This window comes from Gopherus flavomarginatus, chromosome 1, assembly GCF_025201925.1.
Source record: "Gopherus flavomarginatus isolate rGopFla2 chromosome 1, rGopFla2.mat.asm, whole genome shotgun sequence".
Lineage (NCBI taxonomy): Eukaryota > Metazoa > Chordata > Testudines > Testudinidae > Gopherus > Gopherus flavomarginatus.
Genome location: NC_066617.1, coordinates 245367656 through 245489314, shown reverse-complemented (window position 1 = coordinate 245489314; position 121659 = coordinate 245367656). Strand labels below are relative to the sequence as shown.

The following is a 121659-nucleotide window of genomic DNA, read 5'->3' as shown; positions in this document are numbered from 1 at the left end:
CTGCCCCTTACTTATGCAATATCTGCTTTAGTTGCTATTTTATCTGGACTTATTTGTACATTGCAAATCATGGATTTTATGCCATGTACAGATAGTTAATACTATTTTTCTGTTTTAGTTTTTGGATAAACTAGGTGCATTTTTATTGATCATGAAGGTGAGGCCCAATCATTGGCAAGAGCCAGGAATAAAGGAGGCAAGTGTTGCATAAACTTCATCATGTAGCATAAGCTTTATTGTGCAGCTCTGTCAGTATACCTCATTCTTTAGATGCACAACACACTTTTACTGCCAGTGGTGGGTTGTTAAGATGAACAAACATCCACGAGAGACGACTGACCTCAAATGTTATTTGACCCCAAATCATATTTGAATTCCAGAAATAAATGGCAAAGAAATTGCCTCTTTGTGAAACTTCACACTGATTTATGGGTAGTGTGTCAATGGAAACCCAAACATTGTTTAAAAACAACTGTCAGTCTGTCATGGCATTTTTTATCCATGTCCTCTCTGTTTATTGTTAGTATATAGCAGTGAGGTATTTTGTTGGTTTATAAAACCGTAAATAATTTTTTTCAGTGTGTCATTTGCATAAAATGTTGTATCACATGTATTTAGATGTTTTTCTGCACAGTATTGTTATCTTGGCTAGTAAACTTTTATTCACTTCTATGATACACACAGAGTTATTTGCCTTACAGTTCTCTCTAGTGTCGCTACATTTTCTGTTTCCTATTCATTCAGTCTTTTTTCCCTTTCCTTTTTTGTAAATATTACATTCTTCTAAGTTTAAATTTGAGATATAATTTCCTTGGCTTCCCTGTACTGGAATTCTGTGGTTAGCTCATAACAGGCCTACAACATATTGTGCCATCAGGTCTGATGCAGAAATCCCTATTGATGTTTACAGTCAGATGAGTTCTGTCAATAGCTCTGGCCCACACTGCAATATCAATTCTTAAGCAGGAAACATTTAACTTCACCCTTAACATCTTCTATAATATTTAAAACAAGTATTCAAAGATAGGTAGTAGTTCCTTATTTTGTTTGGAGATCTGTGTTGTAGAAAAGTTTGTTTTTTCTATTTCCTTGCTTAAAACTCCAAAGAAACATGCACTCATATAATTAACTAAATCCTTTGTACTAACCTTTTAGTAAGCAAAATGCTTAATGAACACAGCCACCTCTATTATTTATAAGATGCTTAAGCAACTGTGTGGTGGCCAGCAATCTCTCTTTTCCCTCTACAGTTTATAATTTCCAATCATGAAATAAAAGTGATCAGGACCAACAGTAATAAACAATATTTATTCTTAAACCTGTTACATAAAAACTAGTATACATGATTTAATAAACTTGGCAATTTGCTGAAATTGAATTTGGTTACCACACAGTGGTTCGCAAATCTACCAGGGCCAGAGTTTAGAGCAGTTGTTCTGTGCAGTTCCAATACACACTGACAAATGCTTCATAGTTTGAAATTAGTACTTTTCTTGGTGTGTGTTTGTTAATGGAAAGAGGCTGGAGGTCTGTAACATTTCCATGCAGAGGCATTTAGGAAACACTGACACCATTTCACACAGCTCCAGCTTCAGCTCAATGTCATGTGTCCAAAATACTCAAGACTGACACAATCTCTACTGCATATGAACACAGGGATTATTACCTTCATTTCAAATAGCCTTACTGCCAGCTGATTAGTTCTTTTTCCAAAGAGTATTGCACAGAATAAATAACTTGTTATTGTGGGAAAAGTTTTTTGCATTTGCCCAAGGCAGAATTACTTATGATCACCTTCACGTTGGCTGTGCCATTTTCAGGCATAACATCCACTTCCTGAACTGTTGCTTCTTTATACAGCCAACTGAAAAGAAAAACTCATCAGCATCTTACAGGCTTTCAATAATGCACAAAACAAGCCTTTATTTTACATCAAGTACATGACATTTATCTACATTTTAAATGTAAGTAAGTCCATACTTTGAAACAAATAAGCCTAACAAAGGAAAACATTCTTATTTTTGCTCCCAAAATAAGCTACGCCTGTTCTGAAAAGAGGTATAATACTTCACAAAATGTCTAAGATTTATGTTCTTTTATTGGATTCAACTGTGGCTCTAGCTCCAATAGGTTGTTTGTTTGGAAAAAAAATTGTATGCATATACATAGTAAATAAAACAATATAGAAGAATCACTTCTCATATGTCCTCCACAAAAGAACACTTTAAAAAGCAGAATTTAGACTTCTTTGGGAGGCGATATCATTTCATCTGAGTTTGGTCAGACAAAACTTCAAAAGTTGTCTCCCCATCCTTTTCACAGGTTGAAACCAAAATTTGTCAACTTCTCAGAAAATAGTTTCATATATGTATACATATACACACATCTGCCCTTCAAAAAGTCTGACTGTAGAAGTCACAATTATTTACCTTAGTTGAGGTCCAGCTAAGTTGACTTTAATTGTCAGAATCCTTTTCCCAGTTGTTTTCAAAACTATTCTCTCAATCTCTTCTTTCAATTCTTCTAATCCATATCCAAGAAGAGCAGAAACAGCTATAGCATTTGTTTCAGGGGACTGATACCTGGAAGACAACAATTGTCAGTTAGAGATGTGCTGGCAGAACAGATGACTTAAGTGCGATGCAGGAATTTAACAGCAGATGAGAGGCTGTACCTCTAAAAAGAGTAAAGCCTGGATGTGTTCCAAAAAGACTATTTAGCTGTATATTAGGTTCTGGTGTCTGACTACACAGACATCTTATCTGCAGATGATAATGAGCTCTGATCTTATTTTACTTCTAAAGACAAGGCTCTCCAGATTCTTATAGAAGGAAAGGACCGAGGAACCAGTATCCTAGTAGTGTATACAACAGGTGGCTGGAAGTTCCCTGCAGGTCTGGAAAACTAGATTCTTTGCAAGTATTTGTAAATGCTACAATGAAACTAGGAAACATGAGTTAAAGTGCAACAACAGTTTTAGAACTGTACTTTTCCTCTTACCGTTCTATCAAATCCACTTTGTTATGAACTTCTACAACTGAATCCAGTAAATGGCTTGGAAGATTAAGATTCTTCAGAACAGATAAAACACTTGCTTTCTGGAGGACAGTTTCTGGATGACTAATGTCCCTCACATGAACTATTAAATCCTAGCAAATATAAGTAAACAATATGATTACTGGTGATAATGGCTGTTTTAAAATAATATTTGGCATTTCTTTTTCATGAGACACATTTCTTTGTAGTGGAGAGTACACAGACAGGTTAACAAATTAAGCTGTATTTCTGGAACAGATTTCAAATCAAGACCAACGTGGAAGGCGAGATGTGTAGGTGGTCTGTAGCTTGGTTCATAAAGGGTTGCAACTGCCTCATATGGCCTCAAAACAAACCTTCCCAACCAAGTTAGTTATGATTTTCTTAGGTTTCAGTGAGAAATTGGCTCATCCTTCCAAGCCAAGGTTGAGCAAAGGCAGGAACTTCAGAAATACAGTGGAAAGAAAGATAATATCCCTGAAGAAATCCAACACCAGAAAACCCCAAACACTGCTTGTGTAATTTTGGGGATGTAAAGAAGGAACAACTCAGACCCCACTTCAAAAACCTTGTAACACAGGCCAGTGATTTTTATCCTAGCCACCAGAAACTGGGGTATTAGGTAACACATGCTTTTGTAATGCTATAAAACACTCTAGAACATTTATTCTTTCCCGTAGCCTTTAGTACACCTGTGTCAGTGATGGAGAGCATCTGGTATGCAATAAATCTTTTGGCACAAACTGTAAAAACAGTATTAGGCCTTGGTGCACCTATGATCAGAGATGTGGGCAAGAAGCATATTGCAAGTGACACACTACAGGCACCCAAAATATAGCAGCCTTTTATTTTTAGCACCTGACTTGAAATGGTTCAGCATCTCGGGGCCTACATATTATTGTAAAAATTTCTGAACACAGAGGTCCAAAAGTAACATTGTGCATAAACTGCAATAACTAGGCAGAAAAGGACAAATAAAGACAGTTGGAGTCTTAGCTTTCAAAATGTCATTGTGAGTTTTATACGTTAACTTGGTGTTTACATATCTGTGGGTATGTATATGAACTGTATGGCTCTCATGCCATTTGAAATTCACTTTAATAGCGAAGTCTTTAAAAGTATATTTAAATTAATTTCATGATTATTCACACCTACTGGGCTGTTATCTAACAGCACTGAAATAAATTTAATTTGAAAAAAATTTCTAAAAAAATTTCTCCCTACACTTTTATTTTAAAAAAGCTATTCTCAAAGATCTGTAAACCTCTATCTAGATTTTTATACAATTCTATTGGAACAGACAGAGATACTTTGTATACATTTTATTTCTGAAACCTTGTCACACTTAAAAATATACAAAACATAAAAGTGGAATACTGGCTTAGGACAAGATACTGTGCAATAGTATCCACCACCAACCAAATGTTGCAATAAAGCTAGTCAGATGTGCCACTATAAACAGCAAGCCAGTTAATTCCACCCCTCTGCAAAGGTGAAGACTGTCCCAAAGACAATAATCCAGACATTGATATGTTTTAGAATCAATTACTTACTGAGTAAGCAACATCTTCTAATGTGGCTGAAAAGGACTCAATGAGATCATGAGGCAATTCAGAGAGAAACCCTATAGTGTCAACATAAATAACTTCCAGGTGTGAGGGTAGATAGCCAGCATGAGCTGTAATATCAAGAGTGGCAAACAGTTGATCTTGAGGCTGCAATCCTTCATCTCCAGTCAATGCCTTAATCAAAGTGGTTTTCCCTAACAGAAAATAAAGCTGAATAAAACACAATTTAAACAGACTGCTTCAAGTAAAATTAACATACATGGCTCAATGGGATACAGGAACTTTTACTCCTAGATCACCAATGTAAATCCAGCGCATGTTGGTACTGACTGAAAATAAGTACTATCTGCTGGCTGTCTACAGAAAGTTATAAAGTTAGAATGGAGTCTTAACCTAATAATAGGAGATATACCAATCTCCTAGAGCTGGAAGGGACCTTGAAAAGTCATCAAGTCCAGCCCCCTGCCTTCACTAACAGGACCAATTTTTACCCCAGATCCCTAAGTGGCCCCCTCAAGGATTGAACTCACAACCCTAAGTTTAGCAGGCCAATGCTCAAACCACTGAACTATCCCTCCCCCATTTTGACCAGTGATAAGGATACATATTAAAAGGCATAATCTCCCTTTGTACAGTATACAGAATGCCTACTGACAATAATGGGAAATGAGCAATTATCCAGGGCAAAACATGGCTGTAGAACTGCAGCAGATCTCACTAACAAACAGCAAAATTCTCATTGACATGTATTCATTAGACAATCAGGAAACTAATTCAAATTTTGTAACATAAAGCCCATGCATGCTGAAATGGGATTTTAGCTAGTGCTTCTAATTAAATATTAGAAATGTAAGCTCTTCTGTGTTATAATTTCAGGAGATTTTTCTTACCACAATTAGTGTAGCCCATTACTGAGATAACTGGAAACTCACGCCTTTCACGCTGAGTTCTGAGTACAGACCTCTTTCTTCTCAGCTTTTCCAGGGCATTCCTAATTTTAAATTCTTTTTCTTTCAAGAGACGATACTGCATTTCCATGAAAGTCTCACCTAAAGAATATAAACTAGTAAGTGACTGCACAACCAATAAGAGAGATGGAAATCAAGCTGTGTTATGAAACTACTTAAAACTGTGATAGAGAACTGACAATATAAATTCAAAGCAGTCTTAAGAATACATGGATTCAACTGCTTAACTAAGACAGAACCAAGACAAAGATACAATTGACTTTTAAAGGTGTCATACCAGAGCAATCATATAGGCTGCTCATTGCCCTTTCTGGCAACTAACACATCTTTAGGCATTTTAAAAATACTAATAATGTGGTCTGTGTATATATATATGGTAATGTATGTCATCAGGATTGTCCACTAAGCCCACCGTATGGTCTCATATTCCTATATTATAGCTTCTCCCTATCTGAGCTCTGATTGGCTCAATTCTCAAATCATGAGTATTTATGACTCCACCCACCTGGGCAACTTACTCATGGAAAAATACAGCAATTTATGTATCCAAAATATTTAAGGTAGTTTTGTTTAATAAAAATACATTTTACAGGCTGTTTTATGTGTTTAATTAAATTCGCGTTACCAACTTAATGCAGCTTGACACAAGCCATGAGCAAACAGTTAAATTATCTAGTAAATAAGCAATATCTCATTTCACCATTCTCTAACATACTAAAAATATGCAATAAGAATCTGAAAATATTAAGCTATATAATTAATTAAATAAACTTATACAGTTATAGTCAGTGTACCTTACTAGGTAGCAAACAGATGTACCAAATCTAGTATAAAGGCTCTATTTAGTTGTAAATCAACATATTTTAATGGCTGTATCAGCTAATGAGAATGCACCTTTCTTTAGAAAACAACTGAAGAACAAATGGAAAAGCTGACCTAAATCAATAATTTAAATCAAGACTTTCTACTTGGTGATTTAAATAATTATTTTAATTTATTTAAATAGCCTTTTCTTAAATCAATTCACCCTGGTCACAGCTACCACGACTTCCAAAAAGCAATTAAACCTGATCAGATTATAGAGGATAATCCTACAGTTTACATAAATATTTACACTTTACCTGAACCCATGATGTATCTTGATCCACCTCTTTGCTGATCTAAGTGAGATATCTCATTTTTCAGATTTGTTCTGGCAATGGAAGAAGAGTGACATTTGTACCGAAGTAAATATAGTGACTTTAATTAAAGGATCTTAAAATTACTTCACAAACATGGCTAAGTAGTAATAACTTAATATTACAGCTGGGAAAACTGGGGACACAGAAGTTAAGTGACTAGCCCAAGGCAATATGATGGCCAAATTTCCTGGCTCCCCAACAGACAACACAGTTAGCAAATAACTACAGAAAAAATGACTGATCCAAAATTTCAGGGAGTCAATCATACTGTCAGATGCACATACATAATTCCCACTGACTTCAGTCAGGTATAGGAATGGTAATTATACAAAATAAACCATATACTTTATTAAACTTGCCAGTATTTGATGTGGGATACACACATAAATCAAGCAGACTCTAATCTGGTATTCTCAACTCCTCTGATGAGAGCTAAAATTCTAATCCTAAATACTATAAATTTGCCATATATTTTCTAAGAATAAAGTTGCTGCTGCTGTTCCTGGCAGGCTACCAGGATTGGGATGAACTAGAAATTCACACGAGAAATTTATTTGGTAAGGGATATCTCGTGAACAGTTTTTTTTTTCTGTGCTAGTCAATGGTGAAAAGCTTAAAGCAATGCTATATTCTAATCTGTTTTTGTCAGTTTGTCATAAAATGCTATAAAGCATATTATACAAAAAAGAACCATTGACTCCCCCCCCCTCAAGAATACTACTAACATTTTAGTGATTGTGAAGAAAATGCCTTTATATTATATCAAAATACTAACATCTGCTTTTGCACAATCAGAGGTACCTGAGAAGTGGGATTTCAGCCAATGCGATCTGAAGTTTTGCCTCCTTAGTCCGAGCATTGCAACGAAAAATATGAAGGACAACTGTGTATCTGTCAAAAACCGTCACTCCCCAAGCATCTTCCAGTTCTTTCTTTAAAAACATAAGATAAAATAACCTGAGAGTTTTTTAGGACAATGTAGGTAAGTCAATTTGCATGCAGCAGGGTGAAGAAATTAAACAGCAGAGCAGCAAGGTGAGTGAGGCATCTCTTTTATTGGACCAACTTCTGTTGGTGAGACAAGCTTGTGATCTTATATAGAGTTCCTTTTCTGCTGTAAGCTGGTCCTTCGGCCCTGATTCAGTAAGGTGCTTAAGTATGCGTAGTCCCACTGAAGTTCATTGGACTGCTCAAGTGCTTAAAATCACACACATTCTTAAATACCTTGTTGAATCATGGCCACTGTCATGTTAAATTATGTCCAAGATTTAAGTTTGGTAAAACAAGCTTTTACAAAACCTAATATGAATAGAAAGATTTCCACAAATGAGAGAAGGATGATAAACTGGTAAACTTTTGGGAAAAATGTGTCTTTTTTGTCAAAAAACATGGAACTGAAAATCTTTTCACAAACTCTATCCATAATCATCTAAACACTTTAAATAAAACCAACTTGTAAAGAATAATATTCTATTGCAGAGTTTGCAATCAAAACAGTGCAGGATGCTGCTTACGCATGAGAACTAGAAAGTGATACTATTTTCAGTGCTCTTCTAAAATTGCCTATCACTACAAGGTCTAAGGCACAAGTACCACATTTCTATTTCCTAAATGAAATGCAAAAAATAAAAGCACAGCGTAAATAGTGAAAAGCATATTCATTTTTAATTTTCTCCTGTTTTCATCATCTAAGGAATCATTAGTAATTAAGTTAAGGTTTTTAAAAATGTATAAATTGTTACTTTTTAAGTCTGTTTTAAAGGGACACTGGTAAGGGTAAAGAAAAGAAGTACATGAAAATTAAAATATATGGGTAGCTTGCATTTATAACTAATTTCATGTTAAATATTAATGCCTAGCATTTTAACATAGAGCACATTTCATCCCAAAATCCTGAAGTGCTTTACAAAGAAGGCTAATTTTCCCCCCATTTTACAGATGGAGATATTGAGGCACAAAAATTAAGTGACCTGTCCAAGATACCAATGGATCAATGGCAGAGCTGGGAGTAGAACCCAGATTAAAAGACTACCAGGATGTCGGTGAGCCAAATTCAGCCATGAAGTAAAAGGCATAATGACCAATAAAGTCAATGGAACTAGGTTTGCTTACAGCAGGCATAAATTTGGCCAAACTGCCTTCAAAAAATGTCATGTGCAGCTTTTGAGTCAAAAGTAGGTCTTTACTTTTCAGAGCATGAGTACATTCCAAATACAGTCTTTGGATGTAGAAGAGTAGTGGGCAACCTGTGGCCTGCACGTGGCCCATCAGTGTAATCCGCTGGTGGGCTGCCAGTTTGTTTACATTTGCAAGGCGGCCCGCAGCTCCCAGGGGCTGGATTATCCTGATGGGACTGCCCACCACTGATGTAGAACATAAAAAATACACTTAAATATTGTTTTTAAAATTACCTTTGTCAGTGGAGAGAGCCTTTCTATATTCAAGAAGACAGCCGTTATGTGCGGTAATCCTTTAATCTTTTCTAAATAAAGAGGATTGCATTGTGTAATTTTGTAATGGTTCATGCCAATGTAGAGCAAAAAGACTATTTTAATTGTATGTTAAAAAGTGAACGCAGTGTTCATGAAATAATAGACTAACAGCACACAAAACTACACTCTTTGTTCAAAGAACAGAAACAGCAGCACATGCTTTCACATTGTGCGACTCTGTGTTTCAAGTGTATTCTAAAAGGACTATCAAAAAGGATGAGAGGATAAAGTTCTGCTTCCAGGCCCATTCAGTCCATGGATTATGGCCTGGGTGAGATTGTCAACAAACATGCTAGAATGCTTATTGCTGTCACATGGAGACTAAGAAGAGTACTAGGGCCCAGATCCACAACAGGATTTAGGTATCTAAGTGTAAAATGTAGATGAAAATGAAATCCTCAAAATCACTGTTCAGCCGTCACCTTACCCTGTAGGGGCCCAAACTCCCTCACTGTACATTTTTTTTGTGAAAGTCCCTTATGCGCCCAAATTTCTGCCTCTAGGCATGCACATTGCTGCCTTAGGCAGTGCCTGGACACCTTTATCACACCTAAGCCCCAATGTACGCCTCCAACCAGGTGAAGATAGGTGTTCCCCCTCCTACTTTGTACATACAAAATGGCAGTGGGGGGGCAGCTCTCCCTAATTCTCTAGACAGTGGGCTAAAGGGTACTCACCCAGGATACGGGAGATCCTGGTTCAAGTCCTCCCTTTTCCTGAACAGATGTCTCCCACCTAACCACTGAACTATAGGATAGTCTGACATTGGTCTCTCTCAATCTCTCCTACTAAGGAAGTCAACTTTGTAGAACTACTTAAATATGCATTGGGCCAGAGAGCATGAGAATGACTCTATAGTCCAGTGGTTAGGGCATTCACCTGAAAGGTGTGAAACCCATATTTATATACATTGCTTAACTTCATCAGGTGGGGGTGGGAACTGAACTAGGGACTGCCACATCCCAAGTGAGTGCTCTACCCACTGGGCTAAAGGCTCTAAGGGAGAGCTACTTGCACCAGCAATTTTGTGTGGAGTTAGGCATGTACAGCCACCATTCTTGCAAGAAACAGCTTAGGTGACTGACTCCAAGAGAGGGTTCATGGCAGTGGATACCAAGCAGAAATCCGTCTCCATAGGTGCCAATTCATTGGCACGCCCATGGAAAAAATTAGCGGGTGCTTAGAACCCATCAACAGCCAATCTTCTTCCCTTCTCCCAGTGCAGGAGGCGGTGGGAGGGAGAGGGGAAGAAATGGGGGTGCAACCTTAGGGGAAGGGGCGGAGTGGGGGTAGAAAGAGGCAGGGCTTGGGGGAGGGGGTGAAGTGGGGGTGTGGCTCAGGGTGGGGGGTTGGAGGAAGAGATGTAGTGTGGGAAGGTCTGGGCAGAGGGGGGGAGTCAAGCACTCCCTGGGTAGAGAGGAAATTGGTGTTTGTGTGCGTCTCCCTCCAGCCTAGATTGAGGTGCCTAACTCCCTGAGAAGCAGGGCTCAGGACGCATTCCTCTTGTTGGCATCTGCTACTGGCTAGTTTGTGGATTCTGCTGAGTAGCTGGGCCCCTAAAAGTTAGGCATTCCAATGCCTATATCCCTTTGTGGATCTGGGCCTAAGAATATGAACTTCACATAGTTTATTGAACAATCATCAGGTTTTGATCACTATTGACCTGGGTCAAAGGCAACTGTCACCTTTACTTAAGTCAATCACTTTATTTTATGCATATCTTTACTTAATTTATTTAGAATCATACTATATATCACACATTTAGGGCTTGTCTTCACTGTACTGCTAGCTCAAGTTAAAATTTGAGTTTTGACCCATACCCAACTTCCATCCATACACACAAATCTTTAGTTCCACTAAGTGCTTTAGGCTTCAGCTAGCTGGACTGGCAGGGAGGTGGGTTGGAAACTGAGTGCTACTGATGTTCAAGCTAGTAGTGCTATGGGGATTCAACAGCTGCAGTTACAGCTCATCCAATCATTCTGTAGTGCAAATGATCACAGCATGATCGCTCTCACCTGAGCTAGACTAGGTCCAGAAGAATAACTTAAGTGTACTAACTCATGTTAACTGTTGCAGTGAAAACAAGCCCTTACAGCAAGTATTGGTTATTTCCATCTTTCATGTTTTTAATCAACATCTCCGAAGCCTGTTTGAAAACCTGTCAATGGAGTAGACAAAACCTTAGTTCTCTCCTGTCTGCAATAATCATTAATTAGCTTAAGAAGGGTAAAAATATTTCATTCAGTATGATATATTGAATTAAGAAATCTTTGGTTTTCTTCTTACCTGTCAGAATCTGAAAATTTCCTTTGCCAAAAATAAACTTCTTGTCAGGAGTCTTTGTAGACAGAATTATTTTATCTAAAACTGTCCAGTTATGAAGGGTGTTTATTAGAGCAACAGCTTCAGCAACCTGTAATTCAGCTTTAGTATTGGAAAAAGAAAAAAGGTTATAGTATACAGTCCTAACGCTGCACACAGATTTCCAACATTTGCAATAAGAACATAAACAGTGAGGCCTGGTCTACACTTAAAGTTTTGCCAGCATAACTCTGTTGGTTAGGAATGTGAAAAAATTATAGCCCTCACCAACATAGATAGGACAGCAAAAGCCCTAGATTAGACGTAGTTATACCAGCAAAAAAGTCCTTTTCATTTGAAGAACTGGTGTAAACTATATTGGCAAAAAATCTGCACAAATTAACAAGGAATTTACATAGTTACTTGCATCAACATTGTATTGCAGTCCTCAAAGGGTTACTATAATATTTTTTGTTTAACCCTAGTTACAGAAAGATGGTGGGAAAATTGTGACAGCAAAACAATGTTGTTAACTCCTTACTGCTTTGCAGAAATATTTAAAGAACTTCTAGAGTTGTTCACATTGTTCCTGACATCATCAGTGACGCTGGTTCATAGACAGAACAACAACAGGCAGCCATACTGACTCCTGTTTTACATAAATAGAAACATAAATAGATTTCAAACAGTTCACAACCATCCTCTTTGTCCTTCTGGCTAGACAGAAGGAAGAGAGTGCAAAATTTTCTTTTGTTTATAACATGAGATAATGATACAGAAATGGTTGAGAACCACTGTCCCAGTTTGTTTCACATGTATCTTAGTACATTTAGTAGTTTTGAAAACAGCACTTCCTAAAACAGTTTACAACACAGGTTGTGGCCAGCAAGACTGACAAACTAGAATTAAATTTAGATAAACTTCCTATGGGTGAGATAAATTAAAATTAGGCTGAAGAATAGTTTCCCAAAGAAAGTGGTGGAAATCCCATAATTTGTGCCTTAAAGTTATACTGGACAAAACAGTTTCCTCATCAAATTGGCTGCATTGGTTGAGTCACAAGTCTACTAAAATGGCATTGAAGGGATGATATCTGAAAATCACTAACAGCTGTTATGACCATATTAGCAACTGTCCCATTAATAAGACTGGTAAAAAAGAGGACAAGGAATCAAATGCAAATGTAAAATACCCTAAACTATATGATCTCTAGTGATTTCTGTTACAGATTTTTGCAGGACAGGAGCATTTGGAGTGGTGTCACCCAAGACAAAACTCCTTACTATCCCAGAGAGACTGACATGTCTATAATTAGCTGCAGTAGTGGAGAAATGAAACTAGAGACAACTCAGTATGCCTTATTAAGGCCCCAATCCTGGAAACACACATTTGCTTAACTTCAAGCACATTAGCGACCCCATGAGACTATTCATGTTGGGGCTTATCTTCAGTGCCTTGTTAGCTTGAGGTATAATTTGAGTGTTGCCCCTAACTTGACACCTGTGCACACACAAAAATCTGTAGCATGAGTTAAGTGGTGCTTTAGACTTGAACTAACTGGACTGCTGGAACATGTGTCTTGAAACTTGAGTGACACTGATGTTGAGCTAATAATGTAATGGAGACTCAGTTACTGTGTGGCTTGAGTGCTGTTTTGCAGCAGATAGCCTAGCATGAGTTGGAATGGTTATGCTGCAATCTCAGTCAACTTGAGTGCAGATAACTAGAGCTAACACTGAAGTGAAGATAAGCCCTGAATAAAGTTGATCATGTCCATAAGAGAGTTTGTAGAATCAAGACTGACGTTTGCAACAAATCACTGTTAATGTGGCATTAAGTATTTAAAAGGGGGAACCTATATTGATCTAGAACTGTTGGCCATTTTGACTTTGTATCTCGAGAATGTGAAAAAAACATACAGCAAACTTCTTAAAAAGATAAAATTGTTCTCTGGTGGTTTGCCAAACATTCCTGCTTGCCTCTCAAGTTAAAGTTTATATTTAGAATTATAGAATCATGGAAACGTAAGGCTAGAAGGGACCTTGAGAGCTCATCACGTCTAGCCCCTTACCTTGAGGCAAGCCTAAGTAAACCTAGATCATCTCTGACAAGTGTTTGTGCAACCTGTTCTTAAAAACCTCCAGTGATGGAGATTCCACAATCTCACTTGAAAGCCCGTGCCAGAGCCTAACTACCCTTATAGTTAGATTTCCCTAATATCTAACCTAAATCTCCCATGACTCAGATTAAGGCCATTACTTCTTGTCCTACCACCAGTAGAGATGGAGGACAATTGCTCATTTTTCTCTTTGTAAGAACACTTAACATACTTGAAGATTTATTTAATTCATAAAGATCCTGAAGAAGCTTCAAGAGTGAACTGAGCAACAACTGAGGGAACAGGAGGGGCACACAAGCATTTCTGATTACACAGAGGTTAAGTTATAAGTCTACTGTGCTACAATCTGACAAGCGTGAGAGTTTGAGTAGTTAGCTTGGGAGAGGTTCCCCCCTCCACTGCAAATAAAAAGGCGTGCTGGATTTCAAGATAGCTACCTCAGGGTAAAAGCCTCACCAAGACAAGGCACAGGCAGCTTTCACCTTGAGGAAACGACTCAAGGTAAATCCCAGGTGGGGGAGTGGGGGTCCCAGGTCAGCCAGCGGCGTCAAGGCAACACTACCTGTGCCTTCCCTGCACTAGGCTGTTATCCCAAAGAAGCAGCCAGCTCCCTGCACGGACCCTTGCGGCAGGAAAAGGACGAGCCAGAGGATTAGGGGCCCGAGGCTGGTGCCCCGATCACTGGGCACCGTGGGGGTGGGCGAGTCCCACGCGCCTCACCTGTGGTGAGTTGGGGCTTTTTCACCCCCCACTTGACGGCCGGGTGCACCACGAGCAGCCGCTGGGCCCCGGGAGGCGGCCCTAGGGCCAGCAGCTCCTCCAGGTCCTCCTCCTCCTCCTCGCTGTGCGCCGCCCCCCTCCCGCGCCCCACGCTCCGGGGCGGCTCCCCCCGGCCCGGCGGCCCCAGCGCGGCGCGGAGGCACCAGGAGCCCCCAGTGCTGAGGGGCCGGGGGAGCAGCGGGCAGAGCCTGCCGGCCGCTGCGGCGCAGAGGCCCCGGGCGCACAGAGCGGCGGCCCCTCGCAGCAGGAGCCCGGACCCCATCGTCCGCCCCGGTACCGCGAGAGGGGTGGCCCGGCTGGGGTCGGGGCAGAACCCGGCGCTCGGACGCCGTTAGGCCTGCGCGAGTGGTACGTGCTCGTGCTCGTGCTCGCGCCCGCCTCCCCCGTGGGTTCTACAGGAAACCGCCGCGGCCAGACACGTTCAGCTGCGCGCCCGTACCCCAAGCTCCGCCCCCTCCCGGCTTCCTTTGGGCGGGGTCCGTTTCCTGGGTGGGCGGGGTTTTGACTGCCGGGGATGGGCCCACGGGAAAAGGAACCTGTTAATTGTAGTGAGTGACGGCTCCGCTGCGTCACGTGATAGTCAGCCGCACTCCGGTAGGCCGATTTGGCGCACGCGCTCTTGGTACCAGTGGCTTGGGACCCCGTGAGTGGTCGATGCCGTCTTGAGGCCGGGGCGTGTGCGGCGCGGGATCGCGCAGCGTCTGGGGAGCGCGCAGGTGTCACGAGTTTGTGTCCTAGAGCGTCAGGGGTGAGTCTTGTCCTTAATGCTCCCCCCCCCCGGGAGGGGGAGCTGCTCCTACCTGCTGCCCATGCATGGCCTTGGCACCCCTGCGCTGTGCTGAGCGGCGTTTCTCTAGCATCCCACCCCCTGTGCTACTCTGTACTGCACCCCCGCTTGCACTGGATTTCCCCGCGCTGCATCCCCTTGTGTTACAGTATACTGCACCCCCTCTTGCATTACACCTGTGCTGCAGTGTACTGCACTGAGCCCCTTCTGCTGTGCAACCCTTTACCATATCCGTCTTGCATTGCAAACCAGCTGTGGTACAGTGTGCACCCTCTACACTGCAGACTACTACTGCACCCTGTCATGCATTTTGACCCCGGCTTTGCTATGCTACATTGCACCCTTTGTCACTTTACGGTCAGTTGTATCCTTTTATTTGTATTATATCATTGCAACCTCCAAATGACTAATTGGTCATGTTATCTGCAATGCCCAAAGATCGTGTCTCATTCAGTGGGGGGATACCTGCATATTTCCTGTGTTCTCTGTAATGGTGCAATGATAAATATGAACCCACAGTATGTCCTCTAGTTACCTTTTAAAATCCAACTTGCTCTGTAGGCCTGTTCATAGGTGCTGGTTGCTGCTATCTCCACTTTACCCTCACAATCCATTATTCTTTTATTTCCAAGTCACTACCCTTAAAATGGCTTGCTTTTTTGGCTTTCTTTCTTAACTTGGTTATAGAAGATTTGCCTTGCTAACCTCTATCCATTCTTTTTCTTGACAGATTTCTCTGACAAGAACCAAGGAAGTGGAGTTTAGTTTCTGCTGCTTTTATTTAGGGTTACCATAGTCCTGGTTTCCCCAGACAAAGCCTCTTTTTTGAGCCTGCTTTCCCTGACCCAGCGGAGTTTTCAAATAACAGCAAATGTCCTGGATTTTGCAGAGCAGAGAAGCTGCAGTTCAGAAAGAACCTCAATTGATCAGCTTCCCAGTTAGTCTATCCCCTGTATCCACTGCTGATTGGGCCATTCCCCTGCATCCGCAGCTGACTGGTCCTTTCCCCTGCAAGTCACAGCTGCTGAATCCTGCCCGCCCATGCCCCCTTGCCCTGCTCAGCCCTGGGGAAGGGATCCCATGGGGAGGTGCTGACTGACTGTCACTGTGTCCTGGGTTTGTGCCATCTGCCCTGCCACTGTGACAGGGAGTGACACTGCTTCCCCATCTCCTGTGAGTACCCCTGCTGCAGGTACTCCCCCTTCGGCTTCCCTTCCCTCTCATTGCCTCCACCTTCTGCAGTGTCTGCTTGTTGGGAACTTGAAATATGGTAACCCTACTCTTCTTCTCATTCCTGGTGAAGTTTCCTGAAAGTGATGTGGATCATGTTAACTTGCTTTTTACTCTGCTGAAATGATGTAACGGAAATGATAGCCAAGCCCAACACAGCCAGTAACCTCCCCAGCCAAAAGTAAGTCTGACAATGAGGAGTTTCTAAAATACATTGGTATTTTGGTGAATTGCCCTTGTCTAATGACTCCTGCAGTCACTGGGTGGATCCATGATGCATAGCTTTGGGGGATTCTCTCTACTGATTATATACTGTACTAACTCCTACTTTTGTTACCTCATTGATTACATCCTCCTTTCCTTGAAAGATTCAAAGTCTAGTTTGATCTGCCTAAGTTATTCCGTGACTTTTGGCCCTCACTGTTTTCAGGCTGAGTCTGCCTGCGCTGAAAATTTGCAGATTCTTGACCTAAATGATTTGTTTCCTTTATTGTTCCCTAATAAGCAGGCCAAGAAAGAATTTGAGAAGCAACTTGCTAAAGATGCACACACTTAATAGTAAGAGTTTTTTAAGTACACCAGAAGCAGGAAGCCTGTTAAACAGGCAGTGGGGCCACTATACGACTGAGATATTAAGGGAGTACTCAAAGAAGACAACGTCATTGCAGAGAAGCTAAATGAATTCTTTGCCACAGTGTTTGCTGCAAAAGAGGTGGGAGAAATACCCACATTAAAGCTATGCTTTTTGGGTGACAGATCTGAAGTAATGTCCCACACTGATGTGTCAGTAGAAGAGGTTTTAGAACAAATTGATAAATTAAACAGTAATAAATCACCAGGACCAAATGGTATTCACCAGAGAGTTCTGAAGGAACTCAAATATGAAATTGCAGAACTGTATTGTTACTAACTGTAATACGTAACCTATCGCTGAAATAAGCCTCTGTGGCAGATGACTGGAAGTTAACTGATGTAATGCTGATTTTTGAAAAGGGCTCCAGTGCAGTCCTGGCAATTACAGGCCTTTGGGTGTAATTTCAGCACCAGATTAAATAATTGGAAGGAACTATAGTAAAGAATAGAATTATCATAAACATAGATGAACACAATATGTTGGGGAGGAAGAATCAACATGGTTTTTGTAAAGGGAAGTCATGCATCACCAATCTATTAGAATTCTTTGAGGAGTTAAAAAAGATGGACATGGATAAAGGCTCTTTAGGAAGCTAAGTAGTCATGGGGTAACAGGAAAGGTCCTTGAATGGATCAGTAACTGATTAAAAGATAGGAAACAAAGGTTAGGAATAAATGGTTAATTTTCAGAATGGAGAAAGGGAAATAAGGATCTGCACTGGGACCTGTGCTGTTCAACATATTCTTTTTCCAGATCATTGATGGAATGAACAGTAAAATGGCAAAGTTTGTAGATAATACAAAATTATTCAAGATAGTTAAGTCTGAAGAGCTAGGCTAAGTCTACCCTACAAAATTAAGTCAACTTAAGTTATGTCAACAATCATGTACTCCTGTAATTAAACTACTTTTACACATCCACACAATGCTCCTTGTGGTGGTGGAGTGTGTCCACAGTTGGTGCTCTTGCATTAACAGAGACAGCAATGCACCATGGGTACCTATCCCATTGTACAACTCGCCACCATTTGCCCCTGGGTGCTCTAACACGGGATCACAGTGCCTTAAGGGGGCAGGCTCACTGTACCATGATGCAGTTTTCTCTGTCCCATCATTCTGTGGGCTTCTGACTATGCTTCAAGCCACTTTTCAACCACCCCTGTAAACTGCATGCCCACCATCTCTGTCTCAAAGCATGGATCCTACACTGCTCTGCAGTCTTGTGTTGTGTTCATAACACTTATCACAGCTGATCCTGCAGTATTTCATGAACTGTGAATCTGATAATGACACCGTGGTGTCTGCTCTGCTGCGTGCCATGGAAAGAAACCATCAAGATTTCTGTTGGCATTCATGGAGTAGCTGCACACGGACCATCAGTACTGGGCTTGGGAAACAAACACTGAGTGGTGGCATTGCATTGTGATGTAGGTATGGGATGACAAGCAGTGGCTGCAGAACTTTCAGATGCACAAAGCCACCTTCCTGGAACTGTGTGCGGAGCTCACCCCTGTCCTCTGGCACAGGGACACTAAAATGAGAGCTGCCCTCAGGGTGGAGAAGTGAGTGGTGATCGCTGTGTGGAAGCTGGCAACTCCAGACTGCTACTGATCAGTCACGAATCAATTTGGAGTTGGAAAGTCCACCGGGGGCGTTGCAGTCATGCAAGTGTGCAGGGTCATTAATTGTCTCCTGCTATGAAAGACTGTGATTCTGGGCAATGTGCAGGAAATAGTGGATGGCTTTGCATCAATGGGATTCTCTAACTGTGGTGGGGTGATAGATGACACACACATACCCATTTTGGCCCTAGACCACCTTGTGATGAAGTATATTAACCGAAAGTGTTACTTTCCTATGGTACTGCAAGTGTTGGTGGGTCACCTAGGTCATTTCACTGACATCAGTGCAGCGGATCAGGGAAGATGCATGGTGCACACATCTTCAGGAGTGCTGGCCTATGTAGAAAGCTGAAAGCAGGAACTTTCTTCCCAGACCAGAAGATTCCAACTGGGGATGTGGAAATGCCAGTTGTGATCCTGGGAGACCTAGCCAACCTCTTCTTTCCAATGGCTCATGAAGCCTTGATTGCAGCAAGGAGCGCTTCAACAACATGCTCAGCAGGTGCAGAATGGCTGTTGAATGTACCTTTGGCAGATTAAAGGGTCACTGGTGCTGCCTTTTTGGTAGCTTAGACCTCAGGAAAATACACATGGTCATAGCAGCCTCCTGTGCTCTGCATAACATTTGTGAAGCTAAGGGGGAAAAGTTTCCGCAGGGGTGGAACATTGAGGTAGATCAACTGGCAGCTGCTTTTGAGCAGCCAAATACCAGAGCTGTTAGAGGGATTCAGCCGGGGGAGAGAGGGAGGGCTATCTGAATCAGGGAGACTTTGCAGGAGCATTTTGAGAAGGGGCCCCAGTAATGTGTTTTTCTTTAATGCATTGAGCCAGGCATTGCTTGCTTTCACTGTAGTGTGAGCCTTTTAATGATTTCCGTGTGTGCATTAATTGTAGTCTGCTAATGCACCGATTGCCACTGTGTATGAATTTCAGCAGCAACCACCACGTGTTACAGGCAAATAAATATTCATTTTATTTTTATATGTACATTTTTATTTATCAGCTATACAAACATTTCTGTTTTCCACAAAGGACATGATACTGAAGAGCGCTTTTTGAAATGAAGCTCTCACAGCTGGGTGTAGGTCCAGCTGTCATTGTGAAACATGTTCCAAAGGGTGGAATGCATGGGGTACTGTGACAGCCAAGGAACATGCGAGGAATGTGTGTGTGGAGTTTGGGGAGGGAATGGAAGGAAGTTCTGTATAGGCTGCAGGGAGAGGTGAGCACATGTGTTCCGCCTGCAGTGTAATCAGGGACCTCAGCATGTCTGTTTGGTCCTCCGGCAGGTGTATCATCTGCTCCTGCCCGTTTCCTCTCCTGGCTATCCATTTTCAGTTTTTCAATCTCTCTCCATGCTCTCTGCTCACTATAAATAGCATCAGATGATTGCAACATCTCCCTGAATGTTTTTCTTACTCCTCCAGGTTTGTCTTATCAGAGAGAGCTACTCAGCCAGTGTGCAGGAGGAGATCCTCAAGGGAACATCTGCAAAAGCTAAAGAAACGATAGACAGAGGCACTGTTGTGAGTGCACTCATAGCCTTGATTCATACAAGTTAGATACACCACTTTCTTTCTTTCCCTTAGCAGGTACGCAGCACGGGAAGAGCCGTAATGATGAGTTTGGCCTGGGGTGGGGGGAAGGGGCAAGCTGGGAGAAAGGGTGAGGTTCACAAGGGTATCAATACAAACACTTAGGGCCACTGTTATGAATACTGGCACCATTTTATACAGTTGGGGTTGATAGCAGCTAACACCTCACTCTTGAGGGTAACCAGTGATGCAAGGATGCAGCTCCTGCATGCATGGAACTACATACTGGGTCTGTATGCTGCTTGCCTATGTGCTGCTTTGATGCCTGCACAGGTAATTGCTGATTGGTGCAGCAACTTTTCTACTGTGGGGGAAGAAACAAGGCTGCCCTCCCAAGGAACCTTCAGCAGAGGATTGCAAAGTACCTCCAGGAAAGTTGTATTGGTTATTTCTATCCCTCTTCTACCCTGGGGGAAAAAAGCAGAGGGCTACATCGTGTCTCCCTGTAGTACCAAAGCACAGTGGATACTTACCGGAGCTTCCCTTTTCTGTGTCATGAACACCACAGCTGGAGTGCTGAGACTGGCTAGACCCCTCCAAAGTTAAAAAAGAGGCCGTGGCTCCCCACGTCAATGGATGTCCCAGTTGCCTGTCCCATCTCCTCTTTCAACTCCACTTCATCATCCACCACTTCATCCTCGGGGTTCAACCTGCTGGCTGCTGTGTCCAGCCCCCTACATATACATGGGGCTCTTGGTGGTGAAGGTGGGGTCACCTCTGAGGATGGCATGCAGCTCCTTGTAAATAAATGGCATGTCTTTGGCAATACACTAGACTGACAGTTGGCCTCCTTTGCCTTCTGGTACGCCTGCCTCAGCTCCTTCATCTTAGCATGGCACTGCTGCATGTCCCTTTCATGCCCCTTGTCCTCCATGCCGTGAACAATCTGCCCATAGGTATTGAAGTTCCTATGGCTGGAGCAGAGCTGTGATTGCAAAGCTGCCTCTCCTCACAGACTCAGCAGATCCAATAACTCTGGTGTACTTCAGGCGGGAGAGTGTTTGCTGTGGAAAGCCGGCATGGTCAGCAGAAAAGATGCTATGTGAACTCTCTGTGCTGAACAAACAGAAAGAGGAATTAAATACAATACAAACAAAAGGAAATACTTTTTCACACAAAACACAGCTAACCTGTGGAATTCATTGCCATAGAATGTTAAGATGGCCAAAAATATAGCTGAGTTAAAAAAAGAACTTGATAAGTTCGTGGAGGATAGATCCATTAATGACTTCATGCTCAGGGTGGCCTAAATCTGACTGCCAAAAGCTGGGAGGGGAATGGGAGGCTTTTTCCAAAATTACCTTGTTCTAGATATTCAATCTGAAGCTCTGACTCTGGCCACTGTTGGAGACAGGATATTGGGATAGATGGACCACTGGTTTGACTCAGTATGGCAGTTCTTAGGTTGTTTCGTATTACAAGCAATACTATTGCTGTGTTAGAGAAAATGCAGATTAGATTTGTAACAATATTTACAACCATTACCAACCTTAGTCAAGGAATATATAGGGAATGGATACATGAAACAACAAGACTAAAACAGGCAAAATTGTTTAAAGTCAGAAGAAGAACTTTTGTGCAGTTCTTATGTGTTTTTTTGCATCTTCACTAAGCTGAACCTAAATTTTAATAAGTTACTTGCTAATCTCACCACCTCCAAAACAGGTCTTCTCCAGGGTGCTGTCATCTCATTTGGGTTCTACAGGAGCTTGGAGATGCACTACTTGTCTCTTCCTCTCCTTGATAAGAATTTGAGGTCTTGTTGCCTTCCAGTAAATTTCTGTCTGACGTAGAAACCTAGGTAGAAATGAATGATAGATATTGTGGGCACTTCAGGAGGTATGGCACATATTATACTTTCATAATATGTCATACCACAATCTGCCCACAGTTACACCTATGCAGCCTCATCGAAATCAATGGGGGTTGCACATGTGTATCTGAGAGGAGATAATCCATTTAGAAGTAACTAGCAAAAGACACAAAAACTAACAGCAAAATGTAACTATCTAATTGGGACCAGGACCAAATCAGAGAATCAAAAATTCAGATAATCAGGAGAATGGGCAAATAGCTTTCACGCCGTTATTTTAGGAGGCAGAGTTGTTTTTAAACCAGCTGATCCCTGCCAGAAAAAGCATTAATACATACCCCCCTTTTAATCTATTTTACAGAATATACAAACTTAGTTCTTACAAACAATGTTTTGTTAATTTATTAACAGGAAAACTGACATGAATTTTTAACAAGTTGTATTGATCATTTTTACACTCTTTAGTCATTAATCTTGAACATTATAGGGACCGTCTACAAAGTCTGTCTAATGTTACACCAGGTACCATTTCTGTTTTGCATGGTTACTTGTAACATTGCAAACAGTACAGTTTATAAAAAATGCAAAAATGATAATGACAAAGCATTAAAACATAGCTCCCTTCTTTATTTACTGCCTGCAGTTATTGCTAGTGAAGACTACCAGTTTTTAAAAATGCAGAAATGATAAACTCAAGCCTTAAAATATAGTCCCCTTCTTTACAGTGTTTTTTAGATGAGAGGTTCTCTTCATTGTGCAATCACAAAGTCGCATCATTAACCACAGTTCAGTGGGGTCGATACCGGGCTGTTGCCTCAAGTACGGAAGGAAGAGGTTTCCTGCTCTTGCAGCATTGCAGTGAGAAATTTTTTCTGTCAATTCTTCCTTGGCAGAATCTTCAGCTTCGTAATCTCTGTCTGCCTGTAGTGTACAGTCTGCATGATTTTGGCATCATCCAGTAACTGATAGTCAGGGTCATTAGCATCAATCCTTTTCAAGCCAATCTGTAACATCATCTTTGTCAACTTCTGTGCATCCAGGAAGTCTGTGGAGGAGGTCAGCAAATGCATTGGTCTCTTCTTCAGCTGCTAATGTTGCTGTTGCAGCTGCGAGTTCACTGTCCTAAGTGTTAGCAATAACTGCAGGCCACAGATTTTTCCACAATTTTTGTAAGCTTGACCCAGGGATGTCTTTCCAGGCTTCTGCAACCCTATATATAGCATTCTTGATACGGATTTTTTTTTCCAGTGCTGCAACATGTTGTCTTCATTCTCAGATGCTTCATCAGATATCAGTGGTCGATTAAGAAGATGCCATTTATAGTGCCATTTTAGACTCTCCAGCACTCCTTGGTCCATAGGCTGCACAAGAGATGTTACGTTTGGAAGGAGAAAAAAACAGAAGATTGGGTCATCTTGGGAGGTAAGCCCTCCGTTGTCAGGGTGAGCGGGTGTGTTGTCCAGCAGCAAGATAGCTTTTGGTGGGATGTTTTCTTCATTCAGATGAACCCATATGCTTGATACAAAAGTTTAAAAAAAATCACGAAACAACTGTCCATCCGTACTTTTCCCTGTGATTTGTAGATGACGGGCAAAGCATCCATTAGTGCATTTTTAAGTGTACATGGATTCTTCGCTTTACCAATGACAGTTAATGGGAGCATGTATGTGCCTCTGACATTAGCACAGGCCAGGATTGTTAAACGTTCTTTGCTTTGCTTGTAGCCAGGCACAGATCTTTACATTCTGGTATTAAGTGTTTTTGATGGCAATATCTTCCAGTACAAGCCTGTCTTATCACAATTATAAACTTGTTCCGGTGACAAGTTGTGCTTGGCTAAGATATCTTGCAGTTTTTTTTTTTGATAGTCAGAAATAACTCCCAAATTGGCAGACAGCTTTTCCCTGGTGACTGTTAGTTGCCGGGTGTTGTCATGCTTTTTAAACTGACTGAGCCATGCCTGACTAGCAGAGCAACCAGCATCTCCTCCTAAAGCTTGATTAAAGCTCTTAGCCTTCTCACATAGTAAAGGATCACTAATAGGAATGCCCTCCCCTCTCACCACTGATAAAGGGCTTTACCTAGATCAGCGTCCTTTGGTTGCTTCATAGTCTTCCAGGATGCAGAGTTCTTCATGCTGTATTTAAGAATTTGCTTGGCATTGTGTTTAATGGGAGAGATTTTCCAGGCCTTCTTGAAGGATAAAGAAAGGCAGGAAACAGATTAGAGGAGCTTGAAATAGGCTATCATCTTTCTGGAACTAACACCAATCCGTACCTAGTGTATGATGGTGAACACTTACTGTTTCTGTTTAAATGAGAGGGTGTTTTCCTACCTCATCCTGAGGTGTATTCTTTCTGACTTCTGCAATGGTCAGTTGGTACTCTCCTAATATGACTCATGTGTAAGACTCTCCTTGTGTGTTTTTTGGATGTGTTTTTAAAATGTATCATTTGTATAATGTGTTGAGATCTGTCAGGAGCCTATTGTACATACAAGATAATGGGTCCTTGCCCCAAATAATTTCTAATCTAAATAGAAACCCTACAGATAATGGAAAGGAGGATGGAAGGAAAAGTATGCAACATGTAATTTGTTCTTGTCAAATTATTTTTTAAAAAACAGAGCAATATGCTCAAAGATACGTTACTGACTCTTTCTAGGTTGGTGGGGTTATGTTACAGCATGGTGCTTTCTGTGGCATCACAGTGCAGTGGGAACAGAGGCAAACCAATATTTCAAGTGATCTAAAATGTTGGAGCTTCAGTATTTTTTGCATGGCTGCTCCTCATGGCCTAGTTAGTGGAAGGCCTATGGCACTTTTGTCAAGTAAATGCCATTGGCCAAATTCATCCCTTGTGTAACACTGTTGGATTCAGAGATGATTTTCCGATAAGAGCCTTATTTGTAGATCACCTTTCAGGCTTCCGTGAGAGGCCTGGGAAAGATCTGCATGATATAAAGTGTCAGAAGGCCTTTACGCAGCTTAAGGTAACACTCATGTCTGACCCTGTGCTAAGGGCCCCAGACTTTAACAAACTATTCCTAGTAACCACAGATGCATCTAAGCGTGGTGTAGGAGCAGTTTTAATGTAGGAGGGACCGGATCAAGAATTTCATCCTGTCGTGTTTCTCAGCAAAAAACTGTCTGAGAGGGAAAGCCACTGGTCAATCAGTGAAAAAGAATGCTACGCCATTGTGTATGCCTTGGAAAAGCTACGCCCATACGTTTGGGGATGGCGTTTCCAGCTACAAACCGACCATGCTGCGCTAAAGTGGCTTCATACTGCCAAGAAAAACAACAAAAAACTGCTTCAATGGAGTTTAGCTCTCCAAGATTTTGATTTTGAAATTCAACACATTTCAGGAGCTTCTAACGTAGTAGCTGATGCACTCTCCCGTGAAAGTTTCCCAGAATCAACTGGTTAAAAATTGTCCTTGAAATGTGGAAAATCTTGTAGTTTTACATAATTAGTAGTATATGTAAAGGTGCATGTGTTTTATTAATCTGTTTATTCTAAAGTTCTAGGAAGAAATCACCTCTAGTGTGGTTCCACACTGTCTGAGATTTGGGGGGCGTGTCATAAACAGATAGTTAAGGGTTAATGTCTCTTTTACCTGTAAAGGGTTAAGAAGCTCAGTAAACCTGGCTGACACCTGACCAGAGGATCAATAGGGGGACAAGATACTTTCAAATCTTGGTGGAGGGAAGTATTTGTTTGTGCTTTTTGTTTTGTTCGTTGTTCGCTCTTGGGACTAAGAGGGACCAGACGTACATCCAGGCTCTCCAAATCTTTCTGAATCAGTCTCTCATGTTTCAAACTTGTAAGTAATTAGCCAGGCAAGGCATGTTAGTCTTATTTTTGTTTCCTCAACTTGTAAACGTTTCTGTTTTGCTGGAAGGATTTTACCTCTGTTTGCTGTAACTTTGAACCTAAGGCTGGAGGGGGTCCCTCTGGTCTATAGGAATCTGATCACCCTGTAAAGCATTTTCCATCCTGATTTTACAGAGATAATTTTTACCTTTTCTTTCTTTAATTAAAAGCTTTCTTTTTAAGAACCTGATTGATTTTTCCTTGTTTTAAGATTCAAGGGGATTGGATCTGGACTCACCAGGGATTGGTGGGGGGGAAGGAGAGGGATGGTAAATTTCTCCTTGTTTTAAGATTCAAGGGGTTTGGATCTGTGTTCACCAGGGAATTGGTGAAGTCCCTCAAGGCAACCCAGGGAGGGGACGAAGTTTTGGGGGAACAAAGAGTGCCCCAGACACTAAAATTCTGGGTGGTGGCAGTATACCAAAGCTAAGCTAGTAATTAGGCTTAAAAGTGTCCATGCAGGTCTCCACATCTGTACCCTAGAGTTCAGAGTGGGGAAAGAAACCTTATCAAGCCTTATTTGTAGATCACCTTTCAGGCTTCTGTGAGGGGCCTGGGAAAGATCTGCATGATATAAAGTTCTAGTTGAACTGAATACTAAACAGTTCTTATAAGTAGTAATCTGCATGCTCAGACAAGACCTGGGTTGAGTTGTCCTACAATGAGATCTTTACTTTTCCCATAATTTAAGAACTGTATTACTTCAGGATTTGATTATGGCAGCTGTGAAATGTGCCTAGCATCTTTGTACCATAGAATGGTACAAATATATTGATGTACATTATATGGGAAGAATTGGGGGGCAAGAGTTCAAAATTGTAGTGAGCATTATGACAAGTATTTTAATTGTGACAGTAGGGTTGGGCAAGTAGTGAAGTGATTGGCTATGCCCTGTGGTAGTGTTCTAGTAAAACAGCACAAGTAAGAACGTGTTAGCCTAGCTATGTAATGTTACACCCAGCTTCAAAACCAAGGGAGAGAGAAATTAATTACGTAGAAGAACAAAACAAAGTACACTATCTTGAATCTTTTTAATTAGTTAGTGGGCTACAAAAGATTAATGTCTGGGAAGATCCGTCTGGGATCAGGAAAAGAGTATGTGCTGAAAAAACAAGCTAAATGTATATTTAGGTTTTTAACTTCTGCAGTTTTGAACTAGAATGGTTTAAACAGCATTTGACTGAGTCACTTACTGTCTGCAGCTCAGAAAATAATAAATCAAAGAGAAACATTTAATAATTCTTGCATGTAGCAGCCTGACCTAGCTATTACATTTAATCCATCTTTCTACAGTCAAATATCTTCTAAATTAGTAAAATTTACCTAAGATCTTACTCACCCTGGATTCCTGTTTTAGCACTCAATCCTTCAAACGCTTATGTACATTTTTAATTGTACTACACCTCTACCCCGATATAACGCTGTTCATGAGAGCCAAAAAATCTTACTGCGTTATAGGTGAAATTACGTTATATCTAACTTGCTTTGATCCATCGGAGTGCGCAGCCCCGCCCCCCTGGAGTGCTGTTTTACCGCGTTCTATCCAAATTTGTGTTATATTGGGTCGCATTATATCGAGGTTGAGGTATATGGTGAGACGTCACATAGAAACCAGTGTAGCTACACACTTAAGCCCATGCAAAAATGTTTGTAGGATTTGGGTGTTATGCAGAATGATACTTAAACTATATGGCAGCTATTGAGGTCCTAATTCTGCTGATACTGAGCAGCCCAGTAGGTCCAAAGAGGTAAATTTAAATGTTTCAACAAAACCTGCCATTTATTATCACCAATAAAATACAGTGGACCCTCAATTCTTCAGCTGCCTCTATGCAGTTACAGGGGTCTGCTCTGCAGACTGCAAAGTTAGTTGAAGGAGCAGGGAGCAAATTTGCACCATGTAGGGTTCTAAGGAAATTGATAAGTCAGTAAGCTTCAGTGTTGTATTTTATTTCACTTAATACAGGAGTAACTGGATGAAAGTCTGTGGCCCATGTTATACAAGAAGTTAAACTAGATGATTTAATGGTCCTGTCTGGCCTTAAAAATCCATTAATCTTTAAAATTTCAGATACTTTTGATGGGCCTCTTCTCACATATCACTGATAGTGACTGTGTCACTGATGTGATATTCTCCATGAATGTTGTTCCCCATTAAGTAGTCACTTTTCTTAGTTCGCCTTTTTGTTGTGTAGATAGTTGTGAAAAATAATTGGATTCCCTATTCTTTATGATTAAAAGTGAATATCAAATTAGGCATAATTATAGAATGAAAAGTGGTTACCATCCCTATTAACTTTTTTCCCATCTTTTCTTGTCTGCTGGTAGGCAATGAGTTCATTTAAGACAGCTTAGAAATGGCCTTTGCTAAAACATATTGTTCAGTGTGGAAAATGCTGAGAAAAGATGTCATTTCATAGCAGATTCATCAAATGGCTTCAAAATCCAATGTGAGGATTATGCAGAGGTAAAATAGGCCATGAGTATGCTTTATCTTCCTCCTAAATGTTGACCCCTTAATATTTAACTTCCTGAGCTCTGAAAGCCACTTGGCCTATTCTGGAGACATTGAAAATCTGTTATTTGGGTTGTCATGGTATAATTCCCCACTCTTAACCTTAGCGTCCAAAAGATGGGGTACCAGCATGAATTCCTCTAAGCTCAATTACCAGCTTAGTACTTGTAGCGCTGCCACCAACCAGGAATTCCAGTGCCTGGTACACTCTGGTCCCCCCCAGAACTTTGCCTGGGGACCCCCAAGACCCAGACCCTCTGGATCTTAACACAAGGAAAGTAAACCCTTTCCCTCACCATTGCCTCTCCCAGGCTTCCCCTCCCTGGGTTACCCTGGAAGATCACTGTGATTCAAACTCCTTGAATCTTAAAACAGAAAGGAAAATTCACCTTCCCCCCTCCTTCTCTCTCCCCCTCCCAGACTCTCCCTGAGAGAGAAAGTAATCCTAACACAGAGAAAATTAACCTTTCTCTCCCTCTTCCCTCCTTTCTCCCCATCAATTCCCTAGTGGATCCAGACCCAGTCCCCTGGAGTCTCACCAGAATAAAAAAACAATCAGGTTCTTAAACAAGAAAAGCTTTTAATTAAAGGAAGAAAAAATAGTAAACATTATCTTTGTAAATTTAAGATGGAATATGTTACAGGGTCTTTCAGCTATAGACACTGGGAATACCCTCCCAGCCTAAGTATACAAGTACCAAACTAAAATCCTTTCAGCAAAATACAAATTTGAACTCCTTCCAGCCAAATACACATTTGCAAATAAAGAAATCAAACATAAGCCTAACTCGCTTTATCTACCTAGTACTTACTATTCTGGACATATAAGAGACTGTATCAGAGAGATTGGAGAGAACCTGGTTGCACGTCTGGTCACTCTCAGAACCCAGAGAGAACAACAACCAAACACTAACAGCACACACAAAAACTTCCCTCCCTCAAGATTTGAAAGTATCCTGTCCCCTGATTGGTCCTCTGGTCAGGTGACAGCCAGGCTCACTGATCTTGTTAACCCTTTACAGGCAAAAGAAATATGAAGTACTTCTGTTCTATTAACTCTTACTTATCTGTTTATAACATGGGTGCAGATCAGTTTGTTCACAGGAGAAGTCCTATATACCCTTCAATATTTTCTGTTTATTGTGCTCCAGAGAAAATGCTATCCATGATGAGACTGTGCCTGAGTCCACTGTACAGAGTGGCAGCTGTCTGAGGAATGGCAACTTGCAAACCCCAGTGAGTTCATGCTTTCATTATACAAATTGGTAGCCTGTTACACTGAATAAGAGAAAAGTGGGTGGGATATTGCATGGCATTGACAATGGGGATAAAGAGCCTCTCACCTCTCGTTTCCTGGCTAGTTTGATCCAAAATTCTGTTGGCATCAGGAGTCACAATCAGGTCACTTTGGGATTAGGGTTGCCAACTGTGATTGGACATATTCCTGGAGGTTTCATCAGATGACATAATCTTTAATTAAAGATTAATTCCTGAAGAGTCCAGGACAATCCTGCAGGGTTGGCAACCCTCTTTGGGATGTAAGCTTCCTTAAATGCACAGTATGTGCAGCTGACATTAATGCCAATGCAGTGCTTATCCTGCAAGCAAATAGGTAAGTCTCCATGTTTGTTTACCAAACCCCCATTCAGAAATAACTATCATTGTTGCCCCAGGCCCTTTCAGAGGCAACCACTTGGCAACTGCTCACCAGTTACACTCTCCTACGTAAGGATGTTCTTGCAAAAGGAATCTTCACCTGGCATATCCTCTTCTTTATCCCATCCCCATACTGCCCTACTTGATAGTTCCTTGCCACTGGCATAGGTTGACCAGATGTCCCTATTTTATAGGGGCAGTCCTGATATTTGGGGCATTTTCTTCTGTAGGCGCATATTCTCCCCCCCCCTTTCCAATTTTCACACTTGCTGTCTGGTCACCCTACACTGGCAGTCAGACAACATTTACACATATCTTCTATGAAATCCTGGGAAAATGTTGTAATGGGAGTAACAGGCTCATATTGCTAGAGGACAGAACACTGTACGTCTAGGGAGCCTGCATTTGTGTGGATGGCCATTACTTGTCTTATGGTTACACATCTTCTCTTGAATGGTTTTAGAGAGGGAAAAGGAAGGTCCAAGAACAGTGTGCACGTGTACGAAGAAATTCTTCCAGGAGCAGGAGAAGGCCAAGCCAGTCGCAGAATGGAGAAGTGGTTGAAGCAGTTACATTGTTTGAAGTGGTCAGCATGGGCAAGAGGGCAATGCAGGTACTTTCAGTTCCTGGACTGAATTGACATTCTACCTGCTGGGAGGGGAAATGGACACACAATGATTTCTGTTAAATACATCTCAAGAACTTCTGGTTTAATTTTGAAATCTGTGTAGTCTTTGTTATCCAGTCAACTTGAAAAATGACACTTGTGTGAAATTTTTTTTAATTCCTAGACTTACAAGTAACACGGTTACTGTAATTGTGGAAGAAGTGAGTGAGAAAACTTGGGCAGGGATTTCCAAACAAAAGGTGCCTAAAGCCAGGCCCCAGAAGCAATATTTAAACACCTAAAAAGGCATCTGATTTTTCAAAACTTAGTGGTTCCCATTGGCTTCAGTGGAAGCTATAAGGAGCTCAGGGCTCTTGAAAACCAAGCTTCTTAAGTGCCTAAATGTGGCTGTAAGAGACTAACTTTAGGCATCCCTTTTAGAAAGTCCTGGCTACTATTTCCCCTGCCCTCCCAGTTTGACAATGTTTTGTAAGTAGTCAGTTTCCCTGTATAGTCAGTAAGTTTCTTCTGTGCTGAAGAAATCCTTATGAAATCAAAGAAGTGCTCCCCCCACACCCTTTTTATTTAATATATATTCTGGACTGTAGGCCCCAGTTTTTCAAGGGGCTTTGTGAAAGTGAATCTCTGTTCCCTTGAAGAGCCTCATTAACTTTAGTGGGCGACTTCAGGCATAGGGTCCACACAGGTTAATCATCTTGCAGAATCAGGGCTTTAGGGTCACCACTTTTTAAATTTACATTTAGAGCTGGGCAAATAAACTACATTCTGTTCACTGACCTTAGAAAAAAATTGAAAAAAAATTTGGTTTGGGTTTAACTAGATCTGAAAATTGTGAATTTTTTTTTGGCAAATCAAAAGACATGTTTGTAGCTTTTTCCTAGAGGTCTAGATTCCCAAAATGGGGTGAGAAGGTGGTGGTGCTACTTTCCTTGTAACTTTCAGCCCAGTGTTTGTCACTCACCTATGATGAAAGAGACCAGGGTTCAGGTTCCCCCCTGTCTGATTTGGAGAATGGATTTGAACCTAGATCTCCCACCTCTCAGGTCAGGGCCCTACCCACAGAGCTGTGTGGAAGGGGGTCTCAGTCTCTTCTGTTGAAGTTGTTTCACTGAATGCAGTCCCAGCAATAGGGTTTGGACTTGAGTCTTCCACATCCTAAGTGAGAGTCCTAACCACCAGGCTAAATCATCATTCTCACTCTCCCTAGCCCAGTGACTCTTCATTGTCATTCATACCAGTGGGAGTAATTTAACCACTGGAAGAATTTAGCAAGGGTGATGGTGGATTCTCCATCACTGGCAATTTTAAAATCAAGATTGGATTTATTTTAAGGTAAGCGCTAGTTCAAAAGGAATTATTTTGGGGAGGTTTTATGTCCTGTGTTACACAGGAGGTCAGACTAGATGGTCACAGTGGTCCCTTCTGGCCTTGGAATGAATGAAATTAAATGAAAGTAAAACTTTTTTTCCTCATCTCTTTCAGTTAAAGTCATCTTAGGTGCTGTCTGTAACAACAGCAGGTGGCAAACTTTAGATAGAAGTATTTTTTTTTTAAAGCTGATGGTTTTTCTTTAATACCAGTGTTTATAGTATACCCTGTCTCTAATGGCTGATACAGTATATGTAAACTTCTCAAATACGTTTTGGTAACGATTTTTGTATGATACGAATCTTGTAAAATATTTATGATATTGATTAGTGATGGTGCCCAACTGCCTTTTTTATTTTCTTTTGTTTATGAAACTCTAAGAAAGAATTTTGATATAAACATTGGGGTTTTTGTTGTTTTGAGAGCAGCTATTTTGTTTTGTTCTAGCATATCCTGAGTTTGTTCTAGCCTGATATATAGGGGAGTGTGCAGTTCTGGGAATACTGTTCTAACAGTTTACTTTGCTTCAGAAGGAGTTGCATGCACACATAATGTTGTGGCCATAACCAAATAGTGGACAACTTATTCTGGATATCTATTTTTTATAACTATTAGTGACAGAATAGTGTAAGACATACTATATTAAGAATTTCCCAGGCTGGAGCATATCACACCTTGTTTAGCCTTTGATAACTGTTTTTTTTTTCTTCTGTAATCTGTTTTAGTCTGTGGTGGATGACTGGGTTGAAGCTTATATCCAAGATCGAGATGTGGCACTTCTAGATCTGATCAACTTCTACATTCAGTGCTCAGGCTGTCAAGGTAATTCAGTATCATATAGGTTTCATGTTCCCCTGGTGTTATCTGGACCGGTGATCTGCTAGGTCACTCCAATCATTGACTCTGGGAGTCAGCCTTACGCTGCTCTGCTGTGAGACCCCCCTGTCATAAACAGATAGCTACGGGTTAATGTCTCTTTCACCTGTAAAGGGTTAACAAACAGTGACCTGCAACACCTGACCAGAGGACCAATCAGGAGACAATATACTTTCAAATCTCGGTGGAGGGAAGCCTTTGTTTGTGTTTTTTGGGTTTTGCTTTGTTCTCTCTGGGCTCTGAGAGTGACCACACGTACCTACAGGCTCTCTGATCTTCTATTCCAATTTTGTAAGTATAAAGGTAGAAAGGCAATATAGTCTTTTTATTTGTTTTCCTTTATGTGCAAATGTGTATTTGGCTGGAAGTATTTTAAATTGTATTTCTATTGGAGAAGGCTGTTTCTCCACTTTCTTAAGCCGACAGATCCTGTAACTTTTTACCATCTAAACTGCAGAAATAGACCTTTTACTTTTTTCTTTCTTTTTATTAAAAGTTTTGCTTTTAAGACCTGTCTGATTTTTTTCCCCTTGTTGAGGCTCAAGGGAATTGAGTCTGTACTTAACAGGGAAGGAGAAGGGAGGGGAAGGGTGGAATCCCTTTGTTTTAGATTCATGGAGCGTGAATCTATCTCTCTCTCCAGGAGACCTAATTTCTCTGTGTTGTGATTCAAGGGGTTTGAATCACAGTAATCTTCCAGGGTAACCCAGGGAGGGGAAGGCTGACAAAGGCAACGGTGAGGAAAGGGGTTTACTTTCCTTGTGTTAAGATCCTGGGTCTTGGGGGTCCCCAGGGAAGGTTTTGGGGGAACCAGAGTGTATCAGGCACTCGAATTCCTTATTGGTGGCAGCTTATCAGATCTAAGTAGGTAATTAAGCTTAGGGGAATTCATGCTAGTACCCATATTTTGGACACTAAGGTTCAGACTTGGGAAAGATACTATGACACCCCCCATTCCTGGGTTGTTCACGCACAGCCTCTGGCATGTAAGCTGCTTGGATTGTACAACCGAATGACACTAGCCAATATCTCTGGTCCCAGACACAACCCTAGGAACCTCCATCTTGCAGTGTCCAGTTATGCCTGCTGGATGGTGCAAGCTTATGAGTTTCCAATTTAACAAATAAATTGATATGCACCAGGCTTGTTATCTCCAGGGGAGTCTCTGACATGCCTCAAACCAAATGCACAGCTTCAGGTAGAATAAACAAACAAATGTATTAACTACAAAAGATAGATTTTAAGTAATTATAAGTCAAAGAACAAGAAGTCAGATTTGGTCAAATGAAATAAAAGCAAAGCGCATTATAAACTGATCTTAACACCTTCAGTGCCCTTACAAACTTAGATGCTTCTCACCACAGGCTGGCTGGTTGCCCTTCAGCCAGACTCTTCCCTTTGATCAGCGCTTCAGTCGTTTGGTGGTGGTGTCTATAGATGGAGGTGGAAGAGAGAGGAAGAGCATGGCAAACGTCTCTCCCTTTTATCATGTTCTTTCTTCCCTCTTGGCTTTGCTCCTGCCTTCAGGGTCAGGTGAGCATTACCTCATCGTAGTCCGACTGACCAAGGGAACGGGGGTGATGTGCCTGAGAGTTCAACAGATCCTTTTTTGCTACCTAGGCCAGTGTCCTTTGTTCCTTTGAGGCTGGTCTGGGTTTGTCCCATACTTGCCCAGATGAGGGTTGAACTGCCCCTTTGTTCCTAGAGAGTTTTGCCTGGGCTTGTTTTAAGCCATGAGGACACATTTTCAGCCTCATAACTATATACATGAAATTACAACCTGTAACATAACATTACTATAACAACAATGCTCAACGCATCATGAGCCTTCTGAAGACACCCAACATGACAAACTTAGCACTGGATACCACACAATCATATTATAAGGATGGACATGGGGGTGCATGGTGTTCCCCCGAGATACAGAGTGTCACAATAGGCATATGCTTTTGCTGGACAGTTTCCTCTGGACAGAAATTCCCTTTATAATAGATCACTTATACAGAAGCGGATTGTTTGTTTTAATGGGCTCTAGACATATCAAGATTAATGATGGCCAAATTCTTCAGCCTTTGGACACACAAGTCCCCTTAACTTTATTGAGCATTATATGCATATAATGGCTGCAGGTTCAACCTTATTGTGTAACAAGCACTCTAATACTCTGAAACATGTCCACACATCTTTACAGAATCACTGATTTTTGAGAAAAATATTTTTCATGACTATTTAAATTTTTTGTTGATTTCAGAATACTAGTTTGCACTCATCTAATATTTTCATCTGAGGCTCTGAAAGTACTTTACAAGTACTAGCAAATTGAGTCTCACATTTCAGTTGTTTGAGGAACAATATGTCTCTCTTTCTTCTGTCTAATTGCTAATTGATTATGAATCTAAGTAATAATTATTTCCAAAGCAGACATAGAGACACCAACTGCTATTAGAGACAACTCGGTAGCTAGGTGGAAGCTTTAGTCATAGATTGGAAGTGAAGAAGAATACAATATAGAATATAACTTCTGCCACTGAAATTTCTCCTTGAGCCAGGGACTAATACCCCTGCTCTTATGAAAAGTGACATGGGACCCATGATCATCAATGGATAAGAGTTTCACATTTCATCTGAAATCTAGCACCTTCTGCAGCACAGTTTCGCCTTATACCATATTGAGGTGTATCTTCAGCCATGATTCGGAGAGAATGGTGCCATCCATTGAAGCACCAACATTACTTTCTGCAGCACCCAGTTGTTCCTTAGTGATCTCCCTTTCAAGTACCGAACTGTGTGCACTATGCTTAGTTTCTGGTGCTACGGCTACAGAATAAATGGCAACTTAGTCTGTTTCCCATATCCTCTGGATACACAGGTTGGAATCTTGTAGACTTAATCTGCTTCAGTGAACAGAACAAAGTCTGTTCTGTTAAATGGCTTATTAAGCACCTCTGTCATAAAATCTTGCCAACACAGGAATTTAAGGTATGCAAGTGAGTGAACAAACAGAAATTGGTGTCAATTTGACACCAAACTGAACCTGCCCCTCTGGTGACGCTGAATGTTGGTGCACTGTTATCAGCTGCAAATAACCTATTTATTTGTCAACATGCACTAATGCAAAAACAAGTAGAACAGTTTGGGTTACTTTTTTTGGCACTTTTGGATTTAGGTCAAAGCCGCTACTATAGTACGGACTTTATTATTTTTGAAATTTTAATGTATGGTATGGCAAAATATTTCCATTTAATTACCAAATATTTCAATTTCATCAATCTAGGAATGGTGACAGCTGAGATGTTCCAAAGTTTGTGCAACAGTGATATCATGCAAAAAATGACGGAGACATTTGATGAGGTAATTGCAGCATGAAACGATGACTTCATATGGCTCATTTGAATAAGCAATAACTGTTAATATAAAAATTGGATAGTACTGTTCGTTGTCTAGTACCTCTCTCTTGCTCATTGAAGCCTACATTCCCTCTTTCTTCCCCTGTGGGAAAGGTTTTAAGCACATCTGGAATGAGAAGCAGTCGCTGAAACAGAGTATTCCTGTCTTCAGTGTTTTCATAATACTTCCCTGCGTCCTTGCCAAGTCTTGCATCTAGCTCTTTTTCAGTAAAAAAAATAAAATAAATTGTGGGCATAGCATAGTATTTTTCCTCTTTAGATGTTCTGCTAATGATAAATACAATCTGGCATATCTGTGGGTAACATGATGCTTTGGTACCTCGTTGATAGGTGCCTTTAAAAATACATAATGTGGATGAATGGGAAGCTGCTGTTGAAACTAGTTATCAGTTGGAACTTAAACTGTTTTCCCTTCCCATTTTGTTGATATCAATTTACATTGCTGTTCTTTTGATGTGAGAGCAATAATAATATGCATTAATGATGTCCGATCATGGTCCAGAGAGGATATTATATTCCCTGAAGTTTATTAGAAAAACTGTATCTTTAAAGTGCCAGCTTCACCCCTCACTCTTGCCTGGCTTATGAGGCCAACCTCCACTCTCTTTTGCCACTTATCTCACAGTCCTCGAGTGCCTTTTTCCATGCTTGCTCTCTGAATTAGTTTGCCACCCTCATTTTATTCGTATCCTTCCTTAAGCCCCAGCTCTGAGATACCAGTAAATTGAAAATTCTGACTTTATCCATCTTAGATTTGAGACCTTTTACTGTCCTGGAGTGAATACTGTGCTTTACTTTATAATAACCCTGATCTGGCAAACACCTAGGCCATGCCTACAAGAGGAACACTTTACCGGTACAGGAATACCAGTATTCTGTACTGTCAGAACACTCCTAGTTTTGTGCAGTTATACCAGCAAAGCTGCACTTTGCACTAATATAGTAATCCCCAACCCCCGTCAGGTGAAACATGCTATACTAGTAAAAGCACAGCTTTGCATTATAGCAACATCTATGACAGAACGACAAAGAGTACTGTGGCACCTTATAGACTAACAGACGTATTGGAGCATAAGCTTTCATAGGTGAATACCCACTTCGTCAGACGCATGGCAGAGGCTTCTGCTGGCACAGCTGTATTGGGGATCACACTTCTTCACACCCCGACTGACATAGCTATGCCATGTGAAGTCTTTAGTGTAATCATGGCATTACACATATGTTTATCTTTGCTACCTTGAGTAGTCCCATTGAAATGGAGAAAATATTTCAACGTGATAACACATCTGAGGACGAGGACAATGTTAAGCAATTTGTTAAATCACTGAAATGATGGGACTACTGATGGTAGTAAAGTTAAGCATGTGAGCAAGTGTTTGCAGGATTAGGGCAAAAAGGCTCACTTTCTCTTACCAGCAAAGTGCTCGGTGGCTGCCCAGCAACTTCAAAATACAATGTGATTGAAAACATTAAAACAAGTTTAAACCATTTCAGATCCACCACAGATGTGCTTTTCAGCGCAATTTGAAATGCACAATAGTCAATGAGGGTTTTGCCTTATCTAAAGGACATTGGAATCCAGAGTGTGGTGAATTTTCAAAATTTAATTTAGCTATATTTTTAAAGATGATAATCCCCAAAGAATGCCTAGATTCATGTGAAACTGGGATTGACTGATAAAGCTGTTAGGTTTTTGAAATATGGCTTGCCTTGACTTGAAAACATGAGCATATTTGCCTACCCTTGAATTGGGACATTTCCTGGGGGTCAGCTATTTCACAATAGCAAATAATTGAATGTTGCAGATTGATATATATTTAAATTTCTAAGGGAGAAGCAGATGCTGTCTCTCAGAATAAACAGTAAAGATTATAGCTTGCACACTTCAGTACATGATGTTTAAATGAAACTTGGCACTGACTACTTGTTATTACAAGAGTACCAGTTTTTAAATAAAAACTGCATTTGTCTTTTACTGAAGTACACATTGGTTTTAGATAAAAACAAGCCAGATGAAAGGGGATTAGATTGTGTGCATGTGTGTGAGATGTATACAGTCTCAAGTTTAAATATCTTAAAACATGATACACAATTGGTACTTTTATGTATGTAAAATCTTTCAGAATCACTTATTCAGTTTCATCAAAAGTTTTTATAATGTTGTCTCTTGCATTCTAGGAAACAGGATTGCAATACAAGAAATTTATGGCCTATCCCTGGATTCTGACTGTTACTTGGCCAGTGGACATGGTAAATAGCTGCATTTCTTGAATATCCTTGAAGTAAAGATTTCAAATGCTGCATATATGTGAAAATTGTACTTAATGGTGCAGTCCAATGGTACAGTGGTGAAAATCAAGTGCAGTGTTGTTGGCTGTGTGACTGCAGCATTGCTTTAAATAAATAAATGTTCTTGATGTGTGATGGACCCCATTCAGCAAGAACCTGAGCACACAATGGCTTTACAAGAGTTGAAATTGCTCAGTACCTTGCGGGATTGAGCCCTACGTGAGATACAGTAGGCATATGATGTTCAAACATCTGTTTGAATGGAATGTGTTGATCTAGAACAATATCAACTGTGCTTTCTTCCATCACCCCACTAGCCTACTTGGCTTTACTTATGTGTGTGTTCTTCCCATGCACACCTTTAAAAAATTCTTTTCTTTAGACAATATTTTGGAAGGGCCACTGTCAAGTGAAATTTGGCTCAAAGTTTAGGTTTCATTAAAATAATCTTTTACAAAATTGAGGACTAATAGAGATTTCTGCAACTTTAAAAAGAAAATTGCAGTAGGATGTATAAAAACAAAAACTATTTATCTTCAATGTTTGATATCAGAAATAGCTTGTGGCATTGTGCTATATATGTTGTTGTAATGTGCCCATCGCCATAGTGACGTGTACACAGATATTAGCAATTCCTTCCCAAAGGACCAGGCCCTCCATCATCTGTACCTCTTTCTTAGAATTGGTTTTCTTGTTATGTCTCCAGGAAAGATGATTGTTCAGCAAAGGCTTGCATGCACTGTATGCAGAAAGTCTAACATAGTATCCTAACCATGGCATGATTTGTGTTTCTCTGCTCTGCAATGGTAGAGTTCCATAATAGATTGCTATGCCCAAGAGTTTTACTCTCTATTAACCACAGTGTCCCTCTTGACTGCAACTATCTGCTGGATTGTGGGAAGAATCTGTGACAATCTGTACTCCACGTTCACCACTTTTATAGGGTTATGATATATTGTGTACAAAGTATGCCCTGTAAGGTATAATTTCAAAAATTTATAATCTGCTAAATATTACTATCCTATTGAAGTGTGTGTAAAATTATGAGATTTTGCTATATGATTGTTACTGAAATATGTTGTTTTTCTTGGTAATGCCCACAAACCATTTTCTCAGAGACAGATCCACTGGCATGCCAGCAAGCTGTTAAAAAGCTATGACCTACTTAACTGGCCATTCACCAGCTGGGGAGAAGGTATAAACAAGAAATTTACATTTCATCCCAGAGATGGTACAAATCTTATATACACAAGGGACTGTGTGTCTGCACTCTGGCTGGGGGAGAGGAGGTAAATCCTCAAAGAGAGGAGGCTATAAAAATAAGAGACCGTGACCCCCACATCACCTCTTCCCCTCCATCTCTACTGATGATAGCTAGATCACTTGAAAGACAAAAGAAGCATTATTGCGTTCTGGGGAATGTCACATTTCTAAGATGGTCAGGCTGCAGCCCATTGGTAGTGTTAAAGGTTAGCATCAGGACTTTCTAGAACATGAGTACCTCCGTGTGGCACTGATGAATATCTCACTTGAAGCCAAAGTGAAATTGACATTTCTTCACTGTTTCAGGTGGGAGAAATGTAGGTAGTAAACCAGCAGCACAAATGAAAAGTAAATGAAACATTCAGTTTTTATAATTATTTTTTTCCTCTAATAAAGGACAATGGAGACTATCCACTCATCAAACCGGGACCCTACTGGAAGAAGTTCAAGGCCAATTTCTGCGAGTTCACTGCGGTGCTAATCCAGCAGTGCCAGTACAGCATCCTCTATGATAGTTACTTGATGGACACTGTCATCTCACTGCTTACAGGGCTAGCAGACTCCAGGGTCAGAGCATTCAGGCACACCAGCACTTTAGCAGGTAAATCCAACTCAAGTTGCTGTCACAGTTTGCATCAGAGACTGTGGGTTTTGGTGACTCGTGTGTTTACAAAACGGATCAAACATTAAAAGGACTGTAAGCTTTCCAAGGCAGGAATTGTTTTCCTTTGTACATTAATAGTGCTTAGCACGTTCTGGATGCTACTGTAGTATTAATAATCTCCTTCATATATGTGTTGTTAGAGGGCTTTCCCTTCACCCTCTCCCTTGGTTCTTGTCACACAGACAGAAAGCAGAAGACAGTAAGTCTGAGGTGCAGGCAGTGCGATGTTTATTGGGGTTAGTTCCAAGCAAGCATATCCATAGCTCTACATGCTGGCAGAGTCTGTTTCCCAGAGTTCCATTCCCAGCTCTGACAGCGCAGAGCATTTACCTCATGTCCCCATTCCCAGCTCTGACACTGCAGATCCTTGCCTGTGTCTCATTCCCATTCCCACCTCCTCCTCCTCAGCAGGCCCAAATATACCTGCGGTGCACACCCACAGTCCACCCCTTACAATTTATGGTAATATGCCATTTTGGGGGGGTTGCGGGTCTGTGGTCTTCGACCCACCTCTTTTGTATCCCATGGGAGGGATGAGGAGTGAGATTGTGCTACGGTCAGGGACAGGCATTTCTTTTGTCTTTTGTGTTTTATACCTTTCCTCCCATCTCCCTTTGCCCATCCCAACTGGTTGTGTAACCTTGCCTTAAAATAGGAGTTTAAACAACCTTAAAGTGTGCTCTTGAGTAACACTTTAACTGCTCTTATCTGTTCCCATTGTACTAACAAATCCATCGGACTAAGTGAAAGCAACATACACAGTCTTTGTCTTTTGTTTACACATATTAGTATAAAATATAAAAATATTAAAGGTCAAACCCAAAATTCTATCCAAGTCTAACAAACAAGCCTATATACTAGCATGTGTGAATGTAATTTGGAAGCACTGGATGTGGTAGGTATCCTGTTGTTTTTAAGAAAAGCAGAGATATTTAAAATACATTCAAGAGTATCTTCGGCACCCCAAAATTCTTGCTTGAAGAGGAAGGTTGGAATGTAGATTATTGGTAAAGTAGATCAGTTACATTTTAATATTTAGCAAAATCTTTTGTAACAGCTGAGATAATTAATTTCAGAATTCTGCTGTGTACTGGAAGTTAAGCATAAGCAGTAGCTGCTTTTCACTGTTAGTTTTCTGTCACTAATTTTCATTCCACCCCCACTGAGTGATTATAATTAGTATAAAAGGGAGGATCTTAAAACTTATGAGGCCTGTCCTAAGAAACGTGTCATTCAAGAGGTTTTTTATGATACCCCTACTAAACCGAATACCTTTGTAGCTTGCTTACCTCGCACAGCGTGACAGTCTCTAAGTGAGTTTATACTTTTTAAAAAGCCAACAATTGGTCACAGCACAGCCCCTCTCCCCTTTTTTTGCCTTTGCCATCTCTGCACACTGACAAAATGGAAATCTAACTGTTGGTCTGAATCCACAAAAGTAGACACACTTTATACTGTTTCATAAAGACCATCAAACTCTGGCTCACATGTTCTTGAACTCTTGCACTGATTTCGCTATATTTCTTCACATCCGAGGAAGGCAATTATCCTATAGCTCTAGATTGTTGTCCAAAATTAAGGAGGAAATCTGCAACGTGCAACATCACCTGGACCAAAGAAGTGTATCACCTGGAGTAGAATAAAACACCTTCTGACAACCCTTTTGTTTCAAAACCAAGAAGTAAATTTAAATGAAATATTACCGCAACATCTGTCTTTTTGCTGCTCCTACCTTGGATTGTGATCTTACAACCTAAGCAGGGTTGGGGTTGACCAGTACACTTGTGTGTTTTAATATGTTGAATATACTTACTTGGTTTCTCTTCCTTTTCAGCAGTGAAGCTTCTGACAGCACTTGTAAGAGTAAATCTAAATCTTGATATTAGCAAGTGTAATGCTCAAAGGCTGTATCAAGTGGAGAAGAACAGGATTTCTGTCAAGAGGACCAATCAGAGACTGGATCAGTTAGAGAGAAAAAGGAAAGAGGTGGGTCAGGTTTGTTATTTGGGTTGGGTGAAGATGTAGTAATAGAGGTGGCTCTTTTCTGGCTGCTGACTTACACATGTTTTTCTGACACTTTTGAAATAGGGGGAGGTGGTATTTGCTAAGCATCAATGATAGATTGCAAAGCAGTTCTCACTTACACGTTCGGTGCTACACTGACAAGCACTCCAGACATGCCGCACACAACTGATCTGCGTATTACTACTTGCTGTAGCCATTATGCAGCTGTAGAGTGCGTAGTATTCTTTGAAGTCTCTGTTTTGATGATAGCCTCTCAAAATTGGGGATGTGGCTAGCTGGTGAATTGGCATCTCTCTTGTGTCCATCTGGTAATTTTTTCATGTCTTTTCATTCACATACATGCACACACAAAACTAGGCTCCCACAAACCATGAGCCAATTCTTTGGTCTTTGCTCAGATTGTACTCTGGAATTTGACCAAAGATACTGGAATTTGTTACCGTATGAACAAAGGATTCTTAAAATGCCATGTAACGGCAATTTAAACTATGGCTCATCTCTCCCCTGCTGCCCAGACTCCATTATTCCTTCCCTGTCATCCAGACAGCCTCGTACTGTCCATGCAGCATCCTGCACCATGGACAATTATCTTTTAGGTGCTGGCATAGTTTCTTGTTGCACAGATGTGAGAGAGTGTCCCTGCCCCACTGAGCTTGCAACCAAGTAACTCGGATGTAATCTTCGAACTCCCTCATCGGTACAATTGTTGTATTTGTAAGAAGAGGCAAATGGTGAAAGGTGGCTGAGTAGGACAAGAGAGACAGACCAGGGCAAGTGTTAGCTTCCTGATCCTGGTCTCTTGGGCAAATCAGAGGGAAGGAGGGTGGGGTGGGAAGTTACTTGTCACCTTCATGGTATCTTTATTAAACAGAAATGATAGATTATGACTAAATGATCTATTGTCTCTGAAGACCTCTACCATGTTTTCAGGGCTTGGTAAAGGTGCACACTGGACTACTTCATCCAGAGATATTCTGGGGGTTTCCCAGCTTCTGACTTTTCTTCTACCACATGTCCAAGTATATTTGTAGTGCAGCTTTGCCGTGGTTTGTCCCTCAGCGGGGCTTTGGGGTATCCCACCGCCTGACTCTAGCTCGCCATCTGTTGGCGCTGCGGTTGTAGAAAATAATTCACACTCGGTTAAGGGCTCAGGCCCTTGGAGCGGGGCTGAGTCGATAGTCAAATGGTGACCCAGGCCCTAGGATAGGGCGAGGCAGCCAGCAAACAGTCAGAGACTCAGGCCCTTAGGTGGGCTGAGTCAGCAGTTCAATAGCAGCCCAGGCCCTAAGTCAGGGCAGGGCAGCAACCAAACGGTCAAGGACTCAGGCCTTTAAGCAGGGACTGAGTCAATAGTTCTGTAGCAGCCCAGGCCCTAGGTCAGGTCAGGGCAGGGCAGCAAGCATACAGTCAGGGACTCAGGCCCTTAAGGGGCGGCTGAGTCAGTAGTTCAAAAGTGGCCCAGGCCCTAGGGCAGGGCAGGGCAGGGCAGCAATCAAACAGTCAGGGACTCAGGCCCTTAAGCAGGGGCTGAGTCAATAGTTCAATAGCAGGAGGTACTAGCCTCTCCAGGCCAGGGAGAAGCGGGAATCTGCCACCCAAGGAGTGGGTGGCAGGGGGGACGCAGGCCCTCCCACTCCACTGCATCCCAGCCCGGGGCCCTAGCAGCAGCAAAGGCTCGCTGCTGTCAGTGGGGATCCTGGCTGCAACACACTGACTTAGGTTCAGGCAGTGCTGCAGCCAGACTGGGGTCAGCTGCCGCCAGGCTATTTCCACACTCCCCTTCGTAGGGTACCTGGGTTGCGCTAGTGTCCTTGGCTGTCTCGAACACCATCGGTTCCTCTGGGTACATGGCAAAGGGCAAGCTCGGCTGTTCCTCAGGGTAGCTGGCACTGGGCAGGCTTGGCCAGTCCTCCTCGGGGTAGCTGGCATGGGGCAGGCTCGGCTGGCTGGGTGCGAGCTCAGGCCGGCCGTGGCCTGCTGCTGTCTCCCAAGAGGGAGCTCGGTCGCAGACATCTGGTCTCTCTGGCAGCTGGTTCTCTACTGAGCTCTGCAGGTCAGCTTTTATACTTCTGAGTCTGCGCCGTGACCTCTGAGGGGCGGGCGCAGGACTCAATGGCTCCGCCCACGTTGGTGTTAGGGGAGGTCCGTCCCTCAGCCGGGCTGTGGGGTATCCCACCGCCTTGCTACAATATTACAAAGACAACTTAGACCTACACATGCAAACCAGTTGTGTAATGGCATGTATTATTCTGTGTATTGCTAGAACCAGGTTCTTTTCCTCAGCCAATATATTACGCGTAATGTCTTAATACTTGGATTCATAGCTGAAATCCAATGACATTTCTTTTTGATGTAGCTGCGCCAAATCAAATCCCTAATGTAGACAGGCTCATTTTTTTTGTACTGATGAATTGTGCAAACATTAGGGGTTTGCACTCAGTGTAACAATGTGAATGTGGTTACCTTGGTATGAATTTCCTGTAATATAAAGGGAATTTGTCATATTCCGTACTTGGAACATTCAATTTTTTTGGTATTTTCAGTATGAACAGAAACCGCTGGAAATAGAGAATATGATGAATGCTATTTTCAAAGGGACATTCTTACAGAGATATCGGTAAGAATATTTATCATTGATTTGCATTTGAAATAGCACCCACAAACCTTAATCAAGACTGGGCTCCGGTGTGCTGCATATTGTACTAACACATAGGAGCCCACTATCCCTTCCCTGATGAGCTGACAATCTAACTTCGCTTGCTGAAAAAAAGAATAGAAAGGAATAAAAATAAGTCTGTACAGCGTACATGCGTCCCATAAGAAAATCCCATGCAAAGTGTCAGGTTAAAATCAAGATGATTATCCAAGGGTCAGTGAAATTTGTTCTGAAAAAGCACATAATACTGAATTATTTGAAAGAACCCACCTAGGCTTAGAAAATAACCCCTTCATTATGTACACTCATTCTCCACTGCTTTGTTTGCTTCTTCCTCCTGGCTACAGAGTAATAAGTTTGTGGTTGAAAGGCCTTCCAGACCCTCAAAGTAATTATAATATGGAACTTGTGTAGTTAACAAGATTTTTCAAACACTAACAAATTCTTTGTAGGGGATTTGAAAGTTAAAGACGTGTTTAAAAGTTACTGAATGGATACTTAAGATGCTACTCAGGATTGCATGTATATCTGCAACTCTTGATCTCCTGCTGGAAAAAGCAGATAATTAACCTGATATCGTTTGGGCATTTATAAATGTGTTTAACACAGTTTTGTAATTTTACAGTGATGTGATTCCTGAGATCAGAGCTATTTGCATTGAAGAAATTGGCAGCTGGATGAAAATGTACCCTGATGCATTCTTAAATGATAGTTACTTGAAATATATTGGATGGATGCTGTATGATAAGGTGAGGATTTTCTCCTCCTCCTCCCTTTATCTCCCATAGAATGAAAGTTACTTCAAGATTTTAAAAATTATTCTAAAAGTTAAAAAAATTTAGAGTTATATATTCTTAAATGAACAAAAAGTCTCCCCTCTTCCAATACTATGTTTTCTTTAAAACTCATCTAAGTAATAGAGAGCACTTACTTTTATGCATCCTACATACAAAGCTGTGTGGAAATGTGTGGCACAGATCCATGGTGTGTATATGTATAGCTTTGCTGGTTGTATATATATGTGACCTTGAGCAGTGTTTTACTTTATTGAGTAGATTGACTGTGAAACCTATCCTTGCTAAGTGGTGACATGGAATACATCCTCTATGAGTATGTACAATTTTAGAGGTAGGGTAAACTGTCTTAAGATTGACAATTATTACTTTGTTAAATTATATTATTTCATAGAGAGAGACAATAATACTCTTTATTTCTGAACTGGAAAACAAGTGGAGCTATAAGAACGTTTGGAGAATATTATTTAAAATCTCAACTATTTTGTTATAGTTCAGTTTCTTTTAATTACCTCTTATTCTTAAAATCTTCCAGATAATCTTTTCGTTCCCCCTCACCCTCAAGGCTTTTGTCCTCTTCTGTTTAGCAGTTTCCTGTTTTAGAGCAGAGATGAACGTAGTATGTCCAATTTTTTATAAAGTTAACCTGTAAACATATTTTTCTCAAATTTACCAGTGTGTGCTTAATAGCTGGCAGAGGCACTATTTGCTGTGAATGGTTTATTACTGGGAATGGTACTTTACTTTTGTAGGGCATCTTTTAAAATAAATGAAATGAGTTTATATAGCTGCTGTATAAATGCCAAGATGTCATAGTTCTTTGAATAGAATTTTAGTTAACTGCAAAGCCAGCAGAGGGCGCACAAATCACGTTGTTTGTGTTTCATGCTGTAACTGTACAAGCAGTGGTTAAACGTCTTTAAAAGGAAACTAACTTACCAATAACAACCTCCTCTCCCACAAAGACTTCTAGGGCGCATTTAAATTGCAGGATTCTTTTGGCAGCATGTAGTATACATACCCACGTAACCTCTGTCCCTTGGATATACACAGCAGAGTGAGTAAATGGTGAGACGTGGATTAAGTCAATAGAATAAAGACATGCCTGAAGGGTGTGGGTATGAAGCTGAGTACGTGCCCTATACATTCTCTACTGGCCCAAGCTCTGCCTTCCATTTATACTGCTTTTTTAGCAGAGTAGTGTCCTGCTGCTGCAGACTTTCTCCTCCTCAGCAAAAGACTCTGGGAGTGGGGAAAGGCTATGTCAGCTCCCTGCTGCTGAAGCCCTGCTCCACAGAGAGGCCGCAGGGCAATGGGGAAAAGGCTCAGCCTTTCCTCATTGTCTCCTCTTGCCAAAGCCTTACCTCACCGTAGTGAAAGTGTCTGGCAGCGGGGAGCAGCTGAAGCCTTTCCCTGCTGCCTCCCCTCTGATGGATCTGTTCTCTGACATGTGTAGCATAACACACTACGGTGTGGACACTTTCCACTGCGGCGTGTAGCTAGATGTGTGCTACAGGGGACTGAAGATGGTATGTAGTGTAGATGTAGCCATGGAGTCTAGAGAAGTTTCTTAGATCAGATCACAGCAACTTTTTAAGGTATGGCCAGTTAAGAGATCTTTCAAATTACAAACATAGAATTTCCATTTTTTCCTTAAAATTGCTGTCAGTGCAGTACAATATGAAAATTCTGGAAATTTGGTGTCTTTGGCTAGAGCATACAACCCATCTGCTGTCTTTTACCAGAGACTGGAAACAGCTGCTTTAAAAAAAAAGAAGAAAAAAAGAAAAAGAAAATTCTTCCTTGTTAACTGGAAGCAATCATGCAGCAAAAACTAAGTGAGATAAAATGAGAAGGCCTCTGGATTTCATCTCCATCCAGTTGACTATTTACAATACCAATATTGCATTGCGGTACTGGCTTTAAAAAACATACTGCAAGCTATTCCTTCCCATTTTTGTGGCGGAGCGTGTACCAAGATCAGTGTCATTTGAGAATATAGTTCCAGAGACATTTGCCAAATAATTTTAGGGCCCAAATTTGAGCAACCACAAAATTGTTTTAAACTACAGGAAAATGTAACCCAGATAACCTGTGGCATTCTAAATATAGACCAAACTCAGTCAGTCACTGGGTTAAAAAAATGGTTTAAACCCTCATCTGGTCTTCAAAGACTTGTTTGAATGTTATGACTTATTTTACTCTTCTGATGCCATTTTGACATAACATATATTTATAATGCAGGCTTCATGCTGGCATAGAAGATATTTCCCAGACTCAACTGCATGCTCCAAATCCATTTCTCTTAGTGGTACTGACTTCAAAATAAAAAAATGAAAAGTCTGTTTATGTCCCAATAAGAATTGTGAAAACAATATCCCGAAGGTGTAATTTTCTGCAGGAACAACTTCAGTAGTTAATTATTTCTAGAAGACAGGAATAAATGTTGCTTTTTAATACTAAATGCAAAATATAGTGCAAAAACTGGCAACAGCATTCAATAGCAATAACTATACAGTTAACCCCCTTCCTAAAGAACTATCAGCCCATTTCTCAAACTTGGGCACTTAATTGTGCATTTTGACACTCAGAGTGGCACTTTGATGCCTACAGTGGATGTTTGACTACCTACGTATTGATCTGAGCAATTAGATGTGGAAAAAAAGAAAGAGTGAGGGGAAAAAAATTCCTCTGGGTGATGGGAGGGATGGAGGCTGAAAAATAGAGATGAGCAGAGGTGGGGTAGGTGAACGGAGTAGAAAGTATGTCTGATTTTCTAAGGAAAATAAAAGGTGTACTACATACACACATGCTTGGGACATCCCCATGTGTCAGCCTCGCTTTTGAGTTGTGTAGGGAGTTGTGTGATGCTTTTATTTTTAGAATATAGCATTTTCATTAGAAAAAAAAATTACAAAAATCTAATCCCTCTTGGAACAAAATGTGTTCACATGACAGAAGAAAAGATTGAAGAGTAAAACCAATCTTATGAGCCTTGCAATACTAATTTGAGATCCTCTATTATAAGATGCAAGAAAAGTGCTAAATAGGTAGATCCCTCTGTACTGAGAAGGAAGCTGAAGCACAGAGATGAAATGATTCTCTTGCAGCTTTTCAAGGGAAATGTGGCAGAGATGGGAAAAGAGCCCAGGTCTCCTTCTGACATCAAGTCCTGGGAGCTAACCACAAGATCATCCTTCTCCTGTCTAATTTCAAATTAGTTTGAGAAGTTGTCTGTGACAGGACGTTTGTATGGTTTGACCATCCTTCTACGGAAACTGCCCTCAGATGTCATGACAGTTCACGTGTACATCCTGCAACAGTGTCTCTAAAATGTACCATCTTCTTGTTCAACATATATACTCCCTGCATGTATTCTGAGTCCTATTCTCTGACTTCTCTGAAAAAAAAAGTGTTCACTATGTTTTACTTTGGCAGTGCTGTGGGGAGAGTGAGCTGGGTTCTTTTCACAGATCAGCAGTATTTTAAACTACCAGAAGTTCCTGTTGCAGAATCAGAGAGACTAGAATGGTGATTCTGGTGAGGGAAAAGAAAAGAGGGCTTTATTTGTAGCAAAAAGCTGCTGAAGTCATTTGGGAAGAATTTTAAATAATGGCAAAAGCAGTGGGGGATGGGTAAACACTCACTCTGAGGAACAGGAAAATGGGGCAGGAGATGTGGCTTAAAACAAAGGAGAGAAATGTAAAGAAGACGATAAAAATAATGGTAGTGGAGGTAAATGGATTGTTCACTCTTAGTTCCTAGCTGTTGTTTCCTTAACACATAAAATACATATAGGGTTAAGACTGAGAGATTTGAGGTGGGAAGGGAGATTAGGAAAGGCAGGTGGTATGATTTTAGGAATTAACTTTTCCTATCTGCAGACCTATACTCAAATATTGCCTGACTGACATGTGTAAATGACAATGATTTTCCTCTGCTCCAGTTGATATCTGACAATTTGACATGACCAGCACTACTTAAATTTAGCACAGATGTAGTCTCTATTCAGGATTATGCCCCAGGAATGGAATAGTGTGGGGTGGCGCAAGCCAGTATTGAGGTCCAATGGTTTTTCTGAGTGTCTTTATAAGTTTGCACAGCTCTTGTCTGTGGTATGCCAGGTAGAAGTCAGCGGTAAGTAACAAGTTTGGGCTCTCATCCTGCAAGAAGCTTCAACAGGTGCAGCAGTCCATCTGTGGAAATAGGGCCTTAAATTGTACAGAGGTGAACAAAGTTCAAGAAATGTGCCTGATGAATGTGAAGGTACAGAAGGATAAATTAGACAACTTGAAAATCAGTGTCCGTATTCTTTGGTGATCTTTCATTTTATATTTCTAACTAAAGAGCACCTTACATAGACTCATTAGTCAACGCCTGCAGCCGCATGGCATAATTTGCGTTCCGTCTTAAACAGGAGAATGGGCAGTTTGCGGTAATGAATAGCCTCCTTGTAGGAGATCTGCACTGCTTGGGTTTCTTTTATTTTTCTGCCATGTTAGAGGGAGAATGGAAAAAAAAAAAAAAGCATGAAGGAGATGATAGTGGATACAAGGCTGTAATTTATTGCAGGGGCTCTGCAGACACCCTTTGCCACAAGAGTTCAGTAGAACTCAGTGAGTTCTGCTTTAGAGCCTCAGAATGACTCTCTTAATATTCTTAAAGGTTTTGACCTTTTAAAGTTGCAGCATTACACTTGAGACATTTCAAAGTCTAGGAAAAGGGCACTCTTCTTATAGAACCATTGTGAATAGTAGTATTGGCTTACAGAGAAACAAATGAGGTAAATCTTTATAAAACCCATAAATATTTTTGGTATAAACCAACTATATTTGTTAGCCAAACACAGAAGGGAGCCTGAAGGCTTGTTTACACTGGAAAATTATATCATGTTAGAACACATTTTAACCAACATGACCTCAGACGTGTTTCAGCACTCAGGGTAGGTAAGGACTATTGTGTTTACCAACATGTCAGCAGGTTGTGGGAATATACCCTAGGAGGGAATAGAGGGGATTCTAGGATTAGTCACAGCCAGTCAATGTGATGTGTTAAACAGGACAGCCCATGACTACTGTGAGTGTTCTTATCTGAAATAATTTCTCAGTGTAGACTTGGCATGAGGGAGTCTAGATGGTGTAACATAAAACCTTCACTGGGTGTCCCAACGTCAACCCAAACTCCCTCATACTGATTTAGACTTAGACTAGTTTAGTATTGTATAACATGCATACATTTTGTCTCTGAATTTGGCCCACTTAGTCTTGGGACTGTAAGAGACTGTAAGTTGGTTTAATTAATATCTGAGGAAAGTGTTGCAAGAAAAACAAATAGCAGAAGGATATAAGAAGGCCACCCCGAACTTTTACCTTCTGACACCCTGGGCATTGGAATTACATGATCGTGGACTCCTTGCACTCCCATTGGTAATTGGTTGTAAGTTCTGTGGGAGTTTAACATGAGCTTAGAGATCACCTCTCAGTTTGGCCCATTGTATGCTATTAGGCATATGTGACATAACTATAGATCTGTCTGGTAATGGAGATTGAGGCAGTTTTTGCTTTTTCCTTCATAGGCATTTATAGGGCTCCAATTACCATAGGATGACCACCAAATCATCAGTAAATAACATTAGTTCCAAAGATTTGTAACTTAGCAGATTCGTCTTTGTCTTATAGCAATCTGAAGTGCGGTTGAAGTGTCTTCTGGGACTGCAAGGAATTTATGACAGAAAAGAGCTGGTATCCAAAATGGATCTCTTTACTAGCAGATTCAAGGTAAATGGAAATACCATTTTATATTTTAAAAATCTGGTTTGGCTAGCCACACAGGGTCTGATATTTTGAGCAAAGTTGGCTCTCGGTCCCTTATATGGGCTAGGATTGTTGGGTGGGGGAGTTTGTGGGATGTTACTCTTCATTCATGAGAACATTCTGTTTTTGCTTTTGCCAACGAACAAAGCGGTGTTGGCAGGCTCTGCAGACAGCCATGTCCAGCCTCTTGGCCAGGATTTTTTTGGCAAGGAGTATTGGGCATCCCAAAGCCCCTTGTGTTCCTTTATCCCCCTCAAAACTGGGTTTGTATGTTAGATGTTGAATTGGGTGATTCTGCATAGACTGCTGTCAGAATGTACAGTATGACTCTGTGTTGATCCAGCATGACTCTGTGAACCTTGCAGAAAGATTTCCTATCCCCATTCTGAACAAGTCAAATGCTAGGCAGTAAATGGATAGCTTTTGAGCATCTGTTGGGTGAGCTGAGCAGAAGCTATGTACAGACTAGTTCAGGCAGTCAGCACTCTACTTTTTAATGTTACCTTTGGTTGTGATTTCATTAACTGTCACTAGCTAGCCAGGTTTGGGCCTTGTCAGTACTTGGATAATAAAACTCACGGTGCTGCAGGAAGTGGTATTATGACTCCATAAGTGGCACTCGTCCTTTGGAGGACTGAACCAATGCCCCAGTTAGTGCATACTCTTCTGCTGAGGCCTGTAGATACAGTCTTTTGGATGTCATGTAAAACCAAGGACTTGGCTTTTCATAGTAACTAAAAATCCCATGGCACTTTCTGAAAGAGGAGGCCCATAATTCTCATGTTTTAGCCAAGTTTCAATCTGAGTAAATAAATTCTGCTTATCTAAACTCAGCCCATATTTTAAACAGTTTTACAGCAGCCCTCTGTACTTCTGCCCTAATCTGTGTAGTATTGCTGTGCTTTGTTAAACAGCCACGTGATCCAAAATCTACTTACCTCTTTAGCAGGGTTATGGCTTCTAGAATATTTTCACATTTGAGTAGAGAAATTATTTATGTAGCATTGTAGCTTAGAATTTACCCTGATTTAGCAAATTGTTACTAATTGTTCTTTATTTACAAACAAGTGGCCAATCATTCTTAATTTGTGAGCTGCAGTCAGTTTCTTGTGGAGACATACCTGAATGTACACAAATTTTATATTAGTCAATTAACTCAAAGAAAAATGTAACACAAAGATGGAACAACTTGGTGGTAAGCAAATTCTTACATCTCGTCATTGCGATACAAAGAAGTCTCTTGTTACTAGTGGAGATGATCCAACTGTAGCAAAATAAATATTTGTCCAGAACAAAAAGTGTTACATCTTTTTATTGTTGTTTTACATCCATTAGGATCGAATTGTGTCCATGACTCTGGACAAGGACCATGAAGTAGCAGTTCAAGCCATGAAACTCTTGATGCTTATGTCACAGTAAATAATTTTTTTTAATGTTCTATATTGTTTTAATGGCAACGACACCCAGTTGTAACCAGTAGTAGAATCCTCTTATTACTGATGATGTGCTCAGAAACAATTGCCCGCTGCAGGACATGGGTTAAACAGGATAACTGCAAGCTAAAAGTCTATTGTGAAGTACATGTGAAGTGGTACATAAGAAGTATGGTTATCCCATTTTAACACATTCTGGAGAATCATGTTTATTTTATAAATGATATTTTTTTAAATGTGGAAATAGGGAGATTTCTTTGTCCCTTTTTGTTTTGCACTTTTTAAAAATTTGTATTAAGATTCTGCATCACATTGCAGATACTGGTCAGATTTTAAGATCCTGCAGGAGCCAAAGCCTTTGGTGATTCAAGATATAAGCTGACTCCTGCATGTGGCCAAGGGGAAATGGCTTCCATCCATTTACAACATTGCACAGTTGACCAGGTGCCTTGTGGGCTTTGCTTTTTCTCTGAAGCACAAGGTATTGGAGGAAGGATATAGAACTTGATGGATCAATAATCTGACCTGGATATGGTAAATCTTACTCTGATTGAACCAGCGACATGAAACCCTGAATGCTGAATGACAGACTGAATTTGTGACTTGCTGAGGTCAGTCTTCAGAATGAGCAGTGTGTGCCGAAGTTCCATAGGGGTTGTCTGCATTGGGAAACTTACTGAAATAGCAAGTGTAAATATGTCCTTATAAAACTGCTTTTCCTGTTTCTTCATGTCCGCTCCTCCATTTGTTGTGTTTCTGATCAGAGCAGTGTAAGCCTCGGCCTTCTGCCCAAGGGAGTGAATACCACTCTGGTAAAGGGACTGCGCTTTTTTTCCCTATAAAGTGATCAAGGCTCTTTTGTATCTATATTAATTTAAAGTCAAGAGGGATTTTATTTGTTCATACTTAAAACCACTTCGGTATAGGCACATTAGTCCAGTGATTAGGCAAATTTATATTACACCAGGCCCACTGTCAGTATTCCTTCCCCCCCGCTCCACTTGTCATTCGTGTGAAAGTAACTGTTGTTCCTGCCTATCTACAGACAGTGATACCTGCAAGTAGTTTTAGGGTATGTCTGCATTTGGAGCTATGGGTTTGATTCGCAGCTTGTGTAGACATACTCGCGCCAGCTCGGATCGAGCTAGTGTATTAAAAATAGTAGTGTGGCTGTGGTAGCGCAGGCAGTGGGGAGCAGGGGCATGGGCTAGCCACCCAAATACATACGCACGGGGTCCACGCTGGTTTGTACTTGGGGCAGCTAGCCTCTGCTGCCCCTTGTCACTGCCTGTGATTTCCTGGCTACACTATGTTTAGCATGCTAACTTGATGAGAGCTAGCATGAGTATGTCTGTGCGAGCTAGGAATCATACCCCTAGCTTCGAGGATAGACATACCCACAATTACATGAGGCCATAGAGGTGAAATCTGCACAACTTGGATAGTAACTGTTTAATTTCTGAACCTTTGTTTGCATTACAGTTCCAGAATATTCTTGAGCATTGAAGTGCTGCTTTATAATCACAGGAAGTGATTATTATCTCTCTTGACACTTCACCCACTTATGTGGCATTGCTTCAGGCAGACACCAGCATATATATGGGAACAGAATTGGGCCCATTGTATATGTTCATTGTTGATATAACTTGCTTTTTTACAGGCAGTATCATTGTTTAAATAACACTAATAGTAGGTAGGTTACCACTGCTAATATAAACACAACGACCACTTTGTATGACATTTGCTTCTCCATATTGCATAGATATTGCATTGTACTTTGTTATAGCAACTATGTGCATAACATGTCCCTGTGCTAGGAAGAGTAGCACACCATTGTTAAAATACAATGACTCTTTAAACCAGTTAAGGTTGTTCTTGTTCTGTATCTGAACCAACAAGTGCTATATTGGCACTGCAGCTGTTTAGCTTCTCTGGCTGTATTGTTGCATTCATGTTCTCACTGAACTCATGAATGCTAACTATAGTCAAAAAGTTTATTGATTGACTGTTTTTTTAGGAAAGCCTTGTCTGAACAAAGTTTAAAATTAGATTTCCAGCACTGCACAGTTCCTCCTAAGAAGTTTTCCAAACAACACTTGTCCATCATAAAACATATTTCCTCGTAAATAAAATCAGTGCATGTTTTTGTTGATTAAGCCATGGCAGAGGTCCAGCAACCGCATACTTGTTGTCTTTGTTTCTGCTCCATCTGTTGCAGAGCCAACAGCGCTCCTAATCACTCTGAGCCCCGCTGATTTGGTTTAATTATTGGGAAGATGAAGATGGGAGTTGGGGACTGAAATGAATTATCCACAAAGCCAAGCAAGAATCTTATCTATTTTGCTTATAAAATTAGCACTTGCCAGTCTATACATTTTGGGTGAAGAATTGCGCTAAACTCTCTCTGATAAGGTTGCTTTAAGAGCCTGTGTAAAGATGCCTTTCCAGGAGGGGAGCCATTTCAGAAATGATTACTGTCGCTCCAGGAGCAGAGAAGCACTCGGATGGATGGATGTCTGCACTGCAAGTGAAGGTGTGATTGTAGCAAAGGTTGGCATATCCATGCTAGCCTGGGTAACAGTAGCAGTGTAGATGTGGTGACATGGGCTCAGCAAGGGCTAACAACCTGAGCATATCCCTGCTGTGGACCCTGGGTACATACTTGGACACTAGCCTCTGCTGAAGCCCATGCCACCACATGTGCACTATTCTTGTTATCCATGCTAGCTAGATTTAAGATGGCACGGGTATGCCTAGTTATGCTACAGTCACACCTCCACTTGCAGTATAGACATAGACCTAGGGTGTTGTACCTAAGATAGCATGGGAAGCATATCTTGGCTCATAGACAGTATCTGGTCTTAAGCACTGCAGCTTAATACATGCAGAAACCCACTAGGTGGGGTTGGGAATTGTGAAATTCCTCAAAGCGTGTAATAACAAAAGAGCGACTGTAAAGATTAGATTTGTTCAACCGCTCTGCTTCGTCTACATGTTCAGTCATAGTTGCTTGCTTACTTGGCCAAAAAATCTTCACCTCCTTTGGTCAGGCAGTTCCAACTTTTCTGTGGGAGCAGGATTCTCCTCTAGTTTCTTCATCAGCAGATTTTTCAACTAATTTCTAACTGGATATACTTCTGGTAAGACCTAAAAGTCTTTTCAGATACTAGTTTGAGTTTTCAGTGCTGCCAGTAAACTGCTTCCTGCATAACCTTTAAACTACATAAATTTAGTATAGAATTACAGAGTAAGTTAACATCCATCCTCACAATGCCCTTTTTAGAGTATAACTTGAACTGGTCACACACTGGTCTATGAGATGAGGCTTTTTACTGCTTCTTTTCTCTACTCTTATGCAGAACCCTCAAGCTGTGCACATACCTGGCCTGTGTAAATGCATGTTCTTATTATCCTCCTCCCTATTCCTTCAGATGTAGATATCCATTTTTACATATAGTCTTAACTAAATGGTAAGCTCTCTGAGTGAGGGACTTCCTTTGCTGTTTGTACAGCACTTAGCTTGATTGGACCTCTAGGTGCTATAGTAACATAAATGGTGCTACAAAATGTCATGGAATTGCCAGCATTAATGAGGACAGAGCCATGATACCAAGCTCATTACATTAGAAATCAAAAGGAAATAAAATGTGAGGAAAAATGTGAGCCACAATGATTTGGTAGAAGGAAGAAGTGAGAAAACAGTAATTCTGAAAGAGATTTGGGAATCCTAGTGGATGACAAATGGAGATTTCAATGCAAGATGTCAGTAAAAAGGGTTGGGGCATTCTGTCAAGGTATAGTGACCAAAGTGCCCCCCCCGGGTTACTTCCTGCGGCCCTCCCTGCGCCCCCCACCACCGCAGCTCACCTCTGCTCAGGGCCAGCTCCCGGCTTTTTGCGCCCCAAGCAACAACAACAACAACAAAAAAAAGGCCGGAGTGCTACCCCTTGGAAAGTGCCGCCCCAAGCACATGCTTGGAGCTCTGATGCCTAGAGCTGGCCTTGCCTACGCTTGTGCTTTAAAAACATCCCTGTCCTTCCTGTTTCTCTGTTAGACTGTGAAATTGACTCTAACTGAAGCAGTGGAAGCCTCATTATTTAAGGCACTTCAAAATTAGAACTAGCAAAGCTCTAGTAAATATACCATAGCAAATAATGTCACCTTGGCTGGGAATTGAACTAGATAATTCAGTAGGGCTTTTCCATTTGTAACTCCTATGCTTGTCTCTGAAGAAGAAATTAAGATCTGATAGGTGAATGCATTATTTCTAACAAGAAGATCAGGTAAGCCACCTGGTTAGCAAACCTATGCATACCTATTAGATTATATCTGTTGTTTAAATACTATTGTGAAAAACATTTTCATGTGACTTAGAGGAGATGGGGAAGAGAGAGACATCTTGTATGCAAATATGGAAATTATCTGCTGTCCTCTCTTAGGGTACGTCTACACTACGGGATTATTCCGATTTTACATAAACCGGTTTTGTAAAACAGATTGTATAAAGTCGAGTGCACGCGGCCACACTAAGCACATTAATTTGGCGGTGTGCGTCCATGGTCCAAGGCTAGCGTCGATTTCCGGAGCGTTGCACTGTGGGTAGCTATTCTGTAGCTATCCCATAGTTCCCACAGTCTCCCCCGCCCCTTGGAATTCTGGATTGAGATCCCAGTGGCTGATGGGGCAAAAATAATTGTCGCGGGTAGTTCTGGGTAAATGTCATCATTCCTTCCTTCCTCCCAGAAAACAATGGCAGACAATCATTTTGCGCCCTTTTCCCCTGGATTGCCCTGGCAGATGCCATAGCACGGCAACCATGGAGCCCATTCAGCTTTTTTTTTTACTGTCACCGTATGTGTACTGGATGCCGCTAACAGAGGCGTTACTGCAGCGCTACATAGCAGCATTCGTTTGCTTTTGCATGATAGCAGAGACGGTTATCAGTCGTTCTGTACTGTCTGCTGCCAGTGTAATTGGGCAGTGAGATGATGGTTGTCTGTCCTCCTGTGCTGTCTGCTGCTACCCCTGGCTGAGATCGGCCGGGGGCGCAAAAACAAAACTGGGAATGACTCCCCGAGTCAATCCCTCCTTTATGGTTTCTAAAAATGGAGTCAGTCCTGCCTAGGATATGGGGCAAGTGTACTAGAGAACCAGTGTGTCAGAGAACCAGAGAGCACAGCTGCTCCATGTCAGATCCCGCAGAAATGATGAGCTACATGCCATTCACGGGGGTTGCCCCTGCAACAACCCCACCCGTTGCTTCCCTTCTCCCCCAACCTTCCTGGGCTACCGTGGCAATGTCCCCCCCATTTGTGTCATGACATTATAAAGAATGCAGGAATAAGAAACAGTGACTTGTTAGTGAGATAAAATGAGGGGGAGGCAGCCTCCCGGTGCTATGACAGTCCAGGCAGAACATTAAGCGGTGCGGGGGAGAGGAGCTCAGCATCCCACTGCTATGATAGTCCAGGCAGTACAGAATCTTTTCTTTACACAGGAAAGGGAAGGGGCTGATGGAGCTCAGCCCCTAGTTGCTATGATGAGGACGGTTACCAGTCATTCTGTACCATCTACTGGGAATGACCGGGAATCATTCCTATTTTTACCCAGGCGCCCCCGGCCAGCCTCACTTGAGGCCAGCCAGGAGCACTCACGGGCTGATGACAAGGATGGCTAGCAGTCCTACTGCACCATCTGCCACCAGGGAGGGGAGAGGTGTGGATACTGCTCTTCACTGCTGCAGCATCGCGTCTACCAGCAGCATTCAGTAGACATAGGGTGACATTAAAAGAAGTCAAGAAACAATTTCTTTCCCTTTTCTTTCATGTGGGGGGGGGGAGGGAGTAAATTGTCGAGCTATACCCTGAACCACGCCGGACAATGTGTTTGAACCTACAGGCATTGGGAGCTCAGCCAAGAATGTAAATATTTTTCGGAGACTGCTGTGGACTGTGGGATAGCTGGAGTCCTCAGTACCCCCTCCCTTCCTCCATGAGCGTCCATTTGATTTTTTGGCTTTCCGTTACGCTTGTCACGCAGCACTGTGTAGCCTAGAGATTTTTTTCAAACGTTTTGGCATTTCATCTTCTGTAACGGAGCTCTGATAGAACAGATTTGTCTCCCCATACAGCGATCAGATCCAGTATCTCCCGTACGGTCCATGCTGGAGCTTTTTTTGGATTTGGGACTGCATCGCCACCTGTGCTGATCAGAGCTCCACGCTGAGCAAACAGGAAATGAAATTCTAAAGTTCGCGGGGCTTTTCCTGTTTACCTGGCCAGTGCATCCGAGTTCGGATTGCTGTCCAGAGCAGTCACAATGGTGCACAGTGAGATACCGCCCGGAGGCCAGTACCGTCGATTTGCGTCCACACTAACACTAATCCGATATGGTAATACCGATTTTAGCGCTACTCCTCTCGTTGGGGAGGAGTACAGAAACTGGTTTAAAGAACCCTTTATATCGATATAAAGGCCTCGTAGTGTAAACGGGTACAGCGTTAAATCGGTTTAACGCTGCTAAAATTGGTTTAAACGCGTAGTGTAGACCAGACCTTAGTTAGTGTCCCTTAGACTCTTTCCTTTAGGGATATGTGAACCCAGAAGTTTACTTGATTTTCTTAAAATTGCTAAAATTAGATGTAGGGCTTGTGCGTGTCTGTAAAACTTTCTTTCTACGATAATAAGTTGGCCCAGTACATTCTGGATCCTTTCTAATGGATGATGTTTGAGGCTTACTGTTTGGGGGCAGATCCTGCACTAGTGAAAGGGAACAGAGGAGTAGCAGAGTACAATGCAAATTAATAGCTCCTCTATGATTCTTTTGGGACGACACCATTCAGAGGTGCCAACTTTTCCTTTTCCCTCTGGGGGTGCTCCACCCCACTCTGCCCTGAGGCTCTGCTCCCACTCTACCCCTTCCCCCAAGGTCCCGCCTTCTCTCTGTCTCTTCCTGGCTCTGCTCTGCCCACTTCTCCTGAGGTGATGCCCTTGTTCTGCCCCCTCCTCAAGGTCCCGCCGTTGCTCTGCCTCTTCCCGCCCCTACTCCGTCCTCTCCCCAATGCCCCTGACCACCACTCTCCGCCCTCTCCCAGGCACCTCCCTGAGCTGCCAAACAGCTGTTTGGCGCCGCTGCCGCCCCCGTCAGCTGTTTGATGGGTGCTGTGTCCCCCATCAGCTAATGAGTAGGGGTGGCGAACAGCTGTGGCTCATGGGTGCTGAGCACTCACTGTTTTTTGCCATGGGTGCTCCAGCCCCGGAACACCCACAGAGTCAGCACCCATAACATCATTAACGTAGAGATATGAGAATGCTTTGAGATTCCCTGAAGAAAGAATCAAGCCTGTCCAAAACAGTGTAAATGCCAAAGACCCCTCTCCTCCTTCATGATGGTGTTGGCATAAGCTAATCACTCCCTCTCTTATCCCTTATCTCATGCAGCCATCTTAGTGCCATCATGCACCTCTGCTAACCTCTGGCTTCAAAATGCCTGCCAGCCCTAGTCTCTTCCCTTTCTTGAGACCACTTAAAAAGTGAAAAGAGCTTGCTTTCCGCTCCAGTGTGTGCTCTGGAACCAAAACAAACCCATGCTTTTAGTGCTGAAGCCCTCGCCCTTTGGGACCTCTCTAATATTTGACGTCTTCCCTGTCCTGTCAGAACATAGATCTTGGGTGAAATCCTGGTCCCATTTGATGTCAATGGCAAAACTCCCACCGACTTCAGTGGGGCCAGGATTTCACCTCTTGTCTTGTGTATGCAGATGACACTTCACTGCCGTGGCTGTATTGGCACCATGAGGGGAAACATATCAGTTTAATTTAATCTGGGATCACAAACCCTTAAGTGCCTTAATCATGCTTATTGGATGGTGATGCTAAGGGGCAGCATTAAGGTTGTTCAGATACCTTAACTCTGCATTTTCGTTCTTGCTTGGATTTCTTAAGTGCGATATTTTCTCTGAATTTTCTTAGCATGTAATGTTTGGGTTTAGGATAATTACAACATGCTTGTAAAGTGGGTGTTTTTTGTTTTGTTTTTTGTTTTTTTACCCTGATGTTACTGATATTTTAATTCTGCTTAGATGTAGTGTTTTTTAAAATCTTGGAATATAAGTAAATTGCACAGAAATGAAATGGTGTAGGCAGCCCCTGTTCAATCTCCTGTCTCACATTAAGAAGGCAGTGGGTTGTCTTCTTCCAAGGTCATCTCATGAAATGTAAAACAAAAGAGAAGACATGAGATTTCCCAGCTAATGTTTGGCATCCAGAACAAATGGAGTCTTTGCTCTCTCCCTGGCGTACCTCATCTTCCTTCTTCCTTGCCTGTTCACACTGAAGTGAGGAGAAAATGATATATCATATTGGTATGTGGAAAGCCATGCTTATTTTTAGGCATCTAAATACTGGCAGGCACTTCTGGCTTAACCTTTATCTGTCACTTGGCATTTGAAGGGCTGTAAATTTGCAGCAGTAGTATTGCATTACATAAAGTATTCTTTGAATGTGTGATTATTCGCTTATATGTACAAAAGAAGGCACTCCTTTTATTGAGGAAATACTTCTAAAATCGCTGTTGTAGTAGGTGTAGCTAGATATTGCCCTTTGTAGAGGTATGTAGTCTCTGAACTGGTCAGGTGTCTTTCAAATGGAAACCTTGACATCTTACAGTAAGCAACTGCTGACCACTGTGTGAAAGACTAGAGAACAGATGCACATTCAGATCTTCTGTCTGCTTAATTAATGGATTTTTTAAAAAAGAATGTTATGCCCGCCTGGCAGCTCATATCGGGTAGAGGTGGCTCATTTTTCCCTGCTGAACTCCTGTGCCACCAGAGAGCGTTCTGTACTAGGAGCTGAGGTCACACCTTACTTAACAGTTCCTTAATGAGGAGAAAACTGAGTACAGAGTAAAATCTGGTCCCTTTGAAGACAGTGACAAAACTAGATTTCATCCCATTTTTAGCCTCTCCCTCCCATGGTTAGAAATAGTTTGTATGAAATCTTGTAACTTGTCCCCAAAGGGAGGCTTTTTATAACTATTCACATGTTGCCAAGCACTTCACCTATCAAAGGGGTTTAGAAAAAGAAAGACGTGTTGCAGTGAATGTAATGCCTGTTGCTCTCTGTCACCTTGCAATATAGTGAAGAGAGAGAACTGATGTATAAAGAACAAGAAATAGCCCCTGTCTCAAAACTGTGCACATCTCTGTCCACAGGTGTCCCAGACTACAACACCGTCACTTAAAGCTGCCATTTCAGTTTGATCCCAGCTTTTAAAAAGAGGGTGAGAAATAGTTGCAAATAGGTAGAGAAGGTGCATGGGACAGCTTCCTAGAAAAGAAGTGTTTATAGAGGACTTACGCTGTATTGATATTACAGTGAATAAAAATTGGCTTACTTCACTCAGTTCTCTATACCTTTACTGATACAAAGCTGGTTGGGTAACCCTTACTTCTGTAACGGCCGTTTGGTATGTTCAGTTGACACCACTCAACATGAATATGGGATGCAAAAGTAAATGGAAGGTGAATACCACTCAACTACGTCAGCCCTTATAATTAAAATTTTAGTCCAGGCTCCACAGGATACATAGCTGGGTGCTTATATACTGTACAGAACTCCACCCAGGAGCTGCTGAAATCATATTCGTATGTAGTTCATTTTAAATCAGTCACTGAGTAACTTATCCATAAATATATTTTTTTCACTATTTCACCAGTCCTAAAGATAGCTGAATAATAATGTAATATTTATTTGCCACCCTCTCTGTGACACCCTCCCACACTTGGCATGACATTTATGTAGCGCATAGTTACTATTAAACTAGTTCCAGTCAATATTTACTTGGCACTTCCTCAACATTTTCACTATAAAGACCTGTTTACTGTGCCAGTGATCATTATAAGCAAGTTTACTGAGTGCAACCTAGCAGGAGAGGGAACTTTTCAGCAAAAATAAGCAAGGAGTGCACAGGGAAATAATCCATAATGATCAATTTATGACTTTTGAGACCTTGTTGGATCACAGAAGTGAAAAGCCAACAGACAGCATACCCTCTGTTCAAGTACCCTGGGGCTTTCAACCCACTGCTATCCTACTGTTTTAAACCACAGTCAAAGTTTGTAGATTAGTTTATGAGCTGTTTGTCTTTTTTTTTTTTTTTGTTATAATCTTCCACAAACCTTTACCCAGTGTTGGTTCAAGTAGTCAGTCAGACACTCCTGCTTAATATTTAACTGCTAGGGACTAGGATTTGAGAGTGCCAGAGGCTTTGTATTTTTAAATTTGAGACTTGTCAAGATGCTAAGAGGTAAGGCAGCGTTGGTGACAAAAGAGCTGGTAGCCATTATAGAAGAGGAGCAATGTGCCACTAGGTTGTCAGTCCCAGCAGCTGCAAAAATGAGAGCCTTGTTTCTAGTAGTTGTAGTAGGCCACTTATATAGACAGAGAGCTGTGCGTTAAAGGATGTAACCTCTTGGGGTCTGATAGCAGAACTATTAAATAAATAAATAAATAAATAAAAACCCCTACAAGTATAATCTCTACCCCATCATAGTTAGCTCACCTTTCCCCTCCCATACTATGCCAGAAGTAGAAGGGTCTCATTGCTCTTTGTTCTGTTGACAGTGTTATCCAATGGCATGCAAGCAGGAGTAGGAGCCTGGAATTTCTAAATTCTCGTCTCAGCTTTGATCTTGATTCCCTCTGTAGCCTTGCGCAAGTCACTCAACCTTCTCTGCTTCAGTTTTCTTCTCTGTAAAATGGTGATAATACTTTCTGAGCTCACGGGGTGTGTGTTGGAGGATTGATTAATATTTACGTGGTGCTGTGAAGGTGTAAAGGGCTATGTAGATGAGAAATGTCATTACTAAGGCTGTATACTTGTTGTAAAAACTGTGACTTTCAGGGTTTTCAAGAAATAGTTCTGGTCTTTGGCATACTGGTCAGCTTCCTGTTGAGCACGCTTTTGCTGTGATTTTTAAAATGGGTTTTTATATAAGCTCATTGTAATTGAGTATCCGTTTTAACCTCTTGATTAAATAGCTTTAAACAATTTTATTTAGAAAAATACAGGATATTTGATCTATATTATAATTTTCTGTGGCAAGCAATCCAAGATTAAAAATACTGTGTTTATGACTTGCCTTTTTTGTAACTAATTTGGGAATTCTTTTTTTTTTGCCTTGAGAACCAAACAGCCTTACCCACACTTTTATGTGAATATTTATGCCCGCACAAAGAGCCTAATTCTTCATTCCTTGTATGTTATGTAGACACTTCCATCTCTAAAACTGCTCTGATTAGGTAGCATATCAAGATTCAATTTGCAGAGGTGTAACTGACTATATGAACTGCAAGGCAGTGGAGAATCAGGTCCAATATTAGGTATAGAATCAGGTCCAATATTAGGATACATATAATCCTTTCTAGCTAAATATGCATAATCACTTGTATTATGTCTTTGCCTAGGAACTGTGAGGACGCGTTATCATCTGAAGACTGTGAAACCTTATTCCAGTTTGTTTATACCACACACAGACCTCTAGCAGTAGCAGCTGGGGAATTCCTTTACAAAAGGTATCTCTGCCTGGCTACTTTTTGCATATTCTCATTGTTTCAGAGTGAAAATGGGTTTGTTTAAGAGGGACAGTAAACCTTTATCTTTCCATCGGTGGCTTGTCTCTGGCGGATACCAGATGTCCTTTCTTCTGCTGAATAAGTGGAGGGCTGCTCTCTGGGGCTAACTATTTGTTTAACTTCCCAGCCCCGGCATGTTAAACAAGCATGAGAAAGGTATAAGACTATAATAAAGTATAAAAGAACTGACTAGTCCACCAATACTGTATCATGCCAAGGACCATGCAGCCTTCCTTTCTACTTTTTCCCTGTTGCTTTGCTTCTGATGAGCCAGTTGATCACCTGGCATCTGTTGGATTTCTTTTGTAGCTGTTTATGATTAATTGCAAAGGTGGCCTCTTCTCCCCTTGAAAGTTGCCTTATACACTGTAAAAGCTTTTGAATAATGAGAGAGCCCACAGATTAAAAAATCCTCCCAGTTTTCAGTCAAGTTAATGAAATATACAATCTAACTTCCCGGGAGTAACTTTTATAAATGAGCTTTTATGACAATGGATGTGGGCAATGAATGGCACTGCCATGCTACAAAGGGAATTAATAAATATTCTGTATCTACAGCTTGATGAAATTCTGTATTGTGTTTAGCAAATATGGGTGAAAATACTTTTGGCAAGGCTTTGGAGAGCCAATGTTAAAAGCTGACCATGATTATTCATACTTCTTTGTTCCCACCCTCTGTTGCTGTCCACACCCACCCAGAAAAATTATATAAGGCCTAGGATTTGTGGATCCAGGCCCAAAATAAAGAAAAAAGAAAAATCCCTTCTCTGATGTGTCCCTAGTCACACCTCCTAGGCCTATCTTGCTTTGTTTTGTAGCTCCCCAACTCTCTGGACTAATGTTGTCATAAATCAGTGATTTATGCCCAGAACAATGTCACTCTTATCTACTGTCTTGATAAAAATGGGACTTGTAGCATCAGCAGCTCATTAATATTCTATTGGAATATAAGCAAATGACTGACTGGGTCAGTGTGAAATGAGCTGCTGATCTTTGTACTGTTATAAGTGCACAAGGGTCTACATCACATAAACCACCACCACACATGAGGCTAGTTGACAACTTTGTTGGCAGAAAAAGCATAGGCTTAAATCTACACCGAGGCTAACCTACCCTCATGCTACTAGTGGCCCAGTACATTCTGGATCACAAGCTAAATATGAATCACAGTGTAACACTGTTGCAAAAAAAAGTGAACATTATTCTGGGATGTATTAGCCAGGAGTGTTATAAGCAAGACATGAGAAGTAATTCTTCTGCTCTACTCTCCACTGATTAGGCCTCAATTGGAGTATTGTGTCCAGTTCTGGGGGCCACATTCAGGAAAGATGTGGACAAATTGGAGAAAGTCCAGAGAAGAACAACAGAAAAGGTTTAGAAAACACGCCCTGTGATGGAAGATTGAAAAAACTGGGTATATTTCGTCTGGAGAAGAGAAGAGTGAGAGGGGACATGATAGTTTTCAAGTACACAAAAGATTATTATAAGGAGGGAGAAAAATTGATCTCCTTGACCTCTGAGGATAGGACAAGAAGCAGTGGGTTTGAATTGCAGCAAGGGTGGTTTAAGTTGGACATTAGGAATAATTTCCTGTCAGGGTGGTTAAGCACTGGAATAAATTGCCTAGCGAGATTGTGGAATCTCCATCATTGGAGATTTTTAAGAATGGGTTAGACAAACACTTGTCAGGCATGGTCTAGACGAGTGGTCTCCAAAGTGAGGTGCGCAAGACGATCCATTGGGGAGTGCGGCGGGAGGAGCGCCGCTGGAGCAAAAGGGCAGTGTGGCAGGAGGAGCGTTGCCAGAGGAGAAAAAAAAGGGGTGGCCAGAGACGGGAGGGAGGGAGCGAGCGGGGAAGCCTCTCTTTCCTCCACCCCCCCCCCCCGGGGCCAGGCAGGGCCAGCTGGAATGCAGGGGCTTTAGGGGCTTCAGAGCCCTGGGCTAAGGGGGCCCCAGGGCCTTGGCCTGCAGCTCTAAAGCCCCTTTCAGAATGCTGCCCTGAGTCCTCTGGCCTCTAGAGGAGCAGGGGCAGCCATGCAGCCAGCGGCGGGAAAGAAGCGGCTCTTTCCCCTTCAAAGCCGGCTGGAGAAAAGCGGGGCTTCTGTCCGGCCGCTGGCTGTGCGGCTGCCCCCGCTCCTCCTGAGTCCCCTTGCCTGTGCTCTCAGGGCTGCATTCCAAAAGGGGCTTTAGAATTGCAGGCCAGGGCCCCGGGGTCCCCTTAGCCTAGGGCCCTGCAGCCCCTAAAGCCCCTGCATTCTGGGTGGCCCTGCCTGGCGGGGGAGGGAAGGGGGAAGGGGCAGCTCCCAGAATTGTGGCCAGGGAGGCGGTACTGCACTGTGCAGAGCCACCTGCACACCCCCTGCACCAAACAGGAGCTTCCCCAGGTAAGTGCTCTGCCCCTCCTGCCTGCGCAAGCCCTGAGCCTCCTCCCGCACCTCCACCCTGAGCATCCTCCTGCACCCTAACTCCCTCTCAGACCCCGCACCCCTACCCTGATCGCTCTCCCGCACCCTAAACCTAATCCAGACTTTCGAATCGCTGTATCACAAAGTGTTAAACCAAGATTTTCAGAAATAATGAAACATATTCAATCACATTGCTTTCACTACAAAATATTATTAATAATTCTTTTTTGGTGAGAGAAAAAAGGTTTTTATTACCTTTAATAAATAAAATAATTATTTAAAAATATTTTTTATTTAATCTTTATCTCATCCTTTTTAAATTTCTCTTTTTTGTGTATGTTTTATAATGTACATAATATATTAGTACAGTAGTATGAGTATATAATTTATACATAAATAAATATACATATATTGTGAGTGCATGATCAAAAAATTTTTACTGATGGGGTGCGCGATCAAAAAAATTTGGAGACCACTGCTCTGGACAATACTTAGCCCTGCCATGAGTGCAGGGGACTGGATTAGATGACCTTGCGAAGTCGCTTCCAATCCTGTGATTCTATGATTCTTTGTGACTTGGGGACCTTTTTCCATTCCCTTGCCAATGCAGACATTGGGGCAGAGTTCATCTGAGTGGTTCTCCTGTCTCTTTAGACAGGAGAACCGTTGTTTGGTTCAATGTGCACTGTTTGGGGTTCTCTGCTTGATGTTTCCTTTTGGTTCCCTTATTTTGACTCTATAACCCTCCCATTCTTATTTGTCATTTTTTTGTCCCCAGTTCTTAGGTCAGGTCTGCACTAGAAACTTGTCGGTGTAGTGTTGTTGGCTGGTGGTATGATAGGGGGCTTGGAGGATGACATTTTTATGCTGACAAACGTCCTTTTGTAGACTCAGTCACACTGGCAAGAAAGTGCTTTTGCTGGTATAAGCTATGTCTGTGCTCAGCTGGCATAGTTATGCTGGCCAACGTTTCCCAGTGTAGAACTGGCCTTCATTAAATCCTAGTCCTGTGGCTCCTCCTTCAGCTGAGGGTCATCCTTCAATTATTTCCATTGGATGGCTGCCTTTAAATGGGATTTAAATGGGCTAGCCCCTTTCATGAGCAATAAATTCACACTAAAATTTTTTTGGAATGGAGGGAGAAAGTGGAAATTGCAAAGAAATATCATGATATGCCTCGTACATCAGGCAATGGAGGGAGAGCACCTCGTCCAATGTATGTTTCAAGTTGAATAAAACACATGTTGCAAGAGCATGATCCTATGCTTTCACCAACATCATGTCTGTCTTATGAGGAGTTTGACTGGTTCCTGGGCACTTCACCCACCTCAGGTCCAACTATGGTGCACAATGACCTGGTCAGGTGCGACAGTACCCTGTTGGCCCCAGAATCCAGCCTGGGGACTGATGGGAGCCACCAGCAGGCACTGAGTGAGGATGATGAAATCACTATGTTGCTGAAACTGGTCCTGGAGCAGGCTTTTAAAAAGGATCAGCAGAAAATTCTGGGTCCGTGCTCAGGGGAGCTGTTTGATATACCTCTCTGAGGAACAGCCCACTGCCGAGCCTGCAGCAGACACAGAAGAGGCATAAATCACCTGAGCCTGGTAAGTTTTGGATCCATTTTAATATTTATTGATACAGTAATGGGAGGATTTTCTGCTCTATAAACCAATACACAAGCAATCAGAGGCCCTGGATAGCAACATGTATCTATTAATGGTGGATTGTATGATAGCGTCTTGGCATCTCCCCCCCTCCCCGGTGCAGTTCAAAATGGCAACCAGGAAATGCAAGAAGTAAGGAATATTTTTACTGGAAAGGCACAGATTTTGCTTGTGCCATTCCTGTTTCCTAAAAATAACAACATTACATTCTTGTGACTGTTTTCTGCTCTGTAATCGCTGAACGGTCTATGAAGCCGTCTACAGTGAACTCTGTGCATGTGATTGGGGAAATATGTTCCATTTCCAAATCTAGTCCATTTCACTTAGAGGAAACTAATGCAGTCCATAGGTGACAAAAGCATTTCTCCCAGGAATGAATGGGGTTAAAATTTTTGTCCAAAAACGTGCTGGGGACAGGGAAGAGGCGGGTTGTGGAGTTCTGCATCTTTGCATGCAGCCATAACACAGTGTAAGCATGTGAAAGCTAACACGGTATCCTGTTGATTCTCTCATGAATTCTGACTCAAGCCCAGGTGTGGATAGTTGTAAACTTTTCCTAAAGCAGGAGCTCCACATAGGTAGTCACATTTTGGGGAAGTGTTTCCCAGGGCTCAGTAGCTGACCAGCCCATTCCACCAATGGATGTGTGTTCGGTCACTATACGATTGACTACTATGGCTGAATACACTGCAGGTTTCCCACCAGCAGCTTGGAATAATATCTCTTTCTGACAATAGGGCATCACAAGAACGGTTATGTCCTCCAAAGCATGAAAAGCCTGAAATGATAGAAAAAGCTTTTGTAGCAAGGCCACTAACCAGCCCTTGCCCTCATGCCAAACCCAAGTAGTTATGCAATTTTGGTAAAACAGAAATAGCTGGAATTTTTAATTTTTCATTGTCTCTGCACGACTTTAGCTGGGATTAACCAGGCTTTGTCCAGGGAGATTCTGTGGACTGAGGCATCCCTCTCACAATATATTGCAGTTCATTTTTTAAATGTAACATTTTATGTCCTTGAAAATCCACAAGAATTATTTCTGCACTCCTCCACTGAGCTATATGAGACAGTAACGCTCTATTTCTTGTCCCGTTGCAGGCTCCTCTACCTCTGCTGGCTGCTGTACTTCCACAGCTCAACCTTATTGCAGTAAGCTTGTCCCAATGGACTGTTCCAAGTGGACGTGGTTCCATGATGAACTCATGGTTGAAGTTCTTGAGAGGACCAACAAGCAAGTCCAGTACCAGAAGCAGAGGAACATAAGACTGGAGAAGAGGCATAGTGAGAGGCAGAGAAAGGCTGAGGCTGGCCACACAGCTTGAGGACAGGGTTTCAGCATAGGAGCAGGCACTTGTTATACATTTTCTGGAACAGGAATGGTGGCTAAGGGAGGAGGCGGACAGAGCTCAGCAGAAAACTGTTTGATTGGCTCATCTCAGTCATGGTTGCTAGATTACCAGCTCCTGCTGCCTCTCCCACACCCTGAGCTGCCTGCAACATACCTTCAGACCAGAAACAGCTTGGAAAACTCCATGTTGGGGTGGTCAGTGCAATTGTGCTGCGGGAGCAGCTGGGCAGGGCAACTAAATCCCATGCATCCCTCTGTGTTTACCCCACTCTTCTGTGTACCTCTATCCCCCTCCCCTGGCACCAACTGTGCAGAAAACGGGGAGAGGAGAACGGGGGCTAGGTGACATGCATCAGTAAGGGTTTTTGTCATGGTTGCACTTCTTGCTACACTATTTTTGTTTTTGTTTCCTTCTGGAAATGTTCTTTAGTAACTGGTGATTGGGTGTTGTAATAGCAGCTGGCCGGTTTGGCACTGGGTGACTGTTGTACTATTTTTTACATGTTTACAAATAAAGCTTTTTATATCATCAAGAACGGTTATTGTGGTTACTGCATCTCTACTGTTTCATAAGCCAAGCTAAAAGTGGGTATGCCCAGAATAATGGTGTGGACAGTAATTCTGTTTATGATAATATCATTTGGTGCGACTAGTGTCCCAGCCTGTCCATGAATGTAGACTCCCAGTCAGCAAAAAACTCTGGCATTAAGACATTTTCCACTGCAGTCCACATTGACCTCTATGGTTCACAAGGGTCTGCATAACAATGGAGTAGTGCCCTTTGCAGTTTATGTACTCGTGCTCCTTGAGGAAGGCAGGCTATGGACACATGAGTGCCATCAGTGGCTCTTGTGCAGTTTGGAAACCCCATCCTTGCAAAGCCAGCAACTATCTCAGCAAACAAGTATCAGAGGGATAGCCATGTTAGTCTGGATCTGTAAAAGCAGCAAAGAGTCCTGTGGCACCTTATAGACTAATAGACATATTGGATCATGAGCTTTCGTGGGTGAATACCCACTTCTTCGGATGCATGCAGTGGAAATTTGCAGGGGCAGGTATATATATGCAAGCAAGAAACAGGCTAGAGATAACAAGGTTAGTTCAATCAGGGAGGATGAGGCCCTCTTCTAGCAGTTGAGGTGTGAAAACCAAGGGAGGAGAAATTGCTTTTGTAGTTGGCAGGCCATTCACATCTTTGTTTAATCCTGAGCTGATGGTGTCAAATTTGCAGATGAACTGAAGCTCAGCAGTTTGTCTTTGAAGTCTGGTCCTGAAGTTTTTTTGCTGCAGGATGGCTACCTTTAGATCTGCTGTTGTGTGTCCAGGGAGACTGAAGTGTTCTACAGGTTTTTGTATATTGCCATTCCTAATATCTGATTTGTGTCCATTTATCCTTTTCCGTAGGGACTGTCCAATTTGGCCGATGTACATAGCAGAGGGGCATTGTTGGCATATGATGGCGTATATTACATTGGTGGACGTGCAGGTGAATGAACAGGTGATGGTGTGGCTGATCTGGTTAGATGCTGTGATGGTGTCGCTGGTGTAGATATGTGGGCAGAGTTGGCATCAAGGTTTGTTGCATGGATTGGTTCCTGAGTTAGAGTTACTATGGTGCGGCGTACAGTTACTGGTGAGAATATGCTTCAGGTTGGCAGGTTGTCGGTGGGCGAGGACTGGCCTGCCACCCAAGGCCTGTGAAAGTGTGGTATCATTGTCCAGGATGGGTTGTAGATCCCTGATTATGCGTTGGAGGGGTTGTAGCTGGGGACTGTATGTAATGGCCAGTGGAGTCCTGTTGGTTTCTCTCTTGGGTTTGTCTTGCAGTAGGAGGCTTCTGGGTACATGTCTGGCTCTGCTGATCTGTTTTCTTATTTCCTCATGCGATTATTGTAGTTTTGAGAATGCTTGGTGAAGATTTTGTAGGTGTTGGTCTCTATGAGGGGTTGGAGCAGATGTGGTTGTACCTCAGTGCTTGGCTGTAGACAATGGATCGTGTGGTGTGCCGGGGATGGAAGCTGGAGGCATGAAGGTAGGCATAACAGTCGGTAGGTTTTCGGTATAGGGTGGTGTTAATGTGACCATCACTTATTTGCACCCAACCTTGTTATCTCTAGCCTGCTTCTTGCTTACATATATATACCTGCCCCTGCAAATTTCCACTACATGCATCTGATGAAGTGGGTATTCACCCACAAAAGCTCATGCTCCAATACGTCTGTTAGTCTGTAAGTTGCCACAGGACTCTTTGCTGCTACCTCAGGAATATCTTTTATGCCCACCGCACTTGGGTAAACCACACACCTGATTGCCTCAGAAACCTCACCACCTCTTTACCCGTGGTCGACTTTCCAACACCAATCTGGTTGGTAATGGACCTGTAGCAGTCTGAGGTATCCAGCTTACAGATGGCTATAGCAACCTGCTTCTGAGTCTGCCTGGGTGCCCTCAGACATGTGTCTTTATGCTGGAAGGTCAGGGCAAGCTGCTCACAAAGCTCCAGGAATGTGCCTTTCTTCATATGAAAGTTGTGGACCCACTGTTGGTCATCCCAGTCTGTGCTTGTGGCCCTGCACTAGAAGTGCCGGTCTACACAGGGGGCCTCAGCAGCTATTCTGAGTGTACTAAGCAGCATCAGTGAGTGTGAGTTTTCCATGTCTGGGTACTCCTCCTCCTCTGTCTTCTCCTGCTCCATCTTAAGCTCTCTTAGGTTCCTTTGATGGGTCAAAAAATGCCACTGAAATGCCCATCAGTGCCTTGGGGAAGCTCTGCCCATTTTCTGACACAGGAGTGAAAGCGGAAGCAAGAGAACTTCTTGAAAAGGGGTCTCCTCCGTGTTACTTGGCTGGCTGTGTTGGCAGGCTGTTCTTACTTCTTGTAATGTGCAGGGTGGGTGCACTACAGTGCACCATGGTTAAAGGTCTAGAGTGGCCACATTTTGGGAGGGAGCTAGGGAGTCTGTGATATGATAGGTTTGACTTGGATCTGCATGCTGCATTGTGGATGCCAGAGCCCCAGGTTTCAGCACAGGCTAGAAAATTTATAACATAAGGTAAAGAATTAGTGTGGATGCTCAAGCCCTGAGTTTTCCAACATAGGTCAGTTGACTCAAGTCCTGCTAACTCTGGGCTTACATTACAGTGTAGACGTACCCTAAGAGCCTGGCTTGGTTTTCAGAGACTAGATGTACCATATTATGAAGTATTGCTGGGCAGTAAGATTTTTATAGGAAGGATATTTCTCTTTTATGATTTTCTCTAAATTACAGTGGGCACCTTTACAGGATAAATAAATGCCTAATGCTTGGTGTACTCATTGCCATGGGATCAGCGTATGTTGCCCAGACAACTGGTAGGGCCCCAGTATTAGCAGCTGCAGGTAGTCCCTGCTTTCACAGAGAGAATTTCTAGCTAAAAATAATGTAGTGCCTCTCCTTCCACCTGACAGTAGAACTTGATGTTTGCTGAATGGATGAATAGATTTTAAAAGAAAGAAGCAAAGCTGGCTGAAATCCTGACAGAATCTGTGCTGCTTCACTGAGTAATCTAAAGGTGCACAGCAGAATTGGACTGACTTCTTTTTTCCATTGGCAGGCTGCTTAGTTATCAGGGAACTGAAGAGGAAGTCCCACCCAAAAGAAGAGGGAAGTTTGGGGCTAATACCTGCTACATAAGAAAATTAATAACTTTTTTCTTGGAGAGTGAGGTAAGGAAAATGTAGATTGTGATAGACAAAGAGATGAGGGAGGAGCCTTTTCAAACCAGTGCAGCTGGCTGAGAGTTGGTATTGAGGTGCTGCTGGTAGTTGGAGGGAGAAGTGGGTGAGTAGGAAGGAGACTTCCTTTTGAAGGGTCGTTTTGGTTGCATGCTCAGAACTGTTGATCTTAGAACTCGATACTTTCTCAACTCTAGGATGAGCTTCAGTAAAGTAAATCTGTACATGTGTGTTTGGTTGTACCACGCCTCTTATTCTACAGTTGTATCAATGCAGAGAGGGGGGGTTGAACTGGCTTGCTGAAAAAACTAGGACTGCTTTGCCAGGGACTAAAGTATAACTCATTTCAAGCTCTTGAATGGGAGTGGGCATTTTAGGTGTTACAAACAGCAAATCAAATTGTGATATTCAGGACAGCTTTAGGGAGACTAGTCTTTTTAGAAAATCTTTCTTCTGTCCTTTAAGTAACTCTCTTTCTCTTGTGATGTTCACCATATATCAAACTGAAGAATTATTATTTAGTTTGGGTCTAGTCAAAAAATACACACATTGAAAAAAATATATACACATGTGCAGTTCTATAATGAGAGAAAGAGGGTGAAATATGTAATAAGCTGTATTCACATTTCAGTAAACGTTTGATTCTGTAGGCTTATGTTTTTAATCCCTAGCTACATAAACACGTCACGTACCTTGTAGACAGCCTGTGGGATTGGGCAGGCAGTTTGCTGAAGGACTGGGAGTGCATGACCACTCTTTTATTGGAAACTGCTGAAGAAGAAGGTAGGTGAGCTAAAACCTTAGTGTTGCCGAAATTACTCTTCTTTTATTTACTAGAAGAAACTTCCTTCACCTTGAACTATAGCAAAGTCACTTGAAGAGCCTCTTGGTTGCATGGAGCCACAAAACAGTTTTGGCTCAGTGTCCTGCCATGACTCAATGCCCTCAAATATTGATGCAGTATTCCTATGAAAACATCGTGAAACACTATCAACACTTATGCCCTGAATATTTATGCATCTCAGTGACTCCTCCCTGCTATCTTCTTTCTCCCTCCTTCCTGCCTGTCTGCTGGGGGCCAGAGGGTGAAGAATGTTTCTTCTCTCTCTCTCTCTCTCGGCTACGCAGAGGGTGAAGAAGGGATTCCAGGGGCCGCAGTGTGTTTATTCTGTACTATTTCAACCTCAACAGTCACGTGTGTGTCAGGCAGCTTTGGGAGCACTGTGGTGAATGGTTCTCTACTTGCTGGAGGAGAGAATCTCCAGTAAGATCGCTGGATTGCAGAAGAGGCACATATAGGGCTCTGTGTTGCTACATGTGGTTCTAGAGTCATATTCTGCTAAAGGTTCCCCAGAAGATGAGCCTCTGATCTGGTGGAAAAGGATGAAATTTCATTGGAGTTAGGTCTGAATTTGGCCTGTTCTCTTCTGGGGAAACGTCATTTCTGCGACACTGAACCTGTTGCTTTATTTGGCAAATGCAGTGAGATCCACTCATAACAAACTTAGGAAAATTTATTTTATTCTCAAGTAAATTAAAAATTCCAAATAGTTTCTGTGAATCACAATGTGTGTATTGTAGCTGTCGTTGTAGTGAATCACACCAAATAACTTCACTATAAAGTGAGAAGAAAAAAGACTTCACTACATGAAGGTTCCTTTTGTATTCAGAATCTTAATCTATGTTTTACATTTCAAAGGACATATTGGTTTTCATGGCTGAGTTAAGGAACCTAACTGTGCCAGTCTCATTGAAACAGAGAAGTGTGAAGCTGATATTCACCACTGGAAAGGAAGATGCTGAGTTGAATTTAATGTCACTTTCAGAAATCAAATATGTTAGAGGGTTTAGTTTTATGTAGAAAATGTCTTGAGCACTGTTTATTTTGGCAGAACTAGAGGCAGTTCTTTGCTGTGGGATCAAAGCACATAGGCCTAGATTTTTAAAGATATTTTTAGGAACCTATCTCCCAATGGTGACATAGAAGAGATAGTTGCTTTTATTACTCTGTATAACAGAAAATAATTTCAGTACACATTCAGGTTGGACTTAGCAAACGTTCAGCAGTTTTTTTTTCTAGCAGTTTCAACAGTATCTCTCTCCCCCCACTCAAAGTTGTTTAGAGGAATGAGTAGACTTTCCTTATTAGTCATCCCTGCATCTTCACTTTTCTTTTATGAGACATTGAAGAGATGATGATTTCCTTACAGCATTGAGTGATGCCCAGGAAAGTGCCCTCATTGAAATAATCTTAGTGACCATTCGAGAAGCTGCTGAAGGTCACCCTCCTGTGGGCAGAGGAGCAGCCAAGAAGGTCAGTGGGTTTTATTCTAATATATTTATTATGTTGCAATCAAAATGGTCCTCCCTACGTGCTCTGCCAAAAGCACTTTCCTAGCCGCAGGTACATTGGCAGAAAGAGAGCGGCATTTTTTTTACAAGACAAACACGATGCCTTTTGATCTTCAGACAAAACATCTTATCAGTGGATATTGAATGAGATGAGCTTTTAGAGGAAGCTCAGCTCTGTGGAAGCACGTTAACGACACACAGTGACCACTTTATCCATCAGTATATGTCGTTATAAAGCAGCCTACATCCAAACAGCACTCTGGTTGTTCAACGTTAACTCAAGTATTTTATTTAAAAAAAAAAAAGGGGGGGGGTGGGAGGGAGAGAGATCCCATGAAGGGGGAAAATCTTTGCCTCAGCCAGGTAGTTTGTGTTAGTTAAAGGTATATTAATATGCAAAGTTAACCTTGGGGTAGGTGTAAAATTCCAACCAACTCCTAGAGTATTTTATAACTGAAGCAGAATGCCTTGTCTGTAGATGCTGTCAGCGAAAGAGAAGAAAATACAATTGGAAGATTGTACCAAAATTACTGAGCACTTTATTGTGGTGCTTCCTCAGCTCTTGGCAAAGGTAACTAGCAGCTGTTCCATGAGCGCCTGTTAAATATTTCATTAAAATTCCTGCAGCACACTGATATCCTGTTTTCCTCTGCAGTATTCAGCAGATGCTGAAAAAGTGGCGAACCTCCTGCAAATTCCCCAGTATTATGATTTAGATGTTTACAGTACTGGACGTCTGGAGAAGGTGAATAGGAATTGGGGCAGTTGGATGTGTGTAAAATATAACAAATTTATGCGACAATTTACAGTGAGACCTTGTTACAGCCAGGAGACTGTAGGGACATGAAGAAATACTTATACCCTGTTAAAACCCTTCATATTTGAACTGAGGCCACCAGGGAAATGCTTTAACATTTGTCTGTATGGATATAGCAAGGTTGGCCTAAGGCCATGGTGGATAATGGTTTATGGCTTCATGCAGGAGGCCCAGCTTTGGGAATAAACTAATTCTTGCTTCTTGACCTCTTGTTGGGTTGAGAGAAGGGGAGTTACAACATGTATCCAAGTTGGCATCTCCCAGCAGCTTACTGCAGAAAGAAGTTGCATTCTCATTGGAGACTGTCTTCCTTATCAGCTGCTGAGGGAGGGTAGTAACTGCAAAGAGGAGAAAGGGTATAGTATATCTGTATGTGGAGGAGGGGAATTCAGGAATGGAAGAATGAAATCCTTGAAATAGCAAAGCCCATACATAAGTGGAGTGGATTGCTCAAATTAACCTCCCTGTAAATATCCATAACAGGGCAAGGGAAAAATCACATCCATGTACTTCCAGCACAAAAAATTTGCTGAGGGGGCGATAAAGCAGTAGCAATTTGGCAGAAATGGGCAGTTATCTGTTTCTGTTTGTGTAACAATACTGTCAGTGACCCAGTCATGGGAATAAGCCCACCACAGAATGATGGGAGCTCTGAAACATGCTGCATCTTTGTTACTGCAGCAGGCAGCCTTGTGTCTAGAGGGCCCTTTCTTTGCCCTCTTCCCCCTCAGTCTCATCTACTGTTATTATTTAGAGTCATGTGTATTGCTAGACTTGGGGCTGAAATAGGTAATTAAGGTTTTAGCAAGATATTAAGATATGTAACTATACATTCAAAATGATGGGGTCTAAATTAGCTGTTACCACTCAAGAAAGAGATCTTGGAGTCATTGTGGATAGTTCTCTGAAAACATCCACTCAATGTGCAGCAGCTATCAACAAAGCTAATAGAATGTTAGGGGAATGAAAGGGATAGAAAACAAGAGAGAAAATACCTTAATGCCTCTATATAGGTCCAGGATACACACATATCTTTAATACTATGTGCAGTTCTGGTCACCCCATCTCAAAAAAGATGTATTAAAATTGGAAAAAGTATGGAGAAGACCAACAAAAATGATTAGGGGTATGGAACAGCTTCCATATGAGGAGAAATTAAAAAAAACTGGTATTGTTTAGCTTAGAAAAGATATGACATGCAGAGGTGGGATGTAATAATGGTCTACAAAATCTTGACTGGTATGGAGAAAATGAACAGGGAGTGTTATTTATACCTTCACATAACCCAAGAACGAGGAGGGGGTCACTTCATGAAACTACTAGGCCTCAGGTTTAAAACGAACATAAGGAAGTGCTTCTTCATACAATACACAGTCAACCTATGGAATTTGTGGTCAGGGGATGTTGTGAAGGCCAAAGGTATAATTAGGTTAAAAAAAAAGATAAGGTCAGGGAGGGATAGTCCATTGTTGGCTCTTAGCCAAGATGGTCAGGGACGCAACCCCATGATCTGGGTGTCCCTAAACCTCTGACTACCAGAAGCTGGACTGGATGACGGGATGGATTGCTGAATAATTGCTGTTCTGTTCATTCCCTCTGAAGCATCTGGCACTGGCCACTGTTGGAAGACAGGACATTGGGTTAGATGGACCATTGGTCTGACTCAGTATAGCCGTTCTTATGTGACAGTAAAAAAGGTCTGTTATAAGACCTAGAGCAGCAAACAAAATCTTGTCCTGTAATCCCTGCCTGTCCTCCCCAGACGGGCATTTATTTTGTTTTCAGTTGTGTAAAGTAAAAAGGCACAAACATAAATAGGCACAACTTTGACTTGATTGTACCGTCACGATCACTTGCAGCACGTGGATGCTTTGCTGAGCGTGGTGAAAGGCATTGTAGCCAAACACTCTGACATGGATGTTCTCGAGGCTTGCTCCAGGATGTATTATGTCCTCTGCAATGAAGAACTGGCCATACACAGGACGGTGGATCTTGCCAGAACTCAGCTGATAGATGAATTGGTGGACAAACTTAATGAGCTGCTGGATGACTCTTGGCATGAGGTGTGTGTGACTGGAAGTAGAAATACATGAAACATTTCAAGATCAAAATGAAATAAATACAAGGGAGAGATGTGAAGACTGGTAATATACTGATTTTTCTTTGCTTGAGAGCAAAGCTTACAGAGGCAGTCTGAATACTCTGAAAGGGCTGTCTGTTTACATTTTAAAGGAGTGAAAATTGTGTTCTGGCAGGAAGAAGGGGAAGAGGAGGGATGGTATAGTCTGTGGCACTATGGAATGGGATTTCTGGGCATGCACTATCATGTGGATTCCTATGTCCGTAACACCAGTGGATATTCTGGCCCTGAGCTGCAGAGGGTTAATGTTGCTATTTGAAAATGCCCATCTAAGTGCTAATGAGAAGCACTAGGTGGATCTGTTAGATAAGGAGTATTTTAGAGGAGGTATAATTCTACATTTGTACATATTGGCAGTAATCAAAAAGCTCTTTATAACTTTGCTGCTGTTTTGAGGGTTTTTTTTTAAAGATAATTCTGTAGGTATTATTAGATTACATTAAAGTAGCTTTTGTGACTTGAAAGTAGCTTTTGCTTTTTGTAAGGAGGACTGCTGTCTCTCTCTCCAAGTTTTTCATTAGTTCTCAAAAGCAGAAACAACTGGTGGAGATATGAATAGCTTGCTGGCTGATTTCAACAACAAGAGCCTATAGTTGATGAACTGTGCCATTGCTAACAGGTGTCATGCCGTAGTATGGGAGTTCAGACAAGTGGATTTTTATTGAGAGCTGGGATACTGTAAATGTGTCAGGCCAAAAAAACCACACTGGATTTATTTTGGTAGTTTAAATAGACATCTATTCCAATGTGTGAGTATTTTTTTAAATTAGAAATAAGCTTTTAAGAGGTCGACTGGGGTTCTTGAACACTTGTGTAGTGTGGACCACAGCTAAATAAAGAGGTTGTCTCATGGAACCCCTCTCTTCTAATTCTTTATTGGAAGTAGTACCTCATTTGCCATTTGTGATTCTGTTGTATCCTTGTGGAAACTACAGCAATTGCATATATGGGAAAGTAATATTAGGAAAGTATTCAATGTATTTTTAGCTGTCTTTGTGACTTGGCAGCTGAAAACAAGAAAAGCCAGCACCATGTGAGCAAATAGCTCTCTGCAGACCACAAGCAGGTGCTTGATGGGTCAACAGTGACCACACACCACAATGTGAGAACATCTGCATTAGACTGCTTTGTAGTTTTTATTACCAAGATGCTAGAGGCAGCTGTGGGGTCTTTAGTTATGAGGATGTTATAATGTGAGAGAAGCAGCATGGCATTTCCCAGACATATATCTTCTTTCCATCCCATGTACATTATTCTTTATCTTAGAGAGGGGTCTAGGGAACATAGTCGAGGGGCAAATGGTTCCCAAAACTGGGACAAAGTCTAATTCAAGCCCGTGGTTAGTAGAGGAGCTAGCAGCTGGCCCACAACACCTCTGTTCATTCTTTTCTCTTTCCTAACTTGTGTGATTTAGGGAGAAGGTCTTTGCACAGATGAAGAAGGAGTTTGCCGAATATATTCCACTTTGAGAAGAATAGCAGCTTTTCATAAGTGAGATGTTTGTTTACATGATTACTGCCTTCCTCTCCTGTACTGCTAGCATACTGTAACCTCACTGAACTGCTATAAAAGCAGGAATTGCTGTTGGTTGACTGGCTAATCAAGTTTACATAAAAGAATCAAAATAGTCACTAGGTGTGATGTTTGTGCATAGAACGGTCTGGTGGAATTCCTTTTATCACAAGTACTTTTTCCTGTCAGTTTCTAGACTCTCCTAAATGTTGGCAGGCTTTCTGAGCAGAGAGTTCTTTTTAAACTTACTAGTAGGGCTTGCGTGGCAGTGATGAAGTCAATCAGAGATCTGCACGTGGACTGCTTACGGGATTCGGATATCACTGTCTGCATATAGGCCCTTTCCTTTGGGCTGTTTCTCTGTCCTCCCTCTTAGCTGGATACCATTTGAGACACCTTAGTGTCGAGACTGGCAATCATAGGGTAAGAGCACTATGTTTGATAGCAGGCACAACATGTTAACTCTAATTTGTCAGGTCTCCATCTCTCAAAGAGCAAGTCTCTGAAGCCCTGCTCTCATGTAGTGCAGAGTGCTCTTGCTTGCTCACTAGTGGCCCGGTTCTGCAACCCTTACATACCTTGAATAGGATCTTACCAATGACTTTATTGAGATTCCTCATCAAGTAAGATACTGCTGAGTGTGGCAGAATTGGGCCATGGGTTAGGAGTAGCTTTCCCTTCATCTTGCATTGCTGAGATTCTCTGTTGCTCCAAATACTGTTTAAGGCATGAATCCTGAGATCTCTTTTTGGAAGTACAATATAACCTCAGAGTTACGAACACCTCGGGAATGGAGGTTGTTCATACTTTGAAATGTTCATAACTCTGAACAAAATGTTATGGTGGTTCTTTCAAAAGTTTACAAGTGAACATTGACTTAATACAGCTTTGGAGTCCGGTGGCACCTTAAAGACTAACAGATTTAACTAACACGGCTACCCCCTGATACCTAATACAGCTTTGAAGCTTTATTATGCAGAAAAAGAATGCTGCTTTACCTTTATTTCTTTAGTAGTTTATGTTTAACACAGAACTGTGCTGTATTTGCTTTTTTGGCTTTTGTCTCTGCTGCTGCCTGATGGTGTACTTCCAGTTCCAAATGAGTTGTGTGGTTGACTGGTCAGTTCATAACTCTGAGCTTCTACTGGATGAGTGTTTAGAGAGAGCATTCCTGGTTTGTGTGGAAAAAGTGTCCAAGTTCAGTTTCCTTCTGCATATTCTCATTCCTTTGGCTCACGCAAGTTGCATTTTTTTGTAGTAGGAACAAGATTCCGTGATAACTACTGAAATAATAGGCTAAAGGCTGTAATTAATGTTAGGCCATAGTAAACTGTATTTCCCTTTTTCTATCTGTACTGGAAGATTTCAGGTATCTCTTCTTAGCAGATTTCATTGTAGAGGAAACAAATCATGACCAACTTTAACGTTTATCGTCAAATATTAAGGAAGATCCTTGTGCTTTAGTTGCCAACATAGAGTCGGCATAGATGGAGGTCTTTTATTTCCAAATTAACTATATGGATCATAGGGCACAAATGGATCCAGCACATGCAAAACTGGTTTAATTTTTGTGTGGAGTGTTTGTCAATTAGTTTTCACTGAAAGTCATTGATATCTATTAGATGCTGGCAAAAAGATTATACATTTTACTTTTTATATTTGTAGGTGAGATTTTTCTTACTTCCCCTAATAAATTCAGATATCACTGTGAAGGTAATCAGCCTCTCTTCACCAAATAAAAGCATAATCTTTTTGGTAGCTGTGATCATTTCTTTAGGAATAGGTTGCATGTAGGGAGAAATGGGACTGTTAAAAACAGTAGCTTTTATCTCTTCTCTTTATGATTATTTTAGCTTGGTATTTCATTTCCTTTTTGACTGGCAGTGCTCACAATCTCACCAAATGGAATCTCTATGGGAAGACTTCAAAGCTGCTGGTTTTTGAGATGGAGTATGGGAGTTTACCTGTTCAGGTAAATTGATGATACTGAGCACTAATAAAGCATTTATTCTATCCAAGTACTTTACAGACGTTTACTGAACCTTACATTAGAGCCCTGCATGGGAGTATTTTTTAAACTTGCTCCTGTTCCGCCCCACAATATCCACTTTCACCCACTCCCACATTGTTTCTTGCATTTTTATCTTGCTCACACCTGCAAAAGCCTTAGATCCTGCAAATCCCGCAAGAGAGAGAGACTCCTTCATGCTACTAAAATAAAACCCCAACACAACACAAAAGAAAATGGTCGGTTAATATATTGTATATAGATAAACAGAATTCAGACACAATTTTTACCACTAAAAGTATCTTGCTTAAAGCATGTAAAAAAATACTTTAACTCCTGTTATAATAGACACCAAATCTTTCTATCCCTCACTTAAATTTAAGTATTGAAACCTTTACTTAAAAAAAAACCCAAACAACTTGCTTTACATTGGTGAAATTCCATTTATGACAAACTGACAAGAGATTTAGTGTTTTCCCACAAATTACTGCAGTCTGTTTTTTTTCCCCACCCAATCCCATCCACAACAAGATATATTTTACCTGCTACTGTTATTGTGGCAGCAGGTCCTGTGGGACCCACGGGATACCAGTTCCGCTTTAGGGTTCTACCTTACAACAGCATCCTGTGAGGGAGATGGATGTAGTTATTCCCATCCCACAGCTTGGGAAACTGAGACACAGAGAGCCAACTTCATCTCTGGTATAACCCTGTTGAAGTCAGTGGAATTAGGACATGGATTAATTTAATGCAAAGATTGTCCAATGCTGTTATTGTCCGAGTCTGGATTAGCTGTTTACTTAGAATCAGAGACAGGATTTCTCTTTCTCGATTGTGCAATGTCGTGCTGAACAAAGAACAAATAATTCAGGGATTTGCTTGTCACTTGCAGATTGAATTTAACCAGAAGTGAAACTATTTCAGACCTGTTACTTGCAAAAAGAACTGTAGTGAAGCCAATTTGCTTATTAACTATAGTTAAGGCTACGAGTTTGTCATGGAGGTCATGGATTCTGTGACTTTCCGGAACCTCTGTGACTTCTGCAGTAGTTGGTGCAGCTGGCCTGGGGGCTGCCTGAGCAGTCGGGGCAGTCCCTGGCCCAGCTGCACTGGCCATTGCTGGGGCAGTCTCAGGCCACCACGCCCCTCTCCCCCAGCAGCAGCAGGGGTTTGGGTGTGAGAGGGGGCTCAGGGCTGGGGATTGGGGCATGGGTGAGGGCTCTGGGCGGCGCTTGGCGAGGCTCCCTAGAAGTGGCAACATCTGTCCTTGGCAGAGGTGCAGCCAGGGGGCTTTGCATGCTGCCTCTGTCTGCAGGCATCACCCATGAACCTCACATTGGCTGCGGCTCCCAGCCAATGGGAACTGCAGTGCCAGTGCTTAGGGCGGAGGCAATGTGCAGAGCTGCCTGGCCACGTCTCTGCCTAGGAGCAGAGGGAGAGGGAAGTCACTGCTTCCAGAGAGATGTGGAGCCAGGTAGGGAGCCTGCCAGCCCCTCCAATCCCCCTCCAGCACCAGAGGGGGTCCTGGGCTGCACCCCACTACCCAAGGGGGTCCCAGCACTTGCCTCTCTCAGCACTTGCGGGGGTCCTGGGCTGCACCCCCGAGCACTCGTGGTGCCCCGACAGTTCCCCTCCCTCGCAAGATTTAGTCAGGGCGATATAGTACAAGTCATGGACAGATCACTGGCCATGAATTTTTGTTTACTATCTATGACCGGTCTATGACCTTTACTGAAAATACCCCTGACTAAAAGGTAGCCTCAACTATTGTCTAAACTACAAACATCAAGTTGTCTGTTCAGCTTTAACGCTGCTGGAGGTAGAAATACTGCTCAGCATTACAGACTGATAGCCTCCTCTGGCCATGATTACCTAGTGCAAGTTTAACAAAGCACTTAAGCGTGTGCTTAGTCTGCACTGAAGTCAATGAGCCTTAATGCTTTACTGAATCAGGAACTTAATCCGGAGACAAAGGTTCTGAGGAAGTCATGCTTAGTTGCCTGTAAACTTCCTGAATCTGGTTTTGGGATCTAAATGTCTCATGCTGCAGAAATACTTGTACAAGCAGCATACAGAATATGAGATGTTGATTCTTTGCTTTCACTACAAAGCCTTTCACATTATTAAAAGATATGTACTTTTATTTGCAGATGATCCTACCAGCTCTACAGTGCACATACTTTGCTCTCTTATGGCAGCTAGCTTCGGTTGTGGAGAGGTCATCTTCCAAGGTTGGCCAGTGCAAATAATTCTGAAAGCAAGTGGTGCACTTTAAAGGTTCACATTCACTTGCTGTCCTTTGATGCCTGGGAAAGACAAGCTTTCCCAAAATGATGCTGTGAACATTTTGTTAGAGAAACCAAAGTAGGATTAGGCATTTATCTCTCCTGAGTTTTAATATTGGAAAAGTGGAGACCTTTTAAAATCTCCATAAGGGCATAATTAAATTAAACAAGTGCTCATCTGTGTTCAGTGCAAAGTTCTGTGCATCTGAATCCTGAGATGTGGTGGTGGAGACAAGGATTGCTTGCTAAACAAAAAACAGTGAAAATACAATATTCAATGACAACCCTTAGAATTCAGTCTTTACATATATTTGTTTGTGTTTAGTGCACTATGGTATGCATGAAGAATGCCCAGGGAAAGTGTTAGGCAATCTGACCATCACTTTTCTGTTATAATTATTATTTATGAATTGATATTACACAGCACCAAAAGCATGCTAACCATTTCATGGGGTGTTTTAGTTTTAAATTACAAGAATGAGAACTCTCCTACATTTTGATCCATATGGAAATAAAAACAACGGTGTAGTTTCTCTGTCTAGAGATTTCTGGTTACAGTGAATATTGCTGCTTTCTTCAGTCCTCTCCCTCTTTTGTATCCCTGCATATAGAAGATACTGACATGGAACTGGCATCTTTTGATGTTTCAGAAGTGATAGAAGGGTGCTAACCGTTTAGGGACTGATTCAATAGATTTACATGTCTTGATGCTCCACTCTTGTCCTTGGCTAGGTGTCCATGCCCATCATTTCTCTAATCTTTGTTTTTTTCCTTCATAAATTTTTAGGAGACTCTTTTGGCATTGAACAGAGAGTTGAGATTTTTCTGCCAGATTTGTGCATGCTACCTCAGCCATAAAGATAAAGATTTAAGTGAAAAGGTCAGTGGTTCTGTAAGGGCTTGTTTGTTTAATGATGTGTTTTGCTCACTCCTCCTTTAACTCCTTTTCTTCATTTATTTTGCTTTCTAAAAGTCTTATTTTAAAATAAGCGGTGTCCTTGTTAATGAGAGCACTGAACTACCACGGCGTGCTGTGCAAGGACTGGAATGCATCTGCATGGAGTCAGTTGCAGGACTGGGGGCTAAGTCTGAGTTGCAGTGTTAATTAAAACAGAACTGAAAATGTAAATAAGAAGATTTTTTTCTCCTCAACAATAACTAGTGCTAAATGCTACCGCTGGTAAAATCCTTGAGCTGATGTAGCCAGCTCTTCATTAATAAAATATATTGTAAGGGTTTGCAAAATATTCTTAACTTTTACATGTAAAATAATGATAAGACTACTAAAATGCACAATGTAATAAAACTTTCCTCCTCCCCCCACAACTTTCCCAGCCTCTGGGCTACAATGTAGGTCTCTGGCACTGAGGAGGGAAGAAACAGATGCTGTCTCGAGGTTTGAGCACAGGACTGGATGCTAGGAACTCCTGAGTTCTAATTGCAGTTCTGCCATTGACCCCCTCAGTCTTTCTATCTGTAAAGCTGAGATAAGAAAATTTACCTTGAAGAGGTGTTGTTGGGATGGATTAATATTTGTCAGGTGATTTGAAGACTAAATGTATTAACCTAATTATATAAACTGAATTCACAGCATGGTATGTGCTGTGGTGTCACCCTGGATTGGAAGTTGGCAATCTGTGACTCAAGGAACTTTAAATGGGTGGTGGCAGAGGAAACAAAAGGTTGCTCTTTATGTTGCTGATGTGCTGTGAAGGCTCCTTCTAACTTGTGTAGTTGGCAGGGCACTTTCAGCACATATTATTGAAGTAAATTGAATTTTCATATTTGCATTTGCAGGTCTCCTTTTAACAATCACTACACTCACCATTGTTATGAGTGTATTTACGGCTCTCGTTTGTTTATAAATGCCTGAAAAAATGGGTTTAATTGCTGAGAATGTAACTTTGGTCTTGTGGGAATAATAGTTGATAATGGAGATGAAAAAATATCATTGTTCTGACAGCTGTTCCCCAAATTCCTAAATCTTTGTTTGGCATGTGTGTATGTTACAGGCCTTCATGATACTTTGTGATTTACTGATGATTGTGAGTCACCAATCTTCACGTGACGATGAAGCTGTAGGAGTCCTTCCCAGCGCATCCCTTCAGTCAAAAATGCTCTTGTTTATCCAGGATCATGTTTTCACGGAGGAGAAAGAAGAAATCAAAGGTCAGCCACTGTCCTCAGCAGGGAAGTAAACTAACATTTTCTGTCATTCATCTGCAGCATTTGACATTACCAGTCTGAGGGGCTGCTAATTTTTTTGATTTCTTTACAAATAGAGCTGTAGCATATGAATACAAACAAAGTGAATCACTTAGTATACAAAGATTTATTTCTGCTGTGGCTTTACCAGAGGAGGCATTACTAACTGATTTTTATATGGAAGGGGCTGAGGTACATAGTACATTGATAGGTAGCACTGTAAAACCCTGAGATAGATTTTAATAGCTTAGAATTATTCTGTTAATCTGCTCCTGGAGGGATTTTAGGTGAGGAACTGTGGATCAGTTGATGTATAATAGTTCCAAGCCATCAAACTACGGGTTAGTATATGTTATTCAAGTGAGTTTGATTTTGCAGAAAATATTATGGTATTTGCTGCTCTTCTATAATTTTCAAACAGATTTAGAACAATAATGCAGATATTAGGTTGTGTTGTGAATGGTTTTGAAAAGATGCTGCTAATTATTCTTCGAGTGGTTGTTCATGTCCATTCAAAGTAGGTGTGCGCACGCTGCGTGCATGCCAGCCGGAAGATTTTCCCCTAGCAGCGTCCATAGGGTCGGCCCGGGCGCCCCCTGAAGTGGCGCCACCACGGCGCCCTATAAAGGGGCCCGCCAATCCCCCACCCCCTCAGTTCCTTCTTACTGCCAGTGACAGCTAGCTGGAACTTCTCTTGTGTAGCATTTTGGCAGTGTCCTATCCTTACCGTTAAGTCCGTGTATTCAGTTGTTTTATAGTTAGTTAGATAGATCTTTGTATATAGTTTTCGTAGTTGGGGGGTTCCCCCCCCCCGCCAGAGTCTTCGTCGCTCGCTGGGGCATGCCCGGGTCCCTCAGGTTCAAACTCTGCGAGAACTTCAGAAAATTCATGCCCAAGAGTGAGCTGCACTCTGCGTGTTTGAGGTGCCTCGGAGAGAGCCACCAAAGGGACCGGTGCTCTATCTGTAGAGGCTTCCGTCCGCGAACTCTTAAGGACAGGGCTCAAAGACTTAGAGTCCTCCTGATGAAGGCGGCACTGCGACCACTCTCGGACCCAGAACCGGCCGAGGTGGGGCCCAGCACGTCGCCCTTGGTGCAGAGTTCCCCGGCACCGGCATCAGGACTTAGGGCCCAGCCCAAGTCGTCGAAAACCCGGCACTGGACGGAGTCAGGTCATAGGAAGTCGGCCTCAGTGCAGCACCGCTCACCTTCGCTGGTGGCCGCCATGAGAAGGAAGCCAGTGAGGGATTGGTCATCCCACCAGGATCCGAGGCCGACGCCGTCCACAGGTGTAAGTGGACAGGCTGGGCTGCAGCCCTCAGCAGTTCCATTGACTCCCGCACCGCAGAGAGGGTGGTCGAGTCCGGACCAGCCTAATTCCCTGGACCTCAGTGGAGACATACGCCCCCTGTTGACACCGGAGGCGTTTGAGGCGGCCTCAGGCCTAACGGGTCTCCCAGCACTGGCCTCCCCGCATCGTAGGGAGTTGCCTACTGTGGCCCATCCTCCAGAGCAATCTAGAGGCAAGCTGGCCATGCTGTTGCCTCCCTCCCTGCACTGCGTTGTGAAGGCGCCACAGGACCAGATGAGAGGCTCCCCGCCGCCTCGGCACCACTCTCCTTTGGCACCGGGTGCTGCTCCCCCCAGGTCCTCATACTCAGAGACCTCAGACTCAGAGGCAGACTCCTATCGCTCCAGCCGGTTGTGGAGCAGGAGATCAGTGTCGGGGGTGAACCACCAGTGTTACCCGCGGTGGCAGCAACAATGACAGCTGCCCTCTCAGTGGCCGTTTTGGACTCCCTGGGCCTACCATCAGTCGGTAGGCCAGGCATTTGGCCCTCGGTCACGGTCGGCTTCGGTGTCCTCGACGTCTGTGGCCCTGGCGCAGCTGCCTCCTCCACCGGCACCGGCACCGGGCAGGGTTTTGCCATCATCAAGTTCAGCACCCCCTAACCGGGCAGCGGCACCGGCAATGGCTTTCGTTCGGGCTCCACCAGCACCACATGATATGCCAAGTCGCTCACTGGCATCCCCAGTATTGGCCGCGGTGCAGCATTTAGACTCGGAACCGGCACCCCAACCTCAGTACCGTGTGCCGCAGGACCCCGGGGGGCCGCATGCACTGGAGGAAGGGCCGCTCCATGTAATATCCTCGTCCTCCTCCCCGGACGAGGAAGTCTCAGGCACGGCTGCGGCATGGCCCTAGAAGACACTCTAATCCTCCAACAATTGCTTCGGCGAGCAGCTCAAAGCCTAGCAATCCAAGCGGAGGAGATTGAGGTGGACGCGGACCCAGTAGTGGACATTCTGGCCCCCTCAGGGCCATCCAGGGTGGCCCTCCTGCTGATAAAGACTATAGATGATACGTCCCGCACCCTATGGCAAACACCAGTCTCATTTGCCCCTACCACCAAAAGGATGGAGCGGCACTACTTCGTCCCCTCTAAAGGGCATGAACACCTGTACGCCCACCCTTCCCCGGGCTCCCTGGTAGTAGATGCGGCTAACCAGCGGGAGCATCAAGGGTTTCAGGAGTCAACACCGAAGAGCAGGGACGCAAAAAGACTTGAGCTCTTTGGTAGAAAGGTGTACTCCACGGGGGGACTCCAACTCCGCATTGCCAACAACAGGCAATAGTAAGCCAATAAGGCCATAACACATGTTCGGCCATGTTGAAGGTTGTGGAGCTCCTTCCCCAGGACTCGAGATCAGAGTTTTCGGCCCTAGTGGAGGAGGCCAAACTGATCTCTCGAGCCTCCCTCCAGGCCGCCTTAGATGCGGCGGACTCAGCCTCGCGCACCCTGGCCACAGACCTGGTCATGTGGCGGGGAGCCTGGCTCCAGGTCTCGGGCCTCCCCTATGAGGTCCAGCAGACGATTCAAGACCTCTCCTTTGAAGGGCAGATGCTGTTTTTGGAGAAAATGGACAAACATCTCCATAGCTTAAAGGGCTCGAGGGCCACACTTTGCATGCTGGGCTTGCATATCCCCGCGACCCAGCGCAGACAATTTAGGCTGCAGGCGGCCCCTCGCCCATACAAGCCACAGACTCGCTAGGAGCTGGGGCGCAGGCAGGGCAGAAATGGCAGGAGGTGTCACCAGCGCCACCCCTCCAGCCAGGCGTCTGGCCAATCGAGACCACCATCTGGGCCTAGACCCCCTATTTGATGGTACGGTCGAGGGCGACCTACCAATCGAGACTCTAGATCCCTCCACCCCTACCTTTGGGTCACGTCTGTCCCACTTCTACCAAGCCTGGTTCCGAATTACGTCGGACAAATGGGTGCTCCGCACGGTAGAGAGGGGATATTCTATCCAGTTCTCCTCCCTTCCGCCCCACCAACCTCCCTCCCTGTCCCTCTTCAGGGACCCGTCTCATGGGCAACTTCTAATTCAAGAAGTGAAGTCCCTCATGGAGGCAGGGGCGGTAGAGGAAGTCCCATGGGAGCTCAGGGGCAAAGGCTTCTACTCCCGGTATTTTCTCATATCAAAGGCAAAAGGGGCCTGAGACCCATCCTAGACTTGCGGCAGCTGAACAAGTTTGTGAGGAAACTCAAGTTCCGCATAGTCTCCCTATCCTCGATCATCCCCTCCCTGGATCCAGGAGATTGGTATGCCACCCTCGACTTAAAGGACGCCTATTTCCACATTGCCATAATTCCACGGCACCGTCGGTACCTCAGGTTCGTCGTGGCTGACGTCCATCTGCAGTTCACGGTGCTCCCGTTCGGCCTGTTGGCTGCTCCCAGGGTCTTCACGAAGTGGATGGCGGTCGTGGCGGCCTTCCGGTGCAGGCGGGGCATCCAGGTGTTCTCCTACCTGGACGACTGGCTCATAAAGGGCCGCTCCAAGGAGCAGGTAGAAACCCAGATGTTGTTCATCAGGAGGACCTTTCTCGATCTTGGCCTCCTCTTGAACGAAGCCAAATCTACCCTGTTTCTGACGCAATGAATAAAATTCATAGGAGAGGTTCTGGACTCCACACCCGCCAAAGCGTATCTGCCGGAGTCCAGGTTCCGTGCAATTTCCGAGCTCATCCTCGGACCGAACCGCGCCCCAGTCACCACGGCGCGAGTTTGCCTCAGGCTGCTGGGCCACATGCACCTATGTGGTGGTCTATGCTAGACTCCGGTTTTGCCCGCTGCAGTCCTGGTTGGCGACAGTTTATCGCCCAGACAGGGACCCCCTGGACTCAGTGGTGTCCATTCCCCGCTTGGTGCTGAGCTCGCTACGGTGGTGGCTCGACCCGTGGGAAGTCTGCATGGGTGTCCCCTTTGCTGCCCCGGAGCCCTCCCTCTCCCTGGTGACAGACGCCTCGGATCGAGGTTGGGGAGCGCACCTGGGATGCCTCAGGACGCAGGGCTTGTGGTGGACGGAGGACCTCGAGTTGCATATCAATATCAGGGAGCTGAGAGTGGTCCACCTGACGCGTTTGACCTTCCGGTCTCACCTGGTGTGTTTCAGTCCTTTCGGACAACATGGCAGCAGTCTTTTATATCAACAAACGGGGGTGCACGCCCCTCTCCCCTCTGCAGGGAAGCCATTGTGCTGTGGGATTCCTGCGTTCACAATGCCACTCAGCTGATGGCTTTCTATCTTCCGGGGGAGCAGAACGATGTGGCGGACACCCTCAGCCGCTCGTTCCAGGGTCACAAGTGGTCCCTCCGATGGGATGTGGTGCGCTCAATTTCCAGCTCTGGGGCTTTCCCCGGTTAGACCTGTTTGCTTCAAGGGAAAACAGGAAGTGCCGACGGTTTTGCTCCCTTCTGGGCCACAGTCGGGGGTCTCTGTCGGACACCTTCCTTCAGCCATGGGAGGACGGTCTGCTGTATGCTTTCCCTCCGATCCCCCTGATACACAGGGTGTTTATAAAGGTTCGCAGGGATCACGCCAGGGTAATCCTGATAGCTCTGGTGTAGCCGCGCCAGCATTCGTACACGTCACTGCTGCACATGTCCGTTCAGGCGCCCCTGACGCTGCCCCTCCTCCCAGACCTGATCACGCAGGACCGGGGCTCACTCCACCATCTGAACCTCGAGTCCCTTCACCTCACAGCCTGGATGCTCTATGGCTGAACCCGGTGGAGTTGCAGTGCTCCCAGCAGGTCAGGCAGCTGCTGCTGGGTAGCAGGAAGCCGTCAACTAGGGCCATCTACCTGGCTAAATGGAAGCGCTTCTCCATATGGTCGGGTCAGCGGGGTCTCGACTCGCTGGGGGTACCAATTCCAGCTGTCCTTGACTATTTGCTTCACCTAAGATAACTGGGCCTCTCCCTTTCCTCCATTCGCATTCACTTGGCTGCCATATCAATTTTCATCCAGGAGAGGGAGGTGCCTCGGTATTTGCGAACACTCTGGTTGGGTGTTTCCTCAAGGGTATGGACAGGATCTTCCCGCACGTGCGTCAGCCGACCCCTGCTTGGGACCTGAATCTGGTCCTCTCCGTCGTCTCGGGGCCTCCCTTCGAGCCTCTGACTTTGTGCTCCCTGCTGTACCTGTCGTATAAGACTGCCTTCCTGGTGGCGATAACCTCGGCCTGACTAATGTCGGAGCTTCGAGAGTTAACGTCTGAGCCCCTGTACACAGTCTTCTACAAGGACAAGGTCCAACTTAGACCTCATCCGGCTTTCCTACCCAAGGTTGTTTCACAGTTCTACATGGGACAAGATATCTTTCTCCTGGTGTTTTATCCAAAACCATACGCCTCCAGCGAAGAGCGGAGGCTACACTCCCTGGATGTCCGCAGGGCCTTGGCCTTTTACATAGAGCGTACCAAGCCGTTCAGACACTCAACTCAGCTCTTCGTCACAGTGGCAGAAAGGATGAAGGGGCTCCCGGTCTCCTCTCAGCGAATCTCTTCATGGATCACGACTTGCATCCGGGAATGCTACCGTATAGCTAAGACCCCTGTCTCTCTGGTCACGGCCCACTACACTAGGATGCAGGCCTCCTCTGTGGCGTTCCTGGCTCAGGTTCCGACTCAGGAGATTTGTAGAGCGGCCACGTGGTCCTCCATCCACATGTTCTCGTCTCACTATGCCATCACGCACCAGGCTAGGGATGATGCAGCCTTTGGTCGCGCAGTACTCCAGTCAGCAGTGATCTCTGACCCCACCTCCTAAGGTTAGGCTTGTGAGTCACCTACTTTGAATGGACATGAACAACCACTCGAAGAAGAAAAAACAGTTACTCACCTTTAGTAACTGTTGTTCTTCAAGATGTGTTATTCATGTCCATTCCAACACCCACCCTCCTGCCCCTCTGTCGGAGTGCCGGCAAGAAGGAACTGAGGGAGTGGAGGGTTGGCAGGACCCTTTATAGGGCGCCATGGTGGCGCCACTCCAGGGGGCGCCCGGGCCAACCCTACAGACGCTGCTAGAGGAAAATCTTCCGACTGGCGTGCACGCAGTGCGCGCACATCTACTTTGAATGGACATGAACAACACATCTTGAAGAACAACAGTTACTAAAAGGTGGGTAACTGTTTTTTCTTTATGGCACCAAGAATGTGGCGATAGGACCTTGACAAATTGGAGAATTGGTCAGAAATCAACAAGATTAAATTCACTTAGGAAGGAAAAATCAAATGCACAACTACGAAATGGGTTATAAATGGCTAGGTTGTAGTACTGCTGAAAAGGATCTGGGGGTTATAGTGGATCAGGCGTTGAGGCCTGCAACAGAGCCAGTCTCTGGGCACCGTAATGAATGCAGTGGGCCTGTCGTAGGCTGCCTTGTTGGCTACACCACTTGATCAGTTGGAAGGGTCAGCAGATGAGCTCTTAACAGTTCAGTGGCTGCTCAAACCGTTTGCCCACAACTGCGATACTCCTGCTCCCATCTTGATTTCAGTCCTGCTCCCGCCTTGTTCCAGCCCTGCTTTTGCCTGGGACCCTGCCTTGGACCCAGCCTTGCCTTACTCCAGGTAACCCAGTTCTAACTCCCTGATCCGATTTCTTACTGTGGTGTCTGACCTCTGACCCTAGGCACCAACAGCTGTTCTAACCATTAGGCCAGACTCCTGGTTGGACCACTAGGCACGTCCACCCATGCCCTGATCACTGATGATAGTGGATCACAAATTGAGTAAGCATTGTGAAAAAGGCTAATATCATTCCAAGGTTTATTAACAGGAGTGTTGTACCTAAGACATAGGAGGTGGCTGTCCTGCTCTGCTCGGCACTGGTGAGGCCTCAGCTGGAGTAGTGTCCAGCTTTGGGCACCTGTCATAAACAGATAGCTAAGGGTTAACGTCTCTTTCACCTGGAAAGGAGTAACCTGAAACACCTGACCAGAGGACCAATCAGGAAACAAGACTTTTTCAAATCTGGGTGGAGGGAAGTTTGTGTCTGAGTTCTTTGTCTTGTGTCTGTCCCTCTCGGCTATGGGAAGGATTTTTCTATCTCCTGCTTTCTAATCTTCTGTTTCAAAGTTGTAAGTACAAAGATAGGTTTGGTTTTTTTGTATTTACATGTGTGTAGTTGCTGGAGTGCTTTGAATTGTATTCTTTTTGAATAAGGCTGTTTATTCAATATTCTTTTAAGCAATTGACCCTGTATTTGTCACCTTAATACAGAGAGACCATTTTTATGTATTTTTTCTTTCTTTTTTACATAAAGCTTTCTTTTTAAGACCTGTTGGAGTTTTTCTTTAGTGGGGAACTCCAGGGAATTGAGTCTGTGCTCACCAGGGAATTGGTGGGAGGAAGAAGTCAGGGGGAAATCTGTGTGTGTTAGATTTACTAGCCTGACTTTGCATACCCTCTGGGTGAAGAGGGAAGTACTTCTGTTTCCAGGACTGGAAATAGGGAGGGTGGAATTCCTCTGTTTAGATTCACGGAGCTTGCTTCTGTGTATCTCTCCAGGAACCCAGGGAGGGAACACCTGGAGGGGGGAAGGGAAATGGTTTATTCCCCTTTGTTGTGAGACTCAAGGAATTTGGGTCTTGGGGTCCCCAGGGAAGATTTTTTGGGGGGACCAGAGTGCCCCAAAACACTCTAATTTTTTGGGTGGTGGCAGCTTTACCAGGTCCAAGCTGGTAACTAAGCTTGGAGGTTTTCATGCTAACACCCATATTTTGAACGCTAAGGTCCAAATCTGGGAATTATGTTATGACAGCACCACACTTTAAGAAACATGAGGACAAACTGGAGAAAGTCCAGAGGAGAGCAACAAAAATGATGAAAGGTTTAGACATCCTGACCTCTGAGGAAAGGTTGAAAAAACGGGGCATGTTTAGTCTTGAGAAAAGAAGACTGAGGGGGGACCTGATAACAGTCTTCAGATATGTTAAGGGCTGTTAAAAAGAGGACTGTGATCAATTGTTCTCCATGAAGATAGGACAAGAAGTAATTGGCTTAATCTGCAGCAAGGTAGATTTAGGTTAGATAATAGGAAAATCTTCATAGCTATAAGGGTAGTTAAGGTCTGGAATAGGCTTCTAAGGGAGGTTGTGGGAACCCCCTTATTGGAGGTTTTTAGGAACAGGTTAGACAAATACCTCTCAGGGATGGTCTAGGTTTACTTAGGCCATGTCTACATCTAAAATTTTGCAGCGCTGGTTGTTACAGCTGTATTAGTACAGCTATATAGGGCCAGCGCTGCAGAGTGGCCACACTTACAGCAACCAGCGCTGCAAGTGGTGTTAGATGTGGCCACACTGCAGCGCTGTTGGGCGGCTTCAAGGGGTTTCGGGGAACGCGAGAGCAAACCGGGAAAGGAGACCAGCTTCGCCGCGGTTTGCTCTCGCGTTCCGCGAACCACCCTGCAAACCGCAGGGAAGGAGACCTGCTTGTTCGGGGAACGCGAGAGCAAACCGCGGCGAAGCTGGTCTCCTTTCCCGGTTTGCTCTCGCGTTCCGCGAACCACCCTGCAAACCGCAGGGAAGGAGACCTGCTTGCTCGGGTTCGGGGAACGCGAGAGCAAACCGGGGAAGGAGACCAGCTTCGCCGCGGTTTGCTCTCGCGTTCCGCGAACCACCGTGCAAACCGCAGGGAAGGAGACCTGCTTGTTCGGGGAACGCGAGAGCAAACCGCGGCGAAGCTGGTCTCCTTTCCCGGTTTGCTCTCGCGTTCCCGGAACCACCCTGCAAACCGCAGGGAAGGAGACCTGCTTGCTCGGGGGTTCGGCGAACGCGAGAGCAAACCGGGGAAGGAGACCAGCTTCGCCGCGGTTTGCTCTCGCGTTCCCCGAACAAGCAGGTCTCCTTCCCTGCGGTTTGCAGGGTGGTTCGCGGAACGCGAGAGCAAACCGCGGCGAAGCTGGTCTCCTTCCCCGGTTTGCTCTCGCCTTCCCGGAACCACCCAGCAAACCTCAGGGAAGGAGACCTGCTTGCTCGGGGTTCGGGGAACGCGAGAGCAAGCCGGGGAAGGAGACCAGCTTGATTACCGAGCTTCCTCAGGTATGCTGGGATACCTGCTTATTCCACGGAGGTCAAGAAAAGCGCTGGTAAGTGACTATACTTGATTACCAGCGCTGGATCACCAGCGCTGGATCCTCTACACCCGAGACAAAACGGGAGTACGGCCAGCGCTGCAAACAGGGAGTTGCAGCGCTGGTGGTGCCCTGCAGATGTGTACACCTCCTAAGTTGCAGCGCTGTAACTCCCTCACCAGCGCTGCAACTTTCTGATGTAGACAAGCCCTTAGTCTGCTTCAGTGCCTACAGGCCTACAGTTCTATGATACTCATCCAGCAACTTGCTCTGAGGAATTGAACATGAGGAGAAACATATTTTCAATTCCTCAGTCCTCCCAACAAAGGGTCCCAACTTCCCCCTCCAAACTCACTGTCTTACTGTCTCCCCTACAGTAAACTCAACAAACTCCTTCGTCCAGGAGTGATTCCTTGTATTTTCTCTCCCCTGAGCCCATCTGCTTGTGTTATCTGGCAGCTGCCCAATGTCAGTTCTGACCCTGACAGTCATTTACTCCTGGTCAGCCTACCTGCCTCTCATTGGTTCCTAGGCCAGAGGCTGGGTTTGAGAGGCAGAAACAGGTCATGTGGGATTCCTAGGTCAGAGATCAGGGAAGCTTTATGGCAGTGAGGAGGGAGAATACACTCCAGGCAAGAGTTTAACCCTCTCAGGCTTTCCTTCTGCAGGTAACTCTCTCCAAGCACCTCCAGCAACCGGGCTGGCAAAAACCGTAAAAGCAATTGGTTCCCAAATTTATTATTATTTGTACTGAAGTAATCCTGGGGCCCCCAGTTATGGACCAGGACCCCATTGTGCTAGGCACTCTACACGCAAAGAACAAAATGACCTGCCCCAGTAAATGTCAAATGTCAGTGTTGATAACCACTTGGAAACTTGCAACTGAATTCTTCTCTCACAGGCTGTGCATACTGGTTTGTGTATGTGGAGTTACTCATGCACTGAGTGCTGGGCACTGGCATTGATTTATTTTAAGGAAAAGATGTTGATATGGTTCACTGGTCTTTTTCTGTCATATGTGTTTGGTTTTTGTTCTGTGTTCCGTGTTTTGGTCCTGTCCAGATCCTATAGCCAGGATCTTACAGGGAGATTCTGACTGGTTTAATGTGAAATCCCTACAAAGATCAGAATAGAAAGGATATGCAAATAAGTAGCTTGCACTGTCATCAGCTGTGAGCTTTGAAATGGAAATAAACCTATATCCTTTAGAAAGGATAGTGTCTGTTATTTAGAGAGTTGACTGAACAGCTGAGTTTGTGTTATTCAGGTTAAAGTTGGCCTTAAAAATAAAGTACATTGAGTAAAATGTTAGAACAAAGCCTTAGCATGCTTATTTCCCTAGACTTGACGGAAGAGGAGGAGAGGGAAAAGGAGAGCTACAAATTGAATGATTTGCACAGGAGGCGGAGTCTTCTTGCAGTCTATTGCAAGCTAATTGTGTTTACCGTGGTGGAGATGTCTGCGGCTGCTGAGATCTATAAGCACTATATGAAGGTAACACTTAGCCTTGAAAATGCAGTTATGCCTCTAGTGCTTGTGGAAGGTGCTGGATTAGCAGCTTTGGAGGCCAGAGTCATCTGTTTATGCACAAAATGGTTGCAGAAATGAACAGTAGCAGTGCAGGCTTCTCCCTACTGCTCTGCTAATGTACCTCAGAGTAGAATGAATGATTACTAAGAGACAGGGTAATTTAGTTCCCTGTTCATTAACTCGTTGGCTTCTGTACAGACTGCCAGAGAGGTGCCATTTGTGACAGTGACACTTGGTCACTAGGATCACTCTAAACTTTAGTGAAATGAGTGGTTTCAACAGCCATCAGCTGGTGATGACACTTGGTCTCCACGTGGCCAGGGCTGGGTGTGAATCATTGGTTAGGTGTGAAAAGCTCCATATTCTGTTTCCAACTCACAGATTCAGTCCTCCTGTCAGAACAATACTTAACTATTTTTCATCCATAGATCTCACAGTACTTTACAAAGGAGCATAAATAAAATTATCCTTGTGAAAACATGTACTAAAATTTCCTTTTAGCAAGATACCTAGGATCTGGAATATTTTATGAATTGTTCAGTTTTTCTTAGCAGTCTCTGTTTTTCCTTTGTATCAGGTGTGTACCCTCAGGTATTGTGTATTCATAAAGCTGTAGTAAGGTAGTGATGTTTCTCTTACGTTTTTTTGCACTAATAGACCTACAATGATTTTGGAGATATAATTAAAGAAACTCTGAGCAGGACGAGGCATAACAACAAAATCCAGAGTGCCAGGACGTTGATTCTCTGCCTGCAGCAGGTAAAAGTAATGCAGAAGGAAAGGGACTCTAATGAAAGCCATCCCCACACTATACTTTTCCATGTACCTTGTCTTAGTTATTCAAACTAATTTAAATAGGCAGTGAAAAAGTCACTTTCTTGAATTCATGTAAGTGCTTTTCATTGTAAAAGCACTTTATGAGCCCTTTGGCCTAAGAGTAAAAACGTAATTATTTTTTTGCCAAATACCTGATCTTTTAGGATTGTTAATATTCATGGACTGTGGCAAATGTCTTGTGTTGCAAGACTTTGATTAAGGGCCTCTGTTTACATGGTGCTGAGCAGCCTCAACTCCCACTGCAATTGTGGGTGGTTGGCATTTCTCCAGAGGTGGGCAGTGCCTTCTGGGATCTGGCCCCCATTGTTTCCATGCTTGACTAGAGAATTTAAATTAGATGTTTATTGAAGAAATTGGACACAGGTGATGATGCCCCCTGCTCCTCTAGTTACACCAACTCTGCTATAGCTATAGCAGCATTGAGTCTGATAATCTGTTTTAGAAACTGCTCTAGCCTGGTTTCCTCATGGACATCTATTCTCCCAGCATCCATGTCATACTCTTAAGTTGCAGAGCGGACTCCTCCTAGAGTGGCTGATACATGAGCTCTGCTGACTTCACACTCTTCTCCCGGAGCTTAGATCCACGACCCAACCCCTGAAATATGAGATAAAGTGAGGGTGAGCTACATTTGGCCACATATATTCTGCCCACATAGTCAGAAAGCCTGTTACATATCACATAGACAACTGGCCCAGGTTGGTCTTTCATTGACCTTCAAAATTTGCAGGTTGAAGGGAACAAACTACCTACATGTTCTATTAAAAAAAAATTAGTAATAAAGTCTGCATCTCTCTGTTGGCTCAGTCCTGCCCTCAGCTACGTGGGCAAGCATTGCTGCCTCTCTTTCAAAACTAGCCACAGTGTATCAATGCTGATTTTCTCTAACCCTCAGGGTGAGATTAAGCCCTCTGACCAGATTCATTGATCTCAGTGGGAATTGAAGGCACTCATCACTTTGCAGGACTAGAGGCTTATGGGTGTAGGGAGGGCATCCGACCTGCTAAACAGAGTGACATCCTTTGCAGATATTTCCCTGTGCAGTGCTCAGACCTCTGAGGTTTGTTCCAAGTGAGTGTGTTTTGCGCTTGTCCGTTTCCTTTGCAAAGCTTCTCTCTACATGAGGTAAGTATTGTATGGCTGATGTGTTCTTCTTGTGCTTTTGTTGCTTGGAAATTTACATGTTTGTGTCTGTGGTTTTGCAGCTGTTTCAGAAACACACAGAAACCCATGGTAGTACCAACTGCATGGATTCTTCTTTCACGAACATTAAAGAACTTGCTCGTCGCTTTTCACTGACATTTGGCTGGGATCAAGTGAAATCCAGAGAATCAGTAGCCATGATACACAAGTATGTGCCACATAACCATATATGGTCCATGGCATTGCCTTTGTTTGTTTTCTCTGTGAAATTACCTTGTCCCTCTTATTTTTTCCCCTCTAATAGAGAAGGGATTGAATTTGCCTTTCAAGGAGCTGCTGGAGTGGAAGGGAAATGCCTGCCTCCAAATTTAAACTTTCTGTTAATCATCAGTGAATTCTCCAATAAGCTACTAAAGCCTGACAAAAGATTAGTGTAAGTTACCTTCATTGCTTATTGCCAGACAAGTGAACTTAGATGATAGTTTTTTACAGTGTATCTTTGTATAATGGATCGCTTGATCTGCATTGTTGGAAGAATTGCTCAAGCACTTCCCTGTCTGGTCGACTTTGGAAATCTGTTTGGTTTCCCATCAGAAGTGTGGATGATTGGACACTTTCCCAGTTTTGATTTCTTCTCTATTTCAGTCTATGCTAGCAGTTTTTTGGGGTCATGCATCTACATACCCAATCTAGTTTTTAGCCATAATTACAACTGAATAAAAAACAAAAGGCCCTGGGGGAAAATGGTGTTAACATTATGTGTGAATGAAGGAGGTACATTTGCTGGCAGGCAAATAGAACATTTTTTTAAGGGTGGTCTCAAGCGTTATTTTCAGTTCTGTACTCGAGCAAAGCAGAAGAGGTTGAGATCGAGCTAATACAGTGACAATGGAATGGAAGAAGCCAAAACCACAATCCATATGACTGGGGCAGACTAGCTTCTCTGAGGATTCTGGTACAAAATGTGTCGCATGGAGCTCTTCACTGCAGGAACAATGTCTCAGTGTATCTTTGTAGAGTCCCTGACAGCGTGGGATTCTGGTTCTGACTGGCACCTCTGGATGCTATTGTAATGTAAATATTAAAAAATTATAACATAGCACTGGGCCATTTATTCTTGTGGCTCTGGCTATTTTGTATCCTAGTACAGAGGAACATGATTGTGTCCATTAGGGTTGGTATACACTATCAACTTATGTCTGTATAACTACGTCGTTCAGGAGTCTGGAGAATCCAGTCAGAACACTCCTGAGCAACATAGTTGGACTGATCTAACCCTGGTGTAAACAGCGTTATGTTGACAAGAGGGCATCTCTCCTTTTGGGAGGTGGAGTACCTACATGAGAGAAACTCTCCCGTCGACATAGGTAATCTCTTCACTAAATGCTACAGCAGCACTGTTGTGGCGTTTTAAGTGTAGACAAACCCATAGACTCTGCTTCCTCAGTTTCTGCTCTTCTCTATCTCTGGTACCACAGGAGCTCCTTCCTCCTTTTTGTCCCTTAGTTCCTTCTATTCCATTCCTTCTTCTCTTTTCTTCCTTAGTCAGTGGAACTCCAACTTTGACTTCTGCAGCTTTTTATGTATCTGACTTGTAAAATCAGTAGAAATAAAAGAACCCCCTCTTGCACTTTCAAAGAAACAAGTATCTTGTAAGACTTGGATGCTTATGATTAAATATGAATAAATGATGGTGAATTTCTGGGCAATTTATAATAGTGCCAATAGATAAAATTTTCATGTCAGAGAAGAAACCAGGCAGAAAGTAGGAAAAAAAGCATGCTGCCTTCATCCTGCCATGCCCTGTGTAACTTGCTCACTACTGGATTCTTAAGTTTACTGGTTATAGCATCAGCCTGGGTTCAGTTAGAACTGATCTTTCATGGAGAGCTTCAAATGACTCATGTATGCCAAGGATTAAGAGTGGTAAGATGTTTAACCTCATGCTACTCTTAGTCCGTGACAAACAAAATGTATTCAGGATTCAGTTACACATAGAATGCATATCGAGAAATGAATAAGATATAAAAATGCAATGTGCAGGAGAAAAATGTGCAGTGTGCAGATTCCCTTTTCTGACCTCTGATTGTGTGATTTAGATCAGTCTAGAAAGGGTAATTACTACTAGTTATATTTTTTCCAGCTAGAATCTCTTGTGTGTACTACTAGATTGAACCTTCCACAAACTTCTGTTTAACTCCGCCGTCACAATGTGGCCTTGGTTTAAGCAATTGTTCTCTTCCATTTGGTGATCTTTCCCACCCCCAGGTGGATTCCTGTTAATCCATTTACCAATTTGTATTAGGAGAGTAACTCTTTTTTAATGATAAAGGAAAATATTTCATCAGCAGGATGGACAGGCTGGTAAATTTTCATGTGATTTTCCAAGGCCGTGTCTAGTTTTTTTCCAGTGGATATATTCCAAGAAAGCAGGAATATCCCTACTACTAGTTTGCTCATCTTTTGACCACTCTTGTGAGGAACCAAGCAAGAAACATTCCTAGAATTTACCTTCAGCTGTCTGACTTGCCCGCCTATGTTGGAAATAAATGAAAAACAGTAAAGTTCTTAAGGAGGAGAAAATTGCAATTTTATCTACAACTCTATATTCAAGCCATGTTTGTAAAGTAACAGTTTCTATTCTGGGAGGCTCAAAATGACTTGCAAGATCTGGAGATTATATTTCCTTTTAGAAATATTTAGGTTTAGTTGCACCATAAATTACAGGATGGAATGTTTTAAGTCAACATGAACTTTTGAAAAGAAACATCTGGTTATTTTCATTTTTATTATTAATCAGGCACAGGACTGGTGTACAGACCTGCATAACATTCGTGAATGCACCTATAACACATGATATGGAGAATAAGGACATTTGTTAGAAAGGGGTATAGCCAACATGTTCTAAGTATATGGAGTTTAGTGGTAAAATATTTTACTTGTCAGTTGGTGTTTGCCACAAAATATACCTAGAAACAATTTATTACATAAAAAACAGTGCTAAGGTCTTGATCCCTGAAAATAGGAGTGTTTCCATTGACATCAATGAGAGTTGAATTAGACCCTAAAATATTAATTACAATACACACTTGTTTGAAACCAACATATTACATAATCAGTATGTTGAGTCTCCATTGCCTCCAGGATGCATGACTCTAATCATATGAGTTGTCCTCCCAGAACTGTCTTTTCTTGTTTTGATGAAAGCTCTGATATTTTCCAGGCTGCCTTCAGAATTAGAGTAGTAATAACAATATAAAATTATAATGAATATAATTATTATATAATTACTTATTTTAAAATTTATAAAATGTTCACTGTGTGTGTGTGTTCTAAGGTGAGATCTGGTTTAACAAGCTGTGACGGTGCTGCCCGTGGGAGCTGGCTGAGGTCACTCAATTAGAGTGAACTGCAAACAAAATGGGGCAGACAAACCCCAGAAGCTGGTTGTTATTCCAATACTTAGATTTACCAAGCCAGCACAGAACAGCTTCTATAGTACCTCCCTGGTTACTTAGAAGTTCAAACACCACAGTTTCTGTAAAGTGCCCAGCCTTAGACCGCTGTCCAGACACACATGTCAGATATGATGCTGCTTACTGAAAATCCTATCTCCTCATATAAAAGAAAAGGTTCTTCCAATCCCAAAGGATCAGCCATATACCCAGGTCCAATTATAACTTAGATCTTACCCAAAATATGCACTTAGTCAATTCTTATTAACTAAGCTAAAATTTATTTTAAAAGAAAAGAGAGTGAGTGTTGGTTAAAAGATCAATATACGTACAGACTTGAATTCAATTCTTGAGGTTCAGATACATAGTAGAGATGAGCTTGTAGTTTCCAAAAGTCCTTTTAGAAATAGTCCATAGGTTATAATCCAATCTCCATATTCAGGGTGACTCCAGTCAATGACTGGGGATCTCAGTCCTTATGGCTTAAGTTTTCCCCTTCTTGAAACTCAAAGCAGATCTGAGATGAAGTAGGATCGTGTCCCAGGGTTCTTATACATTTCCAGCAGCCTTTTGGCTTGAGAAAACAATAGGCTTAATTTTTTTTCTCCCAAACATCCTGGCAATTAGCACAGGATAATTTATGCATTAAACAGTTCAGATACAAGTTACCACAACCTTCAAAGAGACACATAGACAATAATACTATTTCACTCAAGTATCTTCCTAAATGTTAATATTCCCTTTTTGATCTTTGAATTAAAGCCATGGTATAGACAAGATTTATTTGCTTACATCACAAGACCTGAGCAGACATCTCCCCTTCTACCTCTAACAATGCAGACTTGCATTTCAAAGCTCTATTTATTTACATATTTTCCTAACACGTCTCTAAAGTTCAGCCATGGATCTAGTCAGTCTGTGAGTTAATTAACTCTTTCTGGCCCTGTCATCCTTCAATGAGACATTAGATCAGACTCATAACGTCACACAAGGCTGGGTGGATTGGCAGTGATGAGCTGTAGCTTGAAGGGATCGAGCCCTCCCCCTCTTCCTAATTCTGAGTTCTGATGCCACATTTTGTATTGCTGATAAATCAAAGGGAATGGCTCTTTGGGTTTCCTTCCACTCTGCCATTGAGGAGGCAGGACTAGACCTTTCAGTTGCTGGGGAGGGGTTATCTTGCAAGAGAACAATCCAGTAAATTGCTTCCTGGCAGCAGCAACAAGCAGTTACTCTCCCTGTGCTAGAGTGTAGGAAATTGGACTAAAAGATGGATGTGGCTCTTTAATTATTGGGAATCAAAAGTTGTTTGTAATGTTCTGAGCAATCTTTCAGCTTCGGAAGCACTTGCACTGATTTTTTTTCCCGGAAGGGGGAGCCAGGCCCTCCCTCTTTCCGTTGCTTGATGGATCTGGTTCTGCCTCCCCAATTGCAGAGCAGAGTAAAACAAACCCAAGTGTAGCCAGGGCCAGCTCCAGCGTTTTTGCTGCCCCAAGCAGCGGGAAAAAACAGAAAACCCCCACGATTGGCAGCACTTTGGTGGGAGCTCAACCGCTGCTGCTTCATTCTTTAGTGGCAATTTGGCAGCAGGTCCTTCCCTCCAAGAGGGACTGAGGGACCCGCCGCCAAATTGCTGCCGAAGAGCTGGATGTGCCGCCCCTTTCTGTTGGCCATCCCAAGCACCTGCTTGCTGTGCTGGTGCCTGGAGCCGGCCCTGAGTGTAGTGCTCCTCTCCACCTGGTTACCTCCTTTAATGCCAATCTGCTTACAGGTTTTGATAGACAGGTCTGGGTTCTTTTGGATCCCGCCACCCACTAAACAGGGTGTATCTTCTTTCTTTTTTCCTATGAAATTATTTGGCAGTGCCTCCACCCCCCTCGCTCCTTCCTGGTAGGCTCACCAGGGCAGCTTGGGTGGAAAATTCTAACTACAGAATAATCCCCACTTGCTCGCCAGATAGTTGGAGACTTCCAAGAAATAACACAAATACATAAAAATGTATTCAACACAATCATTATATTAAACAGGAGACAAATACAACATAACAGGGTGAAACCACTATTTTTAGGGTCACCAGTGCCCACATTGAAAATATCCGTGACTTGATGTAGCAAATGTAAAATTAGTGTCCTGCTGGTACGCGTACTTTGCTGGGGCCCTTGACCTACATAATTCTTCTCTGCAGTGGTTTAGCTGTGTGGCTGACTGGGTTCAGTACAGCCCAAAGGACTCAAGTGGGAAGAAGTGGTAAATCCCTCCAGAGTTGTAATATGCAACAGGTTATAAAATCCTCAAACCCTTACTCCCTGGCTTTAGGTCACAGTTCAGGCCGTAGGGGGTTGGGGTCCCCAAAACAAATTTCCTGACTAGCTAACTAAAAGATGGTGCACTCTCAAACTCCGTGAATGATCCTCAGGTTCGAGGATGACATTGGATGACTCAGTCACTGCAGAGGGGCTGCTGTCTGCTGGCAGGGATCCTCCTCAGGCAGGAATCAGGCTGCATTAGTCCCAGGATTTGCCCTCACCACAAAGGGGTGCAGGCCTCAAGGTGTAGGTTATACAACTACCCTAACATCCAAACTGTAGCCTCCTAGCCCAGCCTCCAGTCACACACACAGCAGGCAGCTTCTCTGGACTAGCAGCCAGAGCAGAGCTGACCAGGTGGTGATTGGTCTCCCCTAGGGAGCTGGAGGGTGAACTCAGCCTGGCTGGGGAAGTTTCCCAGCAAATGCTACAAATTGGGAATCATCAGTGGGGAAGGAAAGACCCAGCTGAGGGATCTGCCGTCAGGTTCCTAGAGGCCATTTCTCAGGGGGAACCCTGCCTGCAGGCCTGGGACTCCCCAGCTCCCCACACAGCCAGTCCTGCCCTTGCCCTGGCTGGCTCCAGACTGACTCCAAAATGACTTCTCCCCTTTCCTGAACTCCCTGGGAGGGGCATCACACTCCCTATTGGTTGCCAGTCAGACTCTGAGTTTGCCTTGGCTCCCCCTCCCTGAGCTGCCAGCAGACAGAGCTCCAGGAATCTAGGTAATCTCCTTGGGGGTTACACAAGTGTAGGAAGGGCTAGCCTAGCCTAGATAGCTACAGAAGAGACTTTGATTTTTCTGATACTTCTCATTTTTCTCCAGGTACAGTTACCTGCAGAGGTATATAACAGAGCCAGCATCTTGCCGAGGAGATGAATGGCACCCCTTGGTTTGGTACAGGAACTCTTTGCTGGCAAATGAAGATGAGGAGAATTCTGTTATCAGCAGTTTAAGAGAATGGTCACCCACAAGCAGATCTAAGACATCTTCTTTTAAAAGAAAACTGTCGAATGGTATGAAAGTTCCACCAGCTTGTTAAATCTGATTGGTTGTGTCCTCAGTAAAAATGGATTTCTTAACATATCGCATTAATATACTGCACTGCATGGGCTGTTGTAGACTTGCCCTTCTAAACCCTATATTTTTCCCTTCAGAGTTGTTTTTTTTCCATCATTCACTAGAGAGAGGCTTGGTCCTGTGAGCTGGCTCCCAGACATGGGAGCCAGAAACTCTCGAGTTCTGTTCTAGTCCCTGCTATCATTCACGCCTTATGTAGCCTTGAGCCAGTCACTTAACCTCCTTGCTTCAATTTCTCCATGTCTACATGTGGATATTATTACTTGACTCCACACAGTGGTATTGTGAGGATTAGATACGTTTTATAAAGCCCTATGATAATGAAAAATTATTTATAGAAGTGCTAAGGATAGATTCTTAGTGTTGCCATTTTTGGGATGTATTATGTTAGGAGAAACAAAGGGAATCCTCTCCAGAGCATCCTTTAATTCCTCCCTTCTGGCTTACAGCCATTCTCAAGGCTGTGCTTTGCACACCTTCCTTCATCTGAGGAGTTGATGGGATTCACTTCAGAGCCCAGTATCTATGGGGACATGGGGTGTTGCCGCAGCATGTCACAAAAGATGGTCTGCCTTTTCAGAGGGGCTACGTGCACAGTTTGTGCAGCACTGACAGTGCCCACTGGTGTGGGGAGGAAGAGTCAGGGCCTAGAAATCTAAGCTGGAGGTCTCATGCATGCTGTGCAAAATCAGCCACTGAGCCACTGACCTGGCCGTTATTTTTGTGTTTTTGTATAGATTTTAGCTGGGTCATTCAACACAGTGGAATTTTAAAATGAATGCTTTGTCTCCATGACTTTAGCTTCCACAGCTGCACCCATTGTAACAAATGCTGCTTTTTCCTCTCTCTTGGGCTGTTTGAAGTATTCTCTCAATGTCTCAGAGAGCGAGGATGAAGAATAGTGTTATTGAAAGCCTTTGACAAGGTCCCTCACCAAAGGCTCTTACGTAAATTAAGTTGTCATGGGATAAAAGGGAAGGTCCTTTCATGGATTGAGAACTGGTTAAAAGACAGGGGACAAAGGGTAGGAATAAATGGTAAATTCTCAGAATGGAGAGGGGTAACTAGTGGTGTTCCCCAAGGGTCAGTCCTAGGACCAATCCTATTCAACTTCTTCATAAATGATCTGAGAAAGGGGTAAAAAGTGAAGTGGCAAAGTTTGCAGATAACTTTCTTGAGCAGTTTAGTATCAAGACCAAAATAGACTGTGAAGAACTTCAAAAAAAACTCACAAAACTAAGTGATTGGGCAACAAAATGGCAAATGAAATTTAATGTGGATAAATGTAAAGTAATGCACATTTGAAAAATTAACCCCAACTATACATACAATATGATGGGGGCTAATTTAGCTACAATGAATCAGGAAAAAGATCGTGGAGTCATCGTCGATAGTTCTCTGAAGACGTCCATGCAGTGTGCAGAGGCAGTCAAAAAAGCAAACAGGATGTTAGGAATCATTAAAAAGGGGATAGAGACTAAGACGGAGAATATATTATTGCCCTTACATAAATCGATGGTATGCCCACATCTTGAATACTGCGTACGTATGTGGGCTTCTCATATCAAAAAAGATATACTAGCATTAGAAAAGGTTCAGAGAAGGGCAACTAAAATGATTAGGGGTTTGGAATGGGTCCCATATGAGGTGAGATTAAAGAGGCTAGGACTTTTCAGCTTGGAAAAGAGGAGACTAAGGGGGGATATAGAATCATGAGTGATGTGGAATAAGTGGATAAGGAAAAGTTATTTACTTATTCTTATAATACAAGAACTAGGGGTCACCAAATGAAAATTAATAGGCAGCAGGTTTAAAACAAATAGAAGGAAGTAGTTCTTCACGCAGCGCACAGTCAACTTGTGAAACTCCTTGCCTGAGGAGGTTGTGAAGGCTGGGACTATAACAGCGTTTAAAAGAGGACTGGATAAATTCATGGCGGTTAAGTCCATTAATGGCTATTAGCCAGGATGAGTAAGGAATGGTGTCCCTGGCCTCTGTTTGTCAGAGGGTGGAGATGGGTGGCATGAGAGAGATCACTTGATCATTACCTGTTAGGTTTACTCCCTCTGGGGCACCTGGCATTAGCCACTGTTGGTAGACAGGATACTGGTCTAGATGGACCTTTGGTCTGACCCAGTATGGCCATTCTTATGATTGTCTGTTACAGGGTCCCTGCCTGAAACCAGCCACACTGCGACAACAAACAAGACTCCAGACTTCCTGTGCACTCCAGAACTCACTGCTGCAGCAGGCAAAAGCAGAAAGAAGTTAAAGTCTCAGGATACAACTCTCCAAGAATGTCTGCCAGTCTTTTGTCCAGTGGGACTGAGCAGAAGACATAGGTGAGGGAAAAATGGTTTACAAGCCCCTACGAGAGCTGGGATTTTTCAAATATGCAGACTGCAAAACTGCGTGCAGTTGCTGCAGTGTCTTACAGTTCCTGCCTTGGGGAACTCCTTGTGTTCTCAGTGCTGCTACAGAGCAGTTGTCTGGGGCCATTCACTCCTCTCGATTCTATCTTCCAACTTCTGTGTTCTCCTCTTGGACCTACAGGGAGTGAGCAACCCTCCCCCCTACTCACCCAGACTTCCCTCATCCTATAGGCAGCTGGAGAAGATAGAGGAGGCTTCCTGCCTGACTTCTATAGTTCCCAGTCCCATTGAAAGGACTGCAGAGGGAAGAATGGGGCTTTCCAGCCCCCTCACCTCAGATTTGAATCACTCCCTACCCTTTTGTGGGGAGCAAAAGGGGCTTCCCAGGTACCAGTTACTACCTAGCTCTGGGTTTGGGAATGAAGAAGTGCCCAACACCGTCAACAGAACAGGGCTTCTGGCTAGACTCTATGTGCCATCCAATGCACCAAGGAAACAGACAAATAAAGCAATATCTTCTCTGTAATATCTCAGGTACAGAAATCTGAGATGTCACTTGACAGATTAAAAGGGAAAAAACAAACTCCAGCCAGAAATGCAATTTTCAGGGTGACAGTGCCCACTCTCCTTAAGTGGATTTACTGGACACACTCAGAGGTGGTTTGTTTTATTTTTTTACACTTTTTGGTTGTTTGATGCCAAGTTGCATGAATCAAAATTCATTTTTATCAGAATATAATGAAACTCTTCCCCCACTTTGGGCCAAAGACTGTATGCAAGAATCCTAAAAGCAACTTGTTTCATGTGCATGCAGTCTTTAAAATCTGCCCTCCCTTTTAGCACCGCAAGCAAAACACCTCCTAAGTAGAACTTCCGTCAAAGGGAAGTGTGTTTCCAGGCCAGGAACTAAACTGCTCGGCTTTTCGTTCCAGCGAAGATGTGATCAAGGCAGAAGACTTCTCAGCAGATGGTGGAGCAGAAGATGTAGGCGAAGAAGTGGATGTTGTTGGCGCAGACCAGGTAATGGTCATTTATTTTAGGTTTATCCAAATTTGGCCAGTTGTACTCAGGGGCTGATGTGTGGATAGGGAGAAAAGTGATAGTACATAACCCAACAAGCCTGTCTGTCAAGCTCATGTCTTTGCTCTGCTGTGTACCCTACTCCCCTTTATAGCTGCTAGAAGGAGGGTGGGGGAAGAAAGACTTTGCATTTTTCCCCCAGCCCTAGCTTGACATGGGTCCTTCCTTCTCTTGCTTGTCTGTGGAACCTCTCCTAGTAGCATCTAGGCCCTGTTACATACATTAACAGCTGTCAAAGATCTTTTAAGAGAAGGCACTCATTCCCTGCCTACATACTTGGAAGGCACTTGCTTATGAGCAGATGGCTCTTCCTGGTCTATAAAAGGGACACATTTTATCCTTTAGGGCAGCAGAGTAATGTCCAACCAAGCCCCCTAAATATAAACATTGCCTTTCAGAAAATCCCATTTAATCCTATTTCTTTGTCAAGATGAATTGAGACTATCAAGTTTCCCATGCTGCAGCTGCTTACCTTACTAACTGCTTGAAGCAGGTCAGAAAACTACCTTCCCTGCCTTGCTTTAAGGCAGTGGTCCCCAAACTTGTGAAGGTTGCATCCCCACCTTACCCCTGTCTGTGCCCCCCCTGCCCTCCAGGGCTGGGAGCGGGGCTGCAGGTCTGAGTGGGGGGATGTGGACAGGGGCAAGGGGTCTGGGAGGTGCTCCCTCCCTTCCCCTCCCCCTGTGGGGGCTGGCCTGGGCCCGCCAGGCCCCTCTGAACGTTCCTCTGCACACTCCTGGGGGAGGGTGCCCCACAGTTTGGCGACTTCTGCTTTAAGGGTTAGTGAGATCAGCAGGTGTAGAAGGTGTGCATATTTTTTAGATTATCATTATAACCCTCTTCACCCTACTGGGGCTCCTTTTAGATGCTGTATTGGACAGCATTTTTGGAGGTGGTTCAGGCAGAATTGATTTGTAAATGGCTTTTTTCCATTGTGGTTCTTTCCAGCCTTCACAGATATGTTCATTATGGGACTTTTTGACTTTCAGGTACATGATGGGGTGTATCAACCCTGCACATGGCCAAAAGGTGCTGACCAATCACTGGAGACCATACACCCTCACCCCTGGTACACAGGCTCCAGGTGGAGGGGACAGATAAAAGGACGCAGGGCAGATCAGTCGGGGCTGGAGGAAGAGAAGGAAGAATGTGTGCTGCTGGCTACTGCAGAAGAACTGTTGACTCACCAGGCTGTTGGGACCGTGGACTCAGACTATGCTGCTGACTAGCTGGCCATGGAGCCTGACCAGGATGCTGAGCCGCTGCCAGCTGAGGATATGCTCGAGCTGGACTTTATGGTAGAAAGTGACCCAAGGAATGTGTTGGGAACCGTGGTTTGAAACCTTAATATGGAGTTTCCCGGCTTCACAGGGCCCCAGGTTGGAACCCGGTGGAGTAGGATGGGCCTGGGTTTCCCTAGCCCCGCACTGACCAGTAGGAGTGACTACCAGGGACTCCTGATTTAGATTGATTGTTCACTCTGTCCTGCCCAGAGGGTCAGAGCCTCTGACTGTCCTTAACAGTTGAGTCCTGTTAAGAGGGCCAGGAAGGGGAGCACTCGATGATAAAACTCCATGGCCAGTATGGATACCAAAATGGATGCTGGAAAACCAGCAGCAGGCAACCCAGCAACAGGCGCAGCTGCTGCAGCAGATGGCCAAGCAGGAACAACATGGCCCAGCACCAAGAACAGCAGTTCAAGGAGTTAGCAGCACAGCACCAAATCCAACAGAAGCGCCTGGGTCAGCAGATGATGGTGCTCTTACAACTATCTGGGCTGCCCAGCGCCACTGCGTCAGACAGAGAACACTTGTCAGGGTTACCGTGAGACTTGCCAACATTGGGCTTGAGGATGACACAGGCCTTCTTGGTCATGTTTAAGTGAGTCACCACCATGGTTTGCTGGCCTCCTGAGCACTGGGCTACCCTAGTGGCCCCATACTTGACCAGGACCGCACAGACCGCCTACCAGAACCCTAAACCCTACTGATGCACTCGATTAAGCCAAAGTGAAGGCAGTCATCTTGGACCACACCGGAGTTAACCCCAAGACAGTCCATCAGCAATTTCGAAGGGAGAGATACCTTCCCCAGAGCTTGACCTCAGGCAGTGGCTCAGCGATTCGGGGACTACTGCTGGCTATGGTTGGACCTGGAGAAGCTGATGGGAACATGAATGTCAGAGGCTGTCATCTTGAAACCGTTTACGCAGATCCTTCCCCCTGTGCGGAAGGAGTTTATACATCGACCCCATCTGATGACTCTTGCGGAAGCAGTCTCTCTGATGGAAGATTACTTAGCCGCAGAGGGTCCTGGACTACAGGCACCTAAATCTGGGAGTTGTAGGAGGGACCCATACAAGAGACAGTACAAATCCAAAAAAGGATTAGATCTGGGCTGCGTATAGTAGCCCCAAACCCTGGAGCTGCCCGGAACCCCAGCATGAGACCCTGGGAGGGGGAAACCACACCTGGCAGGCCTGGACCATCATGACACACCCCTGCAATGGAGACAACGAGGGACAGATGTTCTGAGTGTGGCCAGGAGGATCACTTCAGATGCGATTGCTCCTTTATGGATTGTAAAGATGGCCAAAGCCCAGGCCCATGGACCCGGAAGAGAGCCTGCCCGAACTTCTGATCATTGTGCTGGTCAACGGTACCCCAGTAACAGGTCTGGTCAACTCAGGGTACAGCCAGACATCATACAGGCCAACCTAGGGAAGTCACTGGACTGGACAGAGGCTTCTGTATATCTCCAGTGCATGGGGATGTACGGTCATACCTGCCACTAAGGTAAAGCCGGACATTGACTATCACAAGGAAACGTGCCTGGTCGGTCTGGCCATGACAGTAGCATAAACCATGATCCTGGGATGGGACTGACAATGGTTTGGGAAGGTCATGCATGAGTAGGGAGACCAAATGTCAGCGGAAACAAATCAGAGACCACATTTGAGGGGGCTCCTAGGCCAAAAGGAGACTGGAGGGAGAGCTCCCTGACCAATTGGAAGGCCCTGAATCATACTCCGTCGAGACAGTGGTGCCAGAGGAAGTCAGGATCAAGTGGCTAATTGTTGAAGGAGATTTTATGAGGGAGTAGAGAGAAGACCCCACGTTGAGTCGTGCATAGGAACAAGTGACCAACCCTGAGGAGGAGGGGGGCACCAACCGTTACCCCAAGGGCTCTGCTTCAAGGTCCACAATGACCATTTATACTAGATAACCTGAGATCAACAAACCCAATAGTTACTCCAACAGCTGCAGCTATCTGAGAGGTTCTGACGAGGTCTGCTGCAGCTAGCCCACTCATTGCCCTGGGCCAGACATCTGGGACAAGAGAAGACTTTACACAGAATGGCCCTTAGATTCTTTTGGCCTGGCATTCACAAGAAGGTGAGTGATTTTTGTGCTTCATATCCGGAATGTCAATGTGCTGGCCCTAAATGAATCCCCAAGGGCACCCCTAATCTGGCTCCCAGGGGTGGGAGTACCCTTTGGGAGGATCAGTATGGGCCTGCTGGGACCTCTGGAGAAAAGTGGGTCAGGGTTTCACCACATATTGGTAATGGTAGACTTCGTGACTCTTGACCGCAGCAGCATGGCTTTGGGGTAAACTACCGCACCATAGCAATGGGACTTCTGAAAATATTTGCCTCGGCCGTGGTATTGAGGGAGATACTAACATACCAGGGAATCAATTTTTCATTGCAATAAATAGCGGCTTTGTGCAGGCTGTTGAACATTTGTTCCCTGAAGATCTCCGTCTACCACCCACAAACTGATGGTTTAGTAGAAAGGTTTAACAAGACTTTGAAATCTGTTCTCCATAAGTTCATCGATGATGACCTGTGATACCGGGACAAACTGCTACCTGCGTTGTAGTTCGTGGAAGGTGCCCCAAGTATCTACAGGATTTTCTCCATTTGAACTGCTATATGGGAGGCAACTCAGAGGGATCCAGACCTCCTCTGAGAGACCTTGGAGGAGGAGTAGTCTCAGATCAGAGGGTTGGTCCTGTAGATATTACAGAAGGCTCAGAGGATTGGCTCACAAAAACTTGATAAAACCGATCAGACCGAGGAGCAATGATACAACTGAGGGACCCATCTCTGGCTCTCAGAACCTGAGTACTATTGTTGCTCTCCAAGTCCAAGCTGTGGGCCAAATGGCAGGGAACATTTGAGGTGACCCAAAGAGTTGGGCCGGTAGGCTATGACGTTCTCTTACCCGGGTGATGACAAAGCACTCGAGTCTACCATGTCAACCTCTTAATGGCCTGAAAGGCCCAAGAGGGCTTATTGATCATCCCCCACGCCTCCAAACCAGAATTGGGGCTAATACTGTTGGCCTCCCCCCCCCGAGTCAACAATGCTATCCATCAGATGAGAGCTTAGTGGAGAGCAACAGCAGCAGCTGCAACACTTAGTCCAGTCCTCCCCAGCTGTTCTATTGTCTTACCCTGGATGGACGAATCTGACCCACCACCACATAGTTCTGACATCAAGCTTGCATCCTATACAATGTTTTTTTTTTACTAACAGGACTTATTTGAACATTTTTGTTTACATGGAGTTGAGGAGCAGCAGATGGGAGAAATGAAAGATTAAAACTATGTTGCCATTTTCTATGCAAGCTGGACATCTGGTTAGCTGAAAAAACTTTTTTCGTCTTTGAACAATGGTCCCTGCATGTATTCCAAGTGTGGGGGTGCGCATGTGCCCCAGCTGTCTGAGCTGGAAGGTTTTATTAGCAGTGTTCATAGAACCACCCATGTGTCGTGCATCCCCTTGTGCTGGTAGCTGAGCGTATGATAGGTTGTGCAGGTTGATGGGTCTCCAGCTCCCACTTATCACAGCATGGCCCAAGTTGGCACCTCACAGGTGTATTGGAACCTGTATAGAAGTGGTGGGGTTCCTGGTGCCAGAACTGTGGCTCTGCCCCCGCTCTTCCCCCCAGGGCCCTGCGCCTCCTCTTCCCCCTGAGGCCCTGTCCCCTGGCCAGCCTTGAAGCCAGAGCCAGCTGTGGTGGTGGGACCCTATTCCCCCTTCCTGCCACAGAGCTGGTCTGAGCCCATCCTCCCCTGTACAAGGCTGGCCTGAGCCTCACTGTCCCTTTTTGGCAAAACTGGACATTTGTCTCATTTGCTTTTGCCAATTAATGATCACTGGGTCACTAGATAGAGACTCATCTTCTGAGCTGAAGAGTGGGTCATACTCCTGTCATCCAAGGAGTTGCTCCCACCACTCTCCCAGACACTCCTACTTGATCTAGGCACAGGGGTGCTATTGAGTGCTTGGCCTAAAGGTCATTGGGGACCTATGCCAATGGAGTGGCCCTGTGGGAATACATGGGGTTCCCCCCAATTTTGGGGTCCTAAAGACACTCCGGTTCAGTGGCCTCCAAAAGAAGAGGACCACTACCCCATTGGCCAGCCCCTGATCCAAACTCCAGTACCAAACCCAGTGCCAAATTTCAAGAACCAATCCTGCCAACTGAGAAAGGGTATTCACCCTTATCATGGTCCAAAGGATAGAGTTCATTGGTGACGTACTTGATTCTGTCAAATTAGTTCTGCTCAATTACATCCCTGATAAGGTCTCTGCAAGCGCATCTGATCATAACTATACAAGAGTCCAAGTATCCTGGTCACATGGCGTCATGCACATATGTAGTGCAACATGCAAGGCTATGTCTCAGACCTCTCCAAGCCTAGGTAGCCATGGTATACTCCCCTTCACCTGGATCCACTGCTCATGGTTCCGGCCCAGGTCTTCAGCTCACTGACATGGTGTCTGAACAGCTACGTGGTATGTGCGGGGATACGCTTCTCAAAACCACAGTTATCCTTGTCCTTGGTATCTGGCCTATCAGCCCTCAGCTGGGGTCCCAGATACTAAGGACAAGGACAGCTGAGGCCACATGCAAATAGGGAAGAGCAATGTCTTCACTTACTGAATGTTAAACAAGCCCTAGTATCTACATAGAAAAGGCCCTAGACTATTCCGTAAATCCACCCAGCTGTTCATAGCTGACAGGATGAAGGGTCTCCCTATGTCTGCTCAGAGAATTTTGTCCTGGATTACATCATGCATTCGCCCATGTTATGATCAGGTTGGTGTTCCGCCACCAGTTAACCTGACTGCTCGTTCCATGAGGTCGCAAGCACCATCAGTGGCATTCCTAGTACAGATCCCTATTCAAGACATTTGCAAAGCAGTAACGTGGTCTTCAGTACACACATTCTCTTCTCACTATGCCATCACTCAGTCAGGGACAATGCTAAATTTGGTCGAGCTGTTTTGCAGTCAGCATGTTCATGAGTTCCAATCCCACCACCTATGCAACTTCTTGGGAGTCACCTACAGTGGAATGCGTATGTGCAATCACTCCAAGAAGAAGAAACAGTTACTAACCTTCTGTAACTACTGTTCTTTGAGATGTGTTGCACATTTCCATTCCATGACCTGCCCTCTTACTCTTCTACATCAGAGTTGGACAGAAAGAAGGAAATAAGGATTGTGGGGTCAGCAGGATGCTTTACACTGGTGCTATGAGTGCATGGCACGAGAGGGTGTTTGAGCTGCCCCAATGGGTGCTGCTAAGGGAAAAATGTCCAGCGACGGTGCTTGGGGCATGCATACATCTACAGTGGAATAGATACGTGCAACACATCCTGAAGGATAACAGTTTCAGGTTAATGTCCATTTTTTTAAACCTGTCAAGACTCATAAGCCTCCTCCCATGGCGTTCCATGTTTTTGGGGGCCATCTTGCCCTATTTGCCCACAATTTGGGCAAGATCACCATGGACTGTTGGGTTCTGGAGGTCATCCACCACAAATACACCTTAGAATTTCTCTCTTGCCCATATCAGCCCTTTCTCTCACCAGCCTCAGTGGATCCTTCCCAGCAGTGCATTCTCCAGCAAGAAGCAGACTTCCTTCTCATGAAGGGAGCCATAGAGCGAATACCACCTCTACCTGGGAAGAGGCTTCTGTTCTCCATACTTCCACATCCCAAAGGGCAGACACACTGCCTTATTCTTGACCTTTGACTACTGAACATCTTTATCAGGAAATCCAAATTCCGCATGGTGATGCTGACATTGTTTATCCCCTCTTTCCCTCAGAGGACCTGGTTCACGGCTCTCGACATGAAGGATGCCTACGTCCATATTGACATTGATCCAGTCCACTGGAAATTTCTCTGTTTCCAGGTAAGACACCACCATTACTAACTCTGGATCATCCCTTTCTGCATAGCGGCAGCTCGCCGGGTCTTCGCAAAGGTCCTCACTGTTGTCGTGGCACAGATACACTGCCTCTGTTACTAGTGTACCCCTACCAGGATGACTGGCTCCTTGTTGTGCTATCATGACAAGAACTTATCACTGCCATCCTAGCCCTTCGCGCAGTCCTGATGTTCTTAGGTATTTACATCAACAAGGAGAAGTTGGTGCTCATATCTACACAGATGACCAACTTTATTCGGGCACAGCTTGACTCCATCACAGCACGAGCCTGCCTTCTGGCAGACCACTTTGCAATGCTGAGGGCCATAATTACAGACTTACGCCACAATCCATGCATCATGGTTCGCTGTTGTCTCTCCCTCCTTGGACATATGGCAGCCTGTATCTCCGTGACACCGTGTGCACATCTGCACTTGCGTTGCTTCCAAATGTGGCTCCTCTCCATCTACAGTCCCAGCAGGGACTGCTTGGAGGCCAGACTCATTGTGCTGCAGTGCTGGCCTCCCTCGCCTGGTAGACCAACCCTTCCAATGTCATGGTCGGTACCCCCTTCACCTTTCCTACCCCACATGCCAGCATCACCACAGATGCCTCCTTTGCGAGTTAGGGGCACACCTGGACCATCACACAGCCCAGGGCGTCTGGATGCCTCGAGAGGTCAGGATTCATATAAACATGCTAGAACTGAGGCCAGTCCATTTGATTTGCCAGGCATTTCTTCCTCTCCTCCACTTATGCCACGTTCAGTTGCTCTCTGACAACATTGCAGCAGTTGTGTACATCAAAAAGCAGGGTGGCACCAATCTCTCTCCCTCTGCTCTGAGTCCATCCACCTGTGGAACTGGTGCATCAAACACCACATAACACTTCAAGCCACCTATCTCCTGGGCACTCAAAATTCCCTGGCCGACACACTCAGCAGGACTCTCTACCTCAATGATGACTGGGAGCTACATGATGGCATATTCCAATATCTCTTCCACCAATGGGGCATCCCATGCTGGGATCTCTTCACCACCCACAAGAACTGCAAGCTGCCCCTTTATTATTCCAGGGAAGCCTTAGGGAAGGATTTGCAGGGTGATACACTTCTCCTCCCCTGGTCAGATGACCTCAGCTATGCCTTTCCCCCCATTCCCCTCCTTCTGTAAGTACTACACAAGGTCCACCAGGACTGAGCTTCCATAATATCCATATCCCTGTTCTGGCCCCATCAATTTTTGTTTAGAGACCTCTCCACCCACAGACCACTCTGCCGTTGTCTGCTGCCAGATCTACTCTCACAATCGGAGGACAATCCACCATCCCAATCTGGATGGGGGTGCTCCACCCTGGTTTGGCAAATCCTTACTCAGAGCAGGAGAGTATCCACCAGAGCATGCTACCAAGCTAAATGGAAACACTTCACCTCATGGGCAACCTACATCACCACCGAGTGCAATATCCATACCTCTTATCATTGACTATCTTCTCAATCTCATAACATGACGCCTTGCCCTCGGCACTGTACAGGTCCACCTGGCAGTGCTCAGTGCTTTCTCCCAGTAGATGGTGCCTCTGTGTTTACACACACTACCACTGTCCGTTGCATGAAGGGTCTCCTCAATACTTTCCAGACAGTATTCAAGCCCACTCCTCCATGGGACCTTAATCCTGTTCTCTCTGCCCTCACAAAGCCTCCCTTTGAACTGCTGGCAACATGCTCCATCTCTCCATGAAGGTGATGTTCTTGGTTGCCATCATCTCAGCTGGACAGGTGGCCATGACTGACCCCCCTGCTCCTTACACAGTGTTCCACAAGGCGTAGTTTTCTTATGCCTACACCCTAAATTCCTCCAAAGGTAATGTTGGAGTTCCACCTCAATCAGTCCATCCACCTACCTGTTTTCTGTCCCAAACCACACATCCCCCATGCAGACCGAGTCCTGCATTCCCTCAATGTCTGCCACACACTAGCATTCTGTCTATGCAGGACTCACTCCTTCCGCACATTGCTGAAACTATTTCTGGCTACTGCTGATCACTCCAAGGGCCAACCCTTCTTTTCCCAACGAATCTCCAAAGGGGTCTCCAGGTGCATCCGCAAATACTACACACAATCCAATGTGCAGCCACCAGACAGAATCACTCTCTACAAACAGCCACATAGATTGCCAGGAGACATCCACGAGGCAGGCCAATCTGTTGCGCAGCAACATGGGACTCCAGCCACACATTCACATCCCACTATGCCATCACCCAAGCAGCGGCTGCGAAAGTACACCACGCCGTACCGCAGACGGCACTTCCTACCTCATTCTCGCACCCTGCTCCACACTGATCACTACTTGCTGCTCACCCACTTTTGGAACACATGTAGGGCCCATCACTCAAAGAAGTGGTTACTTACCTGTAACTCAGGATTGTTTGAGATGTGTGGTCCCTATTTGTATTCCAATACCTGCTCTCCATCACTTCTACTGCGGACTGGACTACTCAGTGGTAAGAGGGACACAGAGGTGTCGACCCACACGACCTATTATACCCTGGGCTCTGAGCATGACGGGACGCACAATGCATGTGTGGTTCAATGAACACTGCTAAGAAAAGCTTCTGGCTCAGGTATGAAGCACATATGTGCACCCCCCATGTTTGGAATACAAATAGGGACCACACATCTCAAAGTACCTCCTCTTCCTGGTACTGGCCTCCAAGTCAACTGGACCAAGATCTTTGGATACTTAATAGCTAAATAGCAAATGACACCCAAGCCAAATCTCCAGCTTTAGCCATGCAACTGGAAGCAGTTGTTACCACTATGGTAAATTGCTCTAGTGTTACTTCTGACATGGCTACTGTGAGGCTTCTGGTAACATGGGAGTTAGGAACTCCGACTGAACTTCACTGATTTCCTCTTTTCTACTTATTAGCTTGGGAATTGTTATAAGACGTCAGGCTTGTTTAAATATAGTCACTAAATGCAGAGCTTGTAAGACAATTTTCAGCAAAATTTTGGGTTGGGCAACATTTTGCTGGGCACTAACTTGGAGTTTTGAGGCAGCCAAGTCAGTTCCAAAATCCTTTATCCACAAGTGGCAGAATGCGCAATTACTACAGAGGGAACACAACACGCCTTACTCCTAGGGATTGTATCCTGCCTTCCTGTTCCAGAAGAACAAGGTAACTAGTCATGGGGGTTGGACGGGCATTTGTGAGATGGGGAGAGAGAGGGGAGAGATGCCAGGAGAACATTTATATGTGCAATGGAATTTGCTGTTTCTCAGATTTGTACTAGAAAAACAACAGTTGAATACAGTGTAAATGTAGACTATAGACTTTTAAAGAGTAATGTTTTTTTCCACTGAGTATTTAAAATTGTTTTGGTCATTGATGCTATCAGATTTTTTTATCTGTTCATTGGAAAAGGTGAACTGATCCCTAAAAGGCAGCTTGGGAGATCCAATTGCTCCTGAACCTTCATAATCTTTCCAGTGCTCTCTAAATTGCACTGTGTTTTTCTGACCAGCTTTGTTAATTTCAGATTTGTTTTTTTCTTCTTTGATTGTTAACAGTAAAAATAAACAGTGTCAAAACCAAACTGGTCCCTGTTTCTTTTTTTAAGTTACAATACTCTTTAAATGAAGCATGTTTGCAGTGGAGAATTAAGTGAACCAGTGCCCAAAGCCCCCGCTCTCTCCTACTCAACTGCCAAAACCCAC

At 43.5% G+C, this 121659-nt stretch overlaps 2 protein-coding genes across 11 annotated transcripts; one reads left to right on the top strand and one right to left on the bottom strand.

Annotated features, from left to right (window-relative positions):
- Positions 1-1289: 1289 nt before the first annotated feature.
- GTPBP6 (GTP binding protein 6 (putative)) lies at positions 1290-14737 on the bottom strand. Of its 4 annotated transcripts, none has more exons than XM_050919479.1 (10): positions 14389-14737; positions 11535-11672; positions 9165-9235; positions 7555-7685; positions 6694-6764; positions 5495-5653; positions 4590-4798; positions 3001-3149; positions 2430-2582; positions 1290-1864 (listed from the first exon to the last, which is right to left on the bottom strand). In XM_050919479.1, exons 1-10 carry the CDS (start codon positions 14708-14710, stop codon positions 1741-1743), a joined length of 1527 nt encoding a protein of 508 aa, XP_050775436.1. In that variant the 5' UTR covers positions 14711-14737; the 3' UTR covers positions 1290-1740. The 4 variants fall into 4 exon arrangements, with proteins under 4 accessions (XP_050775436.1, XP_050775453.1, XP_050775444.1 ...); XM_050919496.1 differs by having other exon boundaries at positions 4590-4714; XM_050919487.1 differs by having other exon boundaries at positions 5537-5653.
- Positions 14738-14962: 225 nt separating this feature from the next.
- Positions 14963-113359, top strand: LOC127032191 (cohesin subunit SA-2-like). Of its 7 annotated transcripts, XM_050919233.1 has the most exons (37): positions 14963-15196; positions 15966-16408; positions 16539-16646; positions 19094-19222; positions 20148-20246; positions 23405-23550; positions 29670-29754; positions 30638-30787; positions 32896-32992; positions 36321-36397; positions 38632-38703; positions 40402-40606; positions 42504-42655; positions 45238-45311; positions 45976-46099; positions 51823-51921; positions 53293-53372; positions 64858-64965; positions 74039-74150; positions 74831-74942; positions 76370-76473; positions 76990-77082; positions 77167-77256; positions 79188-79391; positions 80883-80959; positions 82865-82952; positions 85139-85219; positions 86061-86153; positions 87286-87442; positions 98248-98399; positions 99093-99194; positions 100478-100623; positions 100720-100848; positions 107003-107193; positions 109425-109599; positions 110562-110649; positions 111699-113359. In XM_050919233.1, the coding sequence occupies exons 6-37, from the start codon at positions 23501-23503 to the stop codon at positions 111936-111938; spliced, it is 3807 nt and encodes a 1268-aa protein (XP_050775190.1). In that variant the 5' UTR covers positions 14963-15196; positions 15966-16408; positions 16539-16646; positions 19094-19222; positions 20148-20246; positions 23405-23500; the 3' UTR covers positions 111939-113359. The 7 variants fall into 7 exon arrangements, with proteins under 7 accessions (XP_050775190.1, XP_050775171.1, XP_050775209.1 ...); XM_050919252.1 differs by having other exon boundaries at positions 14965-15196; positions 15966-16646; positions 110567-110649; positions 111699-111797; XM_050919204.1 differs by having other exon boundaries at positions 14966-15196; positions 15966-16646.
- The last annotated feature ends 8300 nt before the right edge of the window (positions 113360-121659 follow it).

Bases quoted from the DNA above. Each gene is read 5' to 3' on its own strand.
- GTPBP6 (XM_050919479.1), bottom strand. From the start codon at position 14,710: ATGGGGTCCGGGCTCCTGCTGCGAGGGGCCGCCGCTCTGTGCGCCCGG. The intron at 11,673-14,388 runs GTGAGGCGCGTG...CCAATACTAAAG, and splicing joins AAAGCCCCAACTCACCACAG to CTGAATTACAGGTTGCTGAA. The intron at 7,686-9,164 runs GTAATTTTAAAA...ATGTTTTTAAAG, and splicing joins GGCTCTCTCCACTGACAAAG to AAAGAACTGGAAGATGCTTG.
- LOC127032191 (XM_050919233.1), top strand. From the start codon at position 23,501: ATGTTACGTTTGGAAGGAGAAAAAAACAGAAGATTGGGTCATCTTGGG. The intron at 86,154-87,285 runs GTCAGTGGTTCT...TGTATGTTACAG, and splicing joins ATAAAGATTTAAGTGAAAAG to GCCTTCATGATACTTTGTGA. The intron at 87,443-98,247 runs GTCAGCCACTGT...TTATTTCCCTAG, and splicing joins GGAGAAAGAAGAAATCAAAG to ACTTGACGGAAGAGGAGGAG.